Below are 128,690 nucleotides of genomic sequence, written 5' to 3' on the forward strand. Positions count from 1 at the left end.
TGGATGGATAGATGGATGGATGGGTGGATGGATGAGTGGGTGGGTGGATGGATGGATGGAGAAATGAATGGGCAGGGAGAAAACTACCAACACGGGAGCTTAGGTGGGTTCGAGAACCTCCCGCACATCCTGGGAATGAAAATCACATGTCATAGGCACTGCACTGGTTCTCAGACAAAGCAAATAACTGGGACTACATCTCTCCCTCAAAATGCATCTTGGGCTTGGCTGAGAATCTTCTGGTCAGGTTGGTTTCCTCCCATCTCCTGCACTCCTATTCCCACCCCCAACTTTGCCCAAGCTGGGATATTACACTAAAAGGGCCCCCAGCCCTGCCACCTCCCTGAGCCTTCCACCAGAATCATGTCTGGAACCAGTCGGGACCATAGAAAACACGGAGTCCAGGAGAGTCACCCATCCCAGGTCACATGCTCGTGCACAGACACCCACCCAATCTGACACCACGGTCTTGTTCAACATACCTACTGTGTGTCAAGCCCCATGCTGAGCCCTGGGAACATAGCTAGGACCCAAGCTATGTTCTATTCATCTGTTGGAAGCTACCAGCAAGCGTCAAGAAAAGGTGTAATGACTAAGATAATTTCAGCTGGTGGTAAGTGTAAAGAGGAAGGCACAGCTGTGGGGCACAGTGTCAGGCAGGCTGGCGGCCAGGGTGGGCTTCTGCGAGGAGGAAATATCTAAACAGGGACTGAAGGAGGAGCCAGCCAGAAGATACAGGAAAGGCTGTACCAATCGGTGAGAACAGTGTGTACAAAGGTCCTGGGGCAGGAATGTGTTTGAGGAGTTCAAGAACAGAAAGAGGTCATCTGTGCATGCCCATCTCTCCTCACCCCCCGAGGGGGCTCCCACAAACCCCCTAACCCTGCACACACCCACACACGCTCACACAGGCAGTACCTCAGGGCTATGTCATGATAGGGGTTGGACTCCATACCGAATGCGAACTCCTCATCCTCAGCTCTGCAAGAGACAGAGAGGTGAAGGTGAGTGAAGGGAAGGAGGTCGCCTTCAGAGTCTCCCCTGGCTGAGGCACATGAACCCCACAAAGCAGGGTGGCTGGGCTGCATGGCTGTCCCAGACCTTGAGGCTGTGAGGCCTGTCTGAGCAGGAGCAGGGAAATGGGGAGACAGGAGGGAGGGGACCAGAGAGCGTCAGGAAGCAGGAGGGGTGCCCAGCACTTTGGGGAGAAGAGGAGGACAGGGACAGTGGCTGTGGGGAGTGGGGAGAGGGGTTCCCACCTCTTTCTGGAGCACCAGACGCGATTAACCAGCATGAGGACGAAGACGATAAACAGGTACCCCACGACGGCAGCCAGGCCCACCAGCCAGGGCTTCAGGCGATACTGCGAGGCTGTCCGGAGGTAGAGCAGCTGGGACTCAGAGATGGGGCCAGGCCAGGGGTCTGAGCCCCCCGGAAGGGGAGAGGGGAAGGGTGATGGGGAATGCTGATGGAGTGCTGGGTGTCAGAGACCCGTTCTAGAGAATGGGAGGGGCCTGGGAGCATCTCAGGGATGGGGAGAGAGGCCCCAAGGGAGTGTGGGGATTGGTGGGGCTCCAAGAGGGGTCTGGCCCCATTCCTCCTCTGCCTGCCCCTCCTTTCAGAGGTCTTGGTTCCTCATAATGAAAAATGGGGAGACGGTGAGCCTATGGGTGAGCTCCTCCCAGGACCCTCCCCACCCCTGTCCCCCGCCGACCGCCCCACCAGGTCCAGATCAGGTCCTACCCTGCTGAGCCTCTGCAGGTGACAGGAGCAGGGCGCTGAGTAGGAGAAGGACCTCCAGGGTCTCCATGGTCATGGAAGAGCCGCGGCGGTGCACGGTCAAGGTTGGCTGAGTGAGGCCCTGCCCAGCCCCTGATATGGCAGCAGGCAGGCCTAGGGGCGGGGCCGGTCCAGACCTGCAGGTCAGACTCTGGACCTGGTATAACAATTAACGCAGGAGTCCGGCCCCTCCACCCTGTGCCTGCCCCAGGACCCAGCCTCCAGGTCCCCCAGGCTCCGTGCTGCTGTGGCCAGGCTGAGATGGGCCTGGGCTTGGGGCCACCAGGCGTCCTTATGTCTCCTTCTCTGAACACCCCACAAAGGGTCTCCATCCCCATTTTGCAGAGAAGCCCAAGGAGGCCAGGAGAACGGACATCACGCAGAAACAGCTGGCGCTGGGGTCTCCCCCCTACCACCAGCTTATATGGCCATGTCCTGGCTCCCGGACCCCTGGGGACCCACAGCCAATACTGGGATGAGCACAGGGACAAGAAATGACGGCCACGTGCCCACTATCCATCTCCAAGCCCAGCCACGCCTTGATGGTGGGAGAATGGGACACCCAGGTAGCTGATGACTCAGGCTCCAGGCTCTCCTGTCCATCAACCTTGGTCCCTAGCTGATTAGATAGGGAACCCTGCCCAGGAGAAAGAGTGCCCCACCCCAGCTGCCACCGGACAGCCACGTCCCAGGCACGTGGCAGGAAGCCCCTATACCGGAGGGGGGGCTCCCCCTCCTGCTCTGCAGGGCCCTCAGGGGCTGGGAGGGGTGCCAGCATCACTGCACACACCTTTAAGGAGCACCTATGCATATCTGGGGACTCCCCCCACCCTAAGGTCTGGCTATCATCATTGCTCAGTGGGCCATCAGGAGTGGCGGACCTCAGGCAGCTGCCCGAAGCGATCCCATCTCAACCCCCCAAGTGGCGCCTGCGAAGCTCTGACCCTGTGCCCAGTCCTGTGCCCAGCTCAGAGGGGAGGGAGGAAGCCTCAGGCACTGTCCTCCAGGAGCTCTTGAGTTAGCTGGGAAGCCAGGAGCCCCCAGAGACCAACAGGTCCAGTGGGCAGAACAGCAGAGCTGGGGGGTGTAAGGGAGGAGGTGGGGGGTGGGGCTGGTGCAGATTCGGTGGAGCAGGGCCAGAACCCCATCCTGGGGCTCCTGCTTTCCTTCGAAGGCAGGTCATGGAACTGGCCTCTTTCTGCAATAAGTTCGCTCTGCTCCAGGCAAGTCATCTCCGCGCTTTGTGCCTCCATGTTCCCACCTGGTAAGTGGGAGCGAAAAGTCCTGGCCAGTGGGGATTAAACAGCGTAATATGTGGAAAAGGCTCACTGAGCACAAGAGCAGGGACAGACTAAGGCCTGGGTTACCACTGTTACTCTTTGAAAATCGAGCAGAGGTTGGGCGGAATCGGGCTCTGGGGCTACCGGGTCGGGGTGCGCAGGAGTGCAGAGAGTCCCAGGGATCAACCGTGGGAACCCGCCAGCCAAGAAAGACAACGTTCTCTGCCAAGTCCAGCTGCTCAGGGGAGCAAGGGATCCCGCATGCACAAGTCCTGTCCACACAACATCTAAAGGGGTTCAAACCCAGGCCCCGGGGCCGGAGGGCAGGGCCCGGCTCAGCCCAGCCTCCAGAAGGAGCTCCGAGCAGGCGGGTCCTTGAAGGCAATGGAAGAGCGGCGGGGAGCCGGGGCGGGGGCTTCTGCAGGGGCCATATCGCCACCCCCGGCAGGGTCCTCATCACCCCGCCAGGCCAGGGCCAGCTGGAGGTCGAGCTCCTCCAGATCCTCGCCCTCCAGGCTCGAGCGCAGCTCCCGGGGGGCGTCCTCCTGGTCTGGCTTCGAGCCAAAGGCCCAGTCTGCAATAGGACACTGGTGAGGAACCTCCTGGGGCTCATCCATCTTCTGTCCCCTCCCCGGCTGCAAGGGGCCCTGGAGTGCCCCCCCACACCTGAGAGTGGCCCAACACTGTCCCAAGCCAGGCTCATGGCAGACAGCAGCTCACCCACCAGCCAGGTCGTGGGCGAGGTCCTTGATGAGATGCCCCACAATGGCATAGGCCACGGCCACCACCAGGAACGCCGCCAGCAGCAGGTACAGCGCATACCTGGGCAGGCGGATGGTATCCAGAGGTGGTGGGCGGTACTCCTCATACAGCGGTGGGGTCGGGCTCCAGCCCTCCATCCCCTCCTCGACTGCTGGCCCTGACATGATGGCCACCCAGAGCAGGAGAGGCCCGGAGGTGACCTGCGTTGCGGAAGTATTTAGGGGCTTTGGGTAAGAGGATTGGGGCTCCTCCAAGGCCACCATCTGCCTGGATTAATCACAGCGCAAATCGCTTCCGCCCAGCGCCCCCCCCCATTTGGCTACTTTGCATATCCATCCCCACCCCAGGGCCTTTGCTTGAGCTGTTTGGTCTCCTGGGAAAATCCCTACCTTCATGGAGATGACATTCAAGATAACCTTAGAGTAAGTGATGTATTGGGTTAGAAAGTGAAGAGTGTTGCTGGGGTGGCTCAGTCAGTTGGGCTTCTGACTCGTGATTTCAGCTCAGGTCATGATCGTGGGTCATGGGATCGAGGGGGAAGTCGGGTTCCGCACTCAGCAGGGAGTCTACTTCTCTCCCTTTCCCTCTGCCCCTTCCCCACCGCCCTGCTTACGCACGTGTGTGCATATGTGTGTGCGCACTCTCTTTCTAACATCAATAAATAAAATCTAAAAAAAAAAAGTGGTATTGGGGTGGTGGTACCAAGGTCTAAGGGTTGGGACTACTAAGAGGGGAGTCCAAGCTTAAAATAGGGTGTCCAAGGCCATATGGAAATACATGTGAGCAGAGACCCAGAGGAGGAAGGGAAGCAGGTATGGGAGTACCAGGGGGAAGAAGAGTCCAGGCAGAGGGCACAGCACGTGCAAAGGCCCTGGGGAAGGACTGAGCCTGGTGTGTTGGAGAAGAGTAAGGAGGCCTGTGTGCCTGGAGCAGAGTAAGCAACAAGGCCAGAGGGAGGAGAGGTCAGGGAGCCCCGCCCCCCACCCGCGGCAGCATCCAACCACGTTAGGAATGATGCGGATTTACACTGTGTATGAAGAGCTTCGTACCATGGCTGGTGTGCAGCGGGTGTTCAGTTCATTCAAATACAGATTGGGCACTTTCTGCTCCAACTCACAACCTGGCAAGTCATGCAGGGCCTTGGGGGTCAGGGGAGAATTTGAGCTTTTATCCTGACGGAGGTGGTAGCCCTGGAGGGCTGTGGGCAGAGGAGGGCGGGGCCTGGCTCACTGGCCCACAGGTGGCCTCTGGTGGCCGCTGCGGAGATGACAGACGCTGAGGGGTGAGGACCGCAGCCAGGAAGGCAGGCTGAAAGGGACTGCGCCCGTCCCGGTGAATGAGCGGGGCTGGACACCCCTCACCCCGAGGCGTAAGAGGGGCTACACTTTACTATTTTTTCCGATTTTTTTCCTTGCCACTACAAACAATGCTGCAAACGGTGCTTCTTTTCCACTTTCCGAAGTTAGAACACTTCTCACGTGTGCTTCCCTGGTCAGAGCACTTCGGGCTTCTCTGCGTCAGAGTACAAGCCAAGTCCTTCTTAAGTCTGGTGTCTCTCCCCCAACCAACCCCAGGGCTCTTTCCCGCACCTGCCAGGTGTTTACTCGCACGTCACCACCTGAGCCCCTGGCCGCGCCTCCTAAGACTTCTCATCGCCCTTGAACTATACGGCTTAACAGGTGTCACCCCCTGCCATGAATTTTCCGTATTTATTGCTCGTCTGACTCCCTCAGACAACCAGGTTGTGAGGTTTTCGAGGGTAAGGATGGCAGGCTGTCTCGTCCTCAGCCCCCATCAACTATTTGTTAAGTGAACGGTGAACGAGCGACTCCATCGGGTCGGAAAAAAAGGACCGGCGTCCTCCCTTCCCCGGCTGGAGTCCAGGCACCTGACGCCGTCGGCCACGCCCCCCGAACTCGACCTTGCCCCAGGACCGCGGCGCCTGCTCCGTCGCTACCCCGCGCCGGGCTCCGGACTGAATTGGCACAAACCATTTTCACGTACCTGGGGGGAGAGAGTGGAAAGGAATGCCTTCCGCGGAAAGAGTGGACGTTGCCCTTCCCTTCCCTGAGGGACGCCCTTAGACGTCATCTTCTGTGTGAGTGTGAGCTATGGCACCGATGCCGACTCGTGCTCCTAGACCTCCCTCCTGCCGCGGAGTCTCTGGCTGGACACCCCCCACCAGCGCGGCGTTGGTGCCGGCCAGCCCGGTCACGTGGGCGAGAAAATGGCGGCCCCCACAGGGCGCCGCGAGTGTCGCAGTTGGTGAGTTGAAGGTGGCGGCGGTGAGAGCGGGTGGACTCGGCGGTCTCATCCTCCCGGAGCTCGTTTGGGCGTTTCGGCGGCAGGGAGCACGGTGCGTGGCCTGGGCCACGCGGGCAGGTACGGTGCGGGGGACGCCTCGTGGGGAGGTCCCGTCTCTAGGATTGATTGGTTGGGGAGATCGGGGGGCATCCTCCTGAGGGGTTTCGAGTCCCGGCGAGCTCTTTCCCCAGGTTCTGGGGACCCTGTTTCGGGATCCAGTACTTGGGGGCCCGCGTAGACAGATCTTGAGGCATCCGGTAACTCGGGGTCTCTCCCAAGGGGAGGGATCCTGCGAGCATGCCTGGGGGGATCCTGTGTTGGGACGATCTCTTTCTGGGGGAGAGTTGGTTCCCAGAGATGTTTTTGTTGGGAATTCTTAGACAGGTCTCGGGTGGGGGCGGGAGGTCAAGGAGCCCGGTCTCCTCTTTCTCCGTCCCTTACTAGCTCATCCAGAAGCTTTTATAGGGGTGAGCGGATTCCAGATTCTGCTTTGGTTAGGGGCTGATCCCCTCAACCCCACGCCCACACCCTTGCCCTGCTTACCACTGAAGAACGTGCTAAAGGTATGAGCCGTGGGCTTCCAGGAGGCTAGGGGAGCCCTCCTTGGTACAGAGAGGTAGGTTTGGGGCTCCCTGCAGGAACATTTAATACTAGCTCTGGTCTGTCAAGTACATACTAGGTGCTCCGTGAACACGCCTTTTTTTTTCCTTTCTTTCTTTTTTTAAGATTTTAGTTTTTAAGTAATCTCTACACGCAATGTGGGGCTCGAACTCACAACCTTAAGTTCCAGAGTCAAATGCTCCATGGACTGAGCCAGCCAGGCACCCCTCTGTGAGCACACCATCACTCGCAGTAACTGTGAGGTCCAGGTGCCCCTTCTACTCACCTTGCAAATGTGGTGGGTGTTCAGTTCACTCAAATACAGTTTGGGCACTTCCTGCCATGGGGACAGATCCCAGGCTAGGCCGTGAGGACACAGCAGTGCACAAAGGAGCATAGATACCTGTGTGTGTGTGTGTATGTATGTGCATGTGATTTCTTTATTTTTTTAAAAAATTTTATTTATGTGACAGAGAGGGCACATATGCACTAGTGGGGGGATAGAGAGAAGCAGGCTGCCCACTGAGCAGGGAGCCCCATACAGGGCTCCATCCTAGGGCTCTGGGATCAAGATCTGAGCCGAAGCCAGATGCTTCACCAACTGAGCCACCCAGGCGCCCCTGGATTTCTCTTTATTTATATACATAAGGTCCTGTCCTCCAGGCACTGATTTTCTAGAGTAAGAAACTGATCAGTGAAATACCCTGGACACCAGGTGCTGTTAGATGTGCAGGGAAGCCGAAGGGGAGTGCGGCACAGAGAGGGCTTACGTGGCTACAGCCGAGTGCTCAGAGAGTTCCTGCCTCCACATTGAATATCTGAGCAGAGACTAGAAGGAAACCCGACTTGTGAGCTATTTACAGTTTTCTTCCAAATGCAGAAACCAACCCCTGAGACTTTTGCCCCAGTTCGGGTCTTGCTCTGGAGATCTGCAGCAGATCCTGTAGCTGGAGCTGCCCTGTTGGCCAGATTTCCCCTCATTCCCAGGAATCTAAGGACTCTGGGGCTGGGTAGGCGATGAAGGGCCTTTTCCGGGTGTCCTAAGGGTGATCCTGCAGAGCCCGGGAGTCAGGAGTCCTGGGCCCTATCTGCCCTTGGCATGCTGTGTGACCCCACGCAAGTCGCTGCTCATCCGTGTAGCAGAGTCCAAGCTCGGGGCCCCTGACGCCTGGCTGGCTCGCTCACTCCTGGCTTCTGTGGTTTCTCATGCTCTTCCTGGGTTGCTCAGAGAGCTTCCCCTCCCTCCTGAAGCCCGATGCTGGTGCTGCAGGGAGCCAGGGGCTACGGCGTGCTGCGGCATGCTTTACGAAGCGTCCCCCAGGTCTTCGCTGGTCCAGAGGACAGAGATGGCGCCCCTCCTCCCAGCCCAGGTTGTGTCATTTTGTCTCCGTCCGTCCACTCAACCTAGCATTTGTGACTTAGAGCTTGACTGTGGAGCCCAGCCTCCTGGATTTATGACTCCTCACTCAGCTTGTAAGCGAGTTACTAACCTGTGTGTCTGCATTCTCGCCTGTAAAAGGGTGACAAGCCTCGTGCCCATCTCAGAGGTTTATGGGGAGAGGTAAATGAGTTTTTGAGTGTGAGGGGCTTAGCAGAGGGGTCTGGCACATAGTAGGTCCTCTGTAAACGTCAGCTGCTGTTACCGGTAGGACTGGTTTTTATTGAATGCCTACTAAGTGCTGGGAATATAGTGGCAACGAAGATAGTCTCGGTCCCTGCCTTCAGAGTTCTGATGAGGGGTAAGACCCACTGTAGGCAGCTGAGCTGTTAAACGTCCTATATGGTATCTCGTAGGGCTAAGGGCTCTGAAGAAAAGTAGAACAAGGGAAAAGAATAATAGGGATGACTGTAATCAGGAAAGGCTTCCCTGAAAGGTGACATTTGAGACCCAGAAAGTGAGAGGGTGAGCATGGGGGGGGGCATTTGGGGAGGAGTGTTCCTGAGGACAAGAACAGCCCATGCAAAGGTCCTGGGGTAGGCCTGGTATGTTGGAGGAACAGCCAGGAGGCCTTGTGGCTGGAGCAGGATGAGCAAGGGGCAAGGGGTAGAGGGGGAGGAGAGGAGAGGGCTGGCAGGGGTCAGGGCAGGGCCTTCAGGACTGTGAGGGAGTTTGGAATAATGAGGTGCTGTAGGAGGATTGTGCAAGGGTCCAGTTTACGTGCTGAAAGCATTCGTGCCTCAGTTACCTGTCACGTAGCAAATTGCCCCACAGTTAGCAGCTCTGGGCAACAGCAGACACGCTCTCCCACAGTCTGTGTGGGGGATCTGCGCCTGGTCGCCAGGAGTTTCCAGGTCCCCTCTCTCGGGAGGTCACAGTCGGGACTGCTGGGGCTGCCTCGGCTGGAGGCTGGACAGGGGCTGGAGGAGCTGCCCTCAGCTGCCTGCTCTCACGTGGCCGGGGGCCAGAGGCCTTGGTCCCTCACCTGGTGGGGCCCTACATAGGGCGAGGAGGATGCCGCGGTGTCTCTCGTGACCCGCTCTCAGAAGCCGGCCCGTCACTGCTTCCATACCCGGTGGCTCGCACCGGTCAAGCCTCTTCAGTGCGGGAGGGGCCGCAGGGAGCTGGGGTCATGGGGGCCCCACAGCCCCTCTGGCGACCGTGTGGAGGGCAGGACAGCAGAAGTCATTGCTGACGCACAGGCGAGAGGGCCAGGGAGGGGACGTAGCAAGTCGGAGGCCACGCAGCAGGCGGCCGGGCCAGGCCGGGCCTTCAGCCCAGACGCCCGCCCCACCTGGGTCTGAGCTCTTAAATGAACGAATCCGCCAGTGGATGAAGAACACCCACTTGGGGGCGCATGGGTGGCTCAGTGGGTTAAGCCTCTGCCTTCAGCTCAGGTCATGATCTCAGGGTCCTGGGATCGAGCCCTGCATCGGGCTCTCTGCTCGGCAGGGAGCCTGCTTCTCCCTCTCTCTCTGCCCGCCTCTCTGCCTGCTTGTGATCTCTGTCTGTCAATTAAATAAAATAAAATCTTAAAAAAAAAAAAAAAAAAAAAAAACACCTCACCCAGGCTCCTTGGCTTTCTGCCCGTAGGTTCTCGTGCCCAGGAGCCCCCGCTTTCAGCTCAGGTGGGGCTGCGGAAGGCCCGTGGGCAGGAGGGCGCGGCACGCCATGGTGACAGAGCAGGAAGTGGAGGCCATCGGCCGGACGCTGGCGGACCCCCAGCAGCCCCTGCAGGCCCGCTTCCGGGCGCTCTTCACCCTCCGCGGGCTCGGGGGTCCCGGAGCCATCGCCTGGATCAGCCGGGCCTTTGGCGACGACTCCGCCCTGCTCAAGCACGAGCTGGCGTACTGTCTGGGCCAGATGCAGGACCCCCGGGCCATCCCCGTGCTGCTGGACGTGCTGCGGGACACCCGACAGGAGCCCATGGTGCGCCACGAGGCGGGTGAGTGGCCAGGGCGGGGGTGCTGGACCTTCACCCCCTCCCCTTCCCGTCCCTTCTGCCTCGTGTGCCCCCCTCCTTCCCGCGCGATCTAGAGCAGGGCTTGGTGGCCTTTGCCTGGAAAGGGCAGGTGGCAAAGTGTTCAGCCCCGTGGGCCGGACAGTCTCTGTTGCCAAGACTCACCTCTGCCCTCATGATTAAGTTGCCGTAAACTGCTGTCCGCAGAGAGGCGTGGCCACGTGCTGGTGGGACTCTCTGGGCTCTATGGACTATATGGGTTTGAATTCCATGGAAGTTTCACACGGCAGGAAATATCCCTTTGATTAAATATATATATATACACACACACATACACATATATATATATATATATATATATATTGTTTTTTTCAAGATTTTATTTGCAGTCTTCTCTTTACCCAACATGGGGCTCGAACTCAGGACCCCAAGAATCGTGTGCTCTCCCGACTGAGCCAGTTGGGCTCCTGTAAAGACATTTAACAACATGAAAACGGGGCGCCTGGGTGGCTCAGCAGTTTAAGCGTCTGCCTGTGGCTCAGGTGATGATCCCAGGGTCCTAGGATCGAGCCCTGCATCAGGCTCTCTGCTCTGTGGGGAGCCTGCTTCCCCCTCTCCTGCTGCCGCTGCCCCTGCTTGTGCACACTCACTGTCAAATAAAATCTTTCAAAATAAAAAAATGAAAGGATTAAAACCATTTTTTGCTCATACAAAACCAAGCAGCGAATTTTCCAGCCCGTGGTGTCTATTTCATTTGTCCATGTCACCCCCTGGGCTGGTTTCTTGAGTACCTGCTGCGTAGCAGGCCCTGCGATCTTGGGGGACACCGGAAACAGGAGAGAGGAGTAAACTCCGTGGCAATCCAGGGCTGTTGAGGCTGTGTCTCTGTGACCAGTGAGCTCCTTTGCAGATCGGGGGTGGGGGGCACTCTGTTTCCATCTCACTCATTTTAGGCATTTCTCATATCCTCTGAAGTAGTCCCTGGCTCTGCTGGGCCTCCCCCTGTCCCCAGGCTGCTCCCCGTAACTCTCAGGGTGCCAGGCACAGTTTTTGTTGGAGGTGTCCTCACCAAGAACATCCTCTAAACCTCACCTTTCCCATGAGTTCCGCTTTTTTGAGTGTCCAGTACTGCAGAACGCCTTGTTGGGTGATAGTGGAAACACGTGGGGTACTGAGGAGGCATCAAGCAGGGAGCAGGGTGAGAGGGCCAGAGGGCTCACCCTTTCTAATCAGCGGACAGAGATCTGAATGAAGGCAGGTGGTTATCTGGAGAAAGGTGCTTCAGGCAGAGGATGCAGCCTGTGCAAAGGTCCTGGGGCTGTACTGTGCCTGCTCCCTGGAGAAGTGGCAAGGAGGCCCCTGTGGCTGGAGAGAGTGACAGGGAGAGAGGAGGAGGGGAGGCTCCTGGGGGGCCTCGGGGTGCACTCCAGCTTTTACCCTGAGGGCTGCGGGCAAGGAGGGCAGGCCTGACCCGGATTCAGGTCTGGTAGGATGTTCGTGATTGTGGGCAGCAGCGTCCTCTACCAGCTTGCAAAGGGATTGAGTGGGCGTGAGTGTTCGTTGGCTGCGGGTCTCTTCCCGCTCGGCGCCGGTGTAGGCCCATGGGGACCCACGGGGAGATGATCCGGTTTCCCCACCAAGCCCTGCCTTTCTCTGCTGACCTTCCTCTCCCACATCACAGCACGAAACCTCCTCCTCCAGGGCTCACTCCCAACGGGCTCTCCTCCCCTGGGTGTTCTTGGGGCTCCATGGTGACCAACGTCCCTGAGTCGTCACAACATGTTTGTCTTTGTACCCCCATCTAGACCACGAGCATGGGAGGCATGGGCCCGGGGGTGGCGGTGGGGGTGGGTCCCAGCCCAGTTCCATGCTCCGGCTCCAGTGTATGGGTCACAGATCTAAGCAGAGCTGTGGGGCGCGGGGTGGGGGAGGGCACAAAGGAGGTGGTGTTGCTGGTCATGCCCCCCTGACCCCCCCCATCCCTCCCCCAACCTATCTGCGGCATTTTCCAACCAACCGTGAGCTGTCTTTGTGGTTCTTCTCAGGCGAGGCCCTGGGGGCCATCGGGAACCCTGACGTTCTGGAGGTCCTGAAGCAGTACTCCTCCGACCCTGTCATTGAGGTACCGTGGCCTGACCCCTTCCTCCCCACCGCCCCCAACTGGACCAGCCTCCCTCTGTGTCTGGTTGCCAGGGTGACCGCCCGGCCAGGGTCCTAGGAGACAGGGCGACAGCCAGGGTGGTCGCGGGCCACTGCCCTGCCTGGCTAAGCCACCTCGCCTCTCCCAGTCTCCCCGCTGCCTGCCTCCCTTCATTTTCCAGGGGACAGCTTTACTGAGATAGAATTCACAGAACATAAAGTTCGCCCTCTGAAGGTGTATGCTTTGGTGGTTTCTAGAGCGTCCACAGGGGTGTGCCACCCTCTCCTAATTCCAGAACATTCCATTTCCGCAAAAGAATCCCCATCCCCATCAGCGGTCACTCCCCATCCCCGGTCCCCATGAGCCCCCTTCCTGTCGGTGGACGAGCCTGGTCTGGACGTGTCACACGCGTGGACTCACACCCCGTGTGGCCTCCTGTGTCTGGTTCCCTCCCTGCGCGTCGTGGGCTCGGGGTCCGCCCCGGGGCTGCATGTGAGGGCCTCGCCGCTGCTCCGGCTGATACTCCCGGGCCCACATCTTGTCCTGCTGACGGACATTTGGGTTGTTCCCCCTCCCAGGCCCCCTGAGCCATGCTGCCGCGAGCCGCGTGCGGGTTCCCGGGTGGACGTGTGCGTGTCCACCTGCTGCTTCTCGCCGCCAGCCCTCAGCCCGACTCCTCTCGGCCCCAGGAGCGGAGGTCTCCCGACCTGACCTAAAGCACTCACGTTTCCTAATGACCTCAAGGCCAGAGCCCCGGGTTCTCGCCGCCTCTTGCGGGCCGAGCAGTCAGGCCTGGCCTCGCCCTCCACACGGTCCGGTGGGAGGGACTCCGCGCCGCTGTCTCCACCCCACGCCCCCTTCGCCGGTGGCAGGTCTCTGCCCCGCTCCTGGCCCTCTGTCCTCCTGCCGCTCCCTTGTCACACAAGTCCTTGCGGGTTTCTCTCCGGCCAAAATGACTGGAGCCTCCGAGGGTGGGGGAGGGGGTCCCCATGTCCACCGGGCGCCCCTGTCCCCGCAGGTGGCGGAGACGTGCCAGCTGGCCGTCCAGCGGCTGGAGTGGCTGCAGCAGCACGGCGGGCAGCCGGCGGCTGCAGGGCCCTACCTGTCCGTGGACCCTGCTCCTCCCGCCGAAGAACGCGACGTGGGGCGGCTGCGGGAGGTGCTGCTGGATGAGGCCCGGCCACTCTTCGACCGCTACCGAGCCATGTTCGCCCTGCGGGATGCCGGCGGCGAGGCCGCCGCCTTGGCGCTGGCCGAGGGTGAGTTGGGGGCCGGGGTCACGGGCAGGGCACCGGGGGGTGCTCAGGAGCTGCATCTGCAAAATGGAGCAGCAGAGTGACCAGGGAATGTGCGTCCTGGGCCTTGCGGGCGGGCAGCCTTCCCTCCAGCTCTCCGTGGGAAGCCGAGGCCGGAAAGGCGGGGGGAGTTGCCTGGGCAGACAGTGGCCGGCGAGCTGTGGACTTGGGAGGCGATCCCTGGCAGCGCGGCTCCGGCTTCCTGCACCCCTTTCTGCTACTGTGACTTGAGCCGCTTTCATCCCAGCTCTGTAGGGAGCTCTCTGCAGGCCTCTCCCCGGACAGTCGTGGTCCCCTGTGCCCCCTGCCCGGGGTGTGCCCGCAGAGGACTTGGAGCCCTCTCTGCACTCCCAGAACTTCCTGTTTGGCAGGGAGATGCCGGCTGGTCGGGGCGGGGGTCCCCGGGGTTGCCAGGCAGGAACACAGCGGGGCTGGGTGGTGCTTGGGAGTGGGGGCCACAGGCAGGCAGGTTGCCTTGAGCCCTGGCCCGGCCTCAGGGGCCTCTGGTCCCGTGCAGTCATGACGCCCCTCCTGGTGGTGGTTTCCCCATCGGTGTAAAGCATGACCTGTCTTGTGCCCCTGACGGTTTCCTCAGTAAACACTCGAGAGCATAACATAGGCTCAAGGAGAGGTGGGAGCAGCTGTCAGGGGGACCTTGGGCCCAGGAAGGCCACACCTGCCCCATCTGGCCTTGCGGAGGGCAGAGCTGTGTTCCCAGTGCCTGTTGGCAGGGAGCTTATTACCCGGCTCTGCTCTCTCTGGTTTCTCCTGCCGCTCTGGCTGCTGATCCCTCCCCCAAAGCCGCACTGACCACCAGGACTGGGGTGGGGTGTCCTGGGCACAGGGAGCCCCTTGTCCACCTCTCCTGGTCCTTCTTGCCCATAGGCCTGCACTGCGGCAGCGCCCTCTTCCGCCACGAGATCGGCTACGTCCTGGGCCAGCTGCAGCACGAGGCAGCCGTGCCCCAGCTGACAGCGACCCTGGCCCAGCAGGCCGAAAACCCCATGGTGCGGCATGAGTGCGCTGAGGCCCTGGGAGCCATCGCCCGGCCCGCCTGTCTGGCTGCCCTGCGGGCCCACGCGGCCGACCCTGAGCGCGTGGTGCGGGAGAGCTGCGAGGTGGCCCTGGACATGTACGAGTATGAGACCGGCTCAGCCTTCCAGTACGCCGATGGGCTGGAGCAGCTGCGGGCAACCCCCTCCTAGAGCCGCCCGCCTGCCCTGCGGGGCTCGGCACGCGAGCTTGTGCGATTGGGTCTGGCTTCCCCGTCCCCCCAGCTGTCTGCTTGGCCTGATCTCGCTGCTTTTGCATCCTGACTCCCCCGAGGCCAGCCTGAGGTGTCCCGTGTACCCCACGGACGGGGGCCTGGCACAGGGCTGCACACCCAGGTTTCTGGTTATGGGGTTGGGGTGTCGGCATGGGAGCGGGAGTCTGAGGGGGTGTTGGGGGGATTGGGGTTGCCCTGACCCAGCCTCTCGAAGAACCAGGGGTGCCCTGAAAGGCGCTGTGGGCAAACCCAACCCCACTGGGCCTGGGCAGAGGCTGGGGCTTCCAAGGGCTGCCCCTGGGGCCTGTGACCCCCCAGCCCGGGACTAGGCCGGGTGGGGAGGTTGTTAGGGGCTCAGGGGCTGGGGTGGGACAAGCAGACCCCAGGGTCCAAATGAACTATTAAATTATTTTGGCCAAGACGTGACTCTCAGAAAATGTGGGGGGCTCTGTAGCAGGCTCATGTCCAGGAACGTCTCGGGGAGGGGGTCGGGTGTCCTCAGAGCTCCAGGCCCATGCTCTGGTTTCCTCTCCAGCCAGCCCACTCCCGGGGCGCTGGGGGAAACAGCCCCCAGCCTGGCCTTCCCCTCTCCCTCATTCTCACCCAGCCCTGTGGGGGTTTAGTGGTATGGCTAAGAGCCCAGGCCGTGGGTTCCCGTCCTGGCTACCCACCTCGTTGTCCAGTGCGGCGTGGAACACCCTGTTTTACGGTCATAAAACGGGCGTAACCATAGAGCCTAAGCTCACGTGGGACACATTCACCTGCTGCTGTCTGCCAGCCAGCGACATCCCTGATGGGTCACACGAGGGCGTAGATGCCCAGAGTGGGGGTCCTTGGGCACCGTGATCGTGAGCTGGCTCTGCCACACCGATGCCTTCTGCCCCCGGCCCTTCTGACACCAGGTGCACGGGGTCTCCGCCCAGGCAAGTCACGTCTCCGTGGGTGTCCTGCAGTTCGACCCCGTTCTGCCGCTCACCACCCGAATTCACGCAGACCCCCGGGTCCCCTCCCCACCGGTGATGATTTGCTGGTGCAGCTCCCAGAGCGCAGGAAAGCCCTTGACTTGCCCGTTCCATATAAAGAATGTCATGAGCAGCCAGACAAAGGGTCCTGGGTCCAGGGGCTTCCTCCCGCGGAGCCCCCTCCGCTACTGGGTGCACTTACCCACCCTGCAGCACCCCCGCCTGCACCAGCTAGGCTCTGCTCTCCTGTCCCCAGACCTGTCACAGTCTCTGTTCTCCTCCCCCTCACCGTGGGGTCTCACTCATCTGGCCAACCCCCATCCTCCTGGGAGCTCCTCAGGGACCAGGCTCCTCTCCCACCCCTCCCCCATGCCCAGGCTGGGCCCTCAAGCCTCTTCCCTCCCTCCCCACTCCCCTGTGGCCAGCCTCATCCACTCCCCACCCACCGCCCAATGTCTATGGCAGGATGATGCCCACAGCCCTCTCTCCAGCCCAGCCCTCTCCTGGGCTCCAGGCGTGGGGTCTAGCTGCCCCCCTATTCCACTTGGATATTGGCGAGACACCCCAAACATAGTGTGCCCTTAGGATTCCCCACATTACCTCCCAAAGCTGTTCCCACAGGAAGAACTCTCATTCAGGGACTCAGCCTAAAAACATACGGGTTGGATCCGTTTAAAATAGGCCCCAGATCTGTCCACATCTCCCTCCTGTGCCCCCAGTCACCATCACCACCTGCCTGGACCCACATAATCCCCTCTGCACCTCCCCCCTCCCCCAATTCCCTTCCCTGAGTCCCCCCTCTCCGCAGCGGCCACCAGAGGGAGCTGGGGAGCACTCAGGGCTGCCCTCTCTGCGTGGGCGGAGGGTGGGGAGCCCAAGTCCTCCCCAGGGTCCTCAACCAGCCCTGCCAGGTCCCTCCCTTCCGGTGGCACCCTCTGCCCCAGCCAATCAGGCCTCCTCAGTGTTCTTGCAAGGGCCAAGCCCAGTCCTGCCCCAGGACTTTTGCATGTGCTGTTTACCTGGAACCTTTTTCCCTCCAGGTACCTCACCTCTTACCGAGGCTTGCCTGAGCACTTGTGTTGAAATCATAACCTCACTCCTGATGTCCCTGTATGCCGTTCCCTGTTTTCTTTTCCTCCACAGCATCTATAGTTCCCTGTACCCTTTTCTTAATTAGTTCATGACCTGTTTTCTCCACTGGAATAAGAGCAGCGGTTTTGTCTGCGCTGTCGCTGGGATGGGACGGCGGTGTGGTGGTGCAGCAGCAATCCGGAAAATAACGATGAAGCCCTCATCTATAGCGTCTACCGTTCCCGTAGCGTAAATCTCCCCGCCGAGCACCGCATATGCCGCTGCCGGCCGTGACTTGTGTAGTCCGCACCCACCGGCTCCCACACAGCCTAAGTGGGTCCCCAGCCCGGAGACACCGCAGGTAAATATTTGAGGAGTACCTGTCCACAGGGGTGAAGCTTAGACAGTGGTGCACGTATCCGTTAGCAATCGGACGCTCAGACGGGAAGACCCCCCTGTGGTATGGTAGGGCAGTCCAAGCTGACCTCCAAAGCAGAACCAGAGAAGCAGACTCATGTGATGTCGTTTGTGCAAATGGAGCGATGTATGTAAATTACATACGGGCAACTTGTTTGAAAAACACCCAAGCACTTACCCAAAGTACTTTCAACCCTGTACCTCCCTGGGCTACATGGGATGTTTTACCATGGTATTTACCTCGACACTTGTTCGGGTCAGGGACGGTGGCCCCTTCAGAGGGAGCAAACAGCCTGCACGAGGGGACAGGTTTCTCCCGGCCACCCTGGTCCTGCTCTTGGCTTCCTCTTGCTTCCTGGGCCAGGCGGAGAGCACAGGGGAGGAGGCAGGTGTGCCTGTGTGGCGGGATGTTCCCATTTTTAAAGGCAGACAGACCGCAATGGATTCGGCGTACCATCTCTTATTTAAGAGATGTGCGCGGGGTCCCTGGGTGGCTCAGTCAGGGAAGCATCTGCCTTCTGCTCAGGTCGTGATCCCAGGGTCCTGGGATCAAGCCCCGCGGTGGGCTTCCTGCTCAGCGGGGAGTCTGCTTCTCCCTCTGCCTCTGCCACCCCCCCCCCACTTGTGCTCTCTATCCCCCAAATAAATAAATACATAAAATCTTTTTTAAAAAAATTTTTAAGTATTCTTCACACCCAGCATGGGGCTTGAACTCACAACCCTGAGCTCAAGAATCACATGGTCTACCAACTGAGCCAGCCAGGTGTCCCCAATATTATTTTCTTCTTGTCTTCCTTTGTGTTCGAGAGTTGACTCCAGACTGACTTTGCGGTGACCTTGGCTGGCCAGCAAGGACACCACCTCCATCCACCATGTTTTGTGACTCATGCTAAGATTCGTGCACGGCCTAGCCAGGGGCTGGGCGTGGTGTTGACTCTGGAAGGCTCCCAGGCAGAGTGCCAGGTGTGACCGGCCCCCCCCCAGGATGTGCTGGGGGAAGGAGATAGACCCAGGGGTGCAGGAAGCAGATATGGGAAGCCATGCCCAAAAGCGAGACGCCTATAGGTCAGGGAGCTTGGAATCTCGAACCTGCAGACCTGTGACCGGCTGATAGCAGGACAGGCATCTGTGCTAAACGCAGACACCCCACACCTTCCATGCTGCGGTTCCTATACACCTGAGCAAGTCCAAGCTCAAAGTGTCAGCGGCACCCTGCGCCCCCGAGCCTCTGGGGAAGGGTCCCCCTGTCTCCTCCAGCTTCTTTGGCTTGTGCATACACCTCTCCAGGGTCCGCCTCGTCCCCGCGTGGCCTTCTCCTCTTTCGCTATGTCTGTGTCCAGATGTCCCTCGTGCAAGCACACCGCCGCACTGGGGCATATAACCTTGTCCTAACTCGCTGACTGCAGAGACCCTACTTTCCAAGTAAGGGTCCATTCCCAGGGACGGGGGGGTGGACTTCAACACGCCGTTTTTTGGGGGACACAGTGAAACTCATAAGCCTTTGTCATACTTCTGATGTCAGGTCGGGGGTCGGCCCCGCACTGCCCCCAATGCAGGCTGAGTGAGAGAATTCATCTGGGCTCCTGCACGGCCAGTTCTCAGTGCCCAGGACCGAGCTCAGCACTGACTCATGGAATGTTTCCCGGGCTCTCACCCCTCTGGATTTCTGGTTTGTCAAAAATAGGAACCTCTGCTTAAAAAAAAAAAAAAAAAAAGATTTTATTTCTTTGACAGATAGAGATCACAAGTAGGCAGAGAGGAAGGCAGGGAGAGAGGAGGAAGCAGGCTCCCCGCTGAGCAGAGAGCCCGATGCGGGGCTCGATCCCAGGACCCTGGGACCATGACCTGAGCCGAAGGCAGAGGCTTTAACCCACTGAGCCACCCAGGCACCCCAAATAAAATCTTAAAAAAAAAAAAATCAACATGTATGTTGAGACCCCATGCAGGTGTAAGAAATAATCCGGGAGGCCCGGTGCCACCCGCACCCGGTTTCCCCTAAGGCGACTGGGCACAACACACACGCAAACCAGTCGCATAGTCTCGTGACCAGAACGCTGGCGCTGATGTCCTGCCCCATCTTTGGCAGCTTTCTCCAGCGCTGCTTGGACGTGGGTACGTATTCATGTGTATTGAGTTTTCTGCCGTGTTACCCTGTGGAAACCTGGGTGTCCACCAGCATGATCAAAACACAGGACAGTGCCACACCACAAGCAGGGCAGGGCTGGGTAACAACCCCACCCCCAAAGAGACCGGCTCCCTGATCCGTGTGCCACTGTAGAAGGAGCTTTGCAGATGGGGGTAAGTTACAAATCCTGATGTGGGGGCGACCCTGGGTTCCCGGTGGGGGGGTGTCCCGCCATCCTCACGAGAGGGAGGCAGAGGGTGGGGGTCCCAGAGGTGGTCAGACCCTGTGCTGCTGGTGGGGAGGATGTAGGGGGGTGGCTCACGGGCCCAGAAGAGACAGGAACCAGGTTTCCCTGGGGTCCTGGGGGGACTAGCCCTGCCCATGAGGGGTTTAGACCCCCTGACCCCCCATGTCAGATTTTTTTTTTTTTAAGATTTTATTTGACAGAAATCACAAGTACACAGAGAGGCAGGCAGGCAGAGAGATAGGGAAGCAGGCTCCCTGCCGAGCAGAGAGCCCCTATGCGGAGCTCAATCCCAGGACCCTGGGATCATGACCCGAGCCAAAGGCAGAGGCTTTAACCCACTGAGCCACCCAGGCGCCCCCCATGTCAGATTTCTGATCTCCAGAATAGTGAAATAACAGCTATGTTGTGCTGAGCTGGTAAGTTTGGGATGGGAAACCACACTCAGTGATCTCTTGTGCTATCCTTTCTTCCTTCATTAATGAAATATTTTAAAAAATCAAAATCAATGCAAAAAACCCAAACTCTTATTATTTTTTAAGTTTATTTATTTGAGAGAGGGTAAGCAAGAGAGAGAAAGAGAGATCATGAGTGGGGGTAGGAGCAAAGGGAGAGGGAGAAGCAGGCTCCGCGCTGAGCAGGAAGCCCGAGGACATGGGTCTCCATCCATCCCTGAGATCATGACTTGAGCCGAAGGCAGATGCTTCACCAACAGAGCCACCCAGGTGCCCCGAAATCCAAACTTTTAAATAAAGACAGGATCCAACTTTGACCTCGCCCAAGCCCCCTCCCGGGCCTCAGCCAAATCCCAGCCTTGTCAGAGGCTGTCTTGGATTTAAAATAAAACAATCAAGTCAGATGGTGGAGGTGGAATTTTTGATTCATGTAAAACTTGCTCCCCCCACCCCTAAGTGTGCATCATGTTCTGTTGGAAATGAAAGTAAGAAACACCAGAGATCTGGCCACTTTTTCATCACCATCGGAATGTTTTTTTGAAAATACAGCATCTATGGGGCACCTGGGTGGCTAAGTGGGTTAAAGCCTCTGCCTTCAGCTCAAGTCATGATCTCAGGGTCCCAGGATCAAGCCCCACATCGGGCTCCCTGCTCTGCGGGGAGCCTGCTTCCTCCTCTCTCTCTGCCTGCCTCTCTGCCTACTTGTGATCTCTGTCAAAGAAATAAAATCTTAAAAAAAGAAAAGAAAATACAGCATCTGAATTGTTCCCTTTAGCTCTGCTGTTCCATTGGAGCTAGAATGCTGTGTGGAGTGAGAAGCAGCAACGAGCAGACACGGTGTTTTTTTTTTTTTTTTTAAAGATTTTATTTATTTATTTGACAGAGATCACAAGTAGGCAGAGAGGCAGACAGAGAGAGAAAGGGAAGCAGGCTCCCTGCTGAGCAGAGAGCCCGATGCGGGACTCGATCCCAAGACCCCAGGACCATGACCTGAGCTGAAGGCAGAGGCTTAACCCACTGAGCCACCCAGGCACCCCCAGACACGGTTATTGAATCTGGTGGTGGGTCTGAGGAAGGATGATTGGACCTTGTCTGGAACGGTAGATATTCAAGAAGTTGTTTCATTTGACACTTGTTTGATTTTAAAGATTTTTTAAAACTTTCTTTAAAAGATTTTATACGTATTTTTTAACTAATCTCCACACCCAACATGGGGCTCAAACTCACGACCCCAAGATCAGGAGTCTCATGCTGTCCTGACTGAGCCGGCCGGGCGCCCTGCTCATCTGACTTTTATTGATCTGTTCTATGCTAGGCACTGCTTTGCACCTTCTGTGTTCAGTAGAATTTTCTACGACAGACATATTCTGTATCTGCACCGTTCAGTAGGATAGCTACTAGCCAGAGGGGGCTGGGGGCTATGGAGCATTTCAAAGGTGGCCAGTGTAGCTACAGAAGTGACTTTTTTAATTTTCAAAATTTAATTTAGGGGGGCCTGGGGGGCTCAGTCTGTGAAGCATCTGTCTTCCGCTCAGGTCATGATCTCAGGGTCCCAGGACTGAATCCCGCCATCAGGCTCCCTGCTCAGTGGGAAGTATGCTGCTCCCTCTCCCTCTGCTGCTCCCCCAGCTTGTGTGCACTCTCTCTCTCAAATAAATAAAATATTTTTAAGAACAAAAAATAAATAAAATTTAATTTAGAGGTGGAAAAATCTGATACTTGATCCAGTTGTTGGAAACGTTTGAAGCACGCTTGTACGTGAATTTACTTGTCCCACTGTCAATTTTATACATTGTAGAGATCAAGGTTTAACAATGACAATTAGCACCAAACTGAGATGGGCTGCGAGCGCACACATACTGGGTTTTAAGACATTATGAGAAAAGAACAAACGGTATCTCACTGGTAACTGTTGATTCTGATAAAACGTTGAAATGTAACTATTTTGGACACATTAAGTATATTAAAATTAAATACACTGGTTTCTTTGTATTTTTAAAATGCGGCTAACAGGAAAACTTAAAATCTACTTCTCTGGCTCGGGCGATGTGTTTATTGGATGACGCCAGGTCCCGCGCTGTGGGCGGAGCTCACTGAAGTCAGGTACAGGTGCGTCGCCTAAGTGCATCATTTCCTACCAAACATACAGAAACCCGGAGCCACGGCCTCTTTCTTTCCTTCAAACCTGCGCCCACATGTCCCCGATGGGCCGCGTTAGAAACCCATCCTTCCTGGTTTTATTAGTCCGCCGAGGCCGTCCACCCGGCGCCCCGCGCCTTCTCCCCGCCAGCCAGGGCGGCGCGACGCGGACAGAGGGCCCTCGGCCTGCGCGATCCCCGTGCCGTCTGCCCTGCTCGGTTACTGTGACCCGTACTCTGGGTCTCCGTGTGCGGACGTTTCGGCGGACCCGGCTCCGGCTCCCCCGGGCAGACGGGCGCGCAGGAGGGGACTCGCCCGGGCCTCCGGGAAGCCCGCGGGGGACCGAGTCTCTGCGGGGCGGCCGCACCGTCCGCACGGCGGCTGCCCACGTCCCACCCCACCCGCGTCGCGGCCCCCCGCACTCGCCCTGCCTCCCGCCCTTTCCTCAGGGCGCCCAGGCGGCCGTGAAGGGGTCGCTCGCTGGTTTGACTCGCCTTTCCCGGCGCGTCACGGTGGCGAGCCCCCGTGCGCTGCTCGGCCCGTCCTCCCCTTGCCCTTTGGAAGATGTCCGGATCCTCCGCCCACGGGGGGTGGCGGCGTGAGGCGGAGACGGCCAGGGCCCGGGCGAGCACGGGGTGGGAGCGCGGTAACCTGGGCCGGCCGGCCGGAGGTCCCGCCGCGGGCGGTGCGGTCTTTCCCGGCCGGACGGGCACCAGCCGCTGCGCGCACCCGCGCCTGACCACGCAGCGTCACTGCCCTCACCGGGTGCGGGCCCGCTCTCGAGGGCCCGGGCCTGGCACCGTCCCCTGCGGAGAACCACGTCCTAAACTAAGCGGAGCCATTCCCGCAGATCCCACGCAACGGGCTCCGCCCGCCCCGGGGGACCCCGCTGGCCTCGGTCGCCCGTGGCAACGCGTGTCGCCGCGCTTCCTGTATTGATTCGAATCACGGGCGACGTCACGTCCTCCCGAGATGCCCGACGCGCGCAGGCGCAGTCGTGCAGGGTGGGCGGGGCGGGGCGCGGCCCCCGCGGGAGGCCCGGGCGCGCGGGGGCGGGGCGGGGCGGGGCGGCCGCACGCAGCGCGCCGGCGCGGGGGCGTGGCTGGCCGCGGGAGCGCGCGCGGCGGAGGAGGGCTCCGGGAGGCCGCGGAACAGCGACCGCCGCCATATTAAGGAGCGCGGAGCCCGGGGTCCCGTCCGCGGCGGCCGCGGCCGGACCAGTGGAGCTGCGGGCGGCTGAGGCCGGTGCGGCGCGGCGCCGGGAGAGGCGGGGTCGGCGCAGCCAGCAGGCGACCGGAGCGAGCCAGGTGAGGCGGCGGGGTCTGAGGACCCGCCCCCCGGGCCCGAGCCGCGACCGCCCGAGCGGGGCCGGGGCCTGACGGCGGCGCGGGCCTTCCCACCGCCCGACACCGGGCTGGCGGCCCCCACGCTCGGGCCCCTCCGGGAGCCTGCCAGCCCCCCTGAACCCGCCCCCCTGCCGAGCTAGGCCCGGGGTGACCTCCGCACCTTCCTCCCGTCTTCACCCCCAAACCGGCCCTGCGTGAGCGCCCCGGCCCGAGCCACCGGCCGCCCGAGACCTGCGCCGCGGCTCGCGTCCGCGGTCCGCTAGACACGGGCCCGAGCCGACCCCTTCCCAGCTCGGCGCCTCTTCTCTGGCCTCTCGAGCCCGCCTTCCAAATTGGGGCCATCCCGGCGCAGGCCCTGCGCGGTCGAGCCTGCCCCCCATGGCTGTCACGACGCGGCGGGGCTCGAACCGGGCCCCCGGGGCGAGTAGACGCAGGTGTGGGGACCCTGTCGGTGTGGGCGCCCCTCCGGGTTCCTGGCACCCAGAAGCACTTGGGCATTGCCGTTGGGGCGCATCCGTGATCCGCCTCGCTCCTAGCCCCACGGCCTTCTGCTCCCCCGGCCCCCCGGCTTGACCCTTTGCAGCTGCCGTCGCGCCGGTGTCCAGCTCTCCGTGTGGGCCCTGACCCCACCAAACTCGTACAGGGCCTGGCTCTGCCCAGCCACCCGCCTGCCCCGCAACATCCCGCCTCTTCCTGGAAGCCCCCCGCCGCCAGCGGGAGCCCCCAGGGGTGGACTGCTTCTCCCCATATCAGCCGTGCTCCCCCTCGCGTTGGGTCTGCACTGTCTAGACTCGCCCCCAGCGCAAAGCCGGAGACCCTCCGCTCTGCAGCTGTCTAGCCTAGACCTGTTTTGTTCTTCCCTGTTCTTTTCCCCGCGAAATCCGCCCCTCTTTCAGGCGCCTGTCATGCTGGGAACTAGCCCCCCCTTCACTCCAGTCTGCAGAGTGATGACCTCATGCCTCCCGCTGGTGAGGCTGCACCACGCCCTCGCCCCCCCCCCAACTTCTTACTATGCTTGAAATGGGGAGGATTTACCAAAAGAAAACCAGTCCGCACCAGCATGCCCAGCTGCTCCCCCTACCCCAGATTGGGGGCAGGTGAGGGGGTCTTCCAAACACAGGAGGTTGGGTGGTCTCCTGGTGGACGATGGGGGGGTGTTTGCACACTAGAGGCTGATGAGATCTTCTGGGGACAGTGCCCAGAGTGGTGCGTTGTCCCCTAGAACACATTCTAGGCTGTTGTTCGTGCAGGATTCCTCGTGGGCCGTCTCCGCCCGGGAGGTCACGCGCCCCTTCTGTTCCAGCAGAAACCACTGGACTGCCGTGCTGTCCTGGCCCCAGAGCAGGCCGGTGTGCTGGCTGTTAGGGGCACTTGCAGAGGGAACAAGGTTCCACTGTTCAGGAGGGTTTGGTTGAGCATTCTGGGCTCCCCCCTCTGAAACCCGGGCTTCTGGCCCTTGGACAGCTCTTGGTTCAAAGGACGGGTGCTTTGCTGGGTGGTGGGCAGTGTCCAGGGAGCGAGCCATGCTGGCCGTTTTGGAGCACCCCCCACTCCCCGTGACTGTTTTCCAGGGGAAATCTCAGACCCCCGTGGCCCAGCCAGTGGCAGTGGCTGTTGGGGGCTAGGGGAGAAGTGCCTGCAAGCAGATGGGGAGGCGATGAGTTTCCAGACGCTGGTCTGCCTCCACTCACACGAGGCTCTGTGTCAGCAAAGTTTCCCAGTACTGCTTGTTGGGGCCTCTGGCCTGGCAGGTTTGGACCAGAGTGGGGCTGGTTGTGGGGACCTTTGGCTTGGTAGCACTGAGCAGGATGAGAGGGTCCCAGATGGTTCTGTTTGGAGGGTGGATCCTGGACCTTCAGGATCAAGGGACTTGGTCTTTTCGGAACCAGTGAAATGGCACTGCCGTCGTCACTCTCTTCTAGAGCAGAGGTTCTCACCTGGAGACGTGGGTGCTGTCTGGGCACATCTGTGGTGATCACGACTGCGGGCCCTCTTGGCATCGGGTGGGTGGGGTCAGGGATGCCCAGAGCCTGCTCAGTGCCCCATAAGGCTGGAGCTTGAGAACACTGGCTGGAGTGGGAGCTAACGGGTGGGGACAGCCAGAGGGTAGGGTCCACCTGCCATCCTGGGAGTTGGCACAGGGAGCGGGTGGCCGTCAGAGCTGGGGAAGGAATATTGAGCTGCCCCTCTTCCGCCCCGAAGCTTCCCACAGTCTGGTTTCTGATCCATCACTGGCCCCAGTAGCCTCCCCCTTGTCAGGGCCACTGGTCACCGTCCTGGCCACCTCTCACTCCGCCTGCCCGAGCTTTGGTGCTGGCAGAGCGGCCGCAGGTGGTGGGCGGCTTGGAGCTGGTTACGTCCTGCAGCTGCTTCCTTCTGTCGAGCACCGAGACTCGCACACAGAGCTCCTTCTTGGGCGGCGCTAGCGCTCCGGACACTGTGCCCCCAGCCGCCGTGCATCCTTGTGTCCTTGGCACGACTGCTTTCTCCTACTGTGGCTTCCTCGCTGTTCCAGAACAGGCGACACGTCGCATCCCAGCAGGTGCAGCTGGTTTGGTCCTCGACCGTCGTGCCGAACGAATGACCCCCGGCCCCCGAAAAGTGGACTGTGGATTCCACTCTCCCCGGGCTTCCTACACCTCCCCGCCAGCGAGCAGCCTCCTTTACTGGCCCTGCTTTTCCTTATTTGCCGAATCTTTGCTGGTAACACATCGATTCGGATAGAATTGCCGTGCCATGTGATTTACCGATTTAAAGTATACAGTGCAGCGCTTTTCAGTTTTTGCGTCTATCACCTTAATTCCAGAACATTCTCATCGCTCCAAACAAACCTTCTTCCCTTTACCCATCAGTCCTGCACCCTCCCCAGCCCCAGCAACCACTGCCCCATTTTTTCTGTCAGGCTGAGTCTGGTCTGGGCGTGTCACATGCGTGGACTCACACCCCATGTGGCCGTCTGTGTCTGGGTCCCTCCCTGAGCGCTGTGAGCTCGGGGTCTCTTCCCGGGGCGGCACGTGGGGGCCTCGCTCCTGCTGGCGGCCACTGGACGCTCCCGCGCGTGGGGGACACGTGTGTATCTCCTCCCCAGGTGGCGGACACTTGGGCTGTCACCACCTTTCTCCTGTGGGGACCAGAGCTGCTGCGAACAGTTGAGCACAGGTTCTCCCGTGGTGACCCTCATGTTTGATCTGAACTCAGATGCGGCTTTGCTCTCTGCACACCTTCTTGGTGGGCACACTTCACTTCCTGTCCTCATTTGCTGCTGGTGCCAAGGCTGGCTCTGGAACTCCAGGCCCACGTGGCCAGTGCCGGTTGTCGTCTGGGTGTCCTGCAGGCATCCGGGCTGATTAGCATGAACCTTTCCCGCCCTGGCCTCACAAGGTCCCTCGTCTCCATCCCCCATCCTCTCGGGACTGCCCGCTTCCTCACCTGGCCTGGGCAGGCACAGTTGGGTCCCCTTGGTCCCCCTGCTCCCTGGTGCTCTGCCCAGTCTCCACGGGACGCCACCTTCAGTGCCTAGAGGCACAACTCCTGCCACTCCCGGTCCCCCTGTCCTGCCATCCGCCCCAGGACGAGGCCCAGAACAGTGCTCTTCCGGCCTCCCCTGTCCCTCTTCCGGCCCCTAGCTCGTTCTCACACCGAGCCGCCCCGAGCCTCTGTGTGGTTCTCTAGGACAGCACCTGCTCCTACCAGATCCCGTGCCTTTTCGCTCGTGCTCTGCCCAGAGGAAGGATTGGTGGGTTTGTGCGGAAAGGGTCCGGCTGTATTTGCATGGGGTCCTACGAGAAGGGGAAAGACGCAGAGGCGGGCTGGGGTGGAGGTGGCATGGGGGGGGTTGGTGAGGGGGCAAGGGCAGGGGCCGACGGCTGCTGGGAGCTGTCTGTCTGCACTTACAGGAGGCTGAACGGCAAGAGACAGGTCAGCACTGGTGTCTTGGGCCTGAGAGAAACTGCTCCTCCCCCAGAGGAGTCCGGGGGCTTGGGTTCACTGCGGGCCGTGTCTGGGGATATTTGTGCTTGTCAGTGGGTGTTCTGGCGTTGGGGGTGGGGGCCAGGGGTGCTGCTCAGCCCCCAGCCGTGCCCATGATGGCCCCTACGGAGAGTGACGTGGCCCAGTGCCAGCAGGTGGGTTTGGGGGTCCTTGCCCTAAACGTACTAGGTTTTAGGGTTTTCTTCTGCCCCCACCTGGAACCCAGAGGTGGGATCCATGGAGAGACATAATCGAGGAAGCACTTTGTGATGCTCAAGGCTACCTGTGAGGGGGTGAGTTCCCCATCCCTACAGGTGTGTGAGCAGATGCTATTGTGAGGGGCTCACCCTGAACCCCTTTAAGGCCTGTCCAGCCTGTGATCAGGCGCTCTGACATAAGCCATAGCTGCAAACACGTACGCGAGCATAAATCGCTCAGGGCTGTTGCCAAGTCATCCTTCCTTTGTGGGGGAGGCAGGTTGCGTCCTCTGCACTGGTGAGGACCCTAAAGCCCTCGGGGCTGGATGTCTCACCCCGTCTTACTGGAGAATGGACGCCTAGCAGTGCCCAGTAGAGCTGGGAGACAGTGGCCTCACCTTGGGCGCATTTCTGGGGCTTCACGCAGCTTCACGCAGCTGTGCTCTTCTGGGGAGCTGACCATGTCTCCCGGGGCCATTGTCACAGGCTAGAAAGGGGAGCCTTTGGTCCAGAAAGCCCGCCAGGCCTGGGGCGCAGGATTGCTGATGAACCCTGGGGCCTGTCTGCACAGAGGGAGGTCAGGCGTGCTAGAACGCGCTCCTCAGGAGCCCTTGCCCCCGAGCCTCCCCAGAAATAACTTGACCCTCGTGCTGATTTGTACCAGCCCCCGGGGGGAGGTATATCATCTCCCTGTCCTGTGTCAGGGGCGGTCCCTTTTGATTCCAGCTCTCCCAGGCCTGCCTTCTGCTATAGCGCAAGGAGAGGGACCACTAGCACATCGCGCTCCCTCCACTGTTGGGGGCGCAGGGGTTCATGGTCTGAAGTCCCCGTTCTGTGCCCCAGCTCTTAGCAGCCTGGGAGCGTGTGATCTAGTCCGTATCTGGGGACCACGGCCAGGCCTTCTGCCCCAGAGCCCCGCCTTTTACTAACCAAAGTCTTCCCTCCTCTGGGGCAGGGGCAGGCCCTGGGGGGATAGGGCAAGGGGCTCCACCCAGCCCCCTGCCGTGGACAGAGGGGCAGGGAGCAGGCCCGGCTGGAGTCTGGTGCACCTGTCCCTGAGCACACGGGGCCCGCTGCCACTTCAGCCTCTCCTCTGGGTCAGACCCAGTTTGGTAGCTGCGAAGGCGGCGTCTCCCGTTGCTCGCCCAGGGCTGCCGGGCCAGTGGGAGCGGAAGCGAGGACTCCAGGCCAGGGGTGTCCTCCTCTGAAGCCCCCCTTTCTCCGGTAGACCTTTCCAGGACCGTGCAGTGTGGGGTGGGGGTGGGAGGCTGAGCCAAGGCAGAGGCAGCAAAGCCAGAGGTTCCCACGTGAGCAGAAAATTGGACAACTCCCCCTTTTCTAGTTGGGTCTTCCTCATGTGGTATTTCCCCAGTGTCTTAGAGGATGGCTGAGAAGAACCCGCCCAGGGCCCAGCAGGACGCCCTCCTCTTCCTCAGGAGGAAAGGGCTGCGTGTCAGGTGGTCCGGGAGCGCGGGGCTCCCCCGGGTCTCCTGCAGCCCCCGCTTGGGGGCCTCTGGACGGGTGCGCGCGCTGGAGATTCCAGGGGCCCCACGGAGGCCCGTGCCCCAGGTGACGGTGCCCAGGGAGCCCCTAGCCGCGTACAAGCATAGTTCTCACGGGCGGGTGGCTCCCCCCAGAACCGACCATGGGACATGACGCCCCACTCCAGAGCAGGCCTTCGGTCTTTGGTGGCTGGTCACTCGGGTGCTGGGGCCGGGGACCCTCCCACCTGAGGGAGCGTCGTGATCTGAGAGGCCGCGGGCAGGAGGGGCAGCGTGGGCGCTGGAGCTGGATTTCCCGGGGAGGATCCTAGCAGCTTCCTCCTGCGTGAGAGCGCGATGGCGTTGCCTCTGGGGGCAGACTCGAGTCCGGGACACGGAACCACGCTGCCAGCTGCCATCCTTGTCCCACAGGGCCAGGTTCGCCTGGGAGCCTGGGCACACACAGGAGGGGGCAGCTGGTGTCCGTAGGCTCCTCTCTCCGGTGTGCGCAGCAGCTGCCCCCGACCGCCACCCGCTGGCACGTGCGGCTTCCCCCGCAGAAGCTGGACCTACCCTCACAGCACGGCTCTGCGGGGGGACGCCGGGTGGCGTCCAGGACCTCTGTGGTCATCACAACGGGGAGGGCCTCGGTGTAAACCGTTTCCTGGGTGGCCACATGCAGACCGTCCTCACCCTCGAGACACCGAGTCACGAGAGCCCTGTAGTGGGCATGTTTCCTTCCTTCGGCTTTTGCTGGGAAGCCTTACAACATCAGAACCAGGAGGGACTGGTTTTTCGAGATGAGCCGGACCTTGAAGGACTTGAAATTTGGTGAGCGCTCCTAGAAGCAGCGTGCTCCGTCCCGGGGGCCTGGGGCCCAGCGCGAACTTGGGAGGAGCTGCGGTGTGTGCTGTGCTGCCCCCGGGCCTGGAGGGGAGACCTTCGCGTGTCCATGCCACCACCCTCGCCGTGCCCCCCGCAGCCGCACCCCCACTCCAGGGGGCTGGGAGATGGTATAGGAGGCGGCGTGCTCTGTGTCATTGGTCCTTGCTCACACTGGACCCAGCCTATGTTCCATGGCCTCCCTCATCTGCTGGCCTCCAGCGGGTCTGCCCCGCGGCATTGGGAACATTCTGGTCAGACCTGCTCTCAGTGGGGGCATGTTGCCAGCACTGTGGGGGGCTGAGCAGCGGCCCCAGACCCCACACCTCAATGCCAGGAGCACCCCAGTCATGACAACCACACATGTCCCCAGACACTGCCCAGTGTCCCCTGAGGGGCAGGATGGCCCCGGCGAGAACCACTGGGTGGTACCTGGAGTGAGAGCGTCTTTGCTGAGTGCTCAGTGGGCGGAAGCCGTGTGAGCAGCACACGGCGGGGCTGGGAGAGCTCGGGGCTAGCGGGGGGCTGCAGAGGAGCTGGGCTCCACTCCGTGACCGCCAGGGGGAATCGGGGCCCTGGATAGGCGAGGAGCGGAACATAGCCAGTGCGTGGGAGGGCAGCCCTGGGTGTTCGGTGACCTCTGACCCGTACAGACCAGCTTTCACTGCATGGCGACCTCATCATTGTCCTCTGAGATGACTGGGGCGCTGCCCGTCTCCCAGAAGAGCGGGCTCAGGGCTTGGAAGCTTGTGTGAGGCAGTGGCCTGGGGTGGGTCTCCTGGCTCCTCATCCTGGGGGCCACGTTGGAAGAAGAGGAGACCCCCTTCTTAAAGGTTTGCTTGGTGGGAGGGCAAGTCTGCCAGTGCGGTACCCAGTGGAAGGGACAGTGGCAGCGAGTGGCCGATGACTCCTGCCCCCCTCACGTGACCTGGACGCCAGCCTGCCAGTCAGCAGGGCGAGCTTGGGGCCAGGGAGGCGCTCACTGCTGCCTTCCGGCTCTGTCTTGGGCTCGGCCTGGGGGTGCGGGGGGCCCTTTCCGCAGCAGCCCGTGGACAGTCCATGCTCCAGACTGCTCGCTAACACGAGTCGCCGCGGGCTCTCGGGTGTTTCCTTAGGAAGTTCTCAAGTGTGCAGTGAAGGCGGCTGAACGCGGGGTGCCCTGCCAGCCGTGCCCCGCCCCTGGGCCGCAGCGGGGATCCAAGAAGTGCGAGCTTGCCCGGGGAAGCATGGCTCCTTCCTCTCCCGGCCCGCAGCCCCTGTTCCTCTCCGCACGCTGACCCGTGCCGCTGGCTTTTCCCTCCGAAAGTAGCTTGTTGGCTCGGAGCTGCACTCATGTGCGTGGGGCCCGCTGGCCCTCCCACTGCCCTGGCCGCTGCCCTGTGCCCCGGTGGGGACAGGAGCCTCACGCCATTGCATCAGCACTCGCCTTCTCCACACGCAGCCTGCACGAGCGTCCTTGTACACGTGGCTTTGCACACACGGGGCTATTACAGGCGGATTCTTAGAAGCAGAGATGCCGCATGGGAGAGGATGTGCGTTTTAAATTTGGAAGGCGACTGCCAAGTTGCCTTCCTTGGAAGTCGGGTTTCAGCTCCTGCCAAGAGCGCATGTGCCTGTTGCTCCGTTCACGGGGGCGGCCGGGGGCGTCAGGGAGTGCAGGGCTCGGTGCTGGGGCCCTGCTGCCCTCCAGCCGTGCCGGGGTGGGCATGAGCGCACCCACCACCTCCCATGGCTGGCCGGTATCATACGCCCCCACCCCCAACTTGTCTTGTTTTTTAAATAAAATCATCTGTGGTCTGTCTCATCTTGCGGACACTTCTGGTTTCTCTTGGGCCCTGCCGTCCGTGCAGCACATCAGCCTTGCCAGCTTCCTGGGGAGTCACCTGAGGACACAAGCGTGGTGGCCTTGCTCTGTGAATAGGGGGCTCTGGTTTCCATCAGAACCAAGTTCACCTGGGCTGAGAGGTTTAGAGCCGTTGCTGAAGCCCTCGTGCCCCTCAGAGTCCCACTGTCCCTGAGCAGCCCTGCGTGGGGAGAGCAGGGGAGGGACATCTCTTGAGCATTGGGACTGAACATGGCCTTCACCGGGCTCCCCAGGGCTCACTGCCTGGGCGGCGGCAATAGGCTCCAGTCAGGGCAGGCCAGGGTTGACTCTGCACATAGGCCGGGGCCGTCAGCTGCCTCTCTCACCCTTGTTTCATCTGTGTGGTGGAGAGGACAGCTGACTGGCCCGACTCTGGCAGAGTACCCAGGAGGGTAGAACTTAGCAGAACGGAGCCATTATCGCTGCTCTTTGTGTCCCTGTCCTCTTCCTTCCCTGACACAACCCCCCCGGGGGAGTCTTGGTTCTCACAGCGGTCGCTGGCCTCCTGGAGCTCAGCTCCGGTTTGCATGTGGCCCAGGCTCACCCGGGGGGAACCCCCATCCTCTGAGTGGGCATCTCCAGCCTGGACACAAACTCGTGTGGCCACACGGCCCAGGAGTGGTCCCTGTGGTGACGGCACACGGGGTACATACTGGGGCAGGCCAGTAGGTGGACTGGGAGCTGGATGGGAAAGGGCCTCACCCCCAGAGAAGTGAGGGAGGCTAGAGGGACACAGCCCACTTCCGGACTCTGCTCTGTGACAAATGGGCTGAACCAGTCCAGGTACCTCTGCCGGGGCATACAGTGTCCATGTAGGGTGGAGGGCGATTGCCAAGAAGGGGGTGGCTGCTCCCCTAGGTATACCCCAGAGGGAGGGCCTCAACCCCGCTTCACTCAAAGCAGGAGGCCTGCTGTGTGGCCCTGTGGGGATGATGGGGCTGGGGGAGCTCGGGAACCCCAGGCCCTGGGAGGAAGGGCCCGGGGGCAGGTGGGCACCCACGTCAGGCCTCTGGGCAGGAGCCCCTGTCCATACCCCTACATAACACAGGGCCTTGCTGCCCCGGCTCAGCCATCATGGGTTCACATGCGTGTGAACGTGGTGCACGGTATGGGGCACACCATGGCGACTAGTGGCCGCACACATGTTCCTCCAAGTCCAATCCAGCTGGTTTGTTTTTGGCTGAGTGTCTGGCTTTGGGCCTGGACCACGCCAGGCCAGCGCTCTGTGTCCCCTCGTGGCAGGTGAGAGTCAAGGACTCTGGGCTTATGCTGGTCCTTCAGCCGTGTGCTGTACCCGGTCTCTCTGCCACAGGCCCGGGAACCTGCAGAGAGGCCCTTCGGGGATGTCAAAAGTGGGGCTCAGGCAGGTTGGCCTGACTATCTTCTTGTGCGGCCAGAGCTGGAGAGGTGTGAGTGGTGGACCCCCAGGTCTGTCCCTTCCCAGGTGACACGAAGCTAGTACTCTCCTCGGGTGTCTTTGTTTGAAGAATTTATTCGAAAGTAAGCGAGAGAATAAGCAGAGGGAGGGGCAGAAGAAGAGGGAGAAGCAGGCTCCCTGCTGAGCAGGGCGCCTGACACAGGACTCGGTCCCCTGACCCCGGGATCATGACCTGAGCCGAAGGCAGACACTTAACTGAGCCCCCCGGCCGCCCTCGGGTGTCTTCGCAAGGGCACGTGTTCTCTCTGGTCTGCCCTGTCTCTACGGACGGGACCCTCTGGGGAGCCCCCGTAAGTGGGATCCCTCAGGATGGGCCCCGGGTTTGGCTTCTCTCCCTGAGCGTGGGTCTTCCAGGTGTGCTTATGGTGTGGCAGGGGTCGGACTGCCCTTTCTTGTCAAGGCCGAATGACGTTCCGGCGTGTGGAGGGACCGCACCGGGTTTATCCTTCTCTGGGGGTGGACACTTGGGAGCCCGTCTCCTCGGCTGTCCGGAGTCATGTTAGTGCGGACGCTGGAGGGCTTGGCGGGGTGTGGGTCTGCCTTTCCTCCAGGGCATATACCTAGAAGTGGAATTCCTGGGTCCCCGGGCTCTGTGTGTGTGTGTGTGTGTGTGTGTGTGTGTGTGTCTGTGAGAGACACACACACGCACATACACACACACAAAGAAGCTCGTGGGCTCGGGGTGGGGCTTGTGCTTCGTGGGGACAGAGTCTCAGTTTGGGAGGGTGAGAAGGTTCTGGAGCTCGCTCTGGAGCCGAGGGTGTTTGCAGCACAGCGTGAGTGCTCGACACCGCAGAGCTGTGTGCTTAAAGCCGTTCCGACGCTACATGGTTTTTTGTTTTGTTTTGTTTTTAAGATTTTATTTATTTACTTGAGAGACAGAGATCACAAGTAGGCAGAGAGGCAGGTGGGGAGAGAGGGGGAAGCAGGCTCCCCGCCGAGCGGAGCGCCTGACGTGGGGCTCGATCCTAGGACCCTGAGACCATGACCTGAGCCAAAGGCAGAGGCTCAGCCCACTGAGCCACCCAGGCGCCCCTGACACTCCGTCTTCTGCTGCGTGTCTCTTACTGTGATTTTTTCCTTAAACACAGCTGTGGACCTCCGCAGGGTGCTGCACTTCAGAACTCATAAACTTAGAACTTTGGGCCGGCTTCTGCTTTTCAGTTGGTCCTTCCCTGTCAGGGCCGCAGGGCTCCAGCCGGAGTAGCGGGGATGGTGACTGTGAGCGCTCAGGGAGTCTGGGGTGGAGAGCGGGCATGCCGCAGGAAGCTGCCGTCCTCTGAGCAGCCCCTGTGCTGGGCTCTGTCCCCCACATCCTTGCTCCGGCCTCGAGGCTCTGTGGAGCCCCCAGGGGAGGCACGGCTGGCAAACGTTCCGCATTGGTTTCTGGAAGCACCCCCTGGCAGGGGGCCTGGCGTGTGGCCCGGTGGTGAGGAGCACCCTTCTCCCAGAGGTGGCCGCCTGCTCCCCCTTGTGCTGGACAGCGCTCAGCCCTTTTTTCCCTCCATGTGCTCCTCCTTCTAGAACATTCTTCGGCTGCCTCCTCTCTTCTCACTCCTCTTCCGAGAAGCCTTCCGAGCGGAGTTGAGCACAGTGGGAAGTGGGTGTGAGCTCTGCCACGTGGTGCTGTTGAGCCCTGCCCGCTGTGCACACAGGCCAGCAGGGTGAGGACTGTGGCCACCCGCCCCCCGTCTTGCTCTAGGACACAGAGGCTTCCCCATTCAGGGAGGAACCCATGCTGGGACCACTTGAGACCTTGTCCAGCCCCCCATCTCAGGGCTGGGTGTGGTCAGGGGGCAGCTTGTGGCCTCAGAGGGTCTGAAGCAGGAAGCGACATGGTGGGCTGCGTGGCTTGGAGGGGTGGCCCTGGGGCGAACTCCATGGCCCAGAGACAGATGAGAGACTTGCACTAACCAGGACAAAGGCCGGGGGGGAGCCCCGGTCCTCTCCGTCCCAACCCCCTGTGGCCTCCATAGCCTGTGGGGTGCACCAGGCCCCCACCTCAGTTCCGAGGAGGGAGGCCCTACATGATGGGGGGGGGTCCCGGCCGTCAGTGTGGAGTTCTCAGCGGCCGCCAGGCAGTGGTGGGGGCTGCTGCCGTTGGTGCTGATCCTGGTCTTGCCCTTCCTGCCCCAGGCTGACTTTGGCCAGCTGACCTTGGCCGGCGGGCTGGGCCTGCCCTGTGTCGCCATGGACCAGGACTACGAGCGGCGTCTCCTCCGGCAGATCGTCGTTCAGAATGAGAACACCATGCCCTGCGTGAGTTCCTGGCGCCCCACCCCAGCCGGCACTGGCCTGGCACTGGCCTGGCTCCATGCGGGGGATTGGGGCGAGGCTTGGGGCGGGGACTGCGGTGAGCCTCTGGCTCCACCTCCTAGAGGACGGAAGGGGGTGGGGGTGCAGGGTGGGGGAGGGGCACAGCCACACCAGCGAGTCCCCTCCTCCGGCTTCCCACGCCCTTCCTGCTGCTGGAGCCCGCGTGGACCGTGGACCATCAGCTTCCAGACCTCTGTTCCTGTGGGGCCGCACTGAGGGCTGAGGAGGGGGGCGGGGGAGGTGCTCTCAGTTTCCAGAGAGGGAGGCAAGGGGCCCAGTGTCTCAGACCTGTGGGCTGGCCTGACTGCGCACAGCTGTGATGGTGGCATGAGGGGTCCCGGTCCTTATCTGCTGGAAGCCAGCAGCATTTGGGGGTGCCTCTTCCCTGTACCCCACCCGGTCCGCCATGCTGCCTGTGTCCCGGGCTCCTGACATGTCGCAGGCCATGCTCGCTGCTCCTCTCTGCGTTCTCTGAGCTCCACAGGCTGTCGAGGCCCTTGGTGTCTCGGGGCAACGCTCCTTCTGGGGGTCCTGTGGGGGAGTCCTTCCTAGGACTCCTGGTGTGGCCGGCAGTCCCTGGTTTCAGGGCCAGCCCTCCCGTCTCTGCCTTGTCTTCGTGTCCCCTTCACTGTATGTCAGCGTCTCTGGGTCTTAGGAGGACACGGGACATGGATTTGGGGCCTGTCCCTCTCCAGTGTGGCCGTCTTAACTGGCTTACACCTGCGAAGACGCTGTGTCTGAGTAAGGTCACATCCCGGTGCCGGGGTTAGAGCTTCAGCGTGTCCTTTTGGGAGACATGGTTCAACCCACTGCACATCTCATATGGGGAAAAGGGGGTGGGCCGGTTTGCCGGGAGCTGAGCCCCCACATCCACTGCCCGGCTCTGGTGAGGGAGTCGTGGTTCCACAGGGAACCGTCCTGGCCTGAGGGGGATGGCCCTGATGGGGCGGTGGCTCTCAGCGCACAGGGCGTCCAGGGTCCGGGGTCCGCACTGTGCTCTTTCCCGCCACCTGCGATGACCGGGAAACAGATACAGCCCTGTGGCCGGTGCAGGCGCTCCCCTCTCTGCCGCTCCTGGAACAGGGAGGCCAGACCAAGCACGTGGCTCACTCACCGGCTTACCGCTGCCGCCGGGATTTCTAGAACCGATGCCTGGCTCAGTGACCAGAGGCCAAGTGCAGGGAGGCCGGCCTCGGCCCTGCACGCGGCAGGCTCTGAGGCACCTGCACCGCCTGCCATCCTTGCAGGTCGCGGAGATGCGGCGAACCCTGACGCCAGCCAACTCTCCCGTGTCCTCTCCCAGCAAGCACGGGGACCGCTTCATCCCCTCCAGGGCCGGTGCCAACTGGAGCGTGAATTTCCACAGGATCAATGTGAGGGGTTGCCCAGAGGGCGGCGGCCGGGGCAGGGGCCGGGGGGAGCAGGGGCCCCAGAGGCTCGCTCCAGCTGGCCCTGCCTCCTCCACCCCCCTCTCCCGCAGGAGAATGAGAAGTCCCCCAGCCAAAACCGGAAAGCCAAGGATGCCACCTCAGACAATGGCAAAGGTCAGGAGTCAGGCCACCCGTGCCCCTGCCCCCACGTCCATCCCCCCCGCCCCCCCCCCGCCCCTCCGTGGCTCACAGATCCCGCTGTCCACAGACGGCCTGGCCTACTCTGCCTTGCTGAAGAACGAGCTGCTGGGAGCCGGCATCGAGAAGGTGCAGGACCCGCAGACGGAGGACCGCAGGCTGCAGCCTTCCACGCCCGAGAAGAAGGGCCTGTTCACGGTGAGCCGGCAGCCCGCGCCACACCAGGCCACCCGGCTCGGCCCCCGCTCGGCCCTCCTGCGCCCAGCTGGGCAGACACGTAGCCCCACGCCACGAGCTGAGGCTTTGCTCTCTCGCTGCCCTGAAGGCAGCTCTGGGGCAGGGGCCAAGTGCGCAGTCCCGAACCTCAGCGTGGCCCCAACACAGAACTCGAAGGAGCCTGGCTTGGGTCTCCCAAGAGATGGCCGGGGGGCTGGTGGCCGTGGGGACAGCGGGGAGGCTAACACAGGCAAGTCACTGTCCAGACAATGCCTCAGGCCTGAGGCCTGGTTTGCTTTTCGGAATCCCTCTCCCCAGAGCTCGTCCGGGTTCCGTGCGCACCCCGCACGCCTGCCCGGCCTCTAGCAGCGCAGGGTGCACCGGGGCTCCGGGCAGGAGCTCCCTGAACTCGGGCTGAGGCTCCGCTCACCAGGTCCCCCCCACCCCGCCTCCAGTATTCCCTCAGCACCAAGCGCGCCAGCCCTGACGATGGCAATGACGTGTCTCCCTACTCCTTGTCCCCAGTCAGCAACAAGAGGTGAGTCTGGGCCTGTGGGCAGGGACAGGGCTGGGACAGGGCTGGGACGGGGCCAGGCTGGCAGCCAGGTGCCACCTGGGAGCCAGGGTTGGGCCAAGACCTGTGCCTGGGATGCAGGAGAGTCTCAGGGGGTGTCCCGCACTGGGGACACTCTGCAGGCTCAGCGGCTTTGGGCCCAGCAGGGGAGTCAGGGAAGGCTCCTGAGGAGGTGCTGGGCGGAGGGCCTGGTGTGGCTGTCAGAGCCTAGGGAGAATGGTGGCCGCTGGGTCGCCTGTAGCCTCGGGATCACGTGGGCGGCAGAAAGCAGGGCCGGATGAGCAGAAGACCCCGTCGGGCCGGGAGGGGGCACGTGGGGCTGCCGGGGAGAGGAGACGGCGGCTGCTTTAGGGCGGGGGGCGGGCTCTCCCTCCCTGCAGTCAGAAGCTGCTGCGGTCGCCACGGAAACCCACCCGCAAGATCTCCAAGATCCCCTTCAAGGTCCTGGACGCCCCAGAGCTGCAGGACGACTTCTACCTGAACCTGGTGGACTGGTCGTCCCTCAACGTGCTCAGCGTGGGGCTGGGCACCTGCGTGTACCTGTGGAGCGCCTGCACCAGCCAGGTGGCCCTGCTGCACGCGTGGGGGCGGGCGCAGGGGCGGGCAGGACCGAGCTGGCCCGGCACTGCTGAGGGGGCCACCCGAGTAGTGCCGGGGTTCAGGACCTGCAGGGCAGGACGCTGGTGCGCTTGGGGTGGGCCGTCTTTGGGAGTAAAACGCAGGCGGATTCCAAACGAGGCACATGAAGCCGCCTCAGAAAGGGCTGTTCCTGTGCTCGAGGCAGCCTGTGGCCTGCGCCTGCCGCACAGCGCCCTGGTCACCCGAACACCCCCGCCCCACCCCCCCGTCCAGACTCCGTGCACACCGTCGTCCCTATGCTGGTGTGTGTCCCCTCCCAGCGTGCAGCCTCCTGAGCCCCGGCTCTCAGCCCCGACACCCATGCGCACAGACCTGAGGTGTCCCCGAGCGAATGAACAGGGACAGACGGGGATGAACGGATGGGGCGGGCCTCGGAGGCCAGGCGGGCAGCGCGTCAGCTCACACCGCCGCTTCCTCTCTCCCCCAGGTGACCCGGCTCTGCGACCTCTCCGTGGAAGGGGACTCGGTGACGTCTGTGGGCTGGTCTGAACGGGTCAGTACATGATCCCGGACCCCAGCTAGGCAGGGCTGGCACGGGGGAGATGTGACCCGTCTCGCGGGCGGGGGCCCTGCACAGTGCTACGGGGGCTTCAGAGACCCACAGGGGCCAGGCCCCAGCTTGGCGGTCACTTGTCTAAGCTCGGGGAACGGCCTCGGCACTCCTGCCTGTCCCCAGCCTGGTCGAGATGGTTACTCCTCCCGAGAGATACGAGGCCAGATGTGGTCCCCCGTGGACTGCCCTCCTCACGGCCACAGCTGGCGCGGCAGCCACACGTGGAAGCACACAGATGCTTAGTGCGTCAGCTAGGGTGCTCATGTGGCCGTTTTCCCAGTGGGTTCTGAGGACGGCCGTCCTCCTGGCCCAGAGGGACTCGCAGAGAAGTGGCACCTCCCCCAGAGGGAGAGGAGAGTCAGGGCTGCCCATCGGGGAGAGGGCCTGACGCCCGCTCCCTTCCCTGTGTGATCGGTCCTAGGGGAACCTGGTGGCCGTCGGCACGCACAAGGGCTTTGTGCAGATCTGGGACGCGGCTGCGGGGAAGAAGCTGTCCATGCTGGAGGGCCACACGGCCCGCGTCGGTGAGGAGCCACCCAGTCCCTGGGGGACAAGTGTGATTCCTGGGGGGCCAGGCCTCAGCCTCCCTTGCCCTCTGCCCGGCCCACAGGGGCGCTGGCCTGGAACGCCGACCAGCTGTCGTCTGGGAGCCGGGACCGCATGATCCTGCAGAGGGACATCCGGACGCCGCCCCTGCAGGCCGAGCGGCGGCTGCAGGGCCACCGGCAGGAGGTGTGTGGACTCAAGTGGTCCACGGACCACCAGCTCCTCGCCTCAGGAGGCAACGACAACAAGGTAGGTGCCCTGGGGCCCCTGCCCTCCCGGCTTCAGGCTGTGTCTTCCACTGCAGGGCACAGCAATGCAGGTGCTGCCCCGGCGGGGCGGGGGTGCTGGGAGGAGCTCGGGGGCCTCATAGCCGCTGCCCCCACAGCTGCTGGTCTGGAACCACTCGAGCCTGAGCCCCGTGCAGCAGTACACGGAGCACCTGGCGGCCGTGAAGGCCATTGCCTGGTCCCCGCACCAGCACGGGCTGCTGGCGTCTGGCGGCGGCACGGCCGACCGCTGCATCCGCTTCTGGAACACGCTCACAGGGCAGCCGCTGCAGTGCATCGACACGGGCTCGCAGGTGTGCAACCTGGCCTGGTCCAAGCACGCCAACGAGCTGGTGAGTACTGGGCCCGCGCGCACGCCTCCTGCCTCGGCCCCAGGAGGCCTTCAGAGCCCAGGGCCCCGGGAGCTTGGTCGGCTCAGCTCAGTCCGGCCGTCTCCCAGGGGGCAAGCGCCGTCACCCGCGGCCTCTGTGCCTTGCCTGGCAAGCCCGAGATGCCTCCTGGGTGGGGGTGCGGCACCGCTCGCGTCTGAGCCCAGGGTTGCAGAAGGGGGAGCCTGAGTCCCAGCAGTACCCTCTGCGCCCCCAGGTGAGCACGCACGGCTACTCGCAGAACCAGATCCTGGTCTGGAAGTACCCGTCCCTGACGCAGGTGGCGAAGCTGACCGGGCACTCCTACAGGGTCCTGTACCTGGTGAGTGTGCCCTGCCCGGGGTCTGGAAGAACGCCACCGCCCCGTGCCCCCGAGGCGGTGTGCAGCCCGTGCACCCGTGTCCCCCTGCCTGGGCGGCCGCCTGCCTACACAGTCAGGTTGTCCCACCACCCGGCACCCGCTTTCCTGCAGCCCTGCCCTTCCTCCGCTCAGCTGTGCGTCCGCGCATGCGCAGAGAGCGCCTCCGCCGGTAACCGGTCCCGGCACTCGCTGGTCCCTGAACGTTTCACTGGACTGCCGTGTGCACTGGCTCGGAGAAAGGATCCCTCTCCGGATGTGCTCGGCTTTTTGTCTTTTCGGAAGAAAACGTTTTGTGCTTAAACCCACATATCATTTATCCGATTGTATGGAGCGGTGTGTCTGTCCTTGAGGCAGCCCACCTCGGGCCTTCCCCACCGTGCCCCCCGGCCCCCCCGGCCCCCCGGCCACATCCCGGCAGCTCTGTCCTAGTAGGGCTGCCTGGAGGGCATAAGGCCAAGGGGAGGGTCTGTCTGCTTCCACAGGCCATGTCCCCTGATGGAGAGGCCATAGTCACTGGTGCTGGGGACGAAACCCTGCGGTTCTGGAACGTCTTTAGCAAAACCCGTTCGACAAAGGTAAAGTGGGTCGGTATCAGTGCCAGATGTTCCCCCACGCGCGTCCCCTCAGCCTGTCCTGGGCACCCCCCCCGAGTCACCCGGCCAGCCCCGTTTACCCTGTCGGCTCTGGTCTCCTCTGGGACCCCCCAAGTCCCCTTTCTGCTCCCGCATTGCCACACAGCCCAGGCCACATGGCACAAGGTGCTCAGAGCCTCGCTCCCCTACACGCCTCAGGATGCTGGGCATGGTGCCCACAGGCTCCCCTGGCCCGAAGCCTCGCATGCCCTCCAGGCAGAAGTCCCTTCTGATGCCGGTGCTGCCGCGGGCCCAGCCCCAGTGGCCTGGCCCAGCGGCCCCCGATCACCGGGGAGGCCGCCCGGGGGCTGCAGCTCAGCGCTCCCTCCTGTGTGCCCCGCAGGAGTCCGTGTCAGTCCTCAACCTCTTCACCAGGATCCGGTAGAGTCTCGGGCCTCGCCGTCCGGGTCGGCAGAGTCCCACCTCTCATCAGCGTGCATGGACCCTCCCCTCCCCAGCACACAGTCCCCAGAGGACGCAGCCGGGGCGGGCGGGGAGTCGGGCCTGGAGGACCCCGAAGATTCTCATTAAAGCCTGATTGCGAACCCTGGCAGCCGGTGTTTGGGGCGGGGACGTGGCCGGGCCCCAGCAAGAGAGGGGGCCCCGGCGGGGACCATCTGTTGGGCTGCTCTGCTGGGAGCACGATGGACGCCTCCTGGGACCCAGCCTGCTTCCGTCTCCGTCCGCCGTGGCATCACCGGGGCCGCGTGCTCCTCCCAGAAGTATGTGCTCGCCGCTGCCATCACCACTCACGCCTGCGGGACAGACGGCGGGACGCCAGGCCGGTCAGCTGGGGCTGGGCGGATGGCTGGGGTCGGCCCACGGAGCAGAGGGACAGACGTCTGACGGGTTTCTCCGCGGCCAGCACGGCTGCCCTTGCCCCGGCGTCTGTGCCGCTGACTTTCTCGGGGACACGGCGCCACGTCTGGAGCGGGCCCTGGGCAGTGTCCGGGCCGAAGGCGGTCATCGGGAGCTGGACTTGTTGTCTGAGGAGAACGAGTCAGGTCCGCTCGCTGCGTTGTACGTACCCTGATCCCGCACCGTCCTTGTTGCTGACGGGCGTCACGGCCCTGTTTCATCCCCAAGCCGGACTCGGGTGCTTGCGGCCTGCTGGGCAGCCAGTCAGGGTGACCCAAGGGCAGACTCGACCCCAGAGGCCGTGTCTTCTGGGCATCTGGCTCCTGCTCCCCAGCCCATTCCCCTTACCCCAGGCCACCCCATCGGGTCCTGTCCATCTATGCCGTTGGCTGTGGGGCAGCCAGGGAGGAGGCACCCATAGGTCCTTCCAGAAACTTCCTGAGCTTCTCCCAGCCCACCCTATGGTTCTCTGCTGTGTCCAGCTGCATATGGGCCCATCCCTTCCTGCCTCCTCTCCAGACCAGGAGACTGGGAAGGAGGAAGGGAGGGCCTGGGTGTGGTCAGGGCGTGAGCAGCAGCCCCCCTTCCCCCCCACCCTCGTCCTCGGCTCCTGGGCGCTGCGGAGTGGATGGGTGGGGCAGAGCCCCTCCAGGTCCCCATGGCCTTGTGCCCCTGCTCTGTTGGCCGTGTGTGTGCACGTGTATGTACGTACTTGTGACTCTTTTTCAGATTTGCTTCTGTGTCTTTGTAGCTTGGTCCCAGGAAAGCTTAAGGCTGGAGGGGGCAGCAGTGGCTCACCCACTACCCACCGTGGGGGGCGGCGCTCACCGCTCCCGATCAGCGGAGCCTGCCTGAACCGGTGGGGAGCGGTGGGAGCCCGCCTCCCGCGCCCTGGGCCACATCTGCCTGCCGCGGGGATGGACGAGGGACCGTGTACATAGATGGGTGTATTTTGATCGGTGGAGTTCTTATTTTTGTGGGAGTGTTTAAGAAACCAGGCCTGACTCAGCCACCGGCTCACCTTGGGCAGTTGCAGGAGCCCGGGAGCTGCTGTGCCCGTGGGACCGCCCCCTGCTCGGACCCACACTGGAGTTGGGATGGCGGGGCACGGGTCTGCGTGGGACTGACTGCAGGGCAGGGGACGGAGGGGCGCCTAGTGCAGGGCGAGCCTTGTTTCTTGTGACACAGCATCGTTGTCATTAAACCAGTCGTGGGTTCATGCACTGCCAGGGCTGGCTATCTGTCTGGTCCCCAGCTGGGGTGTCTAGATGTCGCATGCAAGGGGCAAGCGGCTCGTTCTGGGGAGCTGGTTATGGAGAAGACTGATGGGCTGTCCACAGGAGGTGCCAGTAACCCCAAATTCAGGGTTCCCTGGGGCCGAGGATAGGGGTATGGCCAGTCCTTGTGGCCCCGCGAGGGTGTGTTCTGTTCCTTCCCCTGAAGGAACTGCCTGGTTGCCCTCTGGATGGGGGAGAGCAGGGCAGGAGTGCGGTCTGTGCACGCAGAAGGCGGGCTGCGGTGGGGCAGGGGGTGGGATGGGGGCAGAGGAGCAAGCAGATGAGACCGGGGGTGCTGGGGCAAGGGGCCGCGCAGCAGCTCTCTGGCGGGGTAGGCATTGCTGCCTCCTCGCCTGACCGCCAGGGAGACTGAGGCAAGTGGGTGCCGTCGCCAGCCCAGTGTCCCGCACAGGAGGTAAGATTTGTTTCCGTGGATCCTTGAGTGTAGCTTTCGGAAGGGAAGGGAAAGGGATTTAGTGGTAGTGGGGGGGTGAGACACAGGCCATGGGTGGGGGGCAGCAGGAACGGGGCTGACAATGCCGTGAGGGCTGTAGGAGAGGGGGCCTTGGAGGCGGGTAGGGGAGCAGAGAGTCTTGGGACTGGAGAGGAAAGCCAGGCCAGAGGAATGGTGACTCCAGCAGGATGTGGCAGGTCAGGGGCTCCTGAGAAGACGGGCGAGCCCCCTACAGTGAGCACCTCGCCCGCCCCGAGGTCCTTCCCTGTAGGTAAGGAGCCCTGTCCGGGGCAGTGGGGACCAGAGACCAGACTGCAGCATAGCCGGTTGCGGCGGACAGCGAGGAGTACGTGTGGCTGGGACCCGGGACAGGTGGCAGGAGGCCCTGCGGAAGGGCACCTTTGAACCCAAAGCCCAAGACGGGCCTTGTGATCAGGGGCCTGGAGAGCAGGGAGCCCCTGGTGCGGGTGGCGCTGGTGGCAGAGGCTCCGGAGTGGCATGGGGGAGGCATGGGCAGGGGCTGCCGGCTGGGGGCTGCGGGGATGACTCAGGCTTCCACCCCGGACGCGGCGGGAGCCCTGGGTGTACATGGCTGAGAGGGAAGGGAGCAGGTGGCGGAGAGACCCAGCACAGGGCCTGGAGGCGGCGTGGCCCAGGCCACCAGGAGCAGGTGCAAGCGAGGGGTGGGCAGGTCTGGGCGTTCCTGTTCCTCGTTACTGTGATGAAATACACATAACACAATTTACCATCTTAAAATGTGTAATTCAGTGATTTTTAGTACGTTCATGAGGTTGTGCTGCCACTGTCTAGCTCTAGAACGTTCCATGACCCCAAAAGCAACCCCGTCCGCTGTCACTCCCCGCTCACCCTCCCCAGCCCTCGGCCCCCGCGGGCCCCCTCCCGTCCATGGAGGAGCTTGGTCTGGACATGTCACATAAATGGACTCACACCCTGTGTGGCTTCTGTCTGGTTCCCTCTCTGAGCGTCATGGGCTCAGGGTCCGTCCCCGGGGCTGCGCGTGGGGGTGGCTTGGTCCTGCTTGTGGCCACGGGACGCTCCCGCGCCTGGGGGACCATGGTCTGTGTGTCCCTCGTGCAGCTGAGGGCTGCGAACCGAGCTGCTGCGCATGCCCGCAGGTCTCGCTCCGAACGTGTCCCAGAAGCAGAGGAGGGACGGCTGGGAGCGTGGGGTCCCAGCTGGGGCTCCTGGCAGGGTGTGCGCCTGAGGGAACGGCCCGGAGCGCCCCTGGGGGGTGTCCTGAGGGGGCCCGAAGAGGAAGAGGTGGGAGCCCCCTGTCGGGCACCTGGAGGGGGCTCACACCGCCCCTTGGCTCATGCCTCCCCGCACCTGCCCGCCGGCCTCTGCTGGGGGAGGGAGGGAGCGGTCTGGACGGGGACCAGCGCTGGCCAGTACTGTTGCCGGGACACCGAGGGTAGTCTTTGTCGCTGTCAACAATGGCCCCACAGGCCTGCTAGGCATGAGCCCCTGGGGACCCAGAGGCAGACATGCAGACCCTGCGGCAGGAGGCTGACCGGCCCTATGTCCCCCGGGGGACCCTCGAAACAGATTTCCCAGCACCTCTGTTCAGGTGAGTGCCCCCCACAGCCCCGCGCGCCGCTGCGCCCCAGGTGTCGTGGCATTCGGTCTGGCTCCTCGTGTTTACTCTTCAGTCCAGGCACCTCGGTGCTCTACCCTCGCCCTGCCTCACCCCGTCCTGACCTGGCTGCTCCCCGCACCGCCTGCCCCCGCCTGCTCCTGGTACTGCCCTCCCCGCCTGCGGCCAGAGCAGGGTGTGCGTGAGCACCGCTGGCCAGGGGACGGCTGTGGGCACGGGCACAGCCTGGAGCTGGCTGGGTCTCTCCAGGAGCCTCCCGCAGCAGCCCTCACAGAACCAGGCCGGGCTTCTGTGACCCTAAACCACTGAGATTGACTCTCTCCCGGGTCTGGAAGCCGGAAGCCAGAGATCAAGGGGGTCTGCAGGGCTGGTTCCTTCCGGGGCCTGAGGGAGCAGCTCTGCTGGGCCTCCCAATTCTAGCGCCTTTCTGGTTGTCCTCGGCACCCCCTGAGGACAGGTCACCTCGATCTCTGCCCCAGCGTCACATGGCCTCCGTGTCCAGGCTCCCCTTCCAAGGACACCAGGCCCCACACGAGGGCCAGCCCAGCCCAAGGCCCACAGCTTAGCAACCGTGTCTGCTGAGCTCCCCAGGGGGCTGCTTGAGACCAGGAGGGCGTGGATTTGGGGAGCCCTCTCATCCCGGCAGACTGGCTAAGGCACCGTAACGGGGGACTGTGCAGCTGTAGGAAGACTGGGGTGTGCCCCTGGGCCTCCCCGCCGCACGTCCGTCCTGCGCAGTGCCCGCCCCGGGGTGAGGTGCGGGGGCCGGGGGCACACGTGCGCTCTCTTAAAGGGCAGGCAGGCTCTGGGTCGTGGACCGAGCAGGCATCGACTGGGGTTTCTTCCAGGTCTAACCTCCCAGAGGCCCACCTCCCACTATCACGTTAGACTGGCGGCCTTGCGTTTCACAAATTCTGTGCACGTCGGGGCTCAGAAGTATTCCCTTTGCTAGGACAGGGGACCCAGGATCGTGGGTGCGTGGCAAAGCCAGTGTGTGTCAGGTTCCCAAGACCGATGTTCCAGAACCTTCCACGCTCACCCCACCCTCAGTGAGACGCGTGGGTTTCCAGTTTTCCGTGATCTCTGGGCCACGCAGGGCACAGGTCCAAAGAGCCTGTGGTCAGCAGCGCCCCCAACCGCTGGGGCGAAGGGCCTGCTGGACCCTCTGCAGGGCACTGGTGCTCCTGGCAGGCCTTCCGGGAGGAACGGCCAGTGAGGTTTCTGCCCGACAAGGTCCCTGCGGCTTGAGCAGCTCTGGGGTGTCTTTCACTTCTCAGCTTTCCTTTCCGCTTCTGGGGTTTTCCCTGTCATTTTTAACAGTACCACACAGCGACTTGATTTTCAGATTTTATTTCCGAGTTCTCTCCACACCCAGCATGGGGCTCAAAATCACGACCCCGGGATCGAGTCGCACGCTCCCCCGACTGCACCACCAGGCACTCCCATCTCTGCACCGCAGTCCCGTTCCCTACACTGGTCCTGGCTGCCCCAGGGCCTCTGGACACCCACTGGCCCTGGACAGCTGCTGCCTCCCTAGGGAAGCCGTCCTAGTGCCCTGCCTAGGACAGGTCTGGTAGCAGAGGCCTCCTGCTGTAGGTGCACCCTCCCCCACCACCCCATGTCCCTGGGGGGATGGACCAGAAGTGCTGAACAAGGACAAGGTTTAATGCAGGGCGGGGGGAGGTGTTGGGAGGGAAGCAGGCCACAGGAGTCAGCGCCCACACTCCTCTGCCTGCCAGGGCCAGGGTGTGCATGCCAGCAGTGCAGGGCAGGGGAGGCCCCCAGGCTCAGCCTCTGCTGCCCTCACCCCCCCAGCGATGACTATCTGTCCCTGGAGGGTCCCCGCTGGACACCGGCCATCAGGCAGGCAGTGCGCTGGAAGTACGCCCCCATGGGACGCGACGCAGCGGGCCAGCCGTGGTACACCGGCCTGACCAACTCTGAGTCTCGGGAAGCCTGGTACACGCTCCCGCGGGCCCTGGACAGCCCGTACCGGGAGGCCTATGCCCGCTGGCACGGCTGTCACAGCCACTGGGAGCGAAGCATGCCCTCGGGTGAGTGCCACCCGCCCGGCCCCTCCCAGCCCCAGGGGGAAGGCCAGGGCCACAGATGACCTACCCCACCCCTTCCCCCAACAGCCTACACCCAGCGCCTCCGGGAGACCGCCTGGTACGACCCTGTCCTCCCTGCCCAGTACAGGGTCCCCAGCACGCGGTGGGGGAGTGTGCTGTGGACAGACAGACCCTTCCGGGGCAAGGAATACGGTGAGGAGCGGAGGCGGTCGGGGGGACCAAGGCCACCTCGGCTGGGGTTCAGAGTGGCCGGGGACAGGAGATGACCTGGGTCCTGGCCCCACAGTGGTCACCAGGCACCAGTACCAGGCGGAGCCGCCATGGCAGGGGTCTGACTACGTGCCGCTCCTGTCGGCACCCCAGCGCCCGCGCTACACCGCACAGAACCTCAGGTGGTGGGACCTGGAACCCTACTGCCCCTCCACAAACCAGCGGCCCCCACCCGTCCACACACCCATCCACGGATAAAGTTCATGCTGCCCAACGCCACCCTCTGCAGCCCCCCTCCGTGCAGCCCTCCACCTTTGGGGACCCTGGGGACCTTGGGTGGTCCAGCCACCAGCCAACACCCCGGTGACCCAAACTTGGGCCAGAGGCAGGCAGACTCAGGATGTCTCAGCTGCCCTCTCCCCACTCTGGACTGCGGGCACACAGCTGAGGCCACAGCCCTCACCCACGGGTGGCTCTTTATTAGTGGCCAGCAGTAGCCTGGGCGCAGGGCATGGGACTTGCTCCTCCCCACCCCCGCCTGAGGCTCCTGTCAGGCCCAGTGACCACACCATGGCCGAGGGGACCTGGCGGCACGGCACGTAGGAAACCACAGCCGAGCCCGGGGTGAGGGGTGAGCCAGGCGCTCGCCTGGATCCCAGAGGGCTCACCTCCATGTCTGGGATCCTGACTGTCCCCCCCCCCCGCCGTAGCCAGGCAAGGGTGGGGGCAGGGATGGGAGGGAGGGACAGCTCGGAGGGAGGGCTGCTCCTGGCCTCCGCGGGGCCTGGAACCGAGTTCATGTTCACAGGACGGCGACTGAGGCGCATGCGGCATCAGGGCTGGGCTCCAGGGTCCCCTGCAGAACAAGGGGGTGGGGGTGCAGTCAGTGCGGGGGGGCTGCTGTGGGCCCACCCCTCCAGCCCCTGGTCCATGGGGGTGGGGCGCAGCTCGGACTCACAGCTCCGCAGGCGGATGGGCCAGAGGAAGAGACTGCACAGACAGAAGGTGGCGGCTACGCCTACGCCGCCGGTGGCGGCCACCATCACCCAGCGGTAGAAGCCCATGCAGGCCCTGCAGCAGATCTCCAAGCTGTGGGGCGGGGGAGGGGAGAAGCAGGGGCTTTGCCCTCTGTCAGGACCCTCCAGCATGGACCTCCTGCTCAGCTACTGGGCCACCAGAACCAGGGGTGTCACCCTCCACCCCCTGCCCCCTACCCCCATCCGTCCCAACCTCTCCCATTCTCTGTCTCATGCGGGTCCGGCCCCATCACCACCACCTGCCTGGACCACCAGTGTCCCGAGGCCCCCGAGGCCCTGCACACCTGCCCCATCCCCTCCCTGCTCCAACTGCGCGGGCCTTCCCCCACACGCTTTCCTCCGACACCGAGCCCAGTCCTGCCACAGGACCTTTGTAGGGGTGGTTCCTCCCCATTTGCTTGGAACTGCCTGACAGGTCTCAGGTCCAATGTCACCTCCTCAAGGAAGCTCTCCCTGACCTCTTGCCCCAGACAGGTCTCCGTAAGTGGTGTTTCCTACACCCCCTCGCCACTGGCTTGGGTCACGGTTCTGTGCTTACGAAAGTAGCTGGTGTTGCCCCCAGGCCCCTGAGGACAGAGGAGCAGATGGGCTTTTGTTCGCAGATCCCAGGCTTCTACAGGTCTCCACTCAGTGGTCTAGAACCATCTGGGTCTAGAACTAGGTTCTGAGGGTCTGAGCAGATTCCGGCTTTGCCCGGCCCTGCCCACACCCACTGCCCCGGTACATCCGGCGCCGCGTCCCCGGCGTACAACAGCTGGCGGGGTGCCCCAGGTCAGGAACAAGTGGGGCCCCAGTGTGCGAGTCCCGCCCGCGTGCTGTCCTTTGTCCAGGCGGAACCCCCAGAGCCAGGGCGGGGCCTGGCCGGCGCGTACCCGCCGCACGCTCCCCCGTGAATAAACGAGTGGCACTCACGAGCAGGGGTACAGGCTCTGGATGGCCATGACTGCCAGCCCGTTGGCCACTTTATCCGAGAAGCTCATGGCCCCGTACACGAAGGCTCCACTGTGCTAGGGTACAAGAGCGGGGGGCTCAGCACCCGCGGCCCGGACCCCAGCCCCCGCCCCACCCCGCCGCTCCACCTCACCGTGTGGGGGCCGATGAGGTCGGCTGTCATGGCCAGCGAGGTGACGAGGATGGTGGCGCAGCCCACGCCCAGCAGCACGGCCGCTGCGTACACGGCCACGCCCAGCCTGTCTGCCAGCGCCACCCAGGCGGCAAAGGCCAGGATCGCCAGGAGCCCCGCAAAGTAGGTCAGCTGCGGGGGGAGCGGGGCCGGCGTCAGAGCCGCCGGTCCGTGTGCTCCTCGGCCGGCCGCCGCGGGGAGGGCGTCCGGCCGGACCGTCCCGCGGTGCCCTCGCTCAGGCCCCGGGGGACCCGGGGGCCGGAGCGCTAATGCCAGGCGCCACTGAGCCATTAAAATCAAACACGGTGACGGACGGCGCTCCACTGCCCCGGGCAGCACCGAGTCCGAGAGCACCGCAGCCCCGAGCCACGCGGGAGCCAGATGTGGGGCAGCCCCGGTCCGGAGCCCGCGCTTCTGGGGCCCCCACCTCCGCCCGACCCGGCCACTCACGTTCCTCCCGATGCTCCTGTTGACCGGCTTCATGAGGAAGGAGGAGCAGAAACCGCTGACGTACATCAGCAGCGGGATGGTGGCGATGAACTTCTGCGGGGGCAGAGCAGCGTGGGCTCGGCGGGCTTGGGGGACTCGGCGGGGCGCGGCGGACCCGGGCCCACCCCCCAGCTCACCTTGGGCAGGTCGAGGGAGTAGGTGAGGTACATGGCTACGTAGGTCTGGGACAGGTTCACGATGAGCCTCGTGCTCATGTACAGCAGGCCCACCTGCGGCAGGCAAGCCGAGGGCGTGGGTCAGCGGGGGTCGGGGGCCCTCGGGAGCCCTGCAGCGGCACCTGAGCCCCTCGCGGTGACCGCCTGGCCAGCGGGCGGGGCAGACCGTGGCGACCGGAGGGCGGCAAGGGGACTGTCTGCCCCCATGTCCGCCATCCCCCTCCCCAGCCAGCTGCACACCTGGTAGAAGGCCGGCTCCCGGAGCCAGTGTTTCCAGAGCAGCAGGGGCCGGGCGGTCGCGGGGGCCAGCAGCGGGCTGTGCTCGTCCGGCTGCTCCGCCGGGGGCCGGCGCCCCTCCCGGGTGCCCAGGTGGAACAGAAGCGAGAAGACGGCTCCGACTCCTATCACCAACAGGGAGAGGTTCTGGAGGCCAGGCGGGAGAGGGGTCAGCGGCAGTGCTCTCAGCCCAAGCCCCCGGGGTCAGGGCCACGGGGGTGTCCGGCCTGGGCCCCGCTCACCTGGAACACCTGCACGTCTTGGACCCCCAGCTGGTCAGTGACATCGTGGGCCATCTCTGTGCTCGGGGAGCCCTGCAGGTGCAGCAGGAGCCAGGCGGCCCCGTACACGGCGATGTTGGCCACCACGGTGAAGGCATACCTGGTGGGGGCAGGGGAGGCTTCGGCACGGGACCCGGGGCATCTCTGGCTGGCGGAGCATTCAGCCCCCAAACACGGGGTGGCCCCAGCACGTTATCTGATGACTGACACCGGCCCCACAACTCCACCCAGACAGCCCAGCCGCCCAGGCCAGGGGCACAGAGACTCCAGGAAGACCGAAGACACTCGGAAGCCAGGATTTGGGATTCCTGGTTCCCGGACCCTCGGCCTCGACAGGGCTGGGGCTCTGTAGAGGTCTAGAAGCGTCTGAGGCTACTGCTGCTTGCGGCCCCAGAGCAGTGTCCCTCCAGGGGCTGGGGGGTGGGGGCAGAGCCTCTGGATCACATGCCAGGACTCAGTTTCCCTTTCTGAAAGTGAGCACAAGACCCCAGAGATAAAAGTGAAGAGGCTACAAGACTGGTGGGAAAGTGCACCCCGGAGCCTGGTCTCGGCACCACCCACCCCGCCAGCTGGGGCCCGAGGGGTGTCACTGGCCCCACCGGGCTGCGCCTGTGCCGTAATGCAGAACCCAGAGGCAGGGCTGGGAGGACACCAGGCTGGGCAGCACTGGGGCCCAGCGGGCCACAGGGGGGGTGGCAAGGCCCCCATGAAGATGCCACCATGACCAGAGCCGCAGAGGAGTGCACATGTAGCAGGCACCCCCGCCCCCCAGGGCCCAGCCCCTCCTGGAGCTCCAGCCCTCGTCTGTGCCGGCCCTTCCTCCTGGAACTCGACCCTCTCTTCCCTTTCCCTACCGCACACCGTCCCGCGGGGGACACTCTGCTCAAGCCCACGAGGGGCCTGTGACGATTGCCAGGAGGATTAAAGACGGTAATCCACGTGAAGGGCCCAGAAATGCGCCTGTACACAGCAAGCACTCCATAAATGCTCCTAGGTTCTCTCCAGGAGAACTTCCTGTCTGTGCCTCAAGCAAGTCAACGGGCCAAACGTCTCCACGCCAGGCATGCCGAATTCTATGATGACCCTGGTCCCACCCAGTCCAACCCCTCCCCCACGGGAGGGGACCTGTGAATAAAGGTAAAGGGATTCTACAGCTCACATTAAAGGAGTTTGTCCTGGGTGAGCCAGACCTCATCAGGAGATCCTTAGGAAAACCTAAGCCTCTGCTGAGACCCCAGCCCTCACGGGTGCCCTGATGGGAGCCTCCAGACAGACCAGGGAGCATCAGACTCTAGGTTTCTGCTCTGGTCATGACCTCAGGGTCACAAGATCGAGCCCCGTGTCGGGCTCCGCGCTTAGTGGGGAGTCCAAGATTCTCTGCCCCTCCCCCCACCCTCTAATAAATCTTGGAAAAAAGAAAATACAGCTGATCCGAGCCAGACCCCTAACCCACAGAAACCACGAGCCGCACGGGCACGCCATCTAATGCCGCCAGCTTGGGGCCGTGCATTACCACGGCAACAGCTGATTAACACACCACCAGGGAGGCCCAGGAGCTGGGGCGGAGCTGGGGTGCACCGTCCTGGGGCCGCGCGGCTGAGCCCAAGGGCAGAAGGGCTCCCGCTTCGGGCCGTACCTGAGGGCCGTGAGCTCCACCTTCTCGTGGTCACTGGTGGCGAGCTCCGGGATGAGGCTGAGGTGGGCGATCTGCGTGGCCGCCCAGCCGAACTGGAAGACCACCACGAAGGGCCCGTAGTAGAGGAGGGCGGCCCACTCCGGCGTGGCGGCCCCGCAGCCCAGGCACGGGCTGAAGATGAAGGGGAAGGACAGCAGGACGCAGACGGTGCCTGTGGGTGAGCGGAGGGGGGAGGTCACACTCCAGGGCCTCACCGGGGGGGACCCTCCCACGGTCACACAATGGGGGTGAGAGGCCATGGTTCCCGTGACAAATGAGGAAACCGAGGCAGAGAGGCCTGCGGTGGCCCCGAGGTCATGCAGCCCAAGAGGACAGCGGGGCCCCCAGTGTCTGACGTGGAAACTGAGGCACACCGTGAGTCGTCGTGTTCCCGAGGTCATGTGCTGCAAGTAGAAGGCAGGGCCAGGACCTACGAAAGGACAAGAACGGGGCTTCCCCCTGCCAGCATCAGCGTCCCCAGGGTGCTGCCTTGGTGACAGGTGGGGAAATGGGAGCACAGAGCACCTGTGGGGTCCCCTGGAGCGCTGCCCTCCAGAAATACCAGGGACGCCACAAACACGCCGTTTATAAGCGCACCTTCCCTTCCCACCTCCCGCCCGGACCTCCGCCTGCCCCCCAGCTCCTGCCAAGCGTCCCACCGCGCTCCAGGCAGTCAGGAGGCCCGGTGACGCTGGGTCAGGCTACAGTGGACCCTGCCCTCCCTGAGCCCCAGTGTCTACCAGCTCATAAGGGGGGGGTGTCTCTTCCTGGAAAAACCCGATACCTCAGAAGAAGCCCAAGTCTGTGGGGGCAGCCAATAGGCCCTGCATGACCTGCCCCTCCACCCCCACTCCCGCTCCAGCCACACAGGTTCAGTCCTGCCCCAGGGCCTTTGCACCAGCTGTGTGTCCTCTGCTCTCCTCACATCCTTTCATGCCTCAGGACCTGACCTAAATGCCACCCCCTCAGAAAAGCTCTCCCTGGCCACCGCAGTCCCCAGCAGTCCCCTCCCTGTGCTGACACAGTCTGGACATGGCTTTCTTCTCACATGCCTTAGCATACACAGGGACTCTTTTGTCTCCACTTGTTTCCTGCCTGCCTCCCCCACCAGGCGGGCGCTGGGAGGGTGGGCAGTAAGTCTCCTGAGGTCACTTCTGGGGCCCCGGCCACCAGCACAGAGCCTGGCGCGTATCTTTTGGACAAGTGAATGATTACACTAGTGTCCACTTACAGGCCCAAGAGGTGGGTGTTACTATTCTCCCCACTTTCCAGATGAGGACACAGGTTCAGTGTGTGAGCCCCTGGGCCCTGAGCCATGCTGCTTCCCTCCGCCAGGCCAGGCCCAGCTCAGCACCCTCTCCCCCCATTCCCTGCTGGGCCTGGCAGCTGACCTTCCCTCCTCCCTCCAGGCTCTGGACCTCATGCCCCAGACCTCAGGGCTGCCTCCATAGCCCTGGGATGGAGAAATGAAAGCAAAAGCACCCTTCCTTGCTCTTTCCCTGGAACTGGAGCCTGGGAGGGGCGTCCTGAGCTCATGTCTGGACGCCCCAAGGGCTGCCTCGGGGCCAGGCACAAACTATGTAGACTCTGATCAGAAGAATGTGCTGCTCTGGCCAGAATCCACCCCGAAGCTGGCCAGGCCAGGTTAACCATTGCCTGGCCAGGGGGCCTCAGGCAAGCGACTGTGCCTCCCTGGGCCGCAGTTCCCAGAAAGTATGGACGTTGAAAATACCCGGCTCCCAAAGTAAGCATGAGAACCAAGGGTTAACGTAGAAAAGCGGGAACTCCTATGGCTCTCGGCCACTTCCTGCCTCCGCAGCTTCGAAGCTGGGTTAGGTCACACTTACACAGCTGTTTCAACAGGCTGGCATGCCCCCCCACACACACACTCCTACACTCCTACTCATCCTTCAAAACCCCAAAGCTAATGTCCTCTTCCTCAGACCTCCACTTCTCCTTTGTGAAACCCACTCCAGCCACACGCCCCAGCCCAGATCCCACAGGAAAATCCATGTGTGGCTCTAAGGGTCCTCTCTGGGCTAGAGCAGGGGAGCACAGAGGGTCTGCTAAGGGGAAAAGTGAACCCATAGACTTGGGAGCAAAAGAAAGATGTGGGCCCCATTTCCAAGGTGACTTTCACTCAAGCCACCTCATCAAGCCAAGAGGGGCTGCCCCAGCTTCCTCTCTCCACAGATCCTCCCGGAGCTCCCCACATGCTCCCCCCGAGGTGGAGACAGGGTGCAGTGGAGGACTTGGAGGCTGGTAGGGGCCCCTTTCCCCCAGGCCTATTTTACATAAACACGAAGCCTTCAGTTCTTTATTTACAAGGGTGCCTAAACCCTGCCTCTGCTGGCGGACTCGGATTCTCCCTGTGGGGTCAGGCGGACCCTCCCACGGATGAGAGAGGCACACCATCAGGCCTGGGGGCACGTGCAGTGTCCCCTGCCCAGCTCCCTTCCCACAGCTGGCTCCATCCCCTCAGGGGCGGTCAGTCTCCCCTGCCCAGCCCAGAGAAAAGACTGCCCGGCTCTCTGACCTATCAGGTTGCGGAGCTATCTTGTGTGTCTGTCCGTGAGTTTTATCTATTAGGAGCAAAAGTGCCCTGAGGACTGGGCCCAGCTCTGCAAGTGATCCCCGTGTCAGCCCAAAGGGGGGCAGCTTTCGCGTCTGTTTTTCTAGAGGAGGTGATCGCCAGGCTGTCTCTCCCTGCTTCCCTCCCTGGCGGCTACAGTCTCAAGGGACCCAGTGCCCGAGAAACCTGAAATCCGGCCACTTGGAAGTCCACCGCACCTTTGCAAAAACGCGCCCCCCCCCCAGAGCCCAGGGCGGATCACTGCCCCCCCAGTCTCTGCCCCCATCAGTCAGCTCCTCCGACCTTCTAGAAAGCTGCTACCCAAAATTCACAGGACTGGGCAGGATTCCTAGGCCTGCCTCCCGAAATGCCCAGCTGGCCCCGGACGCCAGGATGCGGCAGGCACTCCTGCCAGCAAGAGAATGGCAGAGAAAGTGGCTGGGGCTCATCTCATGGCCCAGGATCCGTGGCGGCAGAGAAGGGGCGCTGGGAGGCAGGCCTTATCAAGGGTGCACACTGGGCAGGACACCCTGGCTCCTGGGGCACCTGCCTCCTCCCCTCAGCAGCGGAGGTGTTCTGTCAGCTCCCCCAGAACACGGGTTGACCCTGTTAGCTTCGCAGATCCCACCCCTCAGCCAGACACACGGAGACCCCTGCCTCTTGGGTCTTACCTGGCCCCCAAGCCTGGGCTCCCGAGCCGCAGCACCCCTAAACCACCCAAACACCAGGTTGCCTGGGATGGAGCCAAGGGTGGGCAGGAGTGCACTGGAGACATGGACAGACTGACGGAGGGGGCTCCAAGCAGCCTGCCCCTCACTCAGAGCTGTCCTGGGTGGTCACCCAGACAGACATATGGAAAAGCCCAGCCGGACCAACTGACAGCGGGGGCACCAGCAGTCACACCCAGTCCAGAGAGGGCTCGGGATGTCCATGGGAGTCAGACAGAAAAACATAGGGAAGTGCCACTGGAAGGTCACATGAGTGGTCAGGTGGCAGACAGAAGGAGTACAGAGCCGTTAAGCAGACAGATGGAGGAGGTCAAGGATGGGGCAACAGAAAGGTACAGAGCAGCCGGACAGAGAGGTTCAGGCAGTAGGGCTGGCAGGCAGTCAGAGGGGGTAGGCTCAAGCCAGGGGTAGGAGGTCAGAGGGGGGAGGCTCAGGCCCCAGGGCAGGCAGGCAGAGCAGGGAGGCTCAGGCCAGGGGCAGGCAGTCAGAGGGGGGAGGTTCAGGCCCCAGGGCAGGCAGGCAAAAGGGGAACGGGAAGGCCCCCGGGGGGCAGGCAGTCGGAGAGGGGAGGCTCAAGCCAGGGGTCAGGCAGTTGGAGGGAGGAGGCTCGGCTACGACTTACCGACCAGGTGCCAGGCCTTTCGGGGGCCGCAGCGGACGCAGCGGCCGGCGGCGCGGTCGGCCTCGTAGCCCACGAGGGGCGTGCACAGCCCGTCGGCCACCTGGCCGAGCAGCAGCAGCAGGCCGGCGCCGCGCGAGCTGTAGGCGCGCACCGAGTGCAGGTAGAGCAGCAGGTAGGTGAACCACATGGACGCGCACAGGTCGTTGAGGAAGTGGCCCACGGCGTAGCTCAGCCGCGCGGCCAGCGACAGGGACTGCGGCGACGCCCCTGCTCCTGCCGCCGGGGGCCCCGGGCCCATGGCCGCGCTCCGCACCCGGGCCGGGCGGTCTGGCGCGCGACAGACGGACCCCGGCGCGCGAGCCGACCGCGCCCGCCTGTCCCCGCGCCACCGCCCAAGCCCGCCCTGCCGAGCGCGCCTGCGGCCGCGGGGCCCCGAACCCAGACTAAGGCCCGGGCGGGGCGGGGCGGGGAATGCTGGCGGCCGCCTCCACCAACCGGGGCCGCGCGCCGGGGCCCGAGAGCCAATAACCAGGCTTGGGGGCGTGGCCTAGGGGGCGAGCCGGCCCCCATGCCCCGCGCCAGAGGGATGAGACGGTCCTAGCGCCGGACGGCTCCCCTTGGCGTTAGCGGGACTCTCACTAGCTGGGGGGCGACGCAAGGGCGCCCACACCCAGACTTCTGCCTTCGGGCCTGCGTCACCCGCGCCGGCCTGCAGCTTTATGGGGCCTACTGTGTCGACGGGGGAGGACAAGGTGCGCTGGGGGCTTGCGTGGTGGGCTGGGGGCGTGGGGGATGGGGGAGAATTCCGAGCCCAAGCTGCCACTCCTCGGGGTCCGGTACCTTCCCGGCCCGGAGAGACCCAATCAGACACGGAGAGGACGCATTAGTTCTAATTAATTAGTTATTAAGGATAATAATGGGGGTAATCATAATAACACCAGCTGGGATTTAATGATCGCTGACTGTGCCAAACGCCCCACGTGGGTTTGCTCACCCAAGCCGGGAGGGACGCTGAGCGAGTGTCTCCCATTTCACAGGCAACCAACAGGCCGGGAGAGCGGGCAGGGCGCGCTCGGGGGCGCAGTGAGTCAGGTGCATGCGACACCACCCGAGGCCTGCGCTCAGAACCCCTCCCCACTCTCATCCAACGGTCCTCCCACCACCGGGTCACCACACCAGCGGTTTCAAGTTCCTCCTAGCCCTGCGTGCAGTCGTCCCCCCACCCCTGAGCGCCTCCTCCACCAGCGGTTAAACACCTGCACTCCAGAGCCGGAAGCTTGGGGTCTAGATCCAGCCCCACACCCTCCTAGCTGGTCCAGCTCCGACAAGTCCTTTAACTGTGTGGGGTCTCAATCTTCCCAGATCTAGAATGGGTATAATGTGCACTACTACAAGTCATACCGGGCGCCTGGGAGCTGGGCCCATAGAGGGTGCGACTCTTGATCTCAGGGTCCTGAGTTCCAGCCCAACATTGGGTGAGAGATTCCTTTAAAAATAAAATCTTTTTTTTTTTTTTTTTTTTAAGTGATACAGGGGCGCCTGGGTGGCTCAGTGGGTTAGAGCCTCTGCCTTCGGCTCAGGTCATGATCTCAGGGTCCTGGGATAGAGCCCACCATTGGGCTCTCTGGCTCCCCGGGGAGCCTGCTTCCCCCTCTCTCTCTGCCTGCCTCTATGCCTGCCTGTGATCTCTCTCTCTGTCCAATAAGTATTTTTATTTATTTTTTTTAATTTTTTAATTTTTAATTTTTTTAATTTTTAAAAAAATAAAATAAAAACCTGATATAATTGTTAGCTTTTTTTTTTTTTTTTTGTAATTGTTATCTCTTAATAGTCTCAGCCAGAAAGTTTTCTCACTACCCCCTCCTCCTGTGTCAGTCATACAGTACTCTGGGCTGCCCCCCAACAAAACCTTGATATCTGCTCTTCCCCCCAACCCTAGCTGTGACCCTGCTCCCCCCCCCGAACTATGATCCCCATGAAGGCAGGGGCTGATCAGTTACACACACAGGAGCTCAAGAAATACCTATCCAAGGATTGTGTGGAGGGTACGGAGAGAGGTTGAAAAGAGCAAGCAGGAACTGGGAAACAGGAACCCACTAAAAGAAGCAGAGGTTCAAACAGCCCAGCAGGGCCCCAGCCCAGACGCCCACATGGATGCAGACCACACACCCCAAAGCCCACTTTTTTAATGAAAAGGAGCCTGAAAAATAGGTGTGGGTGGGGTCATGATAACCTTGCTGGGGAGTGGGGAGATAAGGGGTCACTGCGTGGGAGGAGATAAGGAGACAAGAATCTCAATTCTTTCCTCCCTGCTGGGCGTGCTCCCTCTCCCTTTCTCTGGGGCAGAGAAAGTGATGTAAAGAAATTCTTGCCTCGGCTCTACACGCCGTTTAAAAATACTTGCCTACGTTTCTTTAACATTTTTTTAAAGTTCTTATTGATTTCAGTCCTCTCTACCCCCGAGGTGGGGCTCGAACTCGTGACCCTGAGATCAAGAGTCACACAGTCGTCACACGCTGCGCATCCGAGCCAGCCGGGCACCCCTCACCTAAGCTTTGAGTTCGCATTTCTCTTCTCCTTTCAGGCCTCATCTCTGGGGGATCTTACACCGCTTCTTGCCCATTTTGCAGAGAAAACAGGCTCTTACAGAAGTCCCTTGCCGGAGGGCAAACGGCGAACAAGAGGCAGATTCAGGATCGAAACTGGGCTCCCCGCGTGATCCGCAGCATCTCCGAGTTCCTTATTCTCGGGCAGGGGAGGGCCCACCTGAGGAGGAAAGGTGCCCTGTGTTTACTCTTCCCAGCCCCCCACGGAGGTCTGGAACCTACGGGGAGCATCCCTCGGGCAGACCCAGCACGGGGTGGGGGGGGGTTGGCAGAAACACTAGCATATCTCGGGGTCTTCCCGCCGCGGGGAGAAGGCTGCCTCTGACCTGCGTCCTTCCCTCCTTCCTTCCTTCCTTCCTCCCTGGACTCCCTCACCCAGCAAATCTGGCCCTCACCCTGAGCAGTGCAGGAGCCCCAGAGATTCTGAAGCCCCAGTCGGAAGCGGGGACAGAGCCGGCCCCTCCGCGGTGGGTGCTGGCGCCGGCGGGGTCAGATACCAGACACGGGAGGGCTAGCTGAATGGCAGGCAGAGTCCGGACGTTACCTCCAGGTGACTGGGGAGCCATGGAAGGCTTGGGAGAGAGAGCTGGGAAAGTCCGATAAGAAGTCAGGTGGGGGTGGGGATGGGGGCTGTCCATTCCTCCATTCCGAAGCAGGCCTGGGCCCCAGGGGTTGGGACAGCAGTGTGGAGCACACACGCCCCAGGAGAGCAGGGGTGAGATTTGCGGGGAGGATCAGAGAAGGTCCTGCCCTGAGAGAGGATGTGAGAAAGGAGAGGAACAGGAGAGAGACAGGCTTGGGGTCCTGAGAGATCCGGGACAGACTTTGATGTCCCCAGAGCGTCCCAACTGCCCCCACCCCCTGCTGGGGATCGGCTGTCCTGGTGGCCCCAGTCCAGCTGCAGGTGGGAAGGCGGGGGTGGGGGGGTGTTTCACTTTGATCTTCTCTCAGACCAGGCTGGGAGGAGGGGGGCGCTGGGTGGAGGGAAGGGGAGGGAGAGTTCCTAGAAACCTGGGAAACCTGGGAAAAACAGCCAGGAACTTGGCTTAGATCCCAGGGTGGCTGTGAGTCAAACCCAGGTGTCCCCAGCAAGCCCCCAAGCGTCAGTTTCCCTTTCTGTGAAGTGGGCACAGAGCAGCCGTGCTGAAGGAGGGTCACAGGGCGGCCTACGGGAGATGAGGCAGGTGCGGCTTCGGCCTTCGGATCGGGGTTTGCCAGCCTGGGCGGGACTGACACAGGCTTCAGCTCGTTCTCTGGGGTGGGGGGCTGTCCTGGGCATCACAGCCCCCCAGCCTCCAACTTCAGAAGCCAGGGGCACGCCCTGCCCTCACCATGAGTCGTCACAAGCAAACATGTTTCTGGGCCTTGTCCAGTGTCCCCTGAACTACCCTGGGCGGCAGCCACTGTACTAGAAAATTCTCTGAACAGGGTCTGCAGCTGCCCTGACCAAGCCAGCTACCACTCCCAGCGGCACTGACCCTGGTTCTAAGGGAGAACATCAGTTAAGCTCCTTAAACTCTCCCCACAACCTCCTGAGGGCAGATGCAGTTATGGTCCCACTTTGTGGAGGGGCTGGCTGGGGCACAGTTTTGGTCGATGGCTCAAGTCACACATCTAGGGCTCGGGGCACCTCCCTGACCTTGTGAGGGTCCTGCAGCAGCCGGGGGTGCCCCGTCCTCCAGGGCCTGAGGCCCCTGCCCACCCCCCCTTTTTGGGGGCAGCTGCGATCCCCACTTCCCTGCTGTGTCCTCAGCCCTCCATCGCCCCTCCCAGTGGACCCCTGTGTTATATCTGTCCCTAAAAAAGCCAGAGGAGGGTTGGGGTGTCCCAGGAGCGCCAACTGCACCCTGATTCTTCCTGGGGGTTAAACTACCTCCTGTTGAGAATAAGAATCATATACTTCAGTGGGAGGCACAGCTACAACCCAGCCATTCCGTGTCCTCCGACCTCTCCTGGAAAAGCAGGTGATGGTGAAAGTCCTAACCCCCCCGGGACCTTGGAATTCAACATTTGGAAATAGGGTCATTGCAGAGGTGGTGAGTTAAGGCGACAGCACGCTGGGACAGTCGCCCATGGACTCAACACAAGGGGAAAGCTGAGCTCACACACTCGGGGAGAAGCCAAGGGACAATGAAGGCAGAGAGATTGGGGTGACCCTGGGACCAGCCAAGCAACACCCGGCAGGGCCAGCAACCCCCCAGAAGCTGGGAGCACCTGGGGCCGATTCTCCCCTAGGCCCGCAGAAGCAACCAGCTCTGAGAACCTGCGTGTAGGAAAAGTTTTAGTAAGAAGTAGAATATTTGCATAATAACAATTTCAAAAGCGAACGTTTAGGTCATCCTTAATGGATCTTGTACTTCTGGGACTGCCAGTTGGGATTCTGTACCAGGCTTCCTGCTGGACAAAATTTCTCAGGGAGGCACAGAAATGATGCAAAGAAACGAACATGAAATTGACGACTTTAGACATCTGGGGTCATTACGGAGGGCTGGCTTTTATTTATTTTTTAAGATTTTATTGATTTGAGAGAGAGAGAGAGAGATCATGCAGTTGGGGAGAGGGGCAGAGGGAGAGGCAAAGGGAGAGAATCCCAAGCAGATTCCATGGTGGGTGCGGAGCCCTTCGCCAGGCTCAATCTCATGATCCCGAGATCATGACTCTGAGATCATGACCCCGAGATCATGACCTAAGCTGGAGCCAGGGGCTGGTTACACAACCAACTGAACCACCCAGGCGCCCCCACTGAGATCTAGGTATCGAGAGAACTTAATGCTGCTGAGAAAAAACAAAGGGCGCCTGGCTGGTTCCGTGCGTGGAGCTAGTGACGCTTGCTCTTGGAGCCATGAGTTCAAGCCGCACATTGGGTGTGGAGCCTACTTGAAAAAAAAGAAAAAAAAAAAAGACTTTAAAACTTCAGGGCAGAAAGGATCTGCTGTTAAATGCACGAAGGATATAAAGTCAAATGGTATAAATGCTGCTCCTTATAGTGGCTTGCGCGGGGTGCGGGCATGTACGGGCTGTGTGGACCGAAGACGCTTTTATTCTTTCTAGAGACTATCCGCGCAGCAAGATACTTTTCTTGATGTCAAGGAGCTGCAAATTGCTCTCAAAATCAACCTCAGGAGCGCCTGAATGGCTCGATCGGTCAAGTGTGGGACTCTGGGTTTTGGCTCAGGTCATAATCTTGGGGTCCCGGGATCGAGCCCCACTATGGGCTCCCCACTCTGTGCGGAGTCCGCTAGAGATTGTCTCCCTCTCCTTCTCCTCCTCCCCTGCTCTGTCTCTCGCTCTCTTTAACACAAATATATATGTATATGTATACGTATACGTATATGTATATGTAATCAACCTCAAAACACTTCCTTTCTTTTTAATGTGTGGGGAGACCCCTGAGTTTCTCGTGCGGGAACTTGGGAGCGGGAAGGACAGTTTCTAGCGCAACCCTTGTCAATCAAGCCAAAGAGGCGGGGCTTGGGGGGCAGGGCTTGCCCGACCTTCCAGGGGGACTTCTCACCTACAGTGTTTTAAGATTGCAGTCATAGGCGAGGGTGGTGCGTCCCGCGAAGCAGCGGAGCGGGGTCTGGAATCTGGGTCTGTCAAGATTCCTAGCCCTGGGCTGCCTCTTACAGAAACAGGTGTATTCAGACTGAATTCACATACCATACAATGTACCTATTTAAAGGGTGCAGTTCTGGGGCACCTGGGTGACTCAATGGGTTAAAGCCTCTGCCTTCGGCTCAGGTCATGGTCTCAGGGTCCTGGGATTGAGCCCCTCATCTGGCTCTCTGCTCGGCAGGAAGCCTGCCTCCTCCTCTCTCTCTGCCTGCCTCTCTGCCTACTTGTGATCTCTCTCTCTCTCTCTCTGTCAAATAAATAAATAGATATATTAGATATATTTTTTAAGATTTTATGTATTTATTTGACAGAGATCACAAGCAGGCAGAGGCAGGCAGAGAGAGAGGAGGAAGCAGGCTCCCCACTGAGCAGAGAGCCTGATACGGGGCTCAATCCCAGGACCCTGGGATCATGACCTGAGCTGAAGGCAGAGGCTTTGACCGACTGAGCCACCCAGGCGCCCCAATAAATAGATGTCTTAAAAAAATAAAAAAAGTAAAGAGTGCAATTCTGAGGTTTTTTTTTTTTTTTTTTTTAAGATTTTATCTGTTTATCTGAGAAAGAGAGAGATAACAAGCTGGGGTAGGGGGAGAGAAAGAGGAAGAAGGAGAAAGAGACTCACTCTTGAGCAGGGAGCTCGACATCAGGCCGATCCCAGGACCCCAGGATCTTGACCTGAGCCAAAGGCAGACACTTAACCCGCTGAGCCACCCAGGCACCCCCTGAGGCCTTGCATATATTTACAGTTATGTAACCATCACTGCAGTCTGACTTTAGAACATTTTGATCACTCGGAAGAAATTCCGTGCCCATCCGCCGTCTCTCCCCATCCTCGGTCCGCACGAATTCCCCAGCCCCAGGCAACCGCTCATTTGCTGTCTCAATGGATTTGCCCGTTCAGGACCTCTCATGTGAACAGAGCCACACGCTTGTGGTTTTTTTGTGACTCGCATATTTCACGGAGCCTCGTGTCTTCTAGATTCACCCCTGTTGCGGCATGAATCAGCAATTTAGTCCTTTTCCCTTTTTTAAAGTTTATTTATCTTCGTGATCTCTACACTTAACAGGGGGCTCAAACTCATGACCGGGATATCAAGAGTCCAGGGCTACTCCGACCCAGCCAGGCGCCTTTAATGTATTGCTTTTTTTTTTTTTTTAAGATTTTATGTAATCATTTGACACACAGAGAGATCCCAAGTAGGCAGAGAGGCAGGCAGAGAGACAGAGAGGCAGAGGCGGGCTCCCTGCCGAGCAGAGAGCCGACCCTGGACTCGATCCCAGGACCCTGAGATCACGACCCGGGCTGAAGGCAGAGGCTTAACCCACTGAGCCACCCAGGCGCCCCAATGTATTGCTTTTTATGGCCACTAACATTCCAGTAGATGTACGGACCACATTCTCTCTATCTGCTCATCCACAGATGGGCATTTGGGTTGCTTCTACTTTTTGGCCATTGTGAATCGTGCCAGCTGTGAACATCCATGCGCAAGTTCCTGCGTGGACACATGTTCTCGGGTCTCTTGGGTATATCCCTAAGCACGGGATTTCTGGATCGCATGGTAACTTCATGTTCAAGGTTCTGAGGAACTGCTTGGCTGTTTTCCAAAGCCCTTGCCTCTGAGAAATTTACTGTATTTCCTCATTTGTTTATTCAGCAAATCTGGTTGAGTAGCTCCTAGATGTGCTGTTCTAGGAGCTTCAGAGTTAAAACCCACGGGCCCATAAAATAGCCGCTTAGGTCACATCACCAAAGCCGGGCTTAATACCGAGTAACTGCAGCTTCGACCTTCCCCAGAGACGTGAAGTCTTGATGGGTCAGCCGGGAGCTTTCCCTCTCCACCCCAAAGGAAAAGGAGAGAATCTGTGTTGACCAGACCTCCTGCTCTCCCCCCTGCTAAGGGAAGGTGACCTTTCAAGAAGGAACAATCCTTTCTTCTCTCTTGCTGAGAACGTCCTTGCCCCTTCTTCCATCCCATATAACCTTCCATTTTGTAGCGCTCTTTGCAGCTCCCGTCTACTTGCTGCGTGGAATGCTGTCCCATCCGTGAGTCCCTCGACAGAGCCAAGGACATCTTCAAATCTATTCCGCCAAATGTTCTTTAGTGGTGCCTGGCTGGCTCGGTCATACAGAGCATGTGAGTCTTGATCTCAGGGTAGGGAGTTCAAGTCCCCACATTGGAGGTAGAGATTACTTAAATAAATGAAATTTAAAAAATTTTTAACAGAGGAGACAAATATATGGAGAAAAATTAAGACAGGGTGTACAGGGTAAACCTCATTGAGAAGGTGACATTCGAGCAAATATCTGAAGGAGATTAAGCAGTGGGCCAGGCAGGTAATCAGGAGGAAAGGGCACAAGAAGTGCAAAGGCCCAGGGGTGGTGTGTGTGTGTGTGTGTGTGTGTGTGTGTGTGTGTGAGAGAGAGAGAGAGAGAGAGAGAGAGAAATGAAATGGACGTATCTGTATTTGAGGAACATCAAAGAGGCAGAGAAGGGAAATGAGGGCAGAGTGCTGATGTGGGCAAGTCGTTTGGGGTCTAATAGGACATAGTGAGCATTCAGTGACCCCAACTGTCACCCTGAAAGTAGGGGAAGTCCCAGTTCAGGCCATAAGACCACACTGCTGCGGCGGGGCTGGGGGGACGAGTGGCCCCTCAAATCCCAGAGCAGAGCCTCCCGCCCCTACATCTTCACGAGCTCCTTGCAGCCTTCTTGTCTCACTTCCTCTTTCCAAATGCTTTCAGCCCAGTTCTGGAGCTCAGCTCCGCAGCATCCCAGCCTCCCCGTCCTAAACATGGTGCAAGGTCTCCATAGCACAGGGGAAAGCAGAGCCCCCAGGGCGAGAGCAGCCTGCGCGGGCTCACAGCAGGGCTACGCACAGCGCGGGGCCGGGGGCCCTAAATTCAGTGAATAGATGGCCAACTTCCCCGCCAGGTTTGCAAGACAGAGACAGGTCTACCCTGTCCTGGGGCGGGGAGACCTTAACCCCCTTTCCTAGCAACTGGCCGCCGTCTCCATGACAACTAGGGAGGGGCCCGATCTGGCCTTGCCGGTCCCGGGATCCCTCAGGGGCGGGGAGTATCGCCTTTACTCGGAGAGGAGGAGTCCGAGCCGCGCCTACTGGCCCTTTAAGGGGCTCCGCCCGGCGAGGCCTTAGAGCGCCCTGATTGGGTCCCGAGAGCGGCCGAGCACAGCCGAACTTGACGCACCCGCCCGCACCCTTCCCTATCCACCTCCCACGCGGCCCAGCTGTTGCCCCAGCCAATCGCCTGCCGGCGCGCCAACCTTCATCTGCATGGTCACGCCCAAGGGAAAGACTACACCCAATCCGAACGCTCGCGGAGGCCGTATTAGCATGCCAGGGGCGGGGCGAGCGGCAGGGGCGGGCTCGGGGCGGTTGGTTGGAGCGGCGCAGCAGCAGAGAGGTCCGGGAAAGTTTCTTTGGAGGTGAAAACAGCCGCGGAACTCGGGGCCCTGCGAGGGGGTGGGGGCAAGGGGGGGCCTGGGGCCGGGGAGGGGCCCCTCCCGGACCGGGGGAGGGTGGGCCGGCCCTTCCGGGGGGCGATCGCCCAACAAAGGATCCCCGGGGCGGCCGCCCTCGAGGGCCTCCCCGCCCCTGGATCCGGCCCCCCCAAACACCCCGGGCCCGGCATTCCGGAGCTTCCCCGCCGGGCCACCCCGTCGGCGGCTCGGGCGCCCCTCACTCGGCCACGCGTCTGCCTTCCAGGTGGGGCCGGGAGCGGCCATGTCCCACGGCTCCAAGCAGCCCGGCGCGGCCGCCGCGTGAGTGCGACATCCCCTCCCCCAGCCCACTTGGGGCTGCAGCCCAGCCCCCGCCCGCCCTGTCGGAGCTCCTCGCCCCGCGCCCCCCAGGGTCTTGACTCCCCCCACACTGCCGGGGCAGGACCTCCCCCTTGCGTCCCCACCAGCCTCTTTCCCCGCCACTCCCCGGCTCAGTTCCTCCCAGAGGTCCCTATGGCCCCCCTAGTGCTCCGGCCCCGTCCCGCTGGTTAGTGACCCCCGCAGACTCCTCCTCCCAGGACTCAGGCCCCTTCCGTGCCAGCTCCGCGGTCGGGGATGGGGGTGAGGATGGGGGTGACCCTGGCGTCCTGTGGCTCCAGGCCGGCGGGCGGCAAGGCTCCGGGGCAGCATGGGGGCTTCGTGGTGGCTGTCAAGCAAGAGCGCGGCGAGGGCCCCCGGGCCGGCGAGAAGGGGTCCCACGAGGAAGAGGTGAGTCCCTAGTCCCTGCGAGTGGTGGGGGAGTATCAGGGACTCGCCCGTAGCCTGGAAGCCCCACCCCGGGCTAGATTTGAATTCGCTGTGGCCCCGCCCACAGTCCAGATTTTCCTCGGGATGGTGAGGCCCAGCTACAGGCCATATGCCACGCCCCCAAGAGAGCCTCAGCCACTAAGTCCAGGCTCCGCCCATCGCCCAGTACCAGCTCCGCCTACTACCCTGTGGGAGGCACCTTCCCGTGGTCCGGTGGGTCCTTCCTCCAACAGAGAGGCGACGCCCACGCCAGAGACCACGCCCACAAGCGGGGCTTAACCCAGTCCCAGATGACTCGGAACCCCGCCCTCTCCCAATCCTGGGCCTTGACCAAGCCATACCTACAGGCCTTCCCTGCGCTGTCTCCTGGATAGGCCCCGCCCACCCCCTCTAGCCCTCTCCCAGCCCTCCAGGCCCCTCCCAATGGCGTGGTCCGGTTCTGCAGCCGGTGAAGAAGCGCGGCTGGCCCAAGGGCAAGAAGCGGAAGAAGATCCTGCCTAATGGGCCCAAGGCACCGGTCACCGGCTATGTGCGCTTCCTGAACGAGCGGCGTGAGCAGATTCGCACACGCCACCCAGATCTGCCCTTTCCCGAGATCACCAAGATGCTGGGTGCCGAGTGGAGCAAGCTGCAGCCGGCCGAGAAGCAGGTGTGCAAGGCGGGGGCTGCCCCAGGACCACTGACCTTGGCCCGATCCACTCGGACACTGCCCTGCAGCTACATCCCCCAAAGGACAGAATGTGGAGGGTCCTTGCTCCCGCCTGGAGAACTGACCACTCATGGGCTCTCCCCAGCAGGCTGAAGCCAGGGGAGGCCAGCAATAGGCAAGAATCGACGTAAAACTTAATAATCAACGTGGATAGGTGTAAGGAAGTAGGGCTGGGAGCCGGATTTTTATGGGCTATCTTCCGGTTTTCAAGTCCTGGTCATTAACTTAAAATTGCAAAGATCTCAAGGAAACAAAACAGACCAGTAGTCTGTGCCCTCTAAGTGGGATTTCAGCAAGCGAAATGGGGGCGGGGGCCGGGGGGGGGGGGCAGTCCAGCCTGGAAATGGGCTCCTGCCTTCAGACAACAGGGAGAGGTTGAGAACAGCAGGAGTTTGGGGGGAGGGCCCTGAGCTGTGGGCGAGGAGGCAGGTTTTGTCTCCAAGGCCAGTAAGGAGCTACGGGAAGGTGGGGCACAGTGAGCCAGATGGGGTGTTGGTGGCTGAGGCCCTCCGCCCCTGCCCCTGGGCCGGGCCGAGCCTCCCGCTGCCCCACCAGCGGTACCTGGACGAGGCAGAGCGGGAGAAGCAGCAGTACATGAAGGAGCTGCGCGCCTACCAGCAGTCAGAAGCCTACAAGATGTGCACGGAGAAGATCCAGGAAAAGAAGATCAAGAAAGGTGGGAAGGGGCCCAGCCCCCAGGCAGCTGGGCGCGGGCTCAGAGACAGGTGGCCCGAGGCGGATCCAGGCGGACCCAGCCGCTCTCCTCCGTGGGACTCCCCTAACCAGACTGAGTGCTGACCTGGGGGCACACAGACACTGGGGGGCCGAGGCAGGAGAGTTAGTAGGGCTAACTGGGGAGGTAGGGTATCCCAGGCAGAGGGGAGAGCACTCGCAAAGCACTGTGCACTCCGAGGAGACCCGCCAGTTCGGCTGATCGTGCCCTCCTCCCTCCCCCACCAGAAGACTCGGGCTCTGGGCTCATGAATACCTTCTTGAATGGACACAAGGTAAGTCCTCCTCTTGCAAGAACCACAGCTGGGTGAGAAAGGTCTGGAGTTCATGAGCCCCCCTCTGGGTGAGCCACCAACTCATGGGCGCAGGCGAGTGCCCCTCCTCCAGGCGTGCCAGCAGAGGTGGGGCCGCTTTCACGTCGTGGGATGTTGTTAAAAGGACTTCAACCCAGCTGACCAGAGGAATCCCTCCCAAGCTTGAGGGACGTCCCAGAGGGGTTTTGGCGGCCCCCCCCCCAAATTTGTCACCTTGTCCTGTTGTCCCAGGGTGGGGACTGTGATGGCTTCTCCACCTTTGACGTCCCCATCTTCACTGAAGAGTTCTTGGACCAAAACAAAGGTGAGCACTGACCAGGGGTTCCTGGGGAAGTGGGTACCAAGGCCGGAGATGGTGGGTGGGGGGATTGACCACTGGAAAAAGCAGAGGCGCCCACCTCTCCGCTCCCCCGCCCCGCCCCCCGGAGCTGGAGGCAGAGCGGTGACAGCCGGCCTGGCGCGGGGTGGGGCGGGGGTGGGGGACACAGCTAAGGCAAGGTCGGCGGGGGATGGGGGGGACGCGCCAGGCTCTGACCCGGCTCCCCCACGCCGCAGCGCGGGAGGCAGAGCTGCGGCGCCTGCGCAAGATGAACGTGGCCTTCGAGGAGCAGAACGCGGTGCTGCAGAGGCACACGCAGAGCATGAGCAGCGCGCGGGAGCGCCTGGAGCAGGAGCTGGCGCTGGAGGAGCGGCGGACGCTGGCGCTGCAGCAGCAGCTCCAGGCCGTGCGCCAAGCGCTCACCGCCAGCTTCGCCTCGCTGCCGGTGCCCGGTGCGGAGGCCCCGCCCATCCGCCCCGCACCCTCTGTCGGGCGAGCTCCGCCCCGCCGGCTCCACTTCCCGGCCCCGCCCCCAGTCGCTCGGAGGCCGGAGCGCACACGTCCCGGCCAGCCCCGCCCCCGGCCGTGCGACTTCAGCCCGAATGGCCCCTCCCCGGCGTGAGCTGAGCACGCGCCCGCCCTCGCAGACCCCTGCCCTCGCCGGCACTGCCCGTGACCCTCCTCCTCCTTGGCCTTCCGCGCTCTGGCCTCAGCTAACCTTGGCTACTTCCTCCTCCCCAATTTGTAAGCCGGATCCCCCCCCCGCCCCCCGGCCCGGGCCTCGCCCTCACCACTTTCCATCTTCTGCCTCATCCAATGCCGCCGACGCGCCTCGCCTCTGGCCCCCTCCCCGGGACCCTGCCCTTGGAGACCCGCCCTCCGCCTCTGACCTCTGCTTCTGTGGGTCCCCGGCCGCGTCGCCTCCGCCGCTTGGTTTGGGTGACCGCTCCCTGCCCTCTTCCAGGCACGGGCGAGACGCCCACTCTCGGCACCCTGGACTTCTACATGGCCCGGCTGCACGGCGCCATCGAGCGCGACCCCGCGCAGCACGAGAAGCTCATCGTCCGCATCAAGGAGATCCTGGCCCAGGTTGCCAGGTGTGTGCCGCGGCGGGTCACCCCCGGGGCTGTGCGCGGCCCGGGTGGGGCCGCCCTGTGCGGGGGTTGGGGGGCCACTTGGGGTTAGACCTGCCTTGGGCCCCGCGGAAATGGCTGGATTTCGCCCTCCAACGGGGTTCCCGGACTCGGGGCGCTGCCGGGTGGGATCGGGCTGCGGGATCTTATTCCGAGGGCACCGCCCACACGCGATCTACCAGGTAGGACTAATTTGCTGCCGGCGGCCAGTGGCCGGACCGCTGGGGGGCGCCGGTACCATTGGGAACTTTATGAATGCTGCTGGGCGGGATGTGCCAGTCCCCCTCGGCCAGTGGGATCCACTGGGGGGACCAGAACTTCCCCACAGCTGCTTGGGGCTTTTCTGGGCGGCTTCTAGCTGCCCGGATTGGGGGGATTGACTCCAGGCCCCCACTATGGCATTTGGAAGAACAGAGGGTTGGTGGCCTCTGATGACCCCCATCCTGGGGTTCAGAGCTGATAAATGATGGGGATTCCCCATCACGAGCCCCCCCCCTTCTTTCCTGTCATAGTGAGCACCTATGAGGGTGTCCGCCGCCGGAGGGATCCAGAGAAGACTGCCTTTGGTCACAGCCCCTTCCCCACCCCATGGAGGAGGATTGGGGGTCCACCTTTTGGGGCCATGCCCAATCCTGCACCTTGGGGGCTCCAGCCCCCCAAAATTAAATTTCTACAGCATCCCTCTAGCTCTCGATTCCCTCAGCAGCCTGACCCCGGAAAAATCACTTGCTGTACATGAAACGCCTAGAACCCAGAGCCCCGGGGCCCAGCAAGGTCCGCTCCCTTTGCACAACACTACAGGGACATGGGAGCACCACAGGGGCTGCAGAACCCAAGACACAAGGAGACCTGCAGCTGCTGGCACGCTCAGGGTGGGGAGGGTTATACCTGCTACACTGGCTCTCCTGGACCGGCCCAGGGACAAGGTAGAAAACCCCACACCTGTCATGCTGGGACCCCCAGAGGTGCTCACCGCAGGCTCCCCCCCACTCTGAGGCAGGCACACTTCAGGGACCTGCTCTTATACTCAAGGTGGGGCCCTCTGCTTGTGGCCTGAACCCCAGAATTGGGGGCGGCTGGTACTGACCGCCTCTCCCTCATCCAGCTGAGGGACCCTTGCCGAGGCAGCCTCTGCCTTTGCTCAATCTGGACTTTATAAATAAAGAAAGTGGAATTTGAATTTCCAAGCTTGTGAATGTTTTGGGGGGGGTGGGAGGTGGGCTAGAAGGTGTGCCCAAGGCCCCAAGACGCCCCTGCTGGGTGTCCCAGGCCCGCCCTCCACCAGTGCCCGGCAACCACTGACCCCCCCCCCCCACCTTCTGTCTGGAGGAGCCTGGTCTGGGCGTGTCACACGCGTGGATTCACATCTGTGCGGCTGTGTCTGGTTCCCTCCGAGTGTCGTGGGCTCGGGGTCCATCCCCGGGGCAGTGCGTGGGCCCCTCGCTCCTTTTTGTGACTGAATAATACTCCGACGTGTGGATGGGCCACAGTCTATTACCCTTTCTCTGCGGATGGACGTTCTGGTGGTTTGGGCTCCTGGGAGGCTAGTGTGATGCACATGCGGCCATTGGAACACCGGCTCTCAGTTCTGCAAGCTGCCTTCCCAGCGTGGAACCGCCGGTCCGGGGACGTACCGTGCTGGACTTCGCAGGAATGCTCTCTGCGACTTTCTGTGTAATGCAATATTCAAGCCATCTTAAAATTTTTGGAGAATAATTTGACAAACGGGATGTTGAATCATGTCCCCTCAAAAGATATGCTGAGGCCCTAAACCCCAGTCCTCAGAATGTGACCTTATTTGGAAATAGGGTCGCTGCGGATATAATTAGTAGGGATGAGGTCATCGGGAGTAGGGTGGGCCCCTGATCCAATGTGGCTGGTGTCCTTATAAGAAGACAAAGATGCGAAACCAGATACAGGGGACAGCCATGTGACCACAGAGGCAGAAACAATGGGCCAGCCGTCACCAGAAGCGAGGACAGGCAGGGAAGGGCTCTGCCGAGGTCTTGGAGGGAGCGTGGTCTTGCTGACAGGCTGACATCACACTTCGGGCCCCTGGAAACAAGAGAATAAATCCCTGTTTTAAGCCCTACGGCCACCCCAGGAGACTAGTATAACCAGATACTGTCACCTCCCCACCCCAGCTCCCTTGTCCCCCCACCCCCTTGCCAGCACAGGTACCCCTGTCCCAAATTTAGAGTTTTTCAGGCAAGGCTTTCTATAACTTTTAGCACATAAGCCTGTCTTCCCAAAAGAGTACCATCTTGGTGGGGTTTGGTTTTCTCCTTCAGTTTGTAAAGGTTCTAAAGTGTACAATTCTGTGGTTTCTAGTATATCTACAGAGTTGTGCAACCATCAGCGCAATCTCATTCCAGAACATCTCCATCCCCCCAAAGAGCAGCCCTGTACCCCTTAGCAGTGACCAACCCTCCCACCTCCCTCAGCCCCGGGCAGAAACGAATCCACTTCCCGTCCACTGAGGAGCCTGTTCCGGGCCTGTCACACACGTGGGCTCACACCCCGGGCGGCCTTCTGGGTCTGATTCCCTCCCCGAGCGTCGTGTGTTCAAGGCTCATCGATGTCATAACATCCGGACTTTTAAACTTGACATGATATTTTCTTTCAGTGTCCAAAGCCTGCAACTTGGCCCTTTCCATTAGCGCTTGGTTTCTGAGATTCTCCCAAGGCGGGACACCCCTGCTTGCCACCACTATATGGCATTCCATTGCTCTTTATTATAGGAGCCAAGTTTTTTGTTGTTGTTGTTGTTTTTTAAGATTTATCTGAGAGAGAGAGAGAGAGAGCGAGTGAGAGAGAGAACACAACCAGGGGGAGCAGCAGGCAGAGGAACAAGCAGGCTCCCCACTGAGCAGGGAGCCCCACACCAAGCTCCATCCCAGGACCCAGGGATCATGACCTGAGCCAAAGGCAGACGTGGAACCCATGGAGCCACCCAGATGCCCCCCAAAGCCAAAATTCTTGTTGTTGGCTGCCTCTGTGCTGTGGTCCCAGGGAATTGTTACGGATGCTTCCGGGTGCCCACAGCCTCCTTCCCTCTTTCTTCATCTGTAACCTGGGGGTTCATTCATTTCCTCACCAAAGATCGCCTGAGCACCTGCTGTCTGCCAGGCACAGGCCCCGGGATACGCCAGCAGGGGAAAGAGACCAGAGCCCCCGCCCTCTTACAGCTGACATTCTAGTCCCGGGGACAGCCAGGATATAAGATGAACAGCTGATCTCTCCAGTAGTGCTCTATACCAGGGAGAAAAATCTGGGAAGAGATTGAGAGGTGGAAGGAGGAAGTAACATTTGAGCAAGTAGCAGAGGGAGGTGTGGGAGGGAATCGCATGGATGACTGGGAAATGACTTTCAGGCAGAAAGAACACATGTGCAAAGGCCCTGGGGCAGGACCCAGCCTGGTATTAGAAAAAAGGCAAAGGGGCCAGTATATATGGATCAGGGGGAGTGATGGGGAGATGGGGAGGAAGGGAGGAGAGGGAGGGTATGGGGCAGGTTGTGCAGGGCCTGGTGGGCCTCAGGGAGGACTCCCCCCCACCACACGCCCCAGGAGGGAGCAGTGGAAGGATGTGGCTGAGGTTATCCCAGGGTACCTGTCCTGCCCCCTTGGAGGGTTGGTGCAAGGATTAAATAAGCACCGAGAGGACAGTGAACACTAGGTACGCTCAGCTGTTTTCGTCCTCATCGGTGATCCCTGTTTTTCCCTAGTCTGCAGCCCAGGGCCGGGAGGACTGCCTGGGGTCCCCTGGGAGCGCGCAGCTGGCACTGGCAGGGCCTGGACACCTGGGGCCGGACCCCCCTCTGCAGCCCGCGGTGTCGCCTTCCCGGGCGGCTCGGGTTCCCGGATCCCCTTACCCCAGCAGCTCGACTGTCGCGCCCTGAACCGGGGGAGGGGAGGCTGCAGGAAGCGGCGGATCCGGCGGCGACGGCGGTGGCGGTGGCCGGGGTGGCCCAGCTCCTCCGGCCATGGAGAGCGCCGCGGCCCAGGAGACCCGGGGCGCAGAGGCCCCGCGCCCGGCCGCGCCCCCGCCCTCGCCCGCGGAGCCCCCAGCCGCGCCCCGCGCCCGTCCCCGCCTGGTCTTCCGCACGCAGCTGGCGCACGGCAGCCCCACTGGCAAGATCGAGGGCTTCACCAACGTCCGCGAGCTCTACGCCAAGATCGCCGAGGCCTTCGGGATCGCGCCCACAGAGGTGAGGACCCCCGAACCCCCGCCACCCCACCCCCCGCCAGCGCGGGAGGCGCACCCGTCCGACAGGGGATAGGGGTGGAGCCTGGAGCCGGGGACCGGGGGCTCCGGATTCCCCCTCCTCGGATGGAAGGGATCGGATCACCAGATCTCGAAGACACACCCCTCAGGTCCTGGGGTGCCCATAACCTAGAGACCCTCTTCGCGCGTCCTGCGCAAAAGAGGAGCCCGGTATAGGGTTAGTGGGTCCCCAGGCCGTCGAGGAGCCCACTGCGCTGAAACAGCTGAGAGTGGATCCCAGCCCTCGGGGAAGGGGAAGCGCGTCCAAGGCTCCTGGGCGCCGCTGGGGCAAGGGTTCCAGGCAGCCGCCTTCCAGGTGCGAAGTCAGAGGCCCCAGGGGTCAGGGGCTGGGCGGCAGAGCTGTATGACTCGCAGCCCCCAGGGGGCGCCAGTAGATTCAGAATCGACTGAAAAAGTTGGGCTGGAGTGTCAGGACACCAACTGGTTAAAACTGAAAGACTGGGGATGGAGGAAGGGTCTCTTCCTGCCCACATCCCCCTTATCACCTTGCTCCTGGTTAGGAGGGTCTCAGACTCCCTCTTGCACGCCCCCCCCCGCCCCATTCTGGGGGTCTCATGTCCAGCCTTTAAACCCGAGGACTGGGATCCTGGTGGGTGGGTGACCAGACGCGTTTCATGCCTCTTTGTGCCTCAGTTTCCCTCTCGGGCTCCCGAACCCATCACCCTGGTTGTCTGCACAGAGGGCAATGAACGTTGTCATTAATTCTGGACTCCCCTCCCCTTGGGACAGATCTTATTCTGTACCCTAAACAGCCACAAAGTGGACATGCAGAAACTCCTGGGCGGCCAGATAGGACTGGAGGACTTTATCTTTGCCCATGTGCGCGGCGAGACCAAGGAGGTAGAGGTCACTAAGACCGAAGACGCCCTGGGATTGACCATCACGGACAACGGGGCCGGCTACGCCTTCATTAAGGTGCTCAAGGGAGGGCGGGTGACTTCCTGGGTGCTTGGGGACCTGGAATGAGGCGCTGCCCCTCTCTGGTCTAACCCGGGCTCTGGGAAGCCGAGGGGAGGTGGCTGGGCTGGCCCTGTGAGTGACTCTAGGTCCCCACAGAGGATCAAGGAGGGTAGCATCATCAACCGGGTCCAGGCTGTGTGCGTGGGCGACAGCATTGAGGCCATCAATGACCACTCCATCGTCGGCTGCCGCCACTACGAGGTAGCCAAGATGCTCCGGGAGCTGCCCAAGTCCCAGCCTTTCACCCTGCGCCTGGTGCAGCCCAAGAGAGCCTTCGGTGAGGGCCACCTGGGGTCCAGGGGGCAGGTGGGGTGGTGGTGAGGAGCTCTTCCAGAAGCGGGTTCTCTGGACGCCAGTACAGTGGAGCATGGGTGTATGTGAGGGGGGGGAATGGGACAGGATGGAAGGTTCTAGATGCCTCTGGCGCCATGACAGGGGGCTTCTGGCACTGTGTTAGGAATAGGTAGGTAGTTTCTAGATTGTCAGAGTCCGTCCGAGGGTGGGGGCAGGCGGGTTTGGAAAGATCAGGATCAGAGAAGGAGGCGTCTGGACCTATTTTGGCTGTGGTTCTAGAGAAGGTTTTTCCAGGTGTGTTCTAGAACCGTATTTTTAAAAATTTATTTCTTTATTTATTTGAGAGAGATTCAGCATGAGCAGGGGGAGGGGCAAAGGGAGAAGCAGACTCCCCACTGAGCAGGGAGCCCGATGGGGGGTCGATCCCATGACCCCGGGATCACAACCTGAGCAGAAGGCAGATGCTTAACGGACGGAGCCACCCAGTTGCCCCCAGAACAGTGCTTTCCCAAGAGAGGTCTGCGAGCTGTCCGTGCATGGGATAAGGGACTTGCTCTCCAAGAGGGTTTCCCCAGTTCAGCAGTGGGACATCTGGCCCAGCTCATTTCCTGAAGTGGGGGCCACCCTGGGCACAGTAAGGTGTCGGGCATCACCCCTGGCTTTGACCCAGCAGATGCCAATGGCAACCCTTACGTTGTAACAACCAAAATGCCTGCAGATATGGTCAAGGTCACCTGGGGGTGAAATCACCCGCCCCTGCCCCGGGGTCGAGAACCCCTGCGTTAGAATGCAGGCTGCGTGTCTAGCGGCAGGTGTGTTTTTTTAATAGCCAAGAGTTTCTCAAGGAAGAAATCAACGCGCTGCTTTCCATTCCGGCACCACCTTCCTATTTCATTATGGATTGGCCCTTTGAGCTGCATTGTTCTCAGGCGAGAGGTTCTAGAAGCATCCAGGCACATCTGGAGGGAGGTCCCAGGGAGAAGGGGACAGGGTGGGGTTCCAGATCTGCCCTTTAGCACAGCAGTGGACGCTGAGAGCCGTGCCCAAATGTTAGAAGGATGAGTTCTAGACAGTCTTTTCCAGACGGACCCTCTGGCTACAGGAGGGTCTCAAGCAGTCCCTTCTAGAAAGTCATTTTAAAAAGAGGAGGGGGGCGCCTGGGTGGCCCAGTGGGTTAAAGCCTCTGCCTTCGGCTCGGGTCATGCTCTCAGGGTCCTGGGATGGAGCCCCTCATCAGGCTCTCTGCTCGGCGGGGAGCCTGCTTCCCCCTCTCTCTCTGCCTGCCTCTCTGCCAGCTTGTGATCTCTCTATCAAATAAATATAGAAATAATCTTAAAAAAATAAATAAAAATAAAAAGAGGAGGGACAGGGGGCGCTTAGGGGGCTCAGTCAGTGGACTCTTGATCTCAGGGTTGTGAATTCGAGCGGCATGCTGGGAGTAGAGATTATTTTAAAACGTTAAAAAATAAAAAGAGGAGCGCCTGGGGGGTTTGGTCGTTAACCATCTGCCTTGGGCTCAGGTCGTGATCCCGGGGTCCTGGGATCGAGCCCTGCATCGGGTTCCCTGCTTGGTGGGAAGCCTGCTTCTCCCTCTCCCACTCCCCGTGCTTCTGCTCCCTCTCTCGCTGTGTCTCTCTCTGTCAAATGAATAAAAAAAGAAAAAATCTAAAATAAATAAATAAAATTTTAAAAAAGGAGGGAGATTTGGAGGAAGCAAGAATTCTCAAGCAGGGTCTCTGAGGATTCACCCCTGGACGTAAGGAGGGCTTTGAACAACAAGAAGGTTCTAGAAAGGCTCCGCTGGCAGCTTCTGAGCGCTTACACAGATGCGGACCCGCCCAGAACACATGTCCCTCCCCCGGCTCTGTCCCTTCCAGATATGATCGGCCAGAGGAGCCGTGGCAGCAAATGTCCCACGGAAGCAAAAATGGCCAGTGGGAGGGAGACCCTGCGTCTTCGTTCTGGGGGGGCTGCCACAGTGGAGGAAATGGTGAGTGAGGGGGAAGGGAGCCTTCGGGGGCTCTGCTCTGACTCAGTGGGACCGCAGGTAAGAACCTCTCCTTCGTCAAGCCACTCCCCTCCCTGAGAGATGGGGCCTCGTGGGGAGGCAGGACAGGAGCGGTGGCACAGGGGCGGGGCCTGCGGAGGGGCTGGGCTGGAGGGATCCCAGGCTTTGACCTTCTCTGCCGGGCCCTGCCCCCATCCCCCAGCCCAGCGAGTTTGAGGAGGAGGCATCGCGGAGAGTGGATGACCTGCTGGAGAGCTACATGGGCATTCGGGACCCAGAGCTGGGTAAGGGGCCAGGGTAAGCCGGGTGGACCCTGGGGGGGAGGGTAGCCCACCGGGAGGAGTCAGAGGCCCGAGGAGCCCCCTCACCCGCCTTCCCTCCTGCTCGGCCGCAGCAGCCACCATGGTGGACACGTCCAAGAAGACGCGGAGCGTCCAGGAGTTCGCGCACCGTTTAGATTCCGTCTTGGGCGAGTTCGCCTTCCCGGACGAGTTTGTGGTGGAGGTGTGGGCCGCCATCGGCGAGGCCAGGGAGGCCTGTGGCTAGTCTGCCCCGGGGCCGAGCGCAGCCCCAGCCCAGAACCCAGTCCCCCGCCCGAGCCCGCCGGGCCGGTTCCTGAAGCCCACCTTGGCCCCAGGGCCCAGCGCGGATCTGAGACCCAGCCCCGCTCTGGGACCGAGCTTCCCGCTAGACCCCCTACCAGTTCTGAGAGGTCAAGTTTCAGCTCTGAGGTCAAGTCTTGCTCTAAGACCAAGCCCTGTTCTAGACCTTGGGCCAACCCTGAGACAAAGTTCATCGCTAGAAGGCGATTCAGTTCTGAGACCCAACGCAGCCCCGAAACCCAGCCCTTCCCTAGAACCCAAGACAGCTCTGAAGGTAGACCAAGCTCAGAAGCCAAGTTAAGGTCTGGGTCCCAGGTAAGTTTTAAGACACAGCCCAGTTCGGAGATCCATCCCCGTTCCGGAAGCCAGCCCAGATCTGTGTCCAAGCCCTGCCATCAAACTCAACCTGATGGGGGAACTCAAGACAGCCACATGACGCAGCCGTACCTAGATGCCCCGGCTAGCTCAGGAACTCCCGTTAGTTCTGGAGCCCAGATCAGATTCAAGAAACAATCCAGCACCAGTAGTCACCCAGACTCAGGACTGGAAGACGGCTCCCAAACCCAGCCCTGCTCACGAGCCCAGATGCTCGCTGCAGTTCAGTCCAGACCCAGATCCCAGCCGTGCTCTGCAACCCAACTGCCCTCAAGTCCTCACCAACATCCTGGAGCCTGGTCCGGTTCCAGCGATGAGTCCAGCTCAGAGACCGAGCCCAGTTCCAGACCCCAGCCTCGGGCTACTACCAGGTCCATCTCCCGAATTCAGACAAGCTCTGACACCCCTTCCACTTCTGAGGCAAGGCCCGCCTCCAGAGCTTGGCTGGATGCCAAGCCCCGCTCTCCCTGCAGAGTGCAGACCAGCTCTAGAATACCATCTAACTCTGGGGCCCAGACCAGTTTCAAGACCTGGGCCATTTCCAGAGCTCAGTCCAGCTCAGGCAGTCCACCCAGCTCCAGAACTCCGCTCCATTCTGAGGCGCGGACTGGGTCTGAAACCCCATCCAGCTGCCAACCACAGTCAGTTCCTGAGAGCCCACTGAGTTCCAGAATCCAGCTAAACTCTGGAATCCGGCCTAGCCTTGGGACCCAGACAGAGACAGCAACAGACTTAAGTCCCACAATTCTGTCTAGCTCTGAAAGCGGACCCAGCTCCAGGACCCAGGCTTGTCTGGGAGCTCAGTCAACCTCTGGGACTCAGCGTACCTCAGAAACGCTATCAAGCTCTAGATGCCAGCTGCAGGCCACAGCCCAAGGCAGCTCTGGCGTTGAGCTGGACTTTGGGAAGCAGACCAGCTCTGGAACTCAGCCAAGCTCCAGGATTCACTCCAGCCCAGAAACCCAGCCCAACTTGGAAACCCAGAGTGATTCCAGAACACAGCCTGTTTCTGAAACCCAACCCAGCTCTAGAACCCTGATCAGTTCTGGAACCCAGCTCAGGCCTGAGATCCAGCCCACTTCAGAGACCCAGCCCAGTGCAGGATTTCAGCCCAGCTCCAGGATTCAGCTCAGCCCTGAGACCCAGCCCCACTCTGGAACCCAGAGCAGTTCCAGAACTCAGCCCAGCTCGGGAATTTACTTTAATTCCAGAACCCAGCCTGTTTCTGGAACCCAGTTCAGCTCTAGAACCCAGACCAGTTTTGGAAGCCAGCTAAGCTCCAAGATGCAGCCCAGCTTTGGGACCCAGAGCAGCTCAAGAATTCAACCCAGCTCTGAAGCCCAGCTCAGCTCCAGAACTCTGTCTAGCCCTGAGACCCTGCTCAAATCTGAGACCCAGCTCGGTCGCGGGATTGAGTTCAGCTCAGAGACACAGCCCATCTCTGGAAGCCAGCTCAGGTCAAGAATGTTGCCCAGCTCTGGAATTCACCTCAGTTCTGGAATCCAGCCTCTTTCTGGAACTCAACCCAGCTCCAGAACCCAGAGTAGTTCTGGAACCCAGGCCAGCTCTGGGACCCAGAGCAGCACAAGAAATCAACCCAGCTGTGGAGCCCCGCTCAGCTTGAGAACGAAGTTTTCCTCTGAGACTTGGCTCAGCTCTGAGATTCAGCTCAACTCTGAAACCCAACCCAGCTCCAGAACCCTGATCAGTTCTGGAACCCAGCTCAGTCCTGAGACCCGGTCCACCTCAGAGACCCAGCCTAGGGCAAGAATTCAGCTCGGCCCTGAGACCCAGCCCCACTCTGGAACCCAGAGCAGTACAAGAACTCAGCCCAGCTCTGGAACTTACCTTAGTTCCAGAATCCAGCCTGTTTCTGGAGCCCAGTCCAGCTCCAGAATCCAGACCAGCTCAAAGATCCAGCTCAGCTCTAGAAATGGACTCCACCTACAGACCTCTAGCCTTGACCCTAGAGCCCAGGCTGATCTCACTCCCCCAGCCCAACATCAGCCCCCAGGCTCACCGCCCAGAGTCCTGACTCTGGCCCCTAGCATAGTTGCTCAGCCCCAGCCCCAGCCCCATGATCTGGTACATGGAACGCAGGCCAACAGCGGCCTGGGCCGAAGCCTACCAACTTTCCACCTGGCCCCACAGCCACAGATCCCCTCAGCCCCCCAGAAACCAGCCCTCTTCCCCAAGCCCCAGCTAGGACCCCAGAAGTCCACCCCACCCACCATATCTATCGTCTCTAGTTTGGCTCCCAGGGCGGCCCTTCTGCACTCCCAGCCCCCTGAGTCCCTAGCCCAGAAGCCTGTCCCCTCCCTGACACTCAAGGAGTCAAGGCCTGCTCCTTGGGGGTCAGAGCCCCTCCCCCACCATGGGGAGCTGTAGCTTGAGGGCAACACAGTTTTGGCTCCCATAATCCCCCCACAATCCTGTCTCCTGTCCCTCCCAGCTGGGTCCCCTGGAGGCAGCAGGTGACCTCATTCCCCCAGCATGTAGGTGTTGGGGGAGGAGGGAGAGTGGAAATGGGGACTTTAGTTTCACTTGGGCCTGGCTCTGGGCGGTGTAAGCAGATCCCAAGTCTGTGGAGTGGAAAGCTGGGTGTGCGTGCGTGGGGGGGGCATGTGGTCAGGAGGCAGAGAAATGGGGAGCAGGGGGCAATTTTGTCCTCATGTACCTTGAGGGCTCATAGGGAATAAAGGCACCTCTCCCACCCCTACAGCTGGGTGTGTCATTTTTGGGGGAGTTCACAAGGAGGACAGACGAAGGGGCAGGCATAAGGGTTTGCGGGGGGCGCACCTGACCTCACCGGATGTTTTCTAAGCCGCTGCTCTGTGCCAAGCCCTTTACTAAGTGCGAAGCCGGCCTGCACGGACCAGGCGCTCTGCAAAGCCTCAATCATCTGTCCCTGCAACCGATGTTTATTGAGCACCTACTATGGGCCAGGTGCGTTTGCTCGAGGCCCTGGGCACCTTCAGTGTTGAGCAAACAAAACAGGCACCCTCTCCGCCCCCGCCCCCAGCTCTGCTCCGGCTGCCGTGGGCACATGGTCCAACGCGATCCAACGCACAAACTTTAAAGACTGATGACTTCAGACCCGAGGGAAAGTACGGCCGGGGAGGGCGTGATATATTTTGGCAAGGGAGGGGTCTCGCCCGTGCACACTCAGTATTTCCTAAGCAGAGCCTTCGTGGGTTGGGGTGTCCAAGGGGATCAACTGTACCCCAGAAAGCAGGTCATAGGTAGGGGTCGGAGTCCCCCATTCCCAGAGGATTTCTGGAAGGGGAGGCTTGTAAGTCTCCTTTCCTCAGACACCCCCTGTCATGCCTGCTCACCCTTCCTGGGGCCGGGAGGGGGACGGGAAAGGGGGATCCGGGGAGCGTTAGGGGGTCCCCAAGGCTGCTAGAGAACAGCCCACAATCCTGCCACTCCAAGGCTTGGTCCTTCTGAGACTCTGGGCTGCCGCAACCCCAGAACAGGCAGCTGTGTCCTCGGAGGGACGCGCCAGCCGGGGGAGCCCCCCGCAGCCGTCGGGCTCTAAGGCACGGGGCGTCTCTGGGTGTGCTGCGGCTGCAGGGACAGCGATCTGGGCCGGGCGCTGAGGCGAGGGTGGAGGCGGCGGATCACGGCCCGGCGGAAGAGGATGTACACCCAGGGGTCGAGGATCTGGTTCCAGGTGGCCACGCGCAGGTAAATGAGCAGCTGCTGCTCAGTGGCTCGCGACAGCTGCCCGCTGGGGCTCATGGCCGGCGGGCTGCGCAGCACCGTCTGGGCGATGAAGACCTGCCGGGGGTCAGAGCAGTTAGCCGGGTCCGCGCGCCGCCAGCCCCTGCCCCGCGGCCCACGCCCACCCCCGGAGACCCTCCACCGTTCCTGTCCCTGCCTTGCTGTGTGACCTGGGGAAGGCTGCCCGGCCTCTCTGAGCTTCAGCTGACACAGTTGGGAAATCGCGCGCTTTTCCTGCGCGTCTCGGGGCGCGGGGTGGGAGGCGGGACTGGCAGGTGGGAGCGGGAGTCCCGGCGCCGGCCCGCCTCGCTGGGCTCTGAAACCCCCTCCCATTCTAAACACGTCAGGATGTGAAACTTTTCCACTGCACCCCACATTCTTAGTTTTTATATTCTATGTTTTATTTAGCTTATTACTTTTTAAAGATTTTATTTATTTATTCACAAGAGAGAGAGAAAGAGGCAGGCTCCCCCGCGGAGCAGGAAGCCTGATGCGGGCCTCGATCCTAGGACTCCTGGGCATGAGCTGAGCGGAAGGCAGAGGCTTCAGCCACTGAGCCACCCAGGCGCCCCTGTATGTTTTATTTTAAATAACTTTATTTTATATTAAAATTTATATAATTTATGACATGGTTTTACACTAAATGATTCTATATTAAATTTGTATATTGAATTATTTAAATATGTTTTATCACTATTGAAATTTATGTTTAGTATGATATATAGTGAGTTATTTATAAATATGGAAAAAGGAATTATTTAATAATTCACATTGTAAATTATTATAGTAATATACTAGAGGTATATATTATATAGTATTTAAAATTACAGAATATTACAATTATATAACTGTATAATTTATATAATTAAACATACATATAATACAACAATGTGATAGTCATAATGTATATTTTATAACTATAATTAAAATTTAGATTAAGCATAATTATAATTCATATTGTGTTAAGTTATTACATTAAAGTAAGTTATTATGGTGAAATTATATTCATATTGGGGCACTTGGCTGGCTCAGTCTGTGGACCGTGTTATTCTTGATCTTGGGATTGTGAGTTCAAACCCCACGCTGTGCAGAGATGATTTAGGATCTTTTTGGGACACTCAGGTGCCTCAGTTGGTTAATCATCTGCTTTCATCTGCCTTCGGCTCAGGTCATGATCCCTGGGTCCTGGGATGGAGCCCCGCATAGGGCTCCCTGTCCTACAGACCCAGCCACGCCCATTTGTTTCCGGTGGCTGCTTTCCCATCCGGTTGGGACGGCAGAGCTGAGTATCTGTGACAGAGGCCATGTTTAAATATTTACCATATGGCCCTTTATGGAAAAGTTTCCCCACAAAGGGGACTCAGGAGTTTTGTTTTGTTTTTTTTAGGAGTTGTTTAATGATTCAGTGATTCTACCTAAGGGAAGGGACGCCTTTCCCCTTGTGCCCAGTGAGTGAACTCCTATTCATGCTTCAAAGCCCCAGCTCCAATGGTTCAAAGCGGGACAAAGCCCATTCTGGGAATCCCAAGAGACTGGAGACTGGGTGGCAGGGAAGAGAGCAAGGCGCAGCAGCATGGACGAGTCTGCTGGCGGTCAGGGTCCTTGGGAGGTGACATGTGTGTGCATCTCACCCAGGGGAGGGAAGCAGAGAGCCAGCAAGGAGTCAGTTCCTGGGGTGGGTCCCAGCTGCTGGCACCGATGGGTTCCCATGGGAGCAGCAGCCACAGAATGTTGCTTTTGGCTGGAAAATATGCTCTTGTCCTGCCCTGAGGTGCCCGTCCCAGGCCTCTTCTCATGGATATTACGCTTCGTATTTATCGGGCAGCACCCGAGTCATGTCCTCCTCTGTCCACAGGCCTCCAGGGCTCCCATCTCCCTGGGGGAGAAGCCCAAGTCCTCCCTGCAGTCCCCCCTAGTCCCCTCTCCACCCTCCCCTCCTCCGATTCTCCCCTGCACCCACTCTGTTCCTCCTCACTGATCTTCTAACATGCCAGGCAAGGTCCTGCCCCAGGGCCTTTGCATGTGCTATGCCCTCTTCCTGGAATGCTTCCCCCCAGGCCAGATCTCCACAGAGTTCACTTCTTCACCTCCACCATGTCTTTGCTCAAATGTCACCTTCACTGAGAGGTCCCTGACCACCACCAGGCCCAGTCTCTTGGGACATCCAGAATGGGCCCTGCTCTGCTCTGAACCATTCCAGCGGGGGCTCTGAAGCATGGGTAGGAGTTTCACTGCTAGATAAAACCCAGGAAGGCATTCTAGATAGACACTCCCTGAATTGTTAAATGACTCCTGGGGCCCCTTGGTGGCACACTTCTTCTTCAAGGGCCGTGTAATAACTTTCCTAAACACAGTGTCGGCCACAGCTAGGCTCTGCAGCTTCCGAGCAACAAGGAAGCACGCGGGTGTGGCTGTGTTCTAACAGGGCTTTATTTCTGGATGCGGAAATTTGAATTCCGTGTCATTGTCACGTGTCACAAAATGTCAAAATATGATGCTCCTTTCTTTGCGGTTTTCCTCCGACCACTTACATTTGTAAAAAATTCTCAGCAAAACAAAAAACACAAAGCAAAAGCAAAAAAACAAATTTGTGATCTTTCCATTTGCAGGTTTGTTTGTTTTTTTTCCCTAAGATTTTATTTTTAAGTCGTCTCTACACCCAACGGGGGCTCGAACTCACAACCCTGAACTAAAGAGTCACACGCTCCAACAGTTGAGTCCACCAGGCACCCCTGCAGGTTTGGTTTTTGTTCTAGTTCTTTTCACTTCCTACTATCGACCCCTTCCTGCATCCATACATGAGGTTTATGGCCCGCCTTCCCCACTGGCAAGAGTTCCAAGGAGGATCTCTGTCACTTCTGTTCTCTGCTGTGTCTTCAGTGTCTGGACTAGAGCCTGGAACATAAGAGTCACTTATGAAATGTTTGCGGAAAGGGCAAGTGATTAATGGGTTCATTTCCGTCTCACCGTAACTCGGAAGGTCAGACACTTTTTAATCCCCCTGATCACCAAGGCTGGAGGAGGGGAGCCCAGAACCAGAGTCACATAGCAAGTCCTTGCTGGGCGTGATTTGGACACCGAGTGTCTGACTTCAGACTCCAGACATGTCCTGATCAAACCAGAAATGGAAAAAAAATACCACCCCAAATGGAAAACCACACTGATCAGTGGAAGGAAGGACTTCAGCCAAACTTTCCCCAGGGTCAGAAAATCTGGCCAGAGCCCAGTTTCAGAACTAGTAGGCTCGGGAAATGTTTGATGATTCAGTGATACTACCTAGAATGCCTTCCTTTTTCTTGTTTAGTAGGTAAACTCCTATGTATCCTTCAAAACCCTAGCTCCAATACCCCTTCTCTGGAAAACTTCCTCTGATACCCCAGATAGAACATGGGAGTCCCTCCCTGGGCAACCCAGTCCTGACCCCAGCTGGGGGTCATCTGTGTCTCGTTCGTGAGCTCCTCAAGCAAGGACATTCGAACACTGGGGTCTGTGCCCACATTTTCTCGGGTGGATGAGAACCTGAGGATTTAAGTCCCTTGTGGAGGGGCGCCTGGGAGGCTCTGTCGGTGAAGCATCTGCCTTCGGCTCAGGTCGTGATCCCGGGGTCCTGGGATCGAGCCCTGCGTTGGGCTCCCTGCTCAGCAGGGAGTCTGCTTCTCCCCTGCCCTCTGGCCCTCCCCGGGCTCTTGCTTGCGCTCTCTCCCTCCCAAATAAACACGATCTCTAAAGGTAAGTCAGCAAACCCACTGAGGGTGGCGGGAGCCCCGGGCAGGGCCCCCGGCCGCACTCACCAGCAGCGGCATCCAGCAGATACTGGCCACCACCATGATGCCCGTGAGCTGAGCCATCATCTCCACCTCGCAGTCCCGCGGGCGCTGCTGGGCGGCCTCCCGCCCGTGGTAGACGTGGCACAGGGTGGCCACGCTGATTGTGTTGAGCAGGAAGGACAGCCCCACCGAGAAGCTGCCAAGGAGGGTGAAGAGCAGCCCGAAGGCCACGTCCCCGGGCTGGGCGCCGAGCGTGAGGAAGCACCAGGAGCCCGGGTACTGCACCGTGTAGCGGCCGACGCCCAGCAGGGGCAGCAGGCCCAGCGCCAGCGCCGACGCCCACACCAGCCCCACCGTGGCCCAGGCCCGGCGCTGCGAGGCCCCCGCGGGCCGCGAGAAGGGCCGGGTGATGCCCAGGTAGCGCTCCGAGGCCATGGCGGCCCCAAGCAGCAGCGGGCAGAGGCCGAAAAAGACCATGATGACGCCCATGAACTGGCAGAGGCGGCAGCCGGGGTCCGCGGCGCGCCAGTCGAACAGGATGGCGTGCTGGGACACCACGATCGCACCGGTGACCAGCAGCCCCATGAAGTCGGTGAGCACCAGGCCGCAGAGGAAGGTGAGGAAGGAGGAGCGCGCCTGCGGGCTGGCCTGCCGCGCCCCCGCCAGCACGCTCAGGGCCAGCAGGTTGGACGCCAGGCCCACCACGCAGAAGGAGGCCGCGAACCAGGGAGAGGCGATCAGGCGCCGCTCCTCCAGGGTGATGTTGGTGGGCCGGAAACAGGGCCCCAGAGAGGTGCCATTGGGCCACATGGCGCTGGGGCGGGGAGCGGAGGGTCACCACCCCATCGGGCCGACGCTGCGGGTGGGGAGAGCTGGCGCTGGCTCACGCACACCTGAGGGAGCAGAGAGAAGATCTGCTGGTGAGTCATTGTGCATTTTCACTGGAGGGGCCTGGTGAACTCCTACACCATCTTCAATACCCCAGGTCAAATATCCCCTCTTTCTTTCTTTCTTTCTTTCTTTTCTTTATTTTTTTAAGATTTTATTTATTTATTTAACAGAGAGAGAGAGAGAGAGAGAGAGAGGTCAGAAGTAGGCAGAGAGGCAGGCAGAGAGAGGGGGTGGGAAGCAGGCTCCCCGCTGAGCAGAGAGCCTGATGTGGGGCTCGATCCCAGGACCCTGAGATCATGACCTGAGCCGAAGGCAGAGACTTAACCCACTGAGCCACCCAGGCGCCCTAAATATCCCCTCTTTCAAGAAGCCTGTCCTGGCTCCTCTCACTCCCCACGCAGTATTACTATTCTAATAGCGCTGTTACCATGGCTCCCACCGCTACCACCACCAGCTCTGGCCCTCCCCAGACTCAGTGACCCACCAGGGTGAGGACCCATGTGGTCTGCTCTGCGGGCCCTGGAGAACAACACCAGGAGTCCTTTCTGAGTCACAGAGAAGAACCAAGGAGCTGTGGGTGGGAACCACCATCCTGGCGGCCCCTGCGTGAGCCCAGGCAAATGGTCTCTTCTCCCTGGGCTCCGTGGCCCCGCTCGCTCGTCACCCGGCTGAGCCCTCAGCCGACTGCAGAACCCGGGGCAGATTTCAGCTGCTGGGAGACGGGATGTGTGCCAGACGAGGAGGGCGGCAGGTGGGTGGCCTGAGGCCACCGGCTCTGAGGTCACCACTTCACCTGCACGTACGTGGGAGGCCTGACACCTTCGGCGTTTTTGGAAAACGCTGCCTTGCCCATGTTGGGATCGTGTGTGTTTTTTTTCCCCCGTTTTCATGGCATTTAAAAAAAAAGATTTTATTTATTTATTTGACAGAGAGAGACACAGCGAGAGAGGGAACACAAGCAGGGGGAATGGGAGAAAGAGAAGCAGGCTTCCCGCAGGGCAGAGAACCTGATGCGGGGCTTGATCCCAGGACGCCAGGATCATGACCCGAATCAAAGTCAGAAGCTCAACAACTGAGCCCCCCAGGCGCCCTGTGGCATTGTTTTTATAATGAAGAAATAAACCCAGAAATCTAGTTCCATTCTGGGAACAAAACCAGAAAAACCCAGCTCATCTGGAGCGACAGACTCCCTGGGGACGAGCTAAAAATGGCAGTGAGAGGGACCTGTTACCCTCTGGGCTGCGGGAGGACGCTGGAGACGCTGGGCCTAGCTGCCACGAGTGTGGACTGACAGACCAGACGTGGGGATGTCGCGCAGAAGCAAAGCAAGAGACCATCCAGAGAACAGCTCCCAGTGTCAAGAAGGACACACCAGAGAGGCCACTGGGGGCGCTGGGGCCTAACTGGCGGGTCCCTGGGCTCCTGCCCTGGGTCTACACCGCAGGTCCCCCTGTGTGGCCAGCGAGGCTGCCCCGGGGTGGGGGGAGGGCAGAGGGGACGCAGGTGGGTGGGCATGGGCAGGACGTAGGGCCGGCGGGCAGTTAGAACTCAGAAAGCTCCTTCCGTGACCCCCATTTCGCAGAAGGGGAAGACGGAGGCGCCAGAGAGGCCAAGTCTCTCGTCTGAGGCCCCACAGCCTGGCCTGAGTTGATCAGATGTAAATCCAGGCCTTGCTGTGGGCAAACCCGTGTAAATGATTTGCAGGCCTGCCGGCCAGAGGGAGCCCTAGTGTGGGGGGTCCCCATCACCACAATTTGCTCTAAGGGCTGGAATTTTCTAAAAAGCGGGTCTGGTCAGATTTGAATCCGGGTATTGTCAGGAACCCCGTCACAGACCCCCTGCTGGGAGCTCCCAGTTCCCTTCCTGTAGCATGGTGGACAGGAATGAGCTAAGCTGGGTACAGGGCTAAGTGCCCTGTGGGCGCTCCCTTCGCGCCAGCCCTGGCTCCCCGTCCTGCTAACCCGTGTGCTGGCCTGGCCCCTCTGCTCAGCAACTCCCTGTCGCTACTCATGAATTATCCAGCCCCTGGCAACCGCAGTGAGCTCTGCTCCCAGGCCGAGAGCCAAGGCCACGGCCACTTTGGTTGGGGGTGGGCTGTGGTGGGAAAACGGGGTCCAGAGAGAGGTGGGCGGCCGTGCAGGGGCTGTTCACAGTGATCACACCCTTACCCTCCACTGCAGAGCAAGCGGCGTGCTCTCTGCCATCACAGACTTGGCCTACATTTGGATTCCTCTTAGGACGGGGCACTCGCTCCCTTGAGAGCTGCTACACACTGTTTCTGAACCTTTCTGGGGACTTGGGCTGTGCCTGCGGCCCCTAACCCGACCTCAGCCTGGAGGGACCACCAGCTCCTCCTGGGGTTTCATGGCCCCACCCTGTGTGGGAGCTCAGGCACTTCTCATTCGCCCTGGGGCCACATACCCTGCGACTGCCTCACGTCTCCCCTATCTGGGAACAAACCTATGACCCAGAGCCCTTGGCCCTGGGGGAGGCTGGAAACTGGCATGACTCTCTCTGGGCACAGACCGTGGTTTCCACTCCACCCCTCCTCGCCATCAAGTTCAGGTGATAGCTGCCGTCTCAAGTTCCCTAGGCATGCGGGCCAGGCCCACAGGGACCCCTGGCAAGGCCTCCTTTCCCCTCCTAAGTTGGCTGGGAGGCATGGCAGGCCCTCCCCTGCAGGAGACTGTCAACACAGCGCGAGGTCCAGAATCAGTCCTGTGTGGCCTGTGCCCTGTGGGAGGCACGGACCCCCAGATTTGCTGCACAAACCCAGGCTTCCATGGCCCAAGAGCAGGGAGGTTTGGGCTTTGAAGGACCAGGGCTCTGGAATTCTAACAAGTTCCTGGTTCTGGAACCCAGGAGGCTTCAAGTCCAGAATTCCAAGGGGCGGAGGTTCTAGAACCTTGACGGGAACGTGGCTGGGTCCTGGGATCCAGAACTTCCATCTCAGCTCCTGGAACCTTCTTGGAGGACATCAGTCCACCTGGGTAAGGCTGGGCCACGGCAGGGTGGGGGTGGACGGCTCCATCCTGCCCCAGAGGCACAGACACCAGGCTGGGCCCTCCCAAGCCCAGCCGCCAGTGGAATGTGATCCCTGGTTCCCAAGCACCAGGCCCCTCCCCTGCCTGCTGGCGGCTGCTGGCCCTGCTCTCCTCTGGCTCTGGAGCTAGCCGCCTCTCAACACGTCCGTCTCACGCTCAACACTTCATCCCCTGGCTTGCCAGGCCGCCTGTCTCCAGGCCCACCCAGACACCCTGCAGGGACGAAGATGACCTCCCACCAGCTCGGACTGAAGTCCCTGATCTGCCATCGCCAAGCTACAGGCCAACACCGCCAAGCCTGTGTCTCCCCCTCTGTGAAATGCAGAAAACCGGGACACAAAGTCGCCTGCTGGTATTCTGGCCGATCTACCCAGGCCTGACCTGTCCTCATGGGTCCTCTGCACCCCCCACCCCATGCCTGGAGAGCCTTGCCGGCTCCTGGGGTGCTCCGGGCTGGCCGTGTGCGCGGGAGACAGCCCCGAGGTGGCCCCCTTCATGTCTGCTGAGTCCTCCAAGCTCTGGCCAAGTGAACGTCGCCGCCCTTTGGCGTAAAGCTGCGGGGGCCAGGCCAGCCCATGCCTGGGCGGCCTCGCAGGCCCATGGACCAGGACCCCTCCACAGACACCCTGGGAGACGCACCCTTACGGGTAGGGCCCCTGTCAGTCCCCAGGCCTGCCCTTGTCTCCCCTCCCCACACCACAAGGCTTAATTTCCGGGAACTTTTCCTGTTTGTGACACGGACCAGCTCCCACCTCAGAGGGTGTGGGGTTGGGGGGGGCCTCCACAGTCATTACAGCTCGGCCCTGGGAGCCTCATTCCCTCATTTGTACAATGGGTGCCCTCGAGGGCTCACCACTCAGCAGCCGGTGTGGGGGCCGCCCAGGAGGGCAGGTGTGGTTTGGGGTAAGGGGACCAGCCCCCGGGCCTTTGGCCGTGGGGAAGGATGGACACCGAGTTAGAGAGACGCTGCAGACCTGCGCGGAGACCCTCTGCTGCGGCCTGCCCAGACACACGGATGCTCGGCCACGCTTGCTCATGGCCGCACCCAGCCCTTGCACCCTTCCTGCCACATCGGAGGACCCTGAGCAGCTCAGCGCCCACCCAGGAAAACGCACCCACAGCACACCCTCAGCCACGCTGGGACGGGCCCAGGGCGGACAGTGGGGACGCGACCGCCCCCTCGGGGCACAGACCGGGTCTCAACAACGCCGCCGCCCCGACACCCAGCACCTGGCTGCCCGGCCGGCACGGGGACACACCCACAGTGGGGCGGGCCTCCGCGGGACACACCCGCCCGCTCTCACGCCCCGCCCCTAACCTGGCGGCCCGGCCTCACCTGGAGACGGTGACCGGTGGGACGCGCGGGGGTCGCGCCTGTCGCGGAGCCCCGCGGGCAGGCCGGCGCCGGGCCCAGGCCGGGGAGGGCGGAGCGGGGAGCTGGGCGGTCCGGACTCCCGGAGCCCCCGGGGAAACCGAGGCACGGCCAGGGGCGGGCCGCCCAGAGGACCCCCGGCCTTTCACGTCCCCGCAGGGCACAGATGGAGGGCGCGGCAGCTCTGGACGCTGGGATGCGCGAGGTCCTCCGGGGCTGGAGGAGGGGCGATGAGCCCTCGGGGCCCGAAAGGGGTGTCCGCAGGGGCTAAAAATAGCCCCGGCCCGGGGCTCCGATCCGCAGCCTGCGCCCTGTCTGTCCTTGTCTCTCTGTCTCTCCCTCCGTCTCTACGGGCCCCTCCCCCTGCACTGGCCACGCCCCTGTGGCCCGGCCTGGCTGATGGGGGTCAGTGGGCAACCCCCAGCCCGCCCGGAAACCCGCGCAGCGGTCTGGGGGAGTGGGCGCGTCCTCCTGGGCTCAGGGACAGGGATGCGGGTGGCGGGGGTGGTCGGCGCCCACACGGGAGCCTTTGGCCGGGGGCCGCCAGAGCCGGCCCCGTCTTTGCGCTCCCACCGCCAGGCCCCGCATTATTCACCATCTGGGCAGCACCCAAGGGCAGCCGGGGAGGGGCGGGGCCGCGGGCGGAACCCGCCGGGGAGGCTCCCAGACCCCCGCCCAGGGACCCAGGGCTCCAAGCTGGGGAACTGGTGGACTGGGGCCTGGCACACAGTAGGTACCTAATAGATGCAGGGTGTGCTTAGAGGGGAGGGGCGCCAACACTCAGGGAGCAGCTCTGTGGGCGCCCTGCGGAGACAGCCTTCCCCGCCCACCCCCCTCCGCCCCCAGCAGGTACGCAGGCCCTGGTGGAGGCTCTGGCATTCCAGGAAGGGGATCCCCTGAGGTCAAAGGTTGGAGATGGCAGTGGGCCTAGAGGAGGAAGGGAAGCCCCCAGACAGCTCCCTGCGGGAGGGTGAGGAGGTCAGTCCCCATCCCCCTCCATCCCCAACCCCAGCCCGGTGCTGGGTGCAGAAGGAAGCCCCAGCCAGTCACCCAGGGAGGGAGTGAGAGTGAGCCCAGGGAACCGGGAGCGGGGCTTGGCACAGGCAGGGTGGGCTTCCTTGAAGACACCCAGAGCCAGGGCTCTGGGCCAGGGTCTCATCAGCCACAGAAGCAGTGGGTTACCAGGCTGGGTGTGGCTGGAGGAAAGCCAGGTTAGGCCTTGAGTGGGTAAAGAGGGTCCAGTAGCTGAGGTCAGCCTTTGAAGCCACGTGGACAGCAGGATTTGGGTGTGAAGGGGTGACCCTGGGCCTCACTGGCCGCAAGTTAGGGCCTGCAGTGAGTCAGGGCTAGCTGGTTTGGCCTTGGCCCTGCCCCAGCCAGTCCTCGGGGGCCTGGGAAGGACACGCAAGGTCTGGCTCCGAGTGAGGACGTGCTTTTCTGCTCTCCCCTGCTCTGCCTTGCGTGTCCCGACACCCCTCTTCTGGCTCCCCACCCCACCATCCTTCCGGCCTCCGGGCCCCAGCGCACAGCCAGCATCCCCAGCGTCCTTCCGGACGGACTCTCCCGTCCTGGCCCAGTGTCTGAGGTGCGGAGGATTCAGTGGTTAACTCTGACTTCTCCTCCTTGGTGTGGGGTCTCCCCAGCTCCTCTGCATCTGCCAGAGCCCTGGCTCCAAGGCCCCGCTGTGTAAAGCCGTGTTCTCCCAAGCGGTCTCACCACCCCCTCCCGCCAAAACCTCTTCAAGAGCAACTCCGTGTCTTAGTCCACGTGGTGGGACAATTCTGCATCAGATCTGCCCTCGAGGATGCCCTCCTGCTGGAGAGACAGAGCTGGACAGAGTCCAGCCCCCTGTGGCCAGGCCGGGACCAGAGGAAGTGAGAGGGCTTAGGGTGGCCCAGAGATGAGCCAGGAAGGCATCCTGGGGGAAGAAGGTGAGAACTGGGCTTTGTAGAATGAATAGGAGTGCCAGGGATCAGAGACATGTGGCAGAAATTACGTTTTAAAACTTTGGGGAGGAAAGGGAGCATGAGGCTTCGGGAAATTGCGAGGAAGGCAGATGCGGTGGAAAGAGGATGTGGAGCTGGGCTCCAGATGTGGGGGAACTTGAGGGACATGGCTCCCTTCCCACTTCCTCTGCCCGAGATAACAGGGACAGCGTCCTTTCTGGGAACCGGCCATGGCAGGCGTCAGAGAGGGGCACTTGCCCCGCACTGAGTCTGGGCAGCACCGCAACTCTGCAAGGCAGTGTGGGAAACTGATGGGCGCCCGGCCGGCTCCGTTGGTAGAGCACGAGACTCCTGATCTCTGGGCTGGGAGTTCCAGCCCCATGTTAGGTGTGTGGAGAGCACTTAAAAACACAGACTCTTGGGGCGCCTGGGTAGCTCAGTGGGTTAAAGCCTCTGCCTTCGGCTTGGGTCATGATCTCAGGGTCCTGGGATCGAGCCCCATATGAGGCTCTCTGCTCAGCCGGGAGCCTGCTTCCGCCTCTCTCTCTGCCTGTCTCTGTCTACTTGTGATCTGGTCTGTCAAATAAATAAAATCTTAAAAAAAAAGGATTAAAAAAACCCACATAGAATCTTAAAAAATAAAAAAAGAAGGGGAAACTGAGGTCCAGAGGGAGGAAATGAGGCATCTAAGGGCACGTGTGGGGTGAGATTTGCACACAGCTCTGGCTTCCGGCACCTCCCCGCCTCCCTCCCAGCCCCGCCCCTCACAGTCCACTAGGGAGGCTCGGGAGGACCAGATGTTAAGAACAGAGGCCAGGCTCAGGATGCGCCCCCCGGGGCTGGTTTCCGGTGGGGGCCAAGCAGGGAGGATCTATTCTTAGCCTCCGAAGCCCAGAGCAGGAAAAGGATGGGGTGGGGGTTGGGGGCAGCTTAAGGCACTAGGTGGACCCTGGGTCAGGAGGGTCGGGCCAAGGGGTGCCTCCAGCCCGCCTCAAGGGTGGCCCCTGACACCCATCTCACAGCCCTGTCCAGATCACCCACCCTCTCTGGCTCCCCAAGGCCTTGGGAAGAGTCCAGCCCCTGGGCTTGCTATCACCCCGCTCGCCCCCTTTCCGTGGGCCTGTTCTCTGCCCAGCAGCCACGCGCTGCCTCGCCCAGTCCGGCTCCTGCGCCCCATCTCTGGGAAGCCTTCCGCGTGACTTCTGGGGCCCCCGAGACCCAATGCCTCCCCCTGCTGCAGCCTGACCCCTTGGTCTGGGGTGTCTGGGCCCAGCCTCCGCCCTTCAGACTGGGTATCCCAGCTTAAACATGGACCTGGCGAGCCACACTGTTTCCCCTCCTGGTGCAGCTGCCTCCCTTGGGGTCCACACCCTGCCAGGACTGCAGAAACGGAGGAGTTGGGACTCTCCTGGGAGCAGGTGGAGAAACTGAGGCTGGAACACGGGCGGCGAGCTGGGAGGTGGGATTCCCCTAGCTCTAGGCTCTAACCGGACCACCGCCAAAGTTTGAAGATGTGGGTCTCTGCGAGCCTCAGAAGCACCAAACGGACACAGACAACGTTGCGTGGAGCTGGACGGTGCCCGGACACAGCCGCCACCGTACCCACCCTGTGACCAAGCGCCAGGCTACGCTGAAGGGCCTCCTGGGTGTGCCCCAGACTCAGCCCCGCACCCGGGGGCCTGCTCTGCGTGCAGTGACAGTGAAGCAGCCCAGATGTCACCTGGTACCAACCGCGTTGACACACGCAAGATTCGAAGATTTGTCCCGGCAGTCAGAGCTCAAAGAGTGACGTGCGTCAGGGTGGGGCAGGGGCAGGACGAGCTCCGTGTGCCTCCGTGTGCCGCCCTGCCCTGCCCCGCACCAGGCTGCTGGGGGTGGACCAGCTGCCGGGCCGGCTCGCAGCTCGGAGGCTCCTCGACCAGACCCACGTCCCCGCTGCTGCTGTGGGCGCGTGAGGCGGGGCAGGACAAAGGAGAGGCCGGGCTGCGCCAGGTGCTCCTGGGATAGGACTAACACAGGGCTGGGGGCACCCAGTGGCCCGGGGATGGTCAGTCTGGGCCATGGACACCGGGTCAGACGGTTCCCTGTCAGGAGGGTGGCCTAGGCACTGTGGGGTGCCGAGCAGCGTCCCTGCCCTGCTTCCTGGCCCAGAGCTCCCCGTCCACGTGACCGCAGACCGCCATCCCCTGGCCTGGGACAGCAGCTCCTCAGCCCCCAGCATCTGCGCTCGAGCCGGCCGGGCACCCCCAGGGGTACGGGAGGCCGCGGGCAGACAAAGACCAGGACACCTGCGGACAGCAGGATGCTTCCCTAGGGACGGCCACGGACGAGTTTTAAGCGCTGCGGTTAAAGGTCTTCTCGCCCTGGCTGTGCTGTGTGTCCTGTGCCCACAGAGGACGGGACAATGTGACTGCCTGTGGCGGCAGGGCCTGGGACTCCAGACTGTCTGCGCAGCATTTTCGGAACTCTGGAAATATTCTAAAATAAAGTGTTTATTAAAAAAACATGCAACTTCATGAATAGACCAATTCGATGAAAATAAGACATTTCCCCCCACCTAAAAAAAGTCATTTTAGAGAAACAACCTAAAATGTTTCCAGACGGAACAGGGCATGTGGGTGTGGCCCCCAGGGGAGCCGGCACCGAGGTCACCCCGCTTCGGGCGGAAACCGTCTCTGGAACCAGGTGTCAGAAGCCACGGTCCTGGGGCCGCGTGTGGGTGTGGGGCGGCCGCACCTGTCAGCCCCGCAGCCGAACTCGGCCACTTGCAGGACACCAGGGCAGTCTCGGGCTGGCCGGGTGGCGGCCTCCAGGAACGCAGCTGTCCCGACACGGGGGAGCTCCCAGGCCAGGTGGGGGTGCAAGCGCCTCACACAGAGGTGTGCGGGTGCTGGGCGTGATGGCAGAGGCGTCATGCACACCCACCTGGGGTGAGTGGGGGACACAGACCCGTGGCAGCACCAGGCCAGCCCGGGCAAGGGCCGGGGGCGGGGGTCAGCCCTGGACACGGGTCCCTGCCCCCTCAGCGCTCTGGGGCAGGTTCTCTGGGACGCCCCCCACCCCACACCTCTGGGCAAGGGGAAGGCCCCGTCCGGGCCCCGCGGTCACCGGCGGTAGCGGTAGCGCTTGAAGTGGAACCAGAGCTGGAAGATGCCGTTGGCGAACTGGCAGCGGAAGCCGTGGCGGTGCGAGTACTCCCACTCGCGGTTGACGATCTTGAAGGCGATGTCCTCGTAGGGCGGCCCGGCGTGGAAGCGCAGCGTGGCGAAGTCCTTGTTGTCGGCGCACGCCTCCAGGAAGTACTCGGGCGTGGAGCGCTTGTCGATGAGGTCGGGGTAGAAGATGTTGAACTTGTAGCCCTGCACGATCTTGGGCGGCGGGTTGTCGAAGTCGTAGTGCGTCTGGTTGTACTTGTTCCACTCGAAGCCCGTGTGCACGCGGTTGAAGAAGCGCGGCTTGCGCGGCCGGTACTTGTCGGCCCACAGGTAGGCCTTGCCCGTCAGCGGCATCTCCACGCTGAACTGCGCCTCGTCCTGGCCCATGCCCTCCTTGGCCCGCCGGAAGAAGATGTCCTCGGCGCTCTCGCTGGCGTCACCTGCCGGCGGGGCGCTGTGAGCCGGGCTGGGGTGGGGGGAGGGCCCTGTCCCTGCGCGACCCCCTCCCCTGCCCCCGGGGGCAGACAGCGTGGGTCCCCTCGGCCGCACCTGTGACCTGGAGCTGCTGGCGGGACAGCTGCAGCCGCTGTGCGTCCTCGTCGGGCTCCAGCACGTGCGCGTCCAGTGGCAGCTCATGCGCCGTGAGCAGCCGGGGGCTGTACTTGCCGGCGTCGTAGTCATCCAGGCTCTGCTGGATCAGGTCCTCCTCCATGAGCACCGCCTCCCCGTCCGCCTCGCCCTCCGCGGGCGCCGCCCCCTCGGCCTCAGGATCCGCGGAGCCGCCCTCTGACGAGGGCCCGGGCGGGGTGGGCGCTGGGTCCTCGGGCTCCAGGCTGCGGAAGGGAGAGGGCTGGGCTGGGCCAGACGGCAGCGGGTTGGGGACCGGGCGGCCTGGGGCCCCGACGAGGTCCTTGGCTGAGAAGGGGGCGTGGGGGACAGGAGGCCACATACCTGTGGCCGGGTGACGGGGGCTCCTGCTTGAGGATGGGGAACAGGGGCTCGCTCTCCACGCCCTGCTCCTGCTTCAGCTTGTACAGCTTCTGTCGCAGCACGTCCTGGTGCCGCTCCCGGAGCCTGCAACACCGCCAGGCAGTCACCCCGCCGCCCCAGCCCTCGTCCAGACCCCCTTTCACGGCAAGGGTCCTGGGAGCCGGGGAGAGCGAAAAGCGGCGCCTGCCCAGGCCGTGTCCTCAGGTTCCAGGCTGCGGAGGACAGAGGGTGCTGGGGGCCGCAGAGGTCTATGGCCGGCGGAGGGGGGGCCGCTGGGGGCTGCGCTTCAGCAACGAGAAAACGGGACTCTGGTCACAGACCCTGCCGGGAGTGGCCCTCCAGGGCTGGGAAGGGCGGGGCCCCACAGCGGGGACTTGTGTGCCCTGGGAGCCACCAAGCCGGGCTGAACAGGACCGGGAGGCCGGCAGAGGGGAATGAACGCAGAGCCGGCTCTGCCTGGTTTGCAGCAGACAGGCGCTGTGTTTACACAGTGCGGCCAAACACGCAGAGAATTTGTACACAGAGGGTGTGGGGTGGGCAGGAGGCGGGTGGCCTCAGGGCCTGCCGTGGCGTCTGCAGACCCCGGGAGACAGGGGCAGATGCTGCTGGAGGCCGGGACCCCTGAGCCCCACCCGGGACCCCGATCCCTGCAGGGCCGGGCGGTGCTGACCTGGCCCGTGCCATGTGGGCGCGGAGCTGCTGCAGGAGGCTCTCCCAGTAGCCCATGTCCAGGTTGGGGCCCCCGGCCCGGATTTTGCCCTCGATGCCCTGGAAGATGACCCGCAGCTGGCCGTACGTCTTGCCCTTGAAGACCGACTGCACGTCGGAGCTGACCGAGGCGTTGACCCCCTCTCGCCGCTCCCCTGTGGGGGATGGGCTGCTCAGCACGGGGCAGGGGCTGGACCCTTCCCTTTGCCCACACTGCTCTTCCTTTGGTCCCGGGGTCCTGCCTCCTCCCGGCCTCCCAGCCACCCCCGCCTCTGGCTGGATCTTTCTAACACATGTCAGGGACTCCTGGCCATGGACCTTACCCGGGATGGTTCTGACTCCACGGATCGGGAGAGCCAGGCAGGTGTTTCCAGCCTCTCCCTGGTCCGGCCCTCGGGCCAAGTCAGAGCGCCTCCTGCCACCCCCACCCACACTGCAACAGCAAAGAGGAAGAACCTGACAGCCGGACCCCGGGAACTCAGACCCTGCTCTGTCAGCCTCGGCTGGTGACCTTTGGGAAGTGGGTCACCGTTTCTGGGCTTGGCTCTTTCCTCAGTAAGGAGAGCTGGTCATTTCCTGGGCTCTGCAAAGTCCTAACACTGCCCCAAGGCAAGCGTGTCCCCCTGTCCTGCATCGATCACGAGCTGGGAGCCCAGGGACAGGTCCTGTGCCCTTGGATGGAGAGGTCCCTGAGGGTGGGGATGGGCATAGCCTGACTCTACCTGCTCTGACACACCAGCTTCCTTACTGGTCAGCAGACACCAAGCCCTGCCACAGGGCCTTTGCACATGTGTCGCTTCCCACCAGCAACACAATCCTCCTGGTCCATTTTGCCTCCCAGACTGCTCCCCTTGCCCTGGAAGCCTGATTTGTGGCTTCCCCTGGGTGGGGACCTCGGAACGCTGCCTCCCTGGCACCAAGCTGGGCCTGCAGCTGATGTGCAGCTGCTGACGGATGCAGGCGTGCACGAGCAGCACACGACCCCTGCTCAACAACCGGCTTCGGCAGCCCTCCCACTGGACCAGGGTCGCAGCTGGTCAGACACAGTCACAGAGGACCCAAGTCCCTCTAGCCAACCAGCGTGGGGTCCTGGAATCAGCATCTAGAGACCCAACCCATCTGCCAGACAGCTGCAGGTCCCCAGAAGGTCCCAGACTCTGGCTGAGTCTGTGACAGGCACAGAAACATTACGGGACTAGGACTGAATCCAGCAACAACTCCCACCTGCCCGCGGGGCCGCATCCCGCGTTCGCACACATGGAACTCACGACCCACCCAGCCAGCAGCCGGCGGCGCGGCCCCCGCAGGAGCCCCACTCTGCCACATGGCTTGAAGAAAGTCAGGTCCCAGGTCCCAAATGCACAAGGCCCGGCTGGTTCCTGACGGTGGCTCCAGCGCGCTGACTGGAGACTCTCTGGGACAGTGCTCAAGACAGAGGGCAGCACCATGGGAAGCACCCACAGCGAAAGGTAGTGGGGGGCCCGCCACAGATGCCCACTCTTATCACACAGTTGGAACTTCCCAATTACTGACAAGAGAAAGAAAAAAAAGTCCAACTTGATTTGTAAAGATGACGCACGGTGTTTGGCGGGTCTCCAGAACAGAGGAGCAGAGGCCTCTTGGAAATCATGCTGAAGGGAGACGCGGAAAAGCAAGCTCGTCTCTGAGGACAGCCAGAGCCCACTGGGACCCCTGCTGTAGCAGGCAAGGAGGGAAAGCAGACAGCGGGGCCTCGGCCATCCCTGGGAGAAGAGAAGAGGCCGCGCAAGGGGGCGACCAGCAAGGGAGCCCAGCGCAGCAGCGGCCGGCCAGAGACTCTGGGACTCTGGAAAGGGGAGCTGTGCAAAGGGGGACACACAAGAGGCGGCCCTCACTCTTCCCCAGCTGGGGATGGGGTGGGGTCAGGTGTTCTGAAGGAGAAGGCCCTACTGCCCGCAGCCACGGGGGAGGCGAAACACATCTCCTGATGCGCATGACGTCTGAGAACTTTCCGCCAGAAACTCCTGGAGGATGCGTCCCACCAAGATGAGGGCACAGAGCACAAGAAAGGAAGATGTGGGGTCGTAGAAGGAGCAGCTCCAGCACAACAGAGTGAAGGGAAGCCGCGGGAGGCGGGGGTGAGGGACACAGAGGGCACAGGGACAAGGAGAAAGGGGCCCGAGGAGAGGCTCCAATGAGTGGGGCCACCTAGTCAGGGGAGCTGGAGGGCTGGGAAGGCCTGGGGTCCGCGGTGGCAACGAGCGGCCACAAGTGCAACACCCTCAGGCACACGGGCCGGCATGGCCTGGGCACGACAACCACTTCCTTGCTGCTTCCCACCTGACACTCCTGAAGGTGTCTTGTCATCCCCAGGGGACAAAAGGGACAAATGGGCTCCCAGGAGGTCGCCGAGCTGCCTGGTGGGCTGGATTCGCACTCAGGGCCACACCTGCCCTGGTCGGTGCCCGTGGGAGCAGAGTTCTAGACTCAGGACACTGCCACCAAAGGAAATACCTCCTCATACATCTCTGAGAGCAAAGAATTTCCTTTTCTTTTTTCTGAAGTCACTACAGGACGTGTCCTGCCGAGACGACAAGGACGCAGGAAACAAATCACCACTTATAGAGATGATGGAAGACATTCCTCCCTTTCCTAAGAGGAAACCAGCCCCCCACCCCCTCTGAGCAAAACAGGCCTGGGGGAGGGGACAGCACGTGTCCTCGGCCACCACCACGCCTGAGAGACGGCGGAGCCTAGGACAGCCCATGAGGCCCCGGGAACCGGGCGCTGTTGAAGCGGTAGCCTCAAGGGGCAGGAATGCAGTCGTTGTAAGCCTCGGGAACAGTGGTTCTCACCCAGGGCGAGTCTGTCCCCAGGGGACACCAGGGGATGTCTGGGGACACCTGTGGCTGTCACGACTGAGGGTGCTCATGACGCAGAACAGGTGAGGGCCCAGTGTCTGCCTGAGAAAGTACGAGAAACCCAGATCCAGGGCTCACTCCCTAGAGCTCATGTGTAAGGCCACCTCCGGGGAAAGAAAGTGAATGACGGAGAGCATCAGATGGAACCTCTGGAGCTCCAGGGACTTCCCAGATGGGCAGAGCTGAGCCCCACTGTCGCTCAAATACACCCAGCCTCCAGCAGAAACTTGAAACACAAACAAACAAGCCCCCGCGGGCGCCACTCCCAGGAAAGCAGGCGGCTGAGGAGCAGTTAAAGGAAGCCGGTGGGTCCACGCTGGGCTCTGAGCCCCCACCCGTTCAGGGTCCGGAGCACCTGCTGCTGCCCCCTGGTGGCTCCCGGAGAGGCCTCCAGAGAGCGAGGGACACCCCACATGGGGAAACCAAGACAGGCAGGCAGCACTGGACCAAGGCAGCTCCGGACCAAGGCAGCTCCCCACAGACCCAGCCCCATGCGCCCAAGGGCACGCCGGGCACTTTCTGGCTCCCCTGCCCCAGCCCTGGGTTACCGGGGCCCTTGCCCGAGGCCTCCAGCTTGCGGAGCTTGGCGATCTCGTCTTCAGTGATGGTGGTCATGTCCCGCCAGAAGTCCGCGTTCTTGCCCTGCTCCAGCTCCATGTACACCTGGGGAGGGACGTGCAGGGGGCTGAGCGCGGCCAAGGGCTGCTCCAGGAGCCCGGGCGCAAGCGGCGGGGCCGGCCTGTACCTGGATGTCCTCCAGCAGGTCCTCCATGTCTGCTACGGTGAGGCCGTTGAGGAAGGTGTACGGCTCGTGCATCTCCACAGCCAGGTCATCGTCCTCGGCGCTGATGTACTTGGCCAGCAGGTCTATGGGCTTAGCCCGCCCGTCCCGGATGCGGATCTTGGAGCTGCCAGGGAGCAGGGAAGTGGCATCAGAGCCCAGGGTGCATGTTGGTCCCTCCTGAAGACCCTTCCCTGGAGGAGGGGCCTGCGTGGGAGCCAGGGGAGGGGCCAGGCCTGCGGCCGTGGTGGTCAAAGAAGTCTTCCTGGAAGAGGGGGTACCAGGCACAGGAGCAAGACAGGTGACAGATCCAGGCCTGGACCAAGCAAGCGCAGCTTATGAAGAGCAGCCGGTGGGAGTGGAGCAGGGCTGGGGGACACAGAGGGGCGGGGAGGACACCCCCTCCCAGTGGACGGGCAGCCGGGGCAGGCGATGGAAGCCTCAGTGCTACACCATGGAGATGCGTGTCGGAGGCTGAGGCTGGTCCAACCCGAGGGTGCCTGGAACCAGGCAGGTCCGAGCCCTGGGGGCCGGTGCGGCCAGAAGGCGGCAGGACAGAGAGGGGGCAGAACGGGTTCCCCAGGCACACGTGCCAGGCCTGGGGCTCAGACACCCGCTGTGTGGCCTCAGGTGCTCCCGAGTGCCTGTGTGTGACCGGGCCTGATGAGCAGACTCTTGGGGGGGCTGGGGGCGGAGAGGGAGGACGACGCCAGCTCGGGGTCCAGCACCTGCTCGCTACTGCAGCAGCACTACGCACAGCAGAGACTGCTCAGATGTCTCCTTGGCACGTGACTCGACAGGGGAGACGGGCTCGAGGGAGGGACTCTCTAAGGAGGTGTTCGGGGGAGACCTGAAGGGAAAGGAGGACCAGCCAGAGCAGAAGACTCCAGGCATGGGAAAGAGCATGTACAAAGGCCCTGGGGCACACCGGGCCCCCAGTATTTGGGCCCACGAGGGTGGCGGGTGGCGGAGGCAGCGGCGTGTCTGCAGGCGCATACCGCAGCTTGGCCTGCTGCAGGTGGAAGTTGTCCTCCTGCTCCTCCCACGTCTTGAAGTGCTCCGCCTCCTTCTCCCGCTGCAGCATCTCCAGCTCCTGCTCCCTCATGGCCTTCTCGCGCTCCCGCTCCAGCCGCAGCTGCTTCACCTGGGGGCGCCAGGGAGGGGTGGGGGGGTAGAGACAGGCCAGAACTGCCAGAAGGGGGTCTCGTGGGTCCTGCGGGAGATGACCCAGGCGTGGCCCCAGCCCGCCGGCCCCGGGCTTGGATTGGTCAGGGAAGCCAGAAGCTTCACACAGACCTTGAGGCAGAGGAAGAGTCCTTCTGCGGAGACACAGCTGCCTGCGGCAGCCAGGGTCAGTCTGGTGCCCGTGAAGGGAGTGTCTGAGAGGAGAGCCCAGGGGTCAGCAGGACGGAGAGGTGCAGGGAGACAGCTTGCTGGAGGCACTGCCCAAAGCCCTGGATCCAGCTGTGCCTGAAGCCAGCCAGTTCCCTGGGTTTTCTGTGAAAGCCAGTCGGGCCCCCCAGCTCAGGCCCCCCGGGGAAGGGCTCCGGGGCGCGGACGGCCCGGGGCGGCCGCACCTTCTGCAGCTCCAGGCGGTTGTCCGCTCGGACTCTCTTATTCCGCTCCTTCAGCTCCTTCTCCTCCAGGTGGCCGATCCCCTTCTTCTCCAGGGCCTGCAAGCGCCGAGCACAGGCCCGCTGAGCGCAGACGCCTCCCCGCCTCCCGGGCGCCCCTGCAAGAGTCTCATCGAGACCCGGCAGGCCGCGCCGTGTCTCGACGGCAGGAGAGAAGTGAGCCGCCCACGGCCGGCCTCGGGGCCCGCCGCTGAACACCCGCCCCCTTAGCGCCCCCAGGCGGGACACGAGAGATCGCAGCACTCCGGATCGCGCCACCCTGCAGAGGGGAAGCAGCTGCCCGCCCCAGGGGGCTTCCGGGGGCTGCTCGCCCTGGTTCACACAGAAGCCCTGCTGGGCCAGCTTGGGGTGGGGCGGGGGGGTGGAAGCCCCCAGCAGCTCAGACGTGTACCGCGTGTGGGCGGAGGCAGGGCTGCGAAGGAAGGAGACGGACTCAAGGCACACTTGCCCAGGGCAGCTCTGGGGCTCACAGGGCCCCGGGGCACCGCGCACCACCGCAGATGGCTCCTCCCCGTGTGTGTCCTCGTCCAGTGGAGGGTGCTCAGGGCACGGGGCTGGAGACCCCTCAGGCCCTTGGACAGCCCCCACAGTGCTAAGCCCGCACACACAGATGAGTGCTCCCCCGCCCCACCCAGGCCCCACGGGCTGTGCGAGGACGCCCCGGGGCCCAGGAAAACGTGCCTCTGGTGGGACACGATCCTCCCCGGCTCAGGGCCGAGCCGCCCCTGGACGTCTGGGCCGCTCCTTGGTCTCCCCAGCCTCAGCCCAGGCTGCCGCGTTAACGGTGACCATACTTGTCACCTACAGCCGCACAGAGAAACAACTAGGGCACGGGCGAGGAGCAGGCAGCCTTGGTTCTGGTCACGCTCTGCCACCCGTGAGCGGGGAGACCACGGGCCAGCAACTCGGTGGCCTGACACAGATGAGGCCCCGTGAGGGAGAGTCGAGGTGCGCAGAGCACGCGGCATGGCGGCCGGCATGGAGCGCGCATCACTGTTCCTCCTGGGGACTGCCCACACTGCCGGCCGGCGGCCCCAGGAAGAGGGGACACACGTGTGATGCTGCCCAAACCATGGGCCTGTTTAGAGGCCTCAGGGCTGAGCGGGGGCCGAGCCCCCACATGCTTATCACTGGAGGGGCTGATGACACGCTCCCTGGTGAATTCCCAAAGCCAGTGTGGGCTCCAAGAAAGACTTGGTGGGGAAATGCCCAAGCACGTGTGTACAAACCACCCCAAACCCGCTCATTCGACACTCACCGAGGGCCGACCACGCGCCAGCACTGGGGACAGAGACCGCCCCATGGGGCTCAGTCTGGCAGGAATCACACATTAGGAATCAGACTGTTCAGATGTTGGCTCCGCAGCAAGACCTTCCTGGGCCTGCCTAGTTCAAGCCACAGCCTCGGCAGCCCGACCTGTCCGCCTTCCCTCCTCCACACACTTGGCTCGTCTGCTTATTTACAGTCTCTCCCCCCAGGAGGCTGTGGGCTCCACAGGGGGCTCCATCTCTCCAGCTCCCTGACGCAGGGCCAGCCCACACGGCCCCCAGCACCAGCAAGTGCACAGGACAGGCGAGCCAATGAGGTGCGAGGAGGGGACCTGTGGGACCACGGGAAGGTGGCACGGGCTCAGCGTGTTCTAGACAAAGGCCCGAGGGCACGTGGTGAGTGGAAAACGCCACGGCATCCAACCGTGCCCGGCTGCTCTTGCCACCCCAGGCCACCCGCCTCCCCATAGCGAACAGGGGATGTGTTATAGTTACACCGTGTTCTCTGGAAAGGTGAGTTGCTGTCCCAACCTCGGAACCCGGGAAGGGGATTTTAGGTGGAAACGGGGTCTCTGCAGATGGAATGAGTTAAGACAAGGTCACAGGAGGGTGAGGCTGGGCTCTAAACCAATGGCCAGTGACCTTACAAGAAAGAAAGGGGGACACACAGGCAAGATGGCCATGTGACAATGACAACACAGGCTGGGGTGAAGCAGCCAGAAGCCAAGAGTCCCCAGCAGCCACCAGCAGCTCTCAGTCCTGGGAGCAAGGCTGCAGCTAGTGGTGAGTGACCCGGGAGCGAGACGTCAGCATCGAGGTGAACGAGCACCTGTTCACTGGGATGCCACGGTGAGCTGAGCCCGTATTCTGGGCGCAGCACCTGCGATTTCGGCCGACAGGAAGGTTTCCGCAGGAAAAGCCCGCGGCCGGCAGGGCGCGCACTCGTAGATGATTCATACATGAATGAAATCTTTAAACTCTTAGCGGCCAAGCAGCGCCCGAGAAAGCATGCTGCGAGCGCCAACTCCCATGTCCTGAAACAGACGTCACGACAGGCGCACGCGGCAAAACCACAAGAGGCAGGAGATCGTACCACGACAGGCTCACCTTGTTCCAGATGAAGGTGCCCAGGAGGTTGTTGTCGCCGAAGGGGTTGTCGGTGTTGGTGTAGCCCATGTACTCCTCCCCCCAGCCCATCTTCTCTCGCTTCTTCCGCTCCTTGGCCTCCTTCTTGGCCAGCCGCCGGGCCCGCTTCTCCTCGGGGGTCTCGAAGGCCTTCATCAGCTCCTCCTGCTGCTTCCGCTCCTCCCGCAGCCGCAGCCGCTCCTGCAAGCTCTGCTGTTGGCTCAGGGTCGCCGCCACCTCCCGAGGGCTCTGGGAGCGGGCTGGGGAGGCCGAGCTGGATGCTGAGGAGCCGGGGGACCAAGAGCGCGTCCGCCGCCGGCGGGCCCATCGGCCCCGCTGCTGCTCCTGCCGCTCGTCATCTGAATTGGACTGAGAGGACCGGTCCTGTGAGCGCCAGCGCGGAGGCAGTGGGCTCGGGCTCTGCCTCCTTCGCCGCTGCCACCTTTCTTCCTCCGAATCTGACCTGTGGAGGGAATCACAGGTCTGCTTACTGCTTGCCAGTCTTTCGTGTGACAGATGTTTCCATAGCATCTGCTGTACCAGGGGTGGTTGTAGGTTCTGGGGACACGGCAGTCACGAGCAGTGATACTCATGGTACCTGCCTTTGAGAGGCTCACATCAACAAATAAACACACAGCATGACACAACATAGTGCAAAGAAGAGTGACTTAGCATTAGGAGATGGAGATCTGAGGAGGCAACTCAGGAGGAAATGGGGAGGACGCTACAGGGAGAGAGTGCTCCATGAAGAGGGCATAACAAGAGCAAAGGCCCTGGGGCAGGAATTTACGTGGCACGTTCAAGAAGCAGCAGGAGGCCCAGGTGGAAAGTGTGAATGAGGGGGAGTGAGGGAGGGAGTGAAGGCAGGGAGGTAGGCTGGGGCCTGGTGGTGCCGGAGCTATAAATGTAGAAACCAGAGGACCTGATCTGTTCAAGGTGACAAGAGGGAACTTATAGGGCAAGGTCCCACAGGATGGGCAAGAGTGAACTGGAGTAGGACGGGCAGGACTGAAACGCCAGCCAAAACCACTGTGAGCTGGCAATGGAATGCACGAGACACAAGGACGGATTCTGTAACGGTCAGGGCCCTTCGAATGTGTAGAGGAACAAGTCTCTGTATTTCGTTAAGTGTTCCACCTGTTGAGCTCACGTCAAAAAACCTACACCATGGAAACCAATTATTTTGGAGTCTCTATGCAGACTATACATTTGACCCAACTTTCACTAACACTGCCAACTCAAATTACACGTCCAGGATGGCTGATTATATTAACTCAAACATCAGGAAACAGCAGATACAAAAAATGCGTGGATGACCACAAGACTGCTGCTGTACCTGAACCCACGCAGAAAACAGCAACGCCAGGGGCTCACCGCAGAGCCAGCCAACTTGCCCTGTACAGAGCCAGACGGCCGAGGACGTGAGCCTGCCACTCCGCCGCTGCAGAGCAAAAGCAGCTCTGGACAGGTGGGAAAAACCCGGTATGGCCGGACCCCAATAAGCTTTCACTTCCGCACACCAAAACTTGGGACGTATTCAAGAATCTCATAAAATTTTGACATGTCAGGAAATACCATTCCTCTTCCGACTTTTCCCCTCACCAACTAAAAATGTAAAAACCAGGGGCACCTGGGTGGCTCAGCTGGTTAAGCGTTTGCCTTCAGCTTAGTCATGATCTCAGGGTCCTGGGATAGAGCCCCGCATTGGGGGGGGTGTCCCTGCTCATCAGGGAGCCTGCTTCTCCCTTTGCCCTTCCCCCTTGCTCATGCATGCGCACCCGCATGCCCTCATACATGAACGAAATCTTTTAAAAAAAAACACGTTAAAACCATTCTCGGCTCACAGGCTGCAGGCTGCAGGCTGCCAAACCGTGGTTTAAACCACGTCTGTGTTATTTCCGTTTTGCTTCTTGTAACTTCTTGGAAGTCCTGGGTTGCAATGACCCCTTTCTCAAACTCAGAGGGCAATCAACTACAGCCACTGTGGCCACGGTGTGAACAGGCTGACAGGGTGGGAGACAGTGTGCCAGGAGAAGCCCCAGGGAGATCATGAGTACACAGAGGAGCAAACTTGGACCACAGGGGGTCAGGGACTGGCCAGAGGGTCACCGCCAGTTAGGGGCTGAGTCGGCACAAGGACCTAGGTCTGGGAGGCAGTCCCCGGCACCGTCTGCTCCCTCCGTGCTGGAGCATACTCAAGCCAAGCCTGGACAGGTGTCTGAAACGACACAACCGTGGGCCGTGGCGAAGCTGAGACCCAGGTCCTAGGAGTCAACCCAGGCCAGCCACCTGTCACCAAAACCGCCTTCCTCTGACTCCCACTTCGAATAGCAGGTGTTGTCGCCCCTACTTAGAAAGAAAATCCCTCTCAAATCTGCCCTTTCCCCACTGTGCCTCCCACTGCCTCTCTGCTCTGAACGCCACCACCATCTGTTGCCTAGACAACCGTACCATCCTCCTCCTGCCTGTTGTCACTCCTGCCAACCTCCTCAGTCCCTTCCCCAGGCGAAAACCGGAAGAAGTTCCACAGGTACGCCAGACTACATCACTCAATATCCTCCCATGGCTTCCTACTTCCCTCCGGAGAGCGGCCAAATCCTGCCCCACGGTACACAGAACTGCACGATCCGCTCTCTTCTCACCGCCCCGACCTCCTCTCCAACTTCCCCTACGCCCCGCCTTGCTCACTACGCTCCTCTACTGTCCCTCAACCACCAGGTGCCCTGCCTGGAGCGCCTCTCGCTCTCCTCGCTACCTAACGGCGACTCTGAGCCGACGTCCCCCTCTCCAGGAAGCCTCCTCTGACTAATTCGAGGATCTCTGGCTCCCCGAGGGCGGGAGCCGGATCCCCAGCGCGGTTCACGCAGCCACCCTACCTGCGCTCCCGGCTCTGCCTCCTCCGCCTGCGCCGTACTTCGTCGTCCCGGCGCCGGCGGTTTCGCCGCCCATGGCTCCCGCTCCGACTTCGGCTCCGACTCCCGCTCCGTTGCCTGCGGCCCCTACGACCAGCCGACCGCGAGCGCGAGCGTGTATCTCGACCCATCAGCTGAGACCGTGGCGGCAGCGCTGACACAAATATCCGGGGCCCGCGCCGGGGGCCTTCCTCGCCTGCGGCGCGCTCCGGGCTGCCCCATCCGCGCCTGAGCCGGGAGAAGGAAACCCGTCTCGCTGCCCCATCCCGCAGGGGCTCCGACGCCCCGCAACCTCTCCACTGCCCTCAAACGTGGCCCGTGTGACGGACTCCGGCCTGGCTCTCGTCTCCAGAGTTGGGGACTCGGCCTTTAGGCAGTACTAGGGGCAGCCCCATGTCGGTCCTCGCGCCGAGGACCCCTAAGGGCTGTGGGCGGAGCAAGAGAGATCCAGGAACAGCAAGTGGGGCGGAACCTGGGGAGGCGTGACCCAGAAGAACAGGGTTCCAGGGGAAGTGGAGCCGGCGTGGGCGGGGCCCACAAGGCGGGATCAGGAGGAGGCGGGGCCTCGGGGCGGGGCCAAAGAGAGGCGAGCCGCTCGGCCGAGGTCTCTGGGCCGGTGCAGACGGGGTGAACCTTTGAGATCGTGGGTTCAAGTCCAGGCTGCTCAAAAAGGCGGCGGACGGAAGCCCGGTGGGAGACTGAATAGCCTTGAGGCTGGACAGCCTTTCAGAGTCACCACCATGCTGCATCGCCCGCAAAGATGGGGAAACTGAGACCCAGAGATGGAAAGTCACTTTAATAAACAGTCCCCTCCTCCCACAGCTCCACTGAGGCAACATGGAACTGGGATCTGAACTGCGTGATTCAGCTCTGTTCTGTGGGTGCTGGGGAGTCACAGGAGGGTTTTTAAGCAGGGAGGGGGGTGCTGGTGGTTATGTGGAGTCCCTGCTGGGCTGGTGGCCAGGAAGGACCACAGCGGGTAGAGCTGGAAGATCCCAGGGTCGCTGTTCAAAGCTCCCCCAGCCCACCCCAGAGGATGGTACTTCATGTTCCAGTTCAAGCTCTTCAAGTGTTTGAGCACACAACTTCACGACCTCACCCTGAAGGCTAGGTGCGCCCGCTGCTTGGTGCGGTGGCCCCGGTGGCACGGACAGATTTCCGAGGACCTTCTCCGCAGCCCTTCATAACAAGCCAGCTTGTCACGGGATGTGGATAAACCGACAGGTGGGGATTGGCCCTGTGTTTTTCAAGACCCAGACGTATGGATGACAGTACGGGCAGGTGAGTGTGGGATGGTAAGCACATTCCAGATCATCTCTGCACGGCCAGCCCGTAAAGGGGCTGTGCTGTTCCGCATCACGACAAAACCGGGTTTCCAGGGGCCAGCTTCGGGATGGGACCTCACTGTCAAAGCAGCGTTTCTCCAGTGGGAAATCCTGGAGAAGTGTTTTCCCCTTAAGAGGGGTCCACGCTTGACTCACTTTGAGCAACTCTGGCAAAACCAATACAAAGTCTGGGCAGTGTTCTTTCGAGCCGGGCTGCACTGATGTCAGAAATTATTCAACGTTTTCTGAACTCAACTGGAACCTGGAGGTGGCCACAGCTATCAAGGCAATGGGTCCCACTGTTATTTTAAATCTGACCAAGGTTTCTTTCTGCCCTCGTTCAGTCCTTAAATTCCAAAGCAGACCCCCGGAACGCACAGAGGCAAAGAGAAAGAAGGTTGATGCTTATTACCCGATTTTATTAGAGAGAACTCTTCAACGTAAAAAGGAGGAGGGGCGGCGGGGAGGGGGAGGGGGCCCAAGGCTGCATGTTACTGGGGCCAGCGGGGTGCACGGTTACAGAGGTGCCCAAAGCTCTGGGTTTGAGACGGCATTCTGTGCCCGATGAGGCCGCGCTCCAGATTGTCACACACCAGACCACGGAGGCTGAGCACATGGAACCCCCGGAGAGAATTAAGACACACAAGGTTTGCAGTTTCATTGTTTGGAAATCAGTTCGACCATAAAAAGGACATGGGGGGGGCGGGGGGACAGGCAATGCAACTGAGCCACCAGAGAAAAGGTGGTGGAGGGCGCTGGCCCAGGGTGCGGACTGAGGGGCTGCAGCGACAGTACCATGGCAAGGGACCCCACTGGAAGGGGACTATTGCACTGAGCCGAGTGGTGGAGGGAGGGGCGAGGGCAGGTGGACAATGGAGGCTGGTGGGGGCTCCCGGGAAGCTGCAGCTTGTCAGTCTCGGAACGTCTTTCGTTTTCATAGCTCAGCAATCCCAGGCTCTCCGAGATGCCATCTGAGATGCACCAGGAGGGAGACAGGGTGTCACCACGAAGGAATTTAGATTTCTATGCTGGGGGTGGGCAACAGGGGGGGGGGGGCGGCGGGTTCCTGGGGGGGGGGGGGGGGGGGAAGCCTGGGAAAGGCCATGGATTTGCTACACATTATAAATAAAGTCTTGCCTTCTGACCCCTGACCCCCCCAAATAAACCAACAACTCCCATCGGCACAGTCTGCAGACCATGTTGGCATCCATGTGACAGTTCTCTGAAAAGGGACCAAGAATGCCACCAACACAAAACGGGTCCCCCAAGGAGTCTCAGCAACTAGCACAAAAATAGAAATGTCATGATATCCGGGAGGCTTGCAGACTTCTCTGGCAAGTCAGCATCCCAACGATGCCTCTGTTCCATGATTCACTCCGGAGAGCCCGAGGGAGCCAGCAGAGCTCCCCTCCTTGCTCCTCAAGCTCCGAGTGGCTGCAGGTGCGCCGGGCACGGGCTCACTATGCCAGGAATGTGTGCACGGCTCCGGTCATCTCCGACAGAACTCGCAACGTGCCTGACTATCTGGCCTTGGGGGCCTGAGCGGGGACTCCAGTGCCAGCTTTTGGGTGACACAGTTGTCCCTGTCAGTCATCAAGGCCTGAGACGCACCTCTGGACCTCTGCCTGCTCAGCGGCCACCTCCTCGACGGGAAGGGGGTGGGACAGACTGGCGACTCAGGGCATGCAGACAGACAGCCGTCTGAAATAGGGTGAGGACGCTTCCCGCCATCTGGTCCAAGCTCCCTTCGACAAGATGGAGAAGATGTCATTTTGCTTCTGATTTGGGACATCCACAGCCTTGTTCTCATGGCTCCTCTCAGGGCTGCCTTCCCCAGGCTCCACGCTGGTGCGTCCCTGGCCAGCCTGGACAGACAGCAGCCAGCCCTATAGGCTCTGTCCAGGCGCACAAAATGAGCTGTGCGGGGGGCCGGGAGGAGATGAGAGCAGGCGAGGGACCCAGAAGAGGGACTCGGAAAATCAAAGTCCTGATCCGTGGGTTCTCCACCAGGACGGCAAGGGCTGGAAGAAATTCTTCCGGCTGTAGCTTCTGCTCTGAGCCAGCTCCCCCCTCCTCCCACGCAAGCAGGCCAGTGGGAGTGGGGAGGGGGCAGAGCGGGCAGAGGGAACCATCCCCGCTATGCCACCTCTCAAGGGGTGGGAGGGCATTTCTGTGGGGGCAGGACAACCCCCCCCACACCAGGCTGTCAGTTCCCATAGTCCCGTCTGGACTGAGTAGGGTCTCTGAGCCCAGGTGAGGTTGCTTCCTGTTGAAGATGACAAACCAAAAACATTTTTTTCACAAAGAATTTTGTCACCTATCCTGTAACTTGCTTACATGTCACCATCTTAAACCAACCAACAAAACAAAACAGAGAAAGCTCATCCCAGTCCTGAAGGGGAATCTCTTATTGGACATCTGAGCAGCCTGACTACGGGAGCGCCCCTGCTCTCCGGAAGCACCCCTGGCCTGAGGGCCCAGCGCTCCTCCCTTTGCCTGGGCCCTCTCTTCGAGACACCAAGCGGGGGCGTGGGGAGGGCAGAGAGGCCCACAGTCCTGAGCTCCATCGAGAGAGGTGGCCTCCTGGCCTTTCCTGCCTCTCAAGTCCCCTGGCAGGTGAGGTGGTGGGAAGCAGATGCAGAGAGATCACGGGCACCGGCAGGGTGGAGGGCCACCCCCAGACCACTAGCTGGCCACGTCCAAGGACGTGTGTCCAGTGCCTGGCCCAGAACACCTGAGCCCAGAGTGCCTGCGGGCGCGGGGGCCCTTGCCTCCTGGGCAGCAGCCCGCCCAAGAGGAGAGAGGCAACTCGGAGTGTGGATTTCAGCCGGGGTGAGCAGGCCATGGGGCAAGGTCCCCGGAGCCAGCAGGCCCTGTCCCCTCAGGGAGACACAGACGCAAACACAGCAAGAAGCCGGACATGTGGCGGAGCGGACTCGCTTCGTTCTGCCGGACATGTTCTTTTTGTTTTGTTTTTTCAAATCTTTTTGTAAAAAAGCACACCTGTGCTGCCGTCTTTGTGCAAAGAGTAAGGACCCAAAATAAATACGTGATCGGACACTCAGGGAGGTTCACAGTCTCACAGGCATAGGTAGTCGACGGGAGCGGCGGGCCGGCGGTGAAGCCAGGTCCTGCGGGCGGGCAGCGCCTCCGGAAAGCAGCCAGGGCGGCGGCGGCGGCGGCGGCGGCGGCGGCGGCGGGCGCTCGGCTCCGGGTCGGTGACTGCATAGACATTACTGCAGAAGGCAAAAGTGGGCGGGGGGGGCGCGGGTGAGCGCGCGGCGGGGCCGGGAGTCACCCCCACCTGCGCCGCCTCCCGGGAGGGCCCCGGCCCCGCCGCCGCCCCGACCCCGCCCGCGCGCCCCCGGCCTCCGTCTCCCCGGCGGTCCCGGGGCAGGTGCGGCCGAGCGGGCGGCCCGAGGCCCCGGGCCAGGGCGCGGCGAGCCGCGGGCGCACTTACGGTGTCGCTCTCGCCGTCGGAGGCTGGGTGGGCGTGCGCGCTATAGTGAAGCGGGGAGTACACCCAGCTCCTCTCATCGGTGGGCTGGGCGGGCGGGCGCACGTGCGGGAAGCGCGCAGAAGAGCAGGGGTGCGAGGAGGCGCGAGACAGGCGAGAGGGAGGAAGGAAGAAACAGAAATAAAGGAGGCGGACCCCCACGCGGTCGGCGAGGAGGCGGCTCGGCCCCTGCGCGGCCCTCCCCGGAGGGACCCGCCCCCAACCCGGACCGCTCTGGGGCGGGCGGGGCGGAGCGGCGGCAGCGCGTGGGGTGGGCGGCAGGAAGCGGTGCGCGGAGCGCAGGCGGGGCCCGGTGCAGCGGGGCGGGCGGGGGCGGGGCTCGCTTGCTGTCCCCTCCCCTCCCGCTCGGCCCTCGGCACCGCAGCCTCAGATCCTGCCTGCTGCGCGGCCACGGTGGGCACCGAGGCCACGGACTGGAGCAGGGCACGCAGGACCCTCCCCTGGGGGGCCTGGGTGATGAGGGCAGTCGGGGGCGCAGGGTGGGGCCCATCTCCTCGTGCCCAAACGCACAGATCGGCCGGGGGACACTGAGGCCCCCGCCACCCAGACAGCAAGTAAGTAACAGAGGCCCAGCCAGAGGGTGGGCTGCTCTTCCTCCAGCCGCATCAGGGAAATGGGCCCCATTCTGGGTCAGCCTGGGGGGCGGGGAGCGCACGTTCCTCCAGCACCTGTCCCTCCTGGGGTTCTCACGGCAAGAACCCCCACAGCCCCCTTCTCATTCTTCTTTCCCAGGGACCCCCATCACCCCCAGTCTTCACCGCCTGTGCACCTACGCACCTACCCTCCTACCCCCCTTGCCCGGCCTCTGTTTGGAGTACGTGGCCTGAGCAGGCACTCACCCTGGCTAGAGCCAGGGAGGCTACACCCAATGAGCCCCCAGATCTGCCCCTCCTCCGTGGGATGGTGACGCCCAGCCTCGCCTTTCCAGCCTCGCCTCTCCACGGGTGGCTTCATCCGAGCCTCATGAAGGACAAGCAACAGTAGGCCGCCTCCGTGCTCTCCCGGTGAACGCAGGACCCCTGCCCTGGCTGCCCCTTGGGGCCCCCACCGGCTCTCCTCACCTCTGTGCCCGCTCCTCCCTGCCCCTCCTACAGCTCTCACTGCAGAACCCACCCTCCCGGGCCAGACTGCCGGCACCCGCACAAGGCACCTGACCCACTGGGCGTCGTGGGCAGCTCACTCTTGCCTCAGCACCTGGCCCAGGGCCACACACATCCCGAAGGCCGTCCATCCATGGACCGACTGGTACCAGGGCACAGGGGCCCTGCTCACAGCACAGCGGTCACAGCACACAAAAACCGGAGCCTGCCTGGAAGTCCAGGGATGGGGCCTGCCTGGGGCTGCCCACACCCAGTGTCCTGCACAGGGCAGCCACAGCACGTGTGTAGAGCCTGGTAGCTGCCTCTCTGGGGCCAGAAGTAGGACAAGAGAGTCTCCACCTGAACTCTGCAAAGAGCCGGCCCGACAGACGGAGGGATCGCGGGCAGCAGGACCCAGAATCCCGTGCTGACCCACAGAACTGGAGCCACAGACGCATGTCCCCAGTACTGCAGGCCCTCAGGCCACTTGCGCCCACCCAGCCTGCACACTTGCTGCTCCCCTGCTCCTGTGTGCCCCCCACCGGCTTCTGCTGTGCCCTCGACAGAGTCCGCCCTTCCTTCTCCCACCTCCCCACACCCGGGGGGGGGGGCGCAACCCCTCTCTGGGCCGCCTTTCTAAGCCGCTCCCCCCGTGAGGGGCCCTCAGGACCTGCTATGTATCCCCAGCTCTTGGATCATCTTAGGGGAGTGGCATCCCTGTCTCAGTGGGACACAGTATGGTGGGAACATCTGGGGAAGTGGCTTCCACTTCTTGGGTTTGCTTGGCAGAGCCCGACGCCCAGTGACACTCAGAGGCATCTGGGCCTGGGCGTGTGGGCCTCTGAGGGGCTCATCTTGAGAAGAGAAACTCCTGCTCCCGGCCTGTTCTGCCTGCTTGAGCGCTGTGTGGCTCTGGGCAGGTTACCTGGCCTCTCTGGGCCCCTCATTTATTGCTCGTGAGGACAATAACGGGTTCTGATAACACCACTGCTACATGATCTCCACACAGCGTCCCAAACACAATGGGCAGATGGGTGTCTGCGAGACACAGGGGATGCTTGGGAATTCGGACCCAGGTTTTCTCTAAACCGTGCCCTCTTGTGGGCTTCTGGGGAGCTGAGACCGTGGTTTCCCCACTGTGAAGTGGATATGGAAATATACCTCCTCTCTCCTGCAGTTAAGAGCTTGGCTTTGCTGACCCAAGGGCAGAAGCCCCTTGGGGAGCCATTGGCAGCCAGGTCTGAACACAGGACAAGTGTCCACCAACTTGTCCCTGACTCAGGCTGGGGCTGCGGTCAGATGCAGACCCCACCACCACGGCCAGGTCCCCGTAGTCCCGGCTGTAAGCCTGCAGGCCTAGCAATGCCCACCTCAGGGGTACCTAAGTGACATCACTGGGGGACACATGACCAGCCTCGGTCGTGATGATTCTTTCCCCAAGTCCCTTCTCAGAGGACGAGGGACAGCCAGAACCTGCAGCTCCCTGCTGCCCCGGGTGGTGGAACGGGGGCTGGGCTCCCTGGACGCCTGCTGTGGTCACTTACAGTCCCTGAGGAGCTCAGCGTCACGGCCCGCAGTCGGCGATGCCGGGGAGAGTAAATCCAGTACCTCCCATCGGTGAACTGGGCGGGCCGGGCGGGCGGGGGAGGAAGCAAACAGAGGACAGGATGAGGCAACAGGAATCCAGCGGGTGGTTAGGTGGGGAGGGCGCTGGGCAGGGGCAGGTAAGCAGATGGCCAAGCGGGAGGTGAGTTTTGGGGTGGCGGGATCCCACCGCGGCCTGTTAGCTTCTCTGCTGCCCGCAGGGCCTGGCCGCCCACTCCAGTGTCAGGACCCAGACGCACACGTAGGACACGGCCCCCTGGGGCCTCCTTACACAGTGATCCACAGGATGGGACACAAACCAAGCCCCCAGGGATGGGGAGCTGACGGCGGGTGTGGGGCACATAGTGTGTGCACCTGTGACTTCCAGGCCAGACAGAGGCCCCAAGACAGCGGGGTGCTGGTACCTGTAAGGCAGCAGTGGCCTTATAGCCTTATTGGGCCCCCAGCAACCCGGCCACGGGGGCGGAGACAAGACTGAAGGCCTGGGAGGAGGACAGGCAGTCCCCTTCATCGGATAAGGCCATGTGACCCCTGAGCAGGTCCGTCCGAGGAAGGCAGCCCATCACCGGATGGGACCCTGCAGGCTCCCTGGCCCCCCGCACCCATCACACCCAAGCTCCCAGCCCAGCTACCCCGGCTGCCTGCGGAAGATGCAAGGGGGGGGAGGTGACCCCCTGCCCTGGAAGAGAGGTCCCGGATCCCTGGGGGCAGGGCCCCTTCCAGCTCCGACAGACCCCCACCATTCCCAGAGCAGCCATGAGTCCTCGCCCAGTGAGGGCGGCAGCACGAAGCGCACAGTCCCCTTGCCTCCTAGAGAACAGACCCCACCCAGCTGCCCCTCCCCCCGAGTGGAAGAAGAGCCACAGAGTCTGCGGCCCTTGGTGGCTGACCCCAGGTCTGCCCAGGACCGAGGGGGTCCCGGGGGGCTCAGAGCTTGAGGACTCCAGGTGCTTCCTAAGGGGACGTGGTGGCACGGGTAGAGCCAGGACCTTGACCGGTGGCCTGGCGGTGGTCACGAGTCCTGGAGAGGAGGGGCGGGGCAGTATCCTGGCCTCAGAGTGGCCTGGCCGGAATGGCAAGGGGCAGGACGCTCCCACACCATGTACGCGTGTGTGAATGCGAGCAGGGGCACAGTGGGTGTGCAAGAGTGTGTGGATGTAAGTTGACCAGTGAGAGCACTGTGTCCACAAGAGTACCTTGTGAGTGTGCATGTGTGTGTGTGTGTGTGTGTGTGTGCACGAGTGGGTGTCTGGCTGAGGGCCGAGCAATGGAAGGAGCCGTGGGGGACTTACAAAGTAGATGTCTGTGGCGGGTGCGTCCTCCTCGTCCGAGGCCTGGCTGGCGGGCTCCGAGGCCTGGCTGGTGGTTTCTGCTTCGGCAGCGGCAGCGGCAGCGGCTGGGGAAGCCTCCACCCTGGGGACACACGCGGACACAGGAGTCCTGGGGTGGGGCTCTGAACAGCATCCGGGGCCCCAGCCAGTCTCCTCCCCTCTCATCAGGAGGTCATCACAGAGAAGCCAAATAAAACAAACCTTCTCCCCACCAAATACCTCCCCGACAAAGGGGAGGGAGTTTCTGCCCACCGGCTCCTGTGGGAGTCTCTACCCACCCCTGCTTGAGGGCACGTCCTGCTGGCTGGGTGCTGGCCTCACCACTCACCCCCTGGGTGACCTGGAAGGTCCTTGCCCATTGCTCAGCCTCAGTATCCTCATCTGCGAAGCAGGGACCCCTGGCCCCTGCGCTCAGAACCTCTGTAACCTTCACTGAGCACTTACTACGTGCCAGGCCCTTTCAAGAGCTTGGCATGAATTTCCCCCACGACCGTCCCCTGGGCCGGGGGCTGCCGCTGTCCTGAGCTGCAGACGGGGAAACAGGTTCCAGATGGAAGGTGAGGCGAGGCCGAGGCCTCAGCAGGTGGCTGGGTGACTGGGGTGCAGTTTCCATCTCACGAGCAAAATGCCCAGCTCCGGGGTGGGGGGGGAGGGGCACCTAGAACCACAGAGAGCTGGCTCTCCAGCCGTGGGGAAGGGGGCTGGTTTGGGGGTCCCCCCAAACGAGTCACACCGCAAGAATTCCGGTAACAGGGAAAACACTGCGGGTGGCAGAGCCCACTGTGTGCGCAGGGACACCCGCCTATCTGTGACGTCACCCTTGCCAGCAAGGTACGGACTGGGTGTGTGGTGACTGCTAAGGAAGGTGTCTTGAGATCGAAGAGAACTTTTAAAGACCCGTAAAGCAGAAATCCCAGGGGAAGCAAGAGAAACTTGGTAACAATGCAAACACAGAGCCACTTGGCCAAACGGGACCCACAGACAAGGGTGTGACGCAGCAGGGCGCCACCCGTCAGTACATCAGACCCAGCCAGCTCCCCTCCAGTCCCCCGCAGGGAACACATGGTTCCCCCACACGCCCAATGACCTTAAAACATGAATTCTGGGGCGGGGGGGGGGGGGCTCGGTTAAGTGTCTGCTTTGGCTCAGGTCGACTCAGCCCCACGTGGGGAATCCCTGCTCAGCGGGGAGTCTGCCTCTCCCTCTCCCCCTGCTTGTTCTCTCTCTCTCTCAAATAAATAAAATCTTTAAAAAATGAATTTATGTTTGACTGCGAAGGCTTTGATCTCGTTTTCATATATACATCTATTTTGAGCGGCCGCTTTCTTCAACTTAAAACTGAACACAGGCAGTCCTAAGCAGGGAGCCGGGCTCTGAACCGCTGGAAGCTCAGACGTGCGTAGACAAACCCTAGAGCAGGGTCTCTGCCGGCGCCCCAGGCGGTGGCCTCCATGGCACTCCGTGGGGGCCTGGGCCGCTGGAGGGGGCCGCGACTCTGGCCCCTCCCCAGAAGCCCCCAGTGCGATGAGTGCAGGTGGCCCCAGCCACCCACAGGATAAAAGCGCCGCCTCCCACGGACCCCACGGATCGCCGCAGGACGAGCTCCCGGGACCCCCGGGCCCAGGGCTGCTCCTCACTGGACAAGAAAGGAGCGCGAACCGCGGCAGCCGAGAGCGGGGACCAACCAGAAGCCGGAAGAGCGGCAGCGAACGAGCGACACAGTACAAGACACAGTCGGCAAAGCGGGCTGCGTCCAGAGGTGGCCCCGAGGACGCAGAGACCGCCTCCCGCAAGCCCGGGGTCAGGACCAAGTGGGTGGTGCGTGAGAGCCCCGGGACGCACGCGTGGCTCGCAGCTCTGCCGGAGATCCGAGGCCCTGGATGAGGCAGCCGTCCAAGCCCCCCCCCCCCCCCCCCCCGGGGGCCCCCGGGGCCCCGGGGGGGGGCCCCCCCCAACCCCCCCCCCCCCACCCCCGGGGCCCCTGCGGAGACTGCGGGGTTCCCACGCCCTGCATCCCTCCCTTTCCAGGGGTAGGCTCCGCCCCCAGTCTCTCCCCCACCCGCGCCCAGAACGTGGACTACATTCCCCAGCCTGCCTTGCTGCCGAGTGGCCACGTGACCGCACTCAGCCAATGGGACGAGAGCAGACGCCTGTGCGTACGAGTGCGGCAATGGGGCACTCACCCCGCGTCCTCCTCCTTGGGGACCACGATCTCAACGCTGCACGCGGGCTCCACCTGCACCGTGATCTGCTGCAGGTCCTCCTCCACGTGGGTCTCCTCCTGGGGCCTGGAGGCAGTGGGACGCCGCACGTTACTCTCCTCTGTCCCCCAGGGCCGCCAGCCAAGCTCCAGACCAGTGCTGGTCTCCAGCCCTAGTGGGAGCCTCCATGGGTGCACCTGACCCGTGCTCTGAGCTGGCCCAGCTCACCCCTGGTTCCTCGGGCTGTCCTGCCCACCTGGGGCCTGCACAGGGGTAGGGACTGCTTGTCCACCTGGGGCCATCCTATGACTCTGGTACCAGCAGGTGCAGGGGAGTGACGGCTGGCCTGGATCCCACCCACTCTCCTGGGGGTAGCTGGGCACGGGCCTGGGGCCTGGCCTGGGGGTGGGCTGGTTCCAGGGCTTTCAAATGTCCGGGCCCCTGGGGTAGGTGGGTCAGAACATTGCGGCAGTCAGGCGGACTGTCTCCCAGTGACAGCCCCCAGCAGCAGAAAGGTCGCTGGGGCGGGAGCAGGCAGCAAGATGGAAGGAAGTGCATCCCGCCAAATGTACTTTATGCATAACTTTTTTTTTCCCCCAAATGGCAGGAATAATGGCCCCAACACTAAGGGAAGCAACGCCTGTTGGTCATGTTGGCAACAATGGAAATGCGCCCGAGGGCAGTCAGTCACCCGCTCACGGATGACCTCCATCTGCTCTGTGCCCAAAGCAAGGGGCACCGAGCTAGGCTGGTGGCAAGATGAAAGGCAGAAAGAGGCTCATAGATTGGTTTTCTCATATATTCATAAAGTATTTCTAGAAAGAGACAAAAAACCCGTCCAGGGGTTGCTCCTAGGGACGGGAATGGGCATGGGGCAAGGAAAGGTGTTTCGCTATATTCTCTGTGTACCGCTTAGAATAAAAATATTTAATCAAAAAGGATCAGGGGCGCCTGGGTGGCTCAGTGGGTTAAAGCCTCTGCCTTCAGCTCAGGTCATGATGTCAGGGTCCTGGGATCGAGCCCCGCATCGGGCTCTCTGCTCAGCGGGGAGCCTGCTTCCCCCTCTCTCTCTGCCTACTTGTAATCTCTCTGTCAAATAAATAAAAAAAATCTTTAAAAAATTTAAAAAAAAAGAATTTAGTTTAAAAAAATAAAAATTAAAAAAATTAGAAAGGATCAACAAGCAGGTGGATGGGTCTTCTGCCTGCCCCACACCCCACCCACCAGGGGTGTGGACTTTGGAGAAGACTCCAGTGACTCAGGATTCTGTGCAGTTCAAGAGCCTAACTTAAATCCGTGCCCAGGAAAGTGGTCAGAGAGGCGGGGCTCTGGGTGGGCAAGCCCAGGGGCTGCGGGGGGCGGTGGGGCAGGGAAGCTGGGGGTCTCAGCTCACCGGCCATCCTGTCCCGAAGACTGCGTGCGCCGCCTGCAGAGAGAGAGACCAGAGCAGGTGCATCAGGGGGCTTGGCCTCCAGCCCGGTCCCTCCCCCCGCCGCAGGGAGGGGGACCCTCCACACCCTCACCGGTACCGCGGCTGCTCCGATGTCTCCGAGGGAGACCGCTCCGGGATGGAGAGCGACGTGGAGGACAGGGTTGTAGCGATGGAGGCGGTGGTGGCCTCCTCGAAAGATGGCGGTGTGCAGGGCAGGAGGTCGGGCCGGCCTGCGGGGCGGGCACAGGGGCTGTGGGTGCCTGCAGCAGCCCTGCCACACCTCTCTCTGCCTCCACCTGCAGCCTGGCTCGCCTGTAGCCACCCAGGTCCCCGCCCCACCTGCGACCCAACACTCTGCTCTGCTCTACCGCTTTAAGAGGGCAAATACCTTCGAAGTTACCCTTGGCACAGAGGCTTCCCATAACCTGCTGCTCTCAAACTGCAGTCCAAACCCTGCTCAAGCCCACAGGTCCTGTGGGAACAGCCGCTTCCTCTTTCCTCACCCTTCCTGACTTTGCTCCAACCACAGGCCTCCTGCTGTCCCTCCAACACACCAGGTCTCTTGCTGCCCCAGGGCCTTTGCATGTGCAGTCTCTCCCTTCCTTGATACTATTCCCCCCAGCCCCTCCCTGCCAGGAATCTTTGACTCTTTAACTCTGGAAACTGGGAGGGACCTTTCAAACCATCACACCCAACCCCATCAAATGCTTCCTCCCTCTAGGTCTCAGGACATCTGGCAATGGGGTGGGTCACCTCCTCGGGTAGCATCTTCTGTTCAGCTCTCCCTGTGGCCATCCTAGCCACTCCCCATCCCCACTCCCTGGATGCCCAGACCTTAGGCTGGGACTGGGGTAGGGAGGTTACTGGGAACCAGGACCCTGCCATCCAGGCCGCCAGCTTCTAGAACCCTTTCCTCAAACCGGGTTGCTTCCTGCATGCCCTCCCCTCTCAGCCCTGCAGGGACAGTACCTTTCCCCAGCAGACCCCTTCTCTCTCCTGTCCCCAGAGCACCCTCTCCCCAGCCAGCCCAGTCACCTTCGTCCTCTAGCGTGGGGTAGCTGCGGGCCCCACGGAGGTCGTACTGTGCGTCCTCGCGCTCACTGGGGATCTGGCTGGCTGAGAAGGCAGCGGTGGGCCCCAGGGGCTTAACGGCCAGCAAGGCACCACGGCCCTTCTTGGATGGTGAGGACTTCAGGGCTGTGGAAAGAGGTGAACTGGCACTTGGGGCAGCCTGGGAGCCCCATGGCCAGGCTCCACCGGGCCCCATCCCTCCCTTGCATGAAAGCCTGCTGCCCGTGTACACAGCTCCCACTGCCCAGCCTCCAGCCTGGCCCTCAAGCCTGGGCAAAAAGCAACATCCTTTGCAGAGGAAACCTTGTCCTGCTTCCTACCCAGCTCTGCCTCGGGAGGTCCCAGAAGCCCCCTCTGGCAGCCCACCCGGGCCGTGGCCTCCACTTTCAGACACGTAAACGGAGGCCTGGGGCCATGCGGGGCTCAGCACCAAGGCCCTGGCTCCAGTCCAGGATTAGTGGCCTGGGCAATGGGGCTCAGCAACCTCGTCTGCAGCGACAGGGTCAGACAAGGCGGGTGACCCCCTGGCGACCCCTGCCCCTGGCCTCGCTTGTCAGCGAACGTCACCAGGTTCTCTCCCTGCTCTTCCTATGAGCTCGGCCCCTGGGGTTGGCCAGCACAACGCCAAGCACGCAGTAGGTGCTTAGTTCGCCTGGTGAGCAGCCCTCCCATCCCCGGAGGCTGGCATCCCCCCCGACCGCAGTGAGAATGACACCCAGGAAAGGTTCTAAGAAGTGAGAAAGTGAGACGCTGATGAAAGTGGAACGGCCCACTCTTGGGAGACAAAGGCCAGAACCGTGGGGTTTGCCCATTTCTACGATGCCAGTGATCCCACTGCCATCGGTTTCAAGCTACTGGCTCGACATAAGGGAACATGGAGTCGTGCTGGCTCCACGAGCTGGCTCCTGGTGACTGGGCGGGGTCACTGCCCACACAGGCCTGGCCCAGGCTGGGAGAGCAGGTCCCACGCCAGGCATCGGCCCTGCCCACCCCTGCTGTCTCTGTGGACCCACCAGGATGGTAAGGTGCACGCTGAGACACTCCCACGAATGACTCTGCCTGAACACCCATGGCGTGCTGGGCCCTGGACTGGACACTGGGGACACAGAGGGACTGAGGCTGACAAGCACGCTGTCTTCTGGGCGCACAGGGAGCAGGAGGCAGATGGCAGACAGACACGTGGGGAGAAAAGACCCTTTCAGGCAGCATATGGGATCCTGGCCTGGGGTGTGCACCAGGCCTGGCACTTGAGGCGCAGCACAGAGAGGGGACACTCTGAGGACACCCATGGGACACGGGCTGCCTCTATCCAGTGCCCTCCTTGACAATGCCTGGTCCGGCTGATGGCCAGCTGCCTGTGTCCCCTGAGGCCACGTTTCCCTGCTGAGGACGCAAGGCCACAGGTGGTCCCTGTGAGGACCGGCACAGGCCAAACGCACCTGTCATGTGGGTAAACACATCTTGCCCTCTGTACAAATGGGGAAACTGAGGCATGGAGCAGGGCGTCCCCCGCTTGAAGTTACAGAGGCAGGACGTGGTGGGGCCAGAACTCAAGCTCAAACAGCGGGCCCCAGGCCCCGTGCTGGGCCCCAGGACGGTGGCATCCTGACTCCCCTGTTCTCTGGACCAAGTGCCCGACCGAGGCCCACGGATGGCCACATGGCCAGAGGAGGGGCTCTGGGTTTACCACGCTCTTGACGACCCCACCTCCCCGCTCCACACCCCCGGGGGCCCTCCTGGCCAGAGAGCCTAGGAAGCTCACAGGAATTCTTCCGGAAGACCGTGTTGCTCATGAACTTGAAGAAGCGCTCGGCATAGAAGCTGGGCCGGTGGACAGAGACGGTGTCCTGGGGAGAGAAGCGGGGCCCGCAGGCAGGAAGGGCTGAGTGTCCCCACGCCACCAGTGCTCCCCGTGTCCCATGAGACAGCCCAGCCACACAGCGGCAGTCGGGCCGAGAGACGGGTCCATGGCACGGGACTGGCGGGTAACCTGGCAGGGAGGGGCCTGGGAGGGACATTTCTTCATTATAAACCCATCTGTGCTTTTAATCCTTGGAACCAAGTGAATAAAACAGCAACTGCAAAGAAGTAATCGAATAAAGAGCAAAACATGGAAACCAGAGGAGTCCTCCAGATGTCCCCAGACACGGCCTGGGTCCTCTGCCTGCTGTAATGTGACAGATCCCATAGGGACACACGGCCTCCAGAACACACAATACATTTCCCATCCTCACTGCAGTGAGACAGGACTGCAGGACCGGGTGCTGGCCGAGGGCGTGGGAGCCAAGACCAGGACGGAGTTCCCGCCCTCTCCTCTGCCTGGAGTGCCCTAGGGGGCCAGCCACCTGGGCTGGGGGCTGAGGACCATGCCCAGAAGGCCACCCTGCCTGCCCCAGACGGCTCATGCCTGTGATGTTACTCTGATTAACATCTGGACCCCCAGGAGATGAGCCAAAGTTTACTCTGGGGATTACATGTGGCCTCATGGGAACTTGGCAACTCTCCTTTCTGCCGAGGCTTTCTAATGCCACGAAAGGGTTTCCTGTTGACTGGCTGCCCACCTGGACCATCTTGGTGCACTTTCTGGAAGCTTCCATCTGGACCCCCACCCCCACCCGCAAACAGAGGGGAGTGTCGGGGGCTTTTACAGACTACGTGAACACAGACAGCCCTTAGCACTTTAGTAAGAACTGGTCTGCAGGGGGCCACGGGAGGAGAGGCGTGCGTCCAAGGCCCCAGCCAGCTCGTCAGCACAGGCGGACCAGGGGTGCCTGGGCCCCCAGATGGGCTGTTTTCTTCCCTGCAGTTGGTCCTCAAAGTCTTTCCATATTTGGAAATAACCCACTGCCAGGGTCCAAGCGTTGGCCGTGTTGCAGGAAAAAGGCGCATTTTAGCCCATTCTCAAGCAGCATAGACATGCTGCAGCAGGCCTCAGCCCTCGAGGCAATGGGTCAGCGTTGTGCAGTTGGACCCATGCAACCTTCTCTCTATCACGACACGTTTCCAGAACATTCTCTGCCTAGCTGGCCCCTGACGCTCCTGGTCCTCCTGGTCCAGCTGTCTTCGGGGAATCCTTCCAACTCAGCTTCCAACTCTTCTCCTCCAAGAAGCCTTTCTGTCCCCCTCCCCAGTGGAGATCAGACCCCCTGACTGGAGGTCCTCTTTGGAGGTCCAGCTGCCTGTGTCTTCCCTTCCTGACCCTGAGCCCTTGGCCTGTGACTGCCGGGTCACATGGCCGCCCCCAACGGAAGGAGGGAACACGTCTCTTGTCACGGCGCCGGGGGACCACTGTGTTTGTGGACTAAGGAACGCATGAACGACACTCACCCCGTCATGCACGAGGGCCTTCCAGGTGTGCTCCAGCTTCTTGATGAACCTGCAGAGAAGAAAGCGCTGAGCACGTGCCTAACTTCCGGGGCCGGTGGTTCTCCGGCGGACACTGGGCCGTGTCTGGGGACATCTGTGGTCATCACGACAGGGGGTGCTCCTGGCACTGAGCGGGTGGGAAGCCCCGGTCTAGAGGAACTGAGGTTGCCTGTGGCACCAGCCGGAGGCCACCTCCCTCTTCCTGTCCCCTCCATTCCCCATCCCGGCCTGCTGGCAGCTCCTACCACTGCTTCTGTCGGGGAGGAAGTGAAAAGGCTTCACTGCTTGACCCCCTGTGGGGGACTGGAGACCAGTACCTCCCAGAATACATCCTTCCCCTGTCCTCATGGCCTCGGCTGAGCCCTGGTCCTCTCAGCTGAAATTATCGTCTGGCACTGTGGCTCTAACGAGGTCCCTAAATGCCTGGGCTGAGGACAATGGTGCCTCCTCCAGGCAGCCTTCCTGGACACCCCCTCGTCCACCACAGGGGAGGGTCCTCTCCTCAGCACACACCCCCTCATGACACCCCTGGCCCAGGATGGGTTTGTGGCTGCCTGACATGTGCCAGCCCCCACTCCTTGCCTCCACTCAGAGCTTCTGCAGAAACCTTAGTTTGGTACTTGAGAAACTTCTTAATCCTGCTCTAAATCAGGAGGGACGTCCCTGTGGCAGAGGTCTACGAAGGTAGGAACACAGGCTGCGAATACTAGCAATGGATGGGTAGGAGCCGAGTTTCGTACGTGGGAAAGGAAGACACACAAGGGAGAAGTCACCAGTGCTGGGTGGACAGGAGTGGGGACCGCTGCGCCCACAACGCCCCCTCGGTTTGGTCCGGATCACGCAGGAGGCACACACGCTACTCTCAGAACAAAACACTAACGATTAAGGGGCGCCTGGGTGGCTCAGTGGGTCAAAGCCTCTGCCTTCGGCTCAGGTCATGACCCTGGGGTCCTGGAATCGGGCCCCGCATCGGGCTCTCTGCTCAGCGGGGAGCCTGCTTCCTCTCTCTCTGCCTGCCTCTCTGCCCACCTGTGATCTCTGTCACATAAATAAAATCTTTAACAAAACACTAACAATTAAACCACGCTCGCGGCCGAGACCTCGTAGAGGACGAGCACAGGTAATGGGGCTGCCGACACCCCAGCTCTGAGCTGCAGGTAAGGCTTCACTGTCTGCTCCGGGGCTCCGCCATGCTAGAGACTACACAACATGTGGCTGTGGCCATGAACGTTTCTTCCTGCCCATCGTATGAGCTGTCTGGGGATGCCGTGCCTCGTGGCCACGGGGCGCTCCCATCTCGCTGTTTACCCCAGCACACGGCACACAGTAGGTGCTCAGCAGACAGGACTGCATGGAAGATGGGCTGCTGACATCCTCCCTGGCCCCCCAGGCCCATGACAACCCCAACCTCTAGCTGACCGGAGATCTCACCACGTTCCTAGCACAGATCCTACAGGTGGTGTCTCCGGGCTGGGGACCAAATGCCTCCCTTTAGAGCCTGGTAGCCAGCTGGGAGCCTTGGGAGGGGGGGCCTCACGGGGGTGGGTGGTGACTAAGGAAGTCTGGACAGCAGAGCACATGGCTTCTGGGAGCAAGCGAGTGCATGGGGGAAGGGGGAGGCGGGTGGGGGGCAGGCAGGGGGAGATGCGGGGAGCCAGGGCAGGGGGGAGAGGGAGGGAGGGCGGTTCCCACCTGTAGGACTGCAGAATGTCAATGATGCCGATATGCAGCAGCAGACGCTCGCCACGGCCGTTCACGGCGGGGATGCCGCCCATCCTGGGGGGGGGGGGGGCGGAGCGCATTCAGCACCCGCCCCCCCAGCCCACTCGCTCCCGCGGGGGCTGCGCCACTGGGACGGGGCCGGTCTCCGCTCCTCTCAGGCCAGCCACTGTCAGCGGGAGGCTGCGGACAGGCCAGCCCCGCCCCCCGCGTACACGCGCACGCACACCCATGCACGCGCACGCACACTCAGCCCGGGCAGGACCACCAGGGCTTCTGGGTGCCCTCGGTGGGGGGGGTTAGTGGTTTCACTCGGCTCCCCCATGCCCAGCCCAGAGCTGTTAGTGAGGTCACACAAGGCAGCGACTATCCTTAGGTCACCAACGACCCGCCAGGCTCAGGCCCCCGCAGGCCCCTCTCATGGCACTGCACGCCCTGGTGAGCTCACCTGCGCACCCCGCCATCCCCTGCCGGGCCCTGCGCAAACCCTACAAACACCAAGACGGTGGGAGGTCGGGCCAGCCCTGGAGGATTTGGCGGCTCCCCACCAGGCTGGCCCTGTGGGGGGCTGGCACCTGCTCCTCACCCGCCCCCCAGCGGCTGGCCGGGAGTGGCAGCCCCCCCCCCCCCCCCCCCCCCAGGATGGGCGGCATCCCCGCCGTGA

At 61.7% G+C, this 128,690-nt stretch overlaps 11 protein-coding genes across 17 annotated transcripts in view; 6 read left to right on the forward strand and 5 right to left on the reverse strand.

The window, feature by feature from the left end:
* LOC116882830 (small integral membrane protein 24-like) overlaps nt 1-1,879 on the reverse strand; it is a 7,439-nt gene extending 5,560 nt beyond the window's left edge. The window contains exons 1-3 of the mRNA XM_032883461.1: nt 1,744-1,879; nt 1,260-1,371; nt 919-981 (exon numbers count right to left, since the gene is read on the reverse strand). Of these exons, the coding sequence (XP_032739352.1) occupies nt 919-981; nt 1,260-1,371; nt 1,744-1,816 (248 nt within the window). The 5' untranslated portion in view covers nt 1,817-1,879. The remainder of the gene's footprint in view (nt 1-918; nt 982-1,259; nt 1,372-1,743) is intronic.
* Nucleotides 1,880-6,064: 4,185 nt separating this feature from the next.
* DOHH (deoxyhypusine hydroxylase) lies at nt 6,065-15,240 on the forward strand. Its single transcript, XM_032883539.1, has 5 exons — nt 6,065-6,203; nt 9,757-10,108; nt 12,169-12,245; nt 13,282-13,522; nt 14,444-15,240. Exons 2-5 carry the CDS (start codon nt 9,835-9,837, stop codon nt 14,761-14,763), a joined length of 912 nt encoding a protein of 303 aa, XP_032739430.1. The 5' UTR covers nt 6,065-6,203; nt 9,757-9,834; the 3' UTR covers nt 14,764-15,240.
* An 8,116-nt stretch (nt 15,241-23,356) lies between these two features.
* Nucleotides 23,357-42,025, forward strand: FZR1 (fizzy and cell division cycle 20 related 1). Of its 3 annotated transcripts, none has more exons than XM_032883542.1 (15): nt 23,357-23,545; nt 34,940-35,079; nt 35,552-35,674; nt 36,979-37,104; nt 37,212-37,275; nt 37,370-37,497; nt 37,971-38,053; nt 38,470-38,653; nt 39,156-39,221; nt 39,703-39,805; nt 39,892-40,076; nt 40,213-40,446; nt 40,700-40,804; nt 41,326-41,427; nt 41,819-42,025. In XM_032883542.1, exons 3-15 carry the CDS (start codon nt 35,606-35,608, stop codon nt 41,858-41,860), a joined length of 1,491 nt encoding a protein of 496 aa, XP_032739433.1. In that variant the 5' UTR covers nt 23,357-23,545; nt 34,940-35,079; nt 35,552-35,605; the 3' UTR covers nt 41,861-42,025. The 3 variants fall into 3 exon arrangements, with proteins under 3 accessions (XP_032739433.1, XP_032739435.1, XP_032739434.1); XM_032883544.1 differs by having other exon boundaries at nt 41,326-41,418; XM_032883543.1 differs by lacking the exon at nt 34,940-35,079.
* Nucleotides 42,026-45,409: 3,384 nt separating this feature from the next.
* On the forward strand, nt 45,410-48,550 carry CUNH19orf71 (chromosome unknown C19orf71 homolog). Its single transcript, XM_032883545.1, has 4 exons — nt 45,410-45,652; nt 47,495-47,733; nt 47,818-47,943; nt 48,038-48,550. The coding sequence occupies exons 1-4, from the start codon at nt 45,570-45,572 to the stop codon at nt 48,217-48,219; spliced, it is 630 nt and encodes a 209-aa protein (XP_032739436.1). The 5' UTR covers nt 45,410-45,569; the 3' UTR covers nt 48,220-48,550.
* A 158-nt stretch (nt 48,551-48,708) lies between these two features.
* Nucleotides 48,709-57,360, reverse strand: MFSD12 (major facilitator superfamily domain containing 12). Its single transcript, XM_032883546.1, has 10 exons — nt 56,941-57,360; nt 52,980-53,190; nt 51,305-51,443; nt 51,027-51,209; nt 50,748-50,840; nt 50,572-50,664; nt 50,083-50,253; nt 49,911-50,005; nt 48,920-49,050; nt 48,709-48,817 (listed from the first exon to the last, which is right to left on the reverse strand). The coding sequence occupies exons 1-10, from the start codon at nt 57,236-57,238 to the stop codon at nt 48,795-48,797; spliced, it is 1,437 nt and encodes a 478-aa protein (XP_032739437.1). The 5' UTR covers nt 57,239-57,360; the 3' UTR covers nt 48,709-48,794.
* Nucleotides 57,361-66,547: 9,187 nt separating this feature from the next.
* HMG20B (high mobility group 20B) lies at nt 66,548-71,394 on the forward strand. Of its 2 annotated transcripts, none has more exons than XM_032883547.1 (10): nt 66,548-66,607; nt 66,888-66,943; nt 67,282-67,390; nt 67,875-68,078; nt 68,694-68,814; nt 69,099-69,145; nt 69,416-69,488; nt 69,740-69,955; nt 70,468-70,600; nt 71,149-71,394. In XM_032883547.1, the coding sequence occupies exons 2-10, from the start codon at nt 66,906-66,908 to the stop codon at nt 71,159-71,161; spliced, it is 954 nt and encodes a 317-aa protein (XP_032739438.1). In that variant the 5' UTR covers nt 66,548-66,607; nt 66,888-66,905; the 3' UTR covers nt 71,162-71,394. The 2 variants fall into 2 exon arrangements, with proteins under 2 accessions (XP_032739438.1, XP_032739439.1); XM_032883548.1 differs by having other exon boundaries at nt 69,102-69,145.
* Nucleotides 71,395-74,554: 3,160 nt separating this feature from the next.
* Nucleotides 74,555-78,799, forward strand: GIPC3 (GIPC PDZ domain containing family member 3). Its single transcript, XM_032883549.1, has 6 exons — nt 74,555-74,845; nt 75,652-75,837; nt 75,979-76,159; nt 78,054-78,166; nt 78,387-78,468; nt 78,579-78,799. Exons 1-6 carry the CDS (start codon nt 74,621-74,623, stop codon nt 78,728-78,730), a joined length of 939 nt encoding a protein of 312 aa, XP_032739440.1. The 5' UTR covers nt 74,555-74,620; the 3' UTR covers nt 78,731-78,799.
* Nucleotides 78,800-79,444: 645 nt separating this feature from the next.
* LOC116882899 (sine oculis-binding protein homolog A-like) lies at nt 79,445-81,879 on the forward strand. The gene has a single exon (XM_032883550.1). The coding sequence runs from the start codon at nt 80,446-80,448 to the stop codon at nt 81,547-81,549; it is 1,104 nt and encodes a 367-aa protein (XP_032739441.1). The 5' UTR covers nt 79,445-80,445; the 3' UTR covers nt 81,550-81,879.
* A 379-nt stretch (nt 81,880-82,258) lies between these two features.
* TBXA2R (thromboxane A2 receptor) lies at nt 82,259-92,249 on the reverse strand. Of its 2 annotated transcripts, none has more exons than XM_032883551.1 (3): nt 91,926-92,249; nt 86,679-87,547; nt 82,259-82,944 (listed from the first exon to the last, which is right to left on the reverse strand). In XM_032883551.1, the coding sequence occupies exons 2-3, from the start codon at nt 87,462-87,464 to the stop codon at nt 82,699-82,701; spliced, it is 1,032 nt and encodes a 343-aa protein (XP_032739442.1). In that variant the 5' UTR covers nt 87,465-87,547; nt 91,926-92,249; the 3' UTR covers nt 82,259-82,698. The 2 variants fall into 2 exon arrangements, with proteins under 2 accessions (XP_032739442.1, XP_032739443.1); XM_032883552.1 differs by lacking the exon at nt 91,926-92,249 and adding an exon at nt 91,235-91,256.
* A 4,707-nt stretch (nt 92,250-96,956) lies between these two features.
* Nucleotides 96,957-109,542, reverse strand: CACTIN (cactin, spliceosome C complex subunit). Its single transcript, XM_032883553.1, has 10 exons — nt 109,345-109,542; nt 106,451-106,931; nt 104,019-104,114; nt 103,440-103,585; nt 102,406-102,568; nt 102,209-102,323; nt 98,723-98,915; nt 98,014-98,136; nt 97,612-97,895; nt 96,957-97,502 (listed from the first exon to the last, which is right to left on the reverse strand). The coding sequence occupies exons 1-10, from the start codon at nt 109,509-109,511 to the stop codon at nt 97,012-97,014; spliced, it is 2,259 nt and encodes a 752-aa protein (XP_032739444.1). The 5' UTR covers nt 109,512-109,542; the 3' UTR covers nt 96,957-97,011.
* Nucleotides 109,543-113,661: 4,119 nt separating this feature from the next.
* The window catches only part of PIP5K1C (phosphatidylinositol-4-phosphate 5-kinase type 1 gamma), a 48,058-nt gene continuing 33,029 nt past the window's right edge, over nt 113,662-128,690 (reverse strand). The window contains exons 9-19 of one of the 3 annotated variants that reach the window (XM_032883554.1): nt 128,000-128,083; nt 126,269-126,317; nt 124,704-124,788; nt 122,906-123,067; nt 121,962-122,100; nt 121,832-121,864; nt 120,421-120,525; nt 118,199-118,319; nt 116,846-116,923; nt 114,166-114,249; nt 113,662-113,941 (exon numbers count right to left, since the gene is read on the reverse strand). In XM_032883554.1, coding sequence (XP_032739445.1) covers nt 113,939-113,941; nt 114,166-114,249; nt 116,846-116,923; nt 118,199-118,319; nt 120,421-120,525; nt 121,832-121,864; nt 121,962-122,100; nt 122,906-123,067; nt 124,704-124,788; nt 126,269-126,317; nt 128,000-128,083 — 943 coding nt within the window. In that variant the 3' untranslated portion in view covers nt 113,662-113,938. The remainder of the gene's footprint in view (nt 113,942-114,165; nt 114,250-116,845; nt 116,924-118,198; nt 118,320-120,420; nt 120,526-121,831; nt 121,865-121,961; nt 122,101-122,905; nt 123,068-124,703; nt 124,789-126,268; nt 126,318-127,999; nt 128,084-128,690) is intronic. The other 2 variants (XM_032883555.1, XM_032883556.1) reach the window with 2 other exon arrangements.

This window comes from Lontra canadensis, unplaced genomic scaffold, assembly GCF_010015895.1.
Source record: "Lontra canadensis isolate GAN:19392208 unplaced genomic scaffold, GSC_riverotter_1.0 scaffold88, whole genome shotgun sequence".
In the NCBI taxonomy this organism is placed as follows: Eukaryota; Metazoa; Chordata; class Mammalia; order Carnivora; family Mustelidae; genus Lontra; species Lontra canadensis.

Excerpts from the sequence above, each read along its gene's own strand:
- FZR1 (XM_032883542.1), top strand. The coding sequence starts at position 35,606 with ATGGACCAGGACTACGAGCGGCGTCTCCTCCGGCAGATCGTCGTTCAG. Across the intron at positions 37,276-37,369 it reads CACCTCAGACAATGGCAAAG|ACGGCCTGGCCTACTCTGCC; the intron begins GTCAGGAGTCAG and ends CGCTGTCCACAG. Across the intron at positions 38,654-39,155 it reads GGAGCGCCTGCACCAGCCAG|GTGACCCGGCTCTGCGACCT; the intron begins GTGGCCCTGCTG and ends TCTCTCCCCCAG.
- GIPC3 (XM_032883549.1), top strand. The coding sequence starts at position 74,621 with ATGGAGAGCGCCGCGGCCCAGGAGACCCGGGGCGCAGAGGCCCCGCGC. Across the intron at positions 75,838-75,978 it reads CCGGCTACGCCTTCATTAAG|AGGATCAAGGAGGGTAGCAT; the intron begins GTGCTCAAGGGA and ends AGGTCCCCACAG. Across the intron at positions 76,160-78,053 it reads GCAGCCCAAGAGAGCCTTCG|ATATGATCGGCCAGAGGAGC; the intron begins GTGAGGGCCACC and ends TGTCCCTTCCAG.
- TBXA2R (XM_032883551.1), bottom strand. The coding sequence starts at position 87,464 with ATGTGGCCCAATGGCACCTCTCTGGGGCCCTGTTTCCGGCCCACCAAC. Across the intron at positions 82,945-86,678 it reads TCTGCTGGATGCCGCTGCTG|GTCTTCATCGCCCAGACGGT; the intron begins GTGAGTGCGGCC and ends GACCCCCGGCAG.
- HMG20B (XM_032883547.1), top strand. The coding sequence starts at position 66,906 with ATGTCCCACGGCTCCAAGCAGCCCGGCGCGGCCGCCGC. Across the intron at positions 68,079-68,693 it reads TGCAGCCGGCCGAGAAGCAG|CGGTACCTGGACGAGGCAGA; the intron begins GTGTGCAAGGCG and ends CTGCCCCACCAG. Across the intron at positions 69,489-69,739 it reads GTTCTTGGACCAAAACAAAG|CGCGGGAGGCAGAGCTGCGG; the intron begins GTGAGCACTGAC and ends CCCACGCCGCAG.
- MFSD12 (XM_032883546.1), bottom strand. The coding sequence starts at position 57,238 with ATGGGCCCGGGGCCCCCGGCGGCAGGAGCAGGGGCGTCGCCGCAGTCC. Across the intron at positions 51,210-51,304 it reads AAGACGTGCAGGTGTTCCAG|AACCTCTCCCTGTTGGTGAT; the intron begins GTGAGCGGGGCC and ends CCTGGCCTCCAG. Across the intron at positions 50,254-50,571 it reads ACAGGAGCATCGGGAGGAAC|CTGACCTACTTTGCGGGGCT; the intron begins GTGAGTGGCCGG and ends CTCCCCCCGCAG.
- DOHH (XM_032883539.1), top strand. The coding sequence starts at position 9,835 with ATGGTGACAGAGCAGGAAGTGGAGGCCATCGGCCGGACGCTGGCGGAC. Across the intron at positions 12,246-13,281 it reads CCTCCGACCCTGTCATTGAG|GTGGCGGAGACGTGCCAGCT; the intron begins GTACCGTGGCCT and ends CTGTCCCCGCAG. Across the intron at positions 13,523-14,443 it reads CGCCTTGGCGCTGGCCGAGG|GCCTGCACTGCGGCAGCGCC; the intron begins GTGAGTTGGGGG and ends TCTTGCCCATAG.
- CACTIN (XM_032883553.1), bottom strand. The coding sequence starts at position 109,511 with ATGGGTCGAGATACACGCTCGCGCTCGCGGTCGGCTGGTCGTAGGGGC. Across the intron at positions 98,916-102,208 it reads GGCCTCGGGCAAGGGCCCCG|GGGAGCGGCGAGAGGGGGTC; the intron begins GTAACCCAGGGC and ends CATCCCCCACAG. Across the intron at positions 97,896-98,013 it reads CCCCCGTCACCCGGCCACAG|CCTGGAGCCCGAGGACCCAG; the intron begins GTATGTGGCCTC and ends TCCCTTCCGCAG.
- CUNH19orf71 (XM_032883545.1), top strand. The coding sequence starts at position 45,570 with ATGCAGACCCTGCGGCAGGAGGCTGACCGGCCCTATGTCCCCCGGGGG. Across the intron at positions 45,653-47,494 it reads TTCCCAGCACCTCTGTTCAG|CGATGACTATCTGTCCCTGG; the intron begins GTGAGTGCCCCC and ends TCACCCCCCCAG. Across the intron at positions 47,734-47,817 it reads GGAGCGAAGCATGCCCTCGG|CCTACACCCAGCGCCTCCGG; the intron begins GTGAGTGCCACC and ends TTCCCCCAACAG.
- LOC116882899 (XM_032883550.1), top strand. The coding sequence starts at position 80,446 with ATGCAGCCCAGCTTTGGGACCCAGAGCAGCTCAAGAATTCAACCCAGC.